This window comes from Delphinapterus leucas, chromosome 2, assembly GCF_059928025.1.
Source record: "Delphinapterus leucas isolate spDelLeu-1000000601 "Yukka" chromosome 2, BTC_Dleu_Yukka2, whole genome shotgun sequence".
Taxonomy (NCBI): Eukaryota; Metazoa; Chordata; class Mammalia; order Artiodactyla; family Monodontidae; genus Delphinapterus; species Delphinapterus leucas.
In genome coordinates, this window is record NC_143130.1 from 93,464,365 (window position 1) to 93,570,280 (window position 105,916).

Sequence of the window (105,916 nt, forward strand, 5' to 3'; positions counted from 1 at the left end):
ATGTGACTTTACTTCCTACCCTTCCTCACTATGAACCCACCCCTTCTTTATGGTAGGCTGGTTCCCACCTCAATCCCTTCACTCAACTCATGCTGACCTCCTGGCTTGGAATGATCTTTCACTCCTTTGCTTCATCTGTCCAAATCCTACCCAGCTCAGGTCTACCCCCTCCATGAAGCCTAACTATCTTTTGTGTAAACTTGATTGATTCCATTCCTCTGAGCTGTCAGCAGCTTAACTCCATATTTCTTAAACATATGTGGCTTCATTTGACATCTACCATGGTAAGCACTTTACAGTTTTTAAATCCTGTTCCATCATTTCCATCATTTCATATCTATCATTTCCCCTAATCCTCACACAACAGTCATCATGCCCTTTGCAGATATAAGGCAAGTGAAAATCAGTGGCATTGAGTATCTTGCCACTGATCCTCAGAGATCTGGCTACAGCCCACAATTATTGTTGTCAGACACCTGGTGATTGAGGAGACCCTCCAATATGCATCAACTGGACAATTCTTCTAGAATTATTATCTCTATGTCCAGCTTTGATTTGTTAGTCAATTTTTTAAGCTGCACATTTTTACAATGTGCACGTTATTTTCTCTATTATACCTCATGAAACCAGACACAATATCAGATATTTCAGTATCTCCTACAGTCCTGCTACTCAAAGTGTGGTGGGAGGGCCAGCTGCATCTGTATCACCTGGGAGCCTATTGGAACTACACTGGGACCCCATCCCAGCTAGACCTACAGAATCAGAAACTTCAATTTAACAAATTCCCCAGGAGATTCGTGTGCATATCGCAGTTTGGAAAGCACTGTCCTATAACACCAAAGAATATGCACAAAGCAGAAACTCAACAAATATTTTGAGACCTGGGGCCCTGGGAATCCTAGGGTATTCTCAGTTTTGCCATCACATCTTACGCTGCTCCAGCTTTGAGCTCCCTTCCCTGTGTGGCCTCTCGTGGCTCTTTGCTCCCCCACAAGACAGATATGAGTCTAAGAGTGAGGGAGACACTGAGGTAGTGCTCAGAGGGATGCTGGTGAGGTGAAGCTGCTACCTTTCCATCAGAGTCAAAAGCAAATGTTGGCGTTGGCCTCAGGGCTACAACATTCCTGGGGAGAAATTGGTTTTATTTCTAAGACAAAAATGCTTGAGCATCCGAGCCTCTGGAGGATAAGGGGTTTATGATAGACAACACTGGAACTGTTTCTAGACTTGATTTATTGACTTGTCTGTTTCTATTCTGTCACTAAGCTGATTGGCAATGCAACCTGGGACTTGAAGGGATTCCTGCGTATATGCTTGCGCTGCCATCAGGGCCGGGTGGGAGGCGTTTGTGCAAGGGCCGTTTGCCTGTGAGGAGGGCGTGTGTGGAAACCACTCGGGAGAAGTGGGTGCCTCTAGGGAGCTGACTGTCTGTGATGTGAGATGTCTACCTGGAGTGGGTTCGAGTTTGTGCACAGAGAGCAGTTGGATGGGAGGAGGTAGGTGGGGCTCCGAAGGCAGCACGCCGGAGCCGGTAGTTCCAGACACATCTTACAGAACAGCCCCTGTCTCGCCCCCACCCCACCCCAGTTTTTCCTCCCAGGATATTATTTCCCAGTTGGGAGGCCTTGCGGAGGGTAAAGGAGGGGCGGAAGGCGCCGGAGGGCCAGGAACCCCGGAGTCCGAAGACTCCCCTCTTGGCGTCTCGCGCGAGGTGGGAGCTGGGGAGGGGGAACAGACGTGCACAGGTGCGCCCCCAGGGGGGCGCGCGTGGCGACACGTGGAGGATTCATCCTCAGTTCATCCTCAAGAGTCGCATTCCCTGCCCTAGGGTCGCCACTTCACTTCTCCGTCCACACAGGCTGGAAGCCCCCGCCCGCTCCTCTCCGCCGGGCGGAGGGAGGTCGCCTCCTTTAGGTAGCGGAACCCCGCCCCTCCCTTGTTACTGACGAGCCCCGCCCCCTCTCGCCGCCCCGCCGAGCTCCGCCCCCGCCCCGCCCCCTGCCCGGCCACAGAGCTCCCCACGTTCAGTCTGGCTGGCCTCATGTTACTGAGCGGAGCTTCTCCTGCCGGCTCCGGCCCGGGGCCGCGGGCGCAGGGGAGCGCGGGGGGCGGCCCGGCTGGATCGCGCCGGGGCGCCGGAGGTGCGGGAACCGGCCCAGGAGGGGGCGGCAGCGGCGGAGTGGCCAAGTGGCTCCGGGAGCACCTGGGCTTCCGCGGGGGGGGCGGCGGCGGAGGTGGGGGCAAGCCGGCGCCCCCGGAGCCGGACTACCGCCCCCCCGCACCTTCCCCGGCCGCGCCCCCCGCACCTCCCCCGGACATCTTGGCCGCCTACCGACTGCAGAGGGAGCGCGACTTTGAAGACCCTTACTCCGGGGGGCCGTCCGGCTCCGCTGCTCTAGCCACCCCTGCCGTTCCCGGCCCCACGCCGCCCCCGCGCCACGGCTCGCCACCCCACCGCCTTATTCGGGTCGAGACCCCTGGCCCCCCAGCGCCTCCTCCCGAGGAACGGATCTCTGGACCACCCGCCAGCAGCGACAGGGTGAGTGCCACGCCGGTCGGGGGGTTGCAAGGAGGAGAGGTGGTCGGAGGTCTGGGGCTTTCGAGAGGGACAAAGGTGGCCTGACCGGGGCCGGGTCCCTTGGCGTCACGGTTCCTGGCGGACACGATCTTAGTCCCTGACCCCGGGGCTCGGAGCCTTCATCCACCTTTGTTCAGATTCTCGACCTTCTAATTTGGGACGTGCGCCCCAAACTCTGCCTCTTTCCCTTATTATAGCCCCTGAACTAGTGACCCTCCCCCTCCCAATCTCTGCTCTCCTCATCGCAGACCCCGGAGCCTAATCGGGGAGCCTTTTTTCTAACGGGATTTGAGCCCGTTTCTCCCCAGTTTATGGCCTTTCAATCCTCTGGGAGCAGCAGCTCACTGCCCTTTGATCTCTGACCCCTCCCCCTCAGGGCAGAGCCAGCACCAAGCTCCACTCCTTCTCCTGTTAAAAAAGCCCAAGCATCCTTGGAGGTGCTGAAGCCCCAGGGAGGAGGTGAAGGCTGGGTTTCTCCCTGTGGACACGGCAAGAGCTGGCCTTTGCCTTACCCAGTGGGACTGGAGCCGGGTGGACTGTTGTTCTCAGGAAGCCAGAACAGGCAGTATGCAGCTCTTCACCAAGGATGCTAACCACTGAGGTCCAGGCAGGTCCACTCCTGCACTCCTTCCCTTATCCCCCCAGGTATGCGGACAGTCAGTGCTCAGAACCTGTTGCCCAGAAGGGGCTAAGCAACTGAACCCACTCCTCCTCTCCTCTTGGCCTCCTGCTCCCTGGGTCCATTCTGAGGGTGGCTAGAGCTTTTTGTGGATCTGAAGGCTTGGGGTAGAGAGGCGGGCTGGGCATTTACTGTTTCCAAGAACATCCACTGTGGCTCAAAGGCCCCTGGTAGAGAAGACACCCCCTGCCCAACCTCAGTGCGGCCCTATCCCTCCCTGACAGCTGAAAGTCATCCCCAGGTCCCTGTAGTCCTAAATTCTAGGACGATGACTTGGTGGGCTGCCCTAGCTCTACTGTCCCTCTTCACTTACCCCTGGGAGCTTGCTCTGGGGCTGACTCCCCTCTCCTCAGCAGAGAACACAGTTTTCTTTGATTGGAGAGCAAAGTTGCTGTCTGAATCTGTTGGCTCCAGGGCTGAGGCTTTCAGCTGAGAGTGCGCCACTGTTCTGCCTGATTCTTGGGTAAGAGAGATGTGTCAGGGTCAGAGCAGAAGCCTCAGGAATGTGAATTATTTTTCCCCTAGTTCCTGCCATGGGGCATGGCTACCCATCCTGGGCCAGGACTGTTCGCCTGCAGAAGGAGCCTATGCTTTCTTCACATGTCCTTAGGCTCCTCTTCCTAATTTTCCCCGATGGTGGTGGTGGCAGTGAGGCAGAGGGAGCATTAGGCTTTGTTCTTACTATTGATCAGTTAGTCTCCTCCTCCCTGACCACTGCCTGCTGGCATGTGGGCCTGAACTGTCCCTGGCCCTCCTCCTCTCTGTATTATCTTGGAATGGCATAACAGGCTGCCCACCAAGCCGTGGGCTCCTCCAGGACAAGGGCCTTATCCTCATATTGTGTCTCCCAAGTGCCTGACACACTGTTTGGCATAAAGAGGGGTGGTGCATAAATATCAATAAGTCCTGAGTGGTGACTCTCCATTGCTAGGGTGACCTGAGGGTCAGAGACTCCCCTAACTAAAGTTCCCCTTGTACACTTCCCCACAGAGACCGCAAGGAAGGGGCTGTGCCCACACAACCATGCAGAAGCCCACAGCCTCTTCTCACCAAGGGCATCCATGCCTCTCCCTGGGTCGTCTCTGTGATCTGTGGGCTGCTCAGACCTTGGGGGCTAAGAGGTATCTGACTCCTTTGTCAGCTGCAGGGACAGGAATGAAATCTGGCAGGATTTCCTAGGAGCCACACAATCTGTGGTTTAATGAGTGTGTGAGAAAGACTCAGTATGCCATCTGAGCTGGCCCAAGGGCAGGGATGCTGACCTGGGGGCTCCCACCATTCAGAGACAGCAGCTCCACCTCTTCAGGAGCGGAGTTTGGATCTTCTCAGGAAGAGCCCAGACTAGGTACCTGAGCCCCTTAGCCTAAACCCAAGGGTCAGCACCTGCCTGCAGAGCTCACACAGGATTGTGCCTGCTGGATGGTGAGCTGGCCTGGCCCCCGAGGCCCTGCTGAGCTGGTGTTCCTGTCCTGTGTGGCTGCTTTCTCCTTAGTCTCAGTTCCCCCTCTGCTTAGCCCTGCAGGTCCTCTTGGCTTGCTGCTTTTGAGTCTCTTCCTGAGGTGAGATGAGGCTGGGGACCAGGTTTTGCCTTGGGCTGGCTCACTTCTCTCCTTCTGCAGTCCAGCAGCTGGTGCTGGATGGGTCAGAACCCTCTGAGAGGAGCTGGATCACGAGGTTTGATGAAATGGGTGCAAATGCTTCTGTGATGAGCCAGAGAAATTGAAGGGGAATGAGCCCAGTGGATGTAGGGGCTGGAGAGAATAGGCCTCAGACAGAACCCTGAGAGGCCTGGGGGCTCAGGACCATTAGCCTTCTCCCCGTGCAGGGCTCTGGCTGCTGGCCCACCCTGAGACCCACAGCTGCAGTTGGCAGGGGTGCAAGGGTGGCCATCTGGGCAGGCCTGGCAGGGCAGGTGTGGGAGCAGCAGGCAGGCAGGGCCTCGCCATCTGGCTGCAGGAAGACTCCCTCTTGGTACTGGGCCCTGTCTGGCCATCAGGCTATGCTCTGGCAGAGGGGCTAGAGAGCTGTGCCTTCCCTTGCTTTGCTCACTTTTCTCAGACCTTCAACAGGAAAAACCTGATCTAATTAGGAAAAGGGGATGGGGATGGGAGAGGGGCCCTGGTTGGATGAAGCTTTGAGTTGCCTCTGACCATCTGCACAGTGTGTCCTTTGCCTCCATCATGCCAAGATATGTGTGTGAGAGAAAGAGACAGAGAATGAGAGAGTGAGAGAGCAAAACAGAGAGACAGAGGTGATGTGAACACTAAGACAGTCAGGCACCCTGTATGAATTGAAACTAGGGTTCTTGTTCTTAGCTCACAGAGGGGCTTCTGGGGTTCAAGAACCTCCAGAAACACTGTGCACATATTTGGGGGCATGAGCATTTTCCTGGGAAAAGGCTCACAGCTCTCAGATTCTCACTGGTGTTCACAGGGCCCGAAATATTAAGAACTTTGAAGAATAGATACTGTACCTCATAGATGGTTTTCACATGGACTTGGATCCTCTGGGCCCAAGTTTGGAAACGAGTGAACAGATAGGCGGGAAGAAGAAAGTGAAGGATACATTCTGGATGTCAGAAGATGAACAAGACATGCCTGCCCTGGGATTAGGAGGGCAGGCAGGGGCCCTCCCTGGCCAGTGTTCATTGAGTGTTTTGAGTATCATTAAGTGACACTGGCCTAGGCGCTGAAAGAGACTCACCACCTAGAAGACCGAGTCCTTACCTTTTTTGAGTTTGTTTCCTTCTTTGCTTTAATTTTCTTTCATATGACTTGTGCAGAGTCTAGAGGTCTGGTTCGTTTATCTCACACGTGTCCTTGGGTCCCCTGATGGAGGAAAGGAGGAGGGTTCCGGTCAAGGGATCTGAACTTTGTGGCCTGTGCTGTTGTTGGTGCCACTGCCACTGGTGCTTCGAGGAGGGCTGAGGCCCGCAGGCCCGTCCACCCTATCCACTGCTGCCTCCTCGTGCTGCAGCACTCCTTCCCTCTGGAAGACAACTGCGGCTTGTTTGCTCGGGCAGTGACTCAGTGACACCGCAGCCCTGGTGCTCCACCCTTTGGGAGCCAGGAACAGCCGGGACCCTGTGACCCTGGATGGAGCAGCTGGCTGGGGCCCGGGACTTGGAGGGCTACCTGCAGCCTGTGGGGCTTGCAGAGCCTGGGGCTCAGCCGTGTGGCTTCATAGCACCTCCAGGTGCTTCACTCTTTGGGAACTTGCTTTGTGTCTGTCACTGTGGGCTCTTGGAGGATCCAGGAATTTGTCCTTTGTATTTAATAATATACCTGTGGACATTTACTGAGCCTCCACCTTGTATCTAGTACCATTTGAAGCGCTGATGTGTATCAGACCAGTTGATCCTTACAACAACCCTATGAGGACAAGTCTGTTATTATTCCAGCATTACGAAAAGGGAGACTAAAGCACAGCAATGTTGAGTCACGCTTGCATGGTTTCACAGCTAGTTAGAGAGCCGAGGTTCCCAGCTGGGCAGCCTGACTCCAGACTGGCTGCCAGCTCGTGTATGGGACCTTTGCACCTGCTGAGAGAAGGCCTGCAGAGAGAGGAAGTATCCACTGAGCATTTGCTCATGAACCAGGGGAAGGAGGCTCTTAAGGAAGGAATGAGGATTGCATTCTGTGCTGAGTTCGCCATTTCCTGAATGCTGAAGGCCAGCACTTGCCACCCAATCCCAAAGTGGCCTCGGACATGCCTTATAAGGGTCTTAAAAGGTTTGGTAGCATCAATTGCATGTCTGTGATGAATGTTTTACAAGCATGGCATTGCTTTGTTATTAGAAGAGGATAATAACAAATTTGTTTCACGTGAAGGAGTTTCCCTGGCAGATAAAATTGGGAAGGGCATTCTAGTAAGTGGGAACAGAAAGTGCAAAAATTTCAATCTTGAGGAAGGTAAATATCAATAGTACACCATTTCCCAGACTGACAGACTTTCAGTGGAAAAGTGACTTCATGGTTAAATAGTTTCGAGAAATGCTGAATTAAACAAAATTAAGTTAGTCTTTTGGTTGCAGGACTTCTCAGAGCCTTTAACATGCTAAGGTGTATTTTAAATCTACAAATAGAGGAGAGAAGATGCTACATTTCCCAGTTTTTCCAGAAAATCTGTGGCAAGGCAATGAGACTCAGGAGACCTGGGTCTCTGTCTTTCTTGTCTCTGCTACTGCAAGCTGTGCACCCTGGACAAGCACCTGAACTCTGGGGTCTTAATGCCTGAATAAAAGAGATTATCATCACGGCAAACATTTATGGAGCAATGACTCCTCCTTGCCATCCTCTGGGCCAAGGACTTTTTACATTCATCGTCCTCTACCCAGTCCTATGAGGTAGGTGCTAATACCATCCCCATTCTACAGATTAAAAAACCAGAGGCTTCCAGACATTAAATATAAACTAAAGAAATGGAGAAAAGGGACAGTGGTAGACTTCGGGTACTTTGCAGAGCCCAAATCCTGTGACATGTGTCTCCTTTGCTCCCCTGGCCTCAAAAGCCCCACGGGTGGGGTCAGAAACTCGTAGCAGGGCCCAGCTGCAGAGTGGAGGGTTCAACCAGATGGTGGGCCTGCCAGCTACCTCAGGAGAGGCCTGGGCAGGAAGGAGAGGCAAGGCCTGACAGCTGCTTTGGGAGGAGCACTGCCCCATTGAACAGGTGCAAGACCAGGGTCCTGGAGGCACCCTGCCACCCTCCTGCAGGAGTGGAGGGAGCCACGGGGCTCTCTGGGCAGAGCTACTTACCTACTAGTTTGGAAATATTTCAGCATTTCAACAGCGTACCAGAGGATGTGCCTAAATATCAGCCCTGGCTTTAGGTGCCTTCCCTGCCAGTTCCTTCCTTCTGCCCTTGAGCCAAAGGCTTTGATCCCTATCAAATGTGGATTCTCCTGACAGGCTGCTCCTACAGCCCCTACTGGTCGGTCAGGTCAGAGTTAGGATGAATGGGGATCTGAGAGTCTGTGTCACTCCAGAAGATGGAGTCTGGGTAGAAGGAGGCCTTTCGAGCATCCAGTAAATGCGCACTGAGCACCTACTGTGTGCCAGGCCCTGTGATGGATGCCGTATACAACAGTGAGCACGGCAGAGTCAGGTAGAGGGCCCATAAACAAAGTAAATCGTGATAGAGCAAAGGTGTCAGAAGCCTACAGGGGCAGCTTCCCCACACTGAGCAGTTTTGCCTCTTCACGTGACCTAGAAGCCACTGGGAAAGCAGATCTGGTCTCTGACACGTCCTCTATGTCCAGGTCGGGTGCCCGTCCTTCCCAGCAGGTGTCTCTGCTGCTGCTCCCGACCCGGCCCCGTGGGTGGCTTCTCTAGGCGCCCCAGCCCAGGGCGGAGGCCAGGGCTTCCTGGAGCAGGGTGTGGAGCCAGGAATGGAACAGAGGAGCCATTGAGCTGCCCACAGAGCTGCCACCTGGGTGCCCATGGGCCCCGAGCTGCCACGACTGGCCCAGGACTCCAGTGGGAAGGGCGCTGCCTGCAGCTCTGACTGGGCTTGCTAAGGGAAGGCAAGGGGGGCTCTGTGGAGTTGGGGAGGGGGGCCTGGGGCTTGGGCCAGGTGCTTCTACTTATTGAGCAGCTTCCAGGGACTCATACCCCATGTTTGACTCCCCAGCCAGATTCATGCTTCCTCCTCTCCTGAATGAACAAGGAAAAGTGCTTCCTTTGTCCATTCTTCCTTCCTCTTTTATATGAACTGATTTAACAAATATTTACTGAGCACTTTTAGGTATTGGGAATTTAGCAATGAACGTGGTTCCTGCCCTCAGGAAGTTCACAGTCTGCAGGAAGACAGATAATAAAACAAGTATTTACTACACAGTGTGTTGATACCCCAGCACAGAGGCCCTAACCAGACCTGGAGGGAGAATGGAAGGCTTTCTAAAGAAAAATAATCTGATCCAGGTAAAGGGAAAGCCTTTGAGATAAGAAAGAGATTATAGAGCTTTCAGGTAACAAAGTAACCTAGGGTGGGTAGAGAGAACCCAAAGAGCAAAGTGGAATCTTTAAATCCCTTTAACTTTGGACTTGTTCTTTTGGCACTGGAGAGCCATTGCAAGGTTTAAGGATAGCACATTTGTTGACTCAGTTACTGTTAAGTAGCTGCCACTTATGAGTGTAAGGCTGGGTGCCGACCTGGGTGGGTACCCAATGGGCTGGCTCCAGAGCCCCTTGGTCAGGTGGGTGAGACTGTGGGTGCCCGTTGGCCTGGGGTGAAGCAGCTCGGGGTAGGAGTGGATTCCTTTTCTGCACTTCCTGCAGGAAGGGGGACTCGCAGAGCGGGGGGGGGGGGCTTTAATGGGGAATAGGCAGTGATCTAGCAGAAACATTTTTCTAGTGCCCACTGTGAACCAGGTGCTTACTGGAGCTGGAGGGAAAGAAGTGACAAGGAGCCCCAGGCCAGTGGATGCTCTGGTGGAGGTGATGGGATGATCTGAGATGGTGGTCTTCTCAGAAGCAGGCAGAGATTCGAGGGAGGTAAAGGAGCTGGGGGTCTTGACTGGAACAAGGTGAAATGAGTAGGAGCTGAAGAACCGATGCATGAGATGGTAGGAGCTGTTGGGACACTCTTGAGACCCCTAGAGGGGCCAGTGGGGGTTCAAGGAACATGCAGAAGGGGTCTCTGAGGTGGGAAGTTTTCTTTCTCCATTTCCAAGCCTTGGTAGGGGTCCCAGGACAGGTGGTCATCCCCACAGCCTCCCTGCCCAACTGTCTCCCACAGTCCTGATCTGGACCAGAACCAAAGCCTAGACCGAGAATAGGGGAGAGGCAGGAGTGGCCCCTTCCCCATGCCGCAGGCCCCAGAGCTACCTCTTGTCAACGCCTGGCAACCAGGTGTGCAGTGTTCTCCTGCCCCAAGGTGCAGTTAGCGTGCAGCGGGCTGTGCTCTGTCTCTGCCTCAGCAGGTCCCCCCAAGCCTGTGCCCAGCTTGGAGAAAGGCTTTCTTGTCCTCAGCTGTGCCCCGCCCCGAGCACCTTAAGCTCCTCTGCAGGGTGTGCGGCTTGCAGCCTGGGATGAGGAGGGCCAAGACCATACCTTTCCTGTCCCTGTCCTCCAAGAGCCTGGGGGATTTCAGCAGAGCCCAAACCCTGGCTTTCTCAGGGTTATCCTAAGGTGGTCTCTCTCCCAGGACAGCCAAGATGCCCAGTGGTAGCAGGCTGGCAGCATGATTTTGCACAAAGGGCACAGGTTCCAATCCTGGTTTCTCCACTTATGTGGAATGGACTTGGGCATGTTGTTCCCTACCTGCCCTGAGCCTCCATTTCCTTAAAATGGCAATAATAATTCCCACATGACATTGTGAAGGATGTTGTGAGGATAAACCAGTGAACTGTGGCATAAACTCAGTATCTTCCTTGAAGGTCAGCAAATACTTATTTGTTTAGCATCTGGGAATGCAATGCTAGGCATGGACCAAGCTAATCCCCCAGTTGCCTACTGTTCCCTGCTTATTCTTTGAACTCCAGCACCTTTATAACCAGGTCTCTGAATTAATTCCCTCTGTTAGGCCACCTGGTATAGGCTCTGGTCCTGCCTGGACCCTGAATGAGGCAGGCCTTAAAGCCCAGAGCCTCATCCTGTCCATTTAGCCTAGGGAATGGGCCAGAGGCACAAAATTAACAGAAAAGAAAGATGTACCATTCTGTTGGCAGCCTACTGGGGACCCCTGCAAAGGAACAGCCAGAGCTTCTCCCCATCCAAGCTCCTGGGCAGCCTGCCCAGGACTCTTGCTCCCATGGACAGAGCATCCTGGGGAGAAGCAGAGCTGTCTCTCAGACGTCTGAAGCTTGCTCCCCTCACTCTCTTCCCAAAGCTAGCAATTCTAGAAGACTATGCGGATCCGTTTGATGTTCAGGAGACTGGTGAAGGCCCAATAGGAGCTTCAGGAGCCCCAGAGAAGGTCCCCGAGAATGACGGTTACATGGAGCCCTATGAGGCCCAAAAGATGATGGCCGGTGAGTGATGGAGTTTGGGGTGGGGGTGGGGTTGGGGGTTGCTCCCTGAGGCTTGAGTATCTGCAGAACAGGCTCTGGGACCCACAAGTCTAAGGACTGATTCCTTGGTCCCTAGAAAATATGGAGAAAGCCTTTGCTGGGTCTTTGGGGAGGGTGGCCATTGTCTTCAAGATAGTCATTTTGGAGAAGAAGCTGGGACTTGTGGTGCCTGAGACGTGAGGTGCTAGAGAAGGCCGTACAACCAAAGGGCAGACAACAGAAGCATTTGGGATAGTCACGAATGACAAGCTAGTGGTGTGGGCTGGGGTCATTGATCCCAAGAAGAGAATCACTAGCTTTAGGGAAGGTGATGGGTCTGAAATGATGGGACCTCGAAGCGAACATCTATGGCAATTGGAAACACATGACTAGAAATGCAGGTGCAATGCACATGAGATTGGGCAAGTAGTTCAAGAAGTGAGGGCAGGGAGAAGTGAATGAGACCTGGCCCTGGGGAACAGAGGTCAAGAAAGCATCCAGGGAAAGGGAACAATGTGGGTGATCAGAGAGGAGGACAGGGGTGAATCAGTGTAAGCCAAAGCCCCAGGGAAGGATGAGAGGAAGGTTTGTTCAGGGGCAAATAATCTTAGTGCTGGGCATACAGGAGAGCTAAAATGAGAGAGGCTAAGAGGGGGTAGTGCAGGTCTTGAAGGCTCAAATGAGGCATTTGGACTTGCTCCAAAAATGGGAAGGGAGCCATTATGGATTCTTGAGCAAGAAAGGAACAGGATGAATGTGGCATTTTTAGAGGATTACTGAGGCTTTGGTGTACAGAACACACTAGAAGAACTGGGCATCAGAAAGATGAGTTAGGGGGCTTCCCTGGTGGCGCAGTGGTTAAGAATCCGCCTGCCAATTCAGGGGACACAGGTTCGAGCCCTCGTCTGGGAAGATCCCACATGCCGCGGAGCAACTAAGCCCGCGCACCACAACTACTGAGCCTGCGCTCTAGAGCCCGTGAGCCACAACTACTGAAGCCCACGCACCTAGAGCCTGTGCTCTGCAACAAGAGAAGCCACTGCAATGAGAAGCCCGCGCACTGCAACAAAGAGTAGCCACCACTCGCCGCAACTAGAGAAAGCCCACGTGCAGCAACATAGACCCAACTCAGCCAATAAATAAATTAATTAATTAAAAAATAAAGATGAGTTAGTAGGCTATCGTGGAAATTGTTGAGGCTTTAAGGGACCAATAATTAACACCCTTTTCTTCCCCTCTGACCTTGGAAATAACTGAGGAATAGGATTAAGGAAACAGATGGAGATAGCAATGCCAGCTTTATTACTGATAAAGTTGACTGGAGAACACTACTTAGCTATGTCACCAGAATGACATAGCTAAGAATACTTCACCACAGAATTAAACTTGCCTACTCAGGCTTGGGCAACTCAGGACAGCTATAGGCCCCTGCACGGGGGCAGGAGGAGAAAGAACCAGAATGTTCTCTCTCTGCAAGTAGGCAAATCTGGGAAAGAAAGGAAGCTTCCACTGGCCAATCAGATAAGCTGTTCTCCCTCCCTGGGAGAGGTGGGTGAGGGAGCAGAGAGCAGCAGTAGGGAGTGTCATTCCATGGAGCCCCTGAAACATGAGCCTGTAGATTGGAGGTTCACCCTAGCAGTAATCTAGATGTGGAGAGTTGAGGGGGAGAGTCATCAGGTATTGGCACTGAACACATGGGATTCAGAGAATGAAGCAGGGCCAGGACCAAGGAGAGCAGTGTAGTAGACAGAAATGGAGAAAGTGAGAGGGCGGCTACTGTATTTAGATGAGAAGGGTGCAGACCCCCAGGAGGTCCATGAGTGTCGTGGAATTGTATGTGAAAATTCGCACATTTTTCTGGGGAGTAGCTCCATAGCTTTTATCAGATTTTCACTGGGTCAGTGATCCCCAAAAGAGGATCACAGAACAGACTAGAAGAATTTTTGGGGAAAGCAGTGAGTTTGAAACATCAAAGTGAAACATTTTTATGGCAGTTGGAAACACATAGATGCAAAGGGTGCCATGAGACTGGAGAGTGAGAGCAGGGAGAAATGAATAAGATTTGGCCCTGGCGGACAGAGACCAAGAGAGGATCCAGGGAAAGAGACCAAACGGGGGTGATGGGAGAGGAGGACAGTCCATGAAAGTGACTTGTCCAAAGGGGACAGTTTCAAGGAGGGGGTGGTCAGCAGTACCTGAGCAACAAAGAAGGATTTTCTGATTGCAAAATGACATAACTTGGGACACAAGGAAATAAATGGATCTGAGTAGCAAGGAGATGGACCCTGCCTCAGTTTCCTAAATGTGTAAGCCTCAGCTCCCCAGCCCTTGTTGGCCATTGCAGGATCTTTTTTCTGTCTTTCACTCTGGTGCTTCTCTGCCCCTGTCTCTGTTGGGTCCCATGCTTTTGGAACCCTAGAGGTGTTCTGAGGGTGAGTGACCCCAGATGTGTGGTCACTGGGCTCCCCCCACAGCCAGCATCTCCTCTGAAGGCTTGTAGCTGGGGAGCGCTACTGGGGGCGCTGAGCCAGGCAGCCAGGACTGCTCACACCTTCCCTCCTGCCTTGCCCTGGCAGAGATCCGGGGCTCCAAGGAGACAGCAGCTCAGCCCTTGCCTCTGTATGACACGCCCTATGAGCCAGAGGAGGAGGAGGGGGCCACACCGGAAGGTGAGGGGGCCTCCTGGCCCCGGGAGTCCCGCCTGCCAGAGGATGATGAGAGGCCCCCTGAGGAGTATGACCAGCCCTGGGAGTGGAAGAAGGAGCGGATTTCCAAAGCCTTTGCAGGTGAGTCCTGGGTGGAGAGGGCAGGTCTGCTGAGGCCTTTGAGCAGCTTTCCAGGCTCAGGGGGATGGGAGGAGTGGACTTGGGGTGGGGGTGGGGGGCAGGAGCTGGGCTCAAGGGAAGTGCAGTTGAGTTGCACCATGGAGAGTGGTGAGTTGGGCGGTGTGGACACAGAACTGTGTGCAGGGTCGGGGATGACTCCCTGCATCACCACCTCTCAGAGGCCAAGAGGCTTGAGCCACTTCCATCTTTTGGGAGGCAGTGTGTACTTAAAAATAAAGAAATTCCAAACAAAATGATAAAACTTGTGGCATATGTTAAATACGTACACGTAACAAAGGAAAGCATTGACACTCCAGACAGTGAAAACCCACTGTGTGTATAGCCTAGCCCCAAGGGTATTTCTCAGGAGCAGGAACCAGTGGGGAGAGGGAGAAATCATCAGGTTTCTCCTGTACCAAGCACCCCAGTGTCCATCCCAGGCCCGGAGTCCAACATAGAGAGGGCCTGAGTGGGTGATACAAGAGCCTGGTACAAGAGCCTTGTTCAGTGAGAACATAAAGGACTTCAGTGCCGTTAGACCTCATTCCTACTCCCATGTCTTCCTCAGCCCTCCTTGGGCAAGGAGCTCATCCTGGAGCTGGACCCGGCTCTCCACTCTGTCCTCCCCACCCCGGCAGCCAGACTGGGAAACCATAGGTTCCTAATTTGTTTCCCGTAAAGCGTGCACCATTGAGGATGGGCCGTTTATCTCCCGAAGTCTCCTTGGAGAATCAATACTGTTTGAGTTGCTTAATGGGAAAATCTATGCTCCTCATTAGGAAACCTGTTAGCAGTCCTGCAGCCGCCAGTGGCATGGCTCTCCTAATTGTCAAGGCTCAGGATTGAGGGTGCGGTGGGTAAATTTCAATAAAACATCTGCTCTGGCTTCTGAGTTTTCCTGACAGCCTGAGGCTGGGCTGTCTCGGTCTTGCTGCCCATGAGTTCCCAGGCTCCAGGCGAAAGGGGGAAGGGAGGCAAGGTGGGGCGTGCCAGGATGCTGTGTGGGTGTCCAGGTATGATGCTGGGGAGTATGGGCAGCTCCTGGTCCTGCTTTTCCCTCCCTTCCTGGGCCCTTTGGGCCCTGGAGGCTTGTGAGAGGTCAAATAAAGGGGACCTGTGGGGCTGGCAGAGCAAGACCCTGTGTCTGGCAGTTTGCTCCTGGAGCCTCCCACCTGCCATGGTGCGGTCAGTGTGGCTCCGCCCAGTCCTCTGAGAGTCCTGTTCTTCCCTCAGAAGCTGCCCCTGCCTCTGCTCTGACCCTCCTCCTTTCTAGGCTGTCCTGTGTCCTGGCTCTGGGTTTTGGTGTCTCAATCTCTGCCTCTCTCTGTCTCTGTCCCTGTCTGTCTCTCTTCTCCCTGCTGCTACTGGCTCCAGTTGACATTAAGGTCATCAAAGACCTACCTTGGCCTCCACCGGTGGGACAGCTGGACAGCAGCCCCTCCCTTCCCGACGGGGACAGGGACATCTCCGGTCCAGCCTCACCCCTCCCTGAGTCCAGCCTGGAGGACGGCAGCGGTGGGTCCTTTGGGGGCTTCTGGCCAGGGTGATGTGTCCTCTCAGCCCTCAGGCCCTGTGGATTGGGTTGGAGAAGCACAGAGGTGGGGCAGAGTTCAGAGAACCCAGGAGGAATCCCTCTTGCCCTGGAGGAAGATGGAAGGGACAAAGTACACGTTCCTCCCTCCCCTAAAGGGGTGGGGAAGGTATCTCCTGAGGGAGGCCCCTTCCAAATATCTTTCCCCCCATGCCATAAAAATCCATTATTCTAAATTCAGTCTTTTGGGCAGAGCTCTGCCTGACCAGATCCCTCAGCAGTGCAAATAACGCCTGAGGCAGGGGTGATGCTAGCACAGGAAGTTAAAGGAAAGGTTTGATCTTTGTATCTGGTGACTGGAAAGACAATGAGGGCTTGAAAGTGCTAGGCGGCGAAAAAAGACACTGAACACTTCATCTACTTTCAGTTTTACCCAGAATGGGCAGCCAGGGATGTGCTTGCATCTGTGCATACGCACACCTGCATGAGCACCTGTTTGTACATTTGTGCGTGGGTGTGAGTGGGTATTTTGTAAATACAGGCTGAAGGAGAGTCTCTGTCATCTGTGCATGTGTGCTCGTGCCCATTTGGCTCACTGGCTTCATCCCTCCCTGGGCAGGCTCAGCGGTCATGCCTGTCCCAGTCTGGGAGGCCAGAGCTGCCTCTGCTGGGCTTCTGTGGGTGGGGGAGGGGAGCCTGTGGGCCGCGACCTTGGGGGCGGGGGAGGGGCGGGCTGGCTGGCGGCTTTGGGCGGGATTAGCCTGTCAGGATGGCACCAAGGGGAGTCAGATAATTGTTCTCAGATCGATAAGTCATTTCTACAGAACGGCTTGGCAGGGTGATTTGGAGAACGGTAATGAACTCTTGAGGAGGAGAAAGAAACAATATTATCAGCACTGAAGCCACCCTGAGGGGGATGGAATAAGGGAAGGCAGTCCGCTCCTCCAGAGGGAGGAGCTTAAGTGGTTTCTCGTGTTGCTGTCTTCCCTCTCCTGCCATGGTGTGGGGACTGGGAGGCCCTGTGGCACAGGAGAGCTGAGCCCGCCCCCGCCCCACCCAAGGATGGACCTAGGATACTGTCCCTAGAGCTGGTCAGGCTCATGAGCACGCCCCGCCCTTCCAGAACATTCCTTTGCCCCCTTTTGGCTGGAAATGGGGATGGGGCACTGGCTAGTCTATAGGGCTCTATCTCTAGGGTCCTCAGAGTCTATGACTGGTATGTCCCCCACAGCCCAGTTTGAAGGATCTGAGAAGAGCTGCCTGTCACCTGGCCGGGAGGAGAAGGGGCGGCTCCCTCCCCGACTCTCTGCAGGGAACCCCAAGTCAGCCAAGTCCCTAAGCGTGGAGCCCAGCAGCCCCCTGGGGGAGTGGACAGACCCAGCACTGCCTCTGGAAAACCAGGTGTGAGTGTCTGTGTCCAGCTGGGGACTCTCCCCTCCCTTCCCCTCCTGGCACCAGCTTGCCTGCAGGGGACACCCAGAATGGGTGGGCCTGGACAGCGAGGGACCCAGCAGAGATGCCCCCCCTTCCTCTCTCTTGTCCTCAGCTGGTACCACGGGGCCATCAGTCGAACAGATGCCGAGAACCTGCTCCGGCTGTGCAAAGAGGCCAGCTACCTGGTACGCAACAGTGAGACCAGCAAGAACGACTTCTCCCTGTCCCTCAAGTGAGTGGGGCCTGCTGGCTGGTGGCTTTAGGCAGAGTGAGCCTGTCAGGATGACTCCAAGGGGAATCGGTGGGAGGATAACCAGCAGGACAGGAGGAGCCGCCAGTATCTCTCCCATGCCCAGCCAGGCTGGGGAGAACTTCATCCCCTGTGAACATGTGCCGACTCTGTGCCAAGCCCTGGGCATCTGGAGAGGTCTGAGGCTCAGCCCCGGCTCCCAGGGAGCGCAGAGTCCATTGGGGGAAGCAGTCAAGCTATAGAGTGCAGCTTAGAAGGGTTCTGTCACTTTCTAGCTCTGTGGCCTGGGGCCCCCTTAACCTCTCTGGGCCTCAGTTTCCTTATAAAATGGGGGAATAATCATATCTGACTTACAGGGAAGGATTAAATGAAATAAGCACTTAGCATAGTGCCAAGTGCTTAATGAATTATCACTATCATCATTATTAACGGAAGCCCAAGATGTTCTACAAGTACAGGCGAGGAGATAGGAACTTTGCCTGTGGGACTCAACAGGGTGAGATGGAGGCTGGGTGCTGGGAGGAGGATGGAGCAGTGGACACAAAGCTATTCTTGTTCACTCTGAAGAAGAGGGCAGAAGATCTGGGTGCTAGCGGCTGACAACTGGGCTTTAAAGGGTCCTGGAAGAGGCAGGGGAGGCAGGGCTCCTCCTCCTCCTCCTTAGCCTTCCACTCTGGGCACAGATACAGAGACCAGCATCAGCCTCCCAGGTTCTACTGGCAGGATGGCTAGTCCTCTCCTCAGTACCTAGGAGTTCTGCCTGGTAGAACCTGCACCCCACATAGCAGCCTGTCAGAGTGCTGTGTCCATTCACATCCCCCATCATTACTGGGGCATCTGTACCACATTCTCTCACATCTTCTAGGGGGCATTAGAGTACAGGTACACCCCCACTTCAGACATATCCAATATATGGAAATTTGGGAGTATTAAACAGATACACTGGAGGATAATTATTCAACTTCACTGCAAGATAATGGAAAAAATGCCAGACTATAGTCAGATAACCTGAATTTCATTCTTGGTTTTAATAAAACTAGCTGTGTGGGGCTTCCCTGGTGGCACAGTGGTTGAGAGTCCGCCTGCTGATGCAGGGGACATGGGTTCGTGCCCCAGTCTGGGAAGATCCCACATGCCGCGGAGCGGCTGGGCCCGTGAGCCATGGCCGCTGAGCCTGCGCGTCCGGAGCCTGTGCTCCGCAACGGGAGAGGCCACAACAGTGAGAGGCCTGTGTACCGCAAAAAAAAAAAAAAAAAAAAATAGCTGTGTGACCTTAGCCAAATCACTTAACCTCTCTGGACCTCGGTTTCTACCTTTGCAAAATATGTCAATGGATACCTCTTAGGTTTCTTCCACCTCTTATGCTGGGGGAGTCTGCAAATTATAACATCAAAGGAACATTTAGGAAAAATCCATTTGTCAAAAATTTGATCTACATAACTTCAGAATGTGTATTGCTTTAAAAATTATAGTTAAGATTCATAGAGCATCTACTATGTGCCAAGCAGCATACATACCATCTCCAAACCAGCTACCGTCCTGCAAGATCAATCTCTTTTTTATAGAAAGAAAATCGATTCAAAGAGGTATGTGACTTGCTCAAGGCCACCAGCTAATAAAGTGCCCAGAGCAGGATCTCAACCCAGCTCAGGCCAACTCCAAGAACCACACTGTTCCATTACACAGCTCCACCCCCCCATCAAGTCTGGTATGGTCCAAGGCAAGAAGAGACACGAGCAGAGCAGAGCAGAGCCTGCGCCCTGCCTTATCCTGAGGAGTGAAAGGGGGAGGCCGGCCTGGACACCGCTCCAGCCCAGGCTGATCAGGCCCTGCCAGCATCTGTCTGCCAGAGCCTCGTTTACATATAAATGGCTTCTCTGAAATACAATTATGGTTTCTCTTCTCTCTGTAATGGAAGGGCTTTCACTGGTAATTAAACAGCTTCCTCCAAAAGCCATGCCAGCCCTAGCCCTGCTGCCCAGCTAGTCCCACCTCAGTTCTCTGAGGGTCAGGCAAGGGCTCTGCTGTGTCTTAATGGACCCTTGGGACTTCGTCCCAGGAGGTCAGTTATCCAGGTGTGGAGGCTGAGCGCTCAGCTGCCAACTCAGTTCTCTGGCCACTTGTTGCCCTTCTTGGCCAGATCTGTCCCTGAAGGAGAAGATACAATGTACAGTTTTCAGGAGAGGGGATTCTGTCAAGTGGACTGTGGGGAGGGGCCGTCCCCAAACTGTGGAAGCACAGGGCCTACCCTGATGCCCATAGCCTTGGGTCTGGGATTTGGCATAGGGCAGACAGGGGAGGGCAACCACTCACTGCCTCCCCAGGGCCTGCGTGGTCACTGTCAACTTCAGCCGTTATCTCAGCCCTGCAGATGAAGGATGGTCCCACACCCTGACACACATGCCCAGGCTTTAGGGAACTGTACCCTGGGGGCGGGGGAGGGAAGGATGGTGTTAAGGGCCTGTTTTTTTCCTCCCATCCCTTTCCTCTTTAGTCTCCCCACTCTCTGTGCTTTCTCACTTGTGGCCCTAGTGAAATGGGACCAGTCAGAGCCCTCTTTGTATACAGACAGGGGAAGCAAGTGAGGGGGTTTGCCAGCCTCACCTCTCAAGGGTGGCAAACCTCACGAGAAGGCAGCCCCCTCCCCAGTCCTACCTCCCACACCAGCTTCTGAGCCCGGCTCTTGTCCCCAAGTAAGCTCTGACCAGCAGAAACAAGTACTCGGGCTTCAGGGCTCTCCCGAGCATGATTTCCCCATTGCCTGTTTGGAGTTTCAGACCTGGGGCCTGGCCGACCAGGCCTGTGGTAGTTTGAACAAACGTTCTTGCTGGGAGCTGGCCAGAGCTCTGAGCAGCAGGGTCCTTGTCTTGTGGGCAGAGCTGGGCACTGGTGCTGATTTCCTGGATTGTGGTGGGGAGATGGGAGAGGCAGTGGAGCATGTCCTCTCTGAGGGAGGGGATGGAGCTGCAGCCTCACAGATGATGTCATCCCGGGCAGAAGAGCTGGATAGATGAGCTGGGGGATTGGCCCAAGACCCAGTTAGCAGGAGGGTGAAGGGATGTCCCCAGGACAAGGCAGCTGAGTATTCCCAGATTTGGGGGTGATGTCCAGCTCCCTCTCTCCCCTAGTCTCTGCAAGAGAGCCCCAACCAAGATTCGCCTGGTTGGTTGTTGCATGTGTCTACCCACTGTCCTGCCAAGGGTGTCTGTGTTCACGAGGCACCAGGAGCTCCCCCCACACAGATGTCCTCCCCCACAGCTCAAGGAGGGGGAGGGTAAACTGGCCCTGGTCACGTAGGCTGGGGGGGGTGCGTAGGCTGAGGCAGGAGCGACTGGATCCCAGGGTTGGGGGGTGGTGCTGATAGCTTGTTTCCACCTGCACATTCTTGGCACACCCAGTGCCCTCACCACAAAGCCAGTACCTACTGCTGCCTACTTACAAAATCCCCTACATCCCCTCCCTGCTTCCTGGACTGACCTCCACCTTCCCTAGTTGCCTCCACTCTCAGCTGGCTTGGAACAACCATGTTTGCAGCGGGTGGTGGGGTGGTAACGACGACCGGAGAGGGCCCCACTCACCAGGGTCTCCCCTCCTCTTCCCAGGAGCAGTCAGGGCTTCATGCACATGAAGCTGTCCCGGACCAAGGAACACAAGTATGTGCTGGGCCAGAACAGCCCGCCCTTCAGCAGCGTCCCTGAAATCGTGCACCACTACGCCAGCCGCAAGCTGCCCATTAAGGGGGCCGAGCACATGTCCCTGCTCTACCCTGTGGCCATCCGGACTCTGTAGGTGTGAAACCTGGGCATTGTGACAGATCTGGACCCAGCCCTGTGCTCATCCCCTGGCTGAGGGCTGTGGCCCTTCCTGGGCCACATGATCTCTCAAACCTTTCTTGGCCCTCTCCCTGGAATCGAGTGGCAGCTGGAGATTCCTTAATTTATTCTAAAGGGAAGGACTACTGGAGCCTTGGAATAAGAGGTGGTCTGGAGCTGAGGATAGAGGACTCCCTGGGGAGAAAGGATAGCCCCTGGAGGAAGGGATTTCAGAATCGCTGATCTCCTGAGGAGTTTAAGATAGACAGCTCCAGCCCCTTTCTCCCCCTAGGGCAGAGGTGGCGACCTCCACCCTCTTTACCCAGGGGTGGAGGGGTGGATTGGGAATGCAGCTGGACGCGGGCCTTCGGGGTGTTCTAACCACCTCTCCGCCTACACCCCCAAACCACCGGCGGGCTCCGCCGGAGTCTGGTGCGGGGCTTCGGGGAGACAGACCCCTGGGATGGAGACGGCATTGGGGGTGGGGAAGGAGGGGAAGGGCTCGGCCGGAGGGAACTTGTGCAGGCCCGGGGCCGCCCCGGCTCCGGGCCAGAGGCAATAAATAAACCCAGTCCTGCCAGGCACAGCCGCTTCCACGCCTCCAGCGCCACAGCTCCCTCCCGCCCCCTCCTCCCCTCCCGCCCCCCCCCCGCCCCCCCCCCCCCCGGCTGACAGGGGAGGGAGTTGAGCGAGCACAGATTCTGTTTATAAATCAGCTCTGGAGCGGACACAGGCGGCTGTGAAAAGCACTTTCGAAGCATCAAGTTCCTTCCTTTAACGAGATGTCAAAACATCCCCCCTCGCCCCCGCCCCGGCTCGGGGCACCAGAGCCGGCCTGCCGCGCGGTCCCCCTCCCCGCCGCCCCGACGAGCGCGGCTCCCAGAGAGCGCATCTAATTTCCTGCCAACAGCCATTTGTCTGGGAGGAGGGGAGCCACGGAGAGACAAAGAGGCAGCGCGCCAGGCGGGAGGGAGCAGGGCGCCCCTGCCACGCGGAAGCCGCGCGCCGGCGGAGGCGGGAAAGCTGGCGGGCCGACTGCGTTTCCTTTCCAGAGGAAGCGGGGGCCTGCCGCGCCTCCCGCGGCCCCGGGCCGATGGGTCCGACCCCGAGACCTGAAGCCGGCCAGCCCGGGCCCGGATCTCCCTCGTGGCTGTGGCGCCTGGCGGGGCCGTCCGCGCGCGCCCCCTGATGGCCGCGCCTCTACCGGAGGGGCCACACCGCCCGGCCCGCGGCCCTGGCGGCCCCCCAGCCCGCGCCCGCAGCTGGAACCCGCCGAGGCCTGGGGCCCAGTCCCTGGGGAATACCACCGGGCCGCCAGGCGGAGCTGCTGTCAAACCACTCCAGGTCCGCCCTCCCGCTCCCACAAGCAAGCTGAACAGAAGCTCCCAATGACCGATGACCCGCTGAACTAACACCCTCGGGACGGCTGCCCAGCCTGAGAGCCTCCTCCAGAACGGATACCTGCAACTCCCAAGCGTGGTGTGAAGCACGGGAATTTGGATTTTCTAATCCAGTGGCTAGTTTCTCGAAATCGAGGATATGTGATCTGACGAATGCAAGAATTCTGTGGGGACAGTGGAAAGGATCACTTGAAATTGAGTCCTGCTTCAAACATTCCATCATAGAGGTTGCCCTGTGCTTAAGTAGACTTGGAGGGCATTCAGTTATTTTGCAGATGAGAAAACAGAGGCCCAAAGAGGTTAGGTGATGTGCTCATCGGTCTCCTTGCTGTCATCTCACTACACGGAAGACTCATACAGGCACTCATACAGGTGCTCCACCCCCCCATGGCTCAGAGGACCAGGAGTAACTGAGGTCCTGGAGCAAGCCAGTGAACTCTGGCTCCCTGTAGACTCCTGCTGTGTCTTGCTACACTGCTCCCTTCTTTGTGCCTAGCCCACCGTCACCAGAAGCCCTCACACCTCCCTCTGCCCCTCCTGACCAGGCCTCAGGAGCCCCACACTAGCCGCCCTGAGAGGCCCTCTGTCAGGAAAGGTGCCCCTGAGCAGGGGAAGGGGTCTCTAGCTGGGGCACTTGGCCTTGGAGGGGTTTCCTTAGTCAGTGGGTACAGGCAAGCTCAAAGAGAACGTGTGGACCAGCCTCGGTGAGCTGGCTGCGTGAGGACCCCACCCTGCAGCAGAATAAAGAAACCCTAAGGCAGGAAAGTGGCTTATTTATAAAAGGCTATTAGAGCAGGAAGAGGAGAGAAGAGCTGAGGAGCACTGAGGCCTGTTGGGGCAGGTTTTGACTACAGTACACGTTTAAAAAGTTGGCAGAAAAGATCAACTGTGCTGTTAGAATGGGGTGCTGAGGGGGTCCTGTAAATTGCTCTCTGTGGGTCTACCCTCTACCCTCTCTAAGGCATTTGCCAGCCCTTTTGACAGTGGGGAGCTCAGAGGAGGGGAGATTTGGGGGAAGGGGTTTTAGGATGCCAGCATCTGTGCTCCCACTTCATCCTTAGGCTCACAGTCCCCTAAACACACACACACACACACACACACACACACACAATTTTTCTGCTCCAGTCTTTTGATTTTTTTTCTTATTTTGGAAGAAGAGGTGTCACTTTGCCCCAAAGGAATAATAGCTCTCCTACCTCCCAACCTCTAGTCCCCACACAGTGCCTTGCATTTCTCCAGGCTGAGACCCTCCAGGCCTTGGAGTCCCTGAACCCGCATGAGGTGACTAACCATGGCCACCTGGACCAAGGTTGGGAGGTGCGAATGGGGAGACGGCTGAGGGAGCCAGAAACAGGAAAGCTAGAGGTGAGGTATGGGGCCAAACCTCTGCTCAGCTGGGCAGTGGGCAGAGGCCCTGGGCAGGAGGCCTAGAAGTTCTCATGATGGTGGGAGAAACGAATCCCGTCCTGCCTGTTGATGAGCTGACAGGCCTTTTCCACATTCTTGGTCATGCCACGGGGGTCACAGCTAAACACCCCGATCTTCTGGACCTGTTGGAGGAAGAAGTGAAGGCTAGCTCAGTGTTCAGAGGGAGGGCTAGCTCCATGTTCATGTTAAAGACCAGCAAGAGTCCTTGGTGAGGACCATTCCGTGTTCCTGATGAAGGTTTGCTTCGTACCATGCATGGTGAGGGCTGCCTCAATGTTTATAAAACTAACTCAATTTTGGTAGACTTGCTCTCTGTGCGTCCAGCCTTTACCATTTTCCAACGCATTTGCTAGCTTCAGGTGCAAGATCAGTGTTTCCAATAGGGGCCAGGTTAATCAATGTCCAAGTTGAGGACAGTTTAGTGTCTCATTGAGGGCTAGCCCAGTTTTTATGAGAGTGTGGCTAGCATAGTGTTCGTGGTGAAGGTTAGCTTGGTGTCCAGGGTGAGGGCTGGACAGCATTAGTGGTAAGGATAATTCTGAGTCTATGGTGAGGACCAGCCCAACCACTGAGCCTTTCCTTCTGGACAAGGCATCACGGCTTCAGAGGTGGCAAGTCCCTGCTGCCTGATTCCTCCCTTTGCCCCTCAGGGTGACCCACACCTCTCCCCTTCCATTCCATTACCCCACCAATATTCCTAGGGGTGGATTCTCCTTCCCTTATGGAGCAGGTTTGGGAGCTTTGCTCAGACCGCAAACAATAAAGGTGAAGAAAACCTGAATATGGGGTGGGACTGACCTTTGGGTGGACCTCCTGCAGAGAGTCGAAGAAGGGTTCGAAGGGGGGTCGGCCAAAGTGGGTGATGGAGCGCAAGCCCGTGAACAGACTCCGGTTCAGCACCTTCTGGAAGTGCCGCTCACAGATGTACTGGGGGAGGGAGTAGAGGAGGAAGGTCACAGCCAGGCAGAGCCAGGGTCAGCTCCTACTCCAGATGGCGGTCCACCCACCTGCCTTGGCCATCCCTACCCTCAACCCACATACCCACTGAGCTGCCCTGCCTGGCCGGCCCTGACGTACCAGCATGGTGGTCCTGAGGTCAAACTTCTCAGCCAGCTGGGTGATGTAGATGTGCACGGACACCAGGTCCTGGTGGTCATTCTCCTCCATCTCCCGGATGATGTCAGCCAGCCACTCAAACTGCCGCTGGGTCCGTGTCACCCAGATGAAGCAGATCTGGGGACAGGGCTACAGCTTGGGACCCAGCTCATCTCAGGCTCCCTACACCCCAGGAATCATCACACCAATAGAAGTCTTCTGGTCTCTAGCAGCTTGTGCCTCTCCCCAGATAGCCTAGGGAGGTGGAAATGTATGGGGCCACAGGGCCATGCTCTGAGGCAGAAGATGGCGTTGCCCCAGGGCACAGAGCAGTGGAAGTGAGCAATAGCCTGGGGCCATGAGAAAGGAGCCTGTCAAGTGAGCTGAAGGTCTTTTGGGGTGGGAAGCAGCTTTCTCTTGCCGAGCCTGACCTTCCACTCCCTCCAGTGGGCCCTGCTCAGGCTGCTAGGCTCCCAACCTACAGGCTGCCCAGAGGCAGAGGGTCCCGCTAAGGGGTATGTCACAGAACAGCCTCTGGAAAGACCCAGCTGGCTGCCTGGAGTGGATGGGCATGGGCTCAAAGAGAGACCAGGGGAATGGAAGCTGCCCGGGGGGGTACCCACCTCCAGCTTCTGATGGGGAGAAACGGGGCTGTGTGAGTTAAGAGGCAGAGACAGAGCTGGTACAGACAGGGGCAGGGGAGCTGTCTGTCACCCTCTGAGTGCTGACAGCATACAGGCCGGGCCTCTGCCCGCTGCATTCCTGTGGCCCTGACTCACCTGCCAGGCCCAGAGAGACAAGCAGGGGCCTGCCACCAGGGCCAGGGTGAGGCGAAGGGGCCTGGTGTGGAGGGGCCTCAGGGCCTGGGCTGTGCTCCTAGAGCCATCCAGGCCCACCAGCCCTGCCTTGCTGCCTCCCCTCCTCTTCCTCTTGAGAGCAGAGCCAGTTTCACTTGTGCCCCACCCCAAGTATGCCCTTCCCTCTCCCGACCCGACCCGACAGTGCTTCAAGTGCTGGCTTCCTCTCCAACGCTGCCTGGAGGGACTCTCAGAAGCACATCCTACGTGGGGCACCCCCTAACTGAGGGAAGAGCCTGGAAGGCATCAGCAAAACAACTCTGTCCCTTAGGGTCCAGGAATACCCTGAGTCCCTTGGGGTCAGGCCAACTCAGCCTTTCCCAGACCAGGGAGGCCAAGGACAGAGGCAGGAGACAGGTTCAGATGGACACAGTGATAGGGAACAGGGGGCCAGGGACTGGTGGGAGGAGGGGACACTCACCTTCCTACAGAACACTTGGCAGCTGACCAATGACTTGAAGACCAGGTCTTTGAGGATGGAGGCAAAGGGTGTGACCCCAATGCCCCCTCCCACCAGCACGGACACCTCAAACTTACGCCACTCCTGGTGGCCCTCTCCAAATGGTCCATCGAGGTACAGCTGCAGGGAGGGGAATGGGTTTGAGTTAAGTTCGGCTACCACCATAGTTCTAAAGCCAGAAATGGGAGGCAGGGAAATGCAGGTAGGTGTATGGAGTGGGGAGTAGTGGGGGGCTTGTAGCATCATCTGGAAGAATCAGTCTCTGGATAGGGGAAGGGAGGAACACAGTGGGGAGTCTGGGGCAGCAGGACCGAGGCCTGCTAAGGGACTGTGGGAGCATGTGGTGCGTCCGGCCTGGGTCTGGGCACCTTTGGATGTTGGGCACAGCTGTCACCCGTCGGGGGTGAGTAGATCTCCCTGAGGCGGGTGGTCCAGGGCCCTGCTGCCCGGATGTGCAGGCTAAGCGTGTCCTCGTGGGGCGCAGAAGTCAGGGTGAAGGGGTGGCACTCTGTGGTCCCCAGAGCCAGGCAGGCGATCCACACCCGCTGTCCTGACTTGTACTCAAAGCCTTGGAGCCGCTGGAACTCGAGGCGTGTCACTCCTGAGGAGGGGAGGTGGGTGGGAGGTGGCTGTCCTGAACCCAGCAACAATGTGACCCCTAGAGAGTTCCCCAACCTGCAGCCTCAGCTCTGCTTTTGGAATATGACAGAGGAGGCCTCCCGCGATCAGAGGTCATTACTCCCCTCAGGCCACGTCTACCCTGAGCGGGTGCTGGGCAGCACTGGGGTTGGTGGTCAGCCTGGCCTGGGCTCCTCCTCTCTCTGTTGTGAGAGAGGCTCAGGTCCCCTGGCAAAGAGCTTCTCTTACCAGCTCCCTCATCCCTACCACCTCAAGGACCCTGCTAACTCCACTGAGCCAGGCCAGGAGATTTCAAGGTCCAGGCTCTGCCCCTGGCCTGTCAGCTTCCTCAGTACCACCAGCCTGCTCCCCTGACAGCCTCTATGTTGGTACCTGAAGGCAGCAGCTCCGCTTTCACCACACTGATCTCCACCTTCTTTCCGGCTCAGGCTCACCAGCTTGTCCCCCATATAGATAAGTACTGGGACCAGGAAGAAGATGTGGAAACGGGGCAGCTCGATCAGAGCGAAGCTGCCATGGATGATGAGCTGGATAGAGCAAAGAGTATAGCTGAGATCCAAGCCACACTCACAACAGGGTCTGACCCCTGCATCCTTTCCCAATTAGCCCATCCAATTCTCACCTCACCAGGTGCCATGTTCCTTCCAGGCTCCAAAACTTAACCTCTCCCAACCCATCCTCCAAAGCATTTATGTTAATGAGACTATTTGCATCTTCCTGACACCATCCTAGACCAAGCCACCTGCACTCATGCGGTAGCCTCCTACTTGGTCTTCCACTGGGTTGCCCCACTGTGATCCATTCTCTCCAAGACAGCCAGTGTGACATTTTAAAGTTTGTTTTATCGTGTCATTCCCAGCTCAAGAGGCCTTAGACGATTTCCCATTGCACCACAAGGCCTTGCAATGTTCTGGCCTCTACCTGCCAGCATTTCCCCCTCCCTGTTCTTCAAACACCGCAAGTCCTTTCTGCTTCAGGACTTTGCACCTGCTGCTCCCTCTGCTGGGAATGCCTTTCCCCTACTTCTTCCCATCCATCTCACTTTTCAGGTCTCAGCAGAAATGCCACCTCCTCAGGCCTTCACCCAGCCCTCTCTATCCCTTCTCCCTGTTAACTCCCTTCAGAGCATTGTCGTCATCCACGATACTTGTGTTCCTTCATCCATGGACATGTTTACTGTTGTTCTCCCCACTGGACTAGAGGAGTAGGGACTGTGTCCATTTCATTTGCCATGACACTCTCAGCTCCAATCAGTTTCTGCCTGGCATATGGTAGGTGCTCAGTAATTACTGAGTTAATGGAAGGAATTTCCCCAATTTACCCTGTCCCTTTGGAGACTAAGAACACCTAACCAGTCCTCCTTTTCCATGAAATAACTGACAGGTATTGTCCAGCTCCGGTCCTTTCCCCAACAAGCTGGTCTAATGTGGTCAGACACGACTTGCCCCCTTCTTCCCACTTGCTTGGTCCTGAGTATGGTCAGCCTGGCTCCCGCCTCCACATCTTCTCAGGACCTGCTCACAGAGGGCTCACAAGTGACCAAACCCCGAGGTCTCCCTTCAGACTGCATTCGCTCCCGTGCTTGGCAGCCTGTGGCCCTAGTGACCACCCCCGCCTTGCCACTTCTGCAACAGTGCTTTGCTGGTTCTCCCTCTTTCCCTCTCAGGCTGTTTACTTTCTATCTCCTGCACTGGCTCTGCTCCTTCTCCCACCCCCAGTCCTGTGTGTTGCCCAAACCTGATTTCCTCACCCTCTGCTCTTCTCTTTCTATGATCTCCCACCTGGCGCAGCCTCTCAGCTGAGCCACAGCCCTTCAGCTGCAGCTGCAGCCTGCACAGGTCTGCCATGTCCTGCAACCACCTACTGCCCTGTTGGCCACTCATAGCCAGGCCCATCTCCTCTGTGCCCCGAATATTCTACCATCATTCCCACCTCTGCACCACTGTTCGTGCCTTTCTTCTTCTTCTTTTTTTTTTTTTTTGGCCCACCCAGGGATTGAACCTCGACCCTCGGCAGTGAAAGCACAGAGTCCTAACCACTGGACCTCCAGGGAAGTCCCTCATGCCCTTCTTTCCACCTGGAATGCTCTTCAGTTTCCACTCTGCCCTGTCAAACCTTAGCTTATCTCTCCTTAAGCTTAGCACAAGTTCCACCTTCTCCCCAAAGTCTTCTCTAACCAGTTTGGCCCAAACGAAACTCCCTTCAATGAGCTCTTCTAACTGACTGACTGGAACACTCAGCTCAGCAATTAATCCTGTATTATCTGTTCATTTTGATCATTTCACATGCATGGCACTTATCTCTGCAGCAAATCCTCAGTTCCTGAGGGCAGAGCTTAGAGTCTCCCCCTCCTCTGCTGGGCCTAGCACAGAGCAAGTATATACTAGACCCTCAACACATAACAGTTAAAGTGAACTCTGGTTCCTCATTCAGCTCTCCATTCCTCCAGCTGAGTGTTACCCAATTCTTGAAACTTTCCCCACAGAGCTAACTCAAACCTCCTTGGGCTCTTCTCTCAATTGGCTCCAGTTTTCCCAGGTTCCTCTTTCATTCAGGAGCCCACGCCCACCCCCAAGGCTTTCTGAGAATCCAACCAGGCTGAGAACAATGTCAAGGTGACTTCATACTCCTTTGTTTATACACCTTGCTTGGTGTTGGCTCTACCTTTAAACCACAAAGCTGCTGCAGGGTCATGGTTGACTGAGGAGCCTGGGGAACAGCCTGCCAGCTCAGTTTCTGCTGTGCTAACTCCACCCTCTACAGCCTGGATCAGGAGCCTGGACACCCTTCCCCACGGTCTGCGCCACACTGGGGTCGTTTACTTGTAACTTCTCTTTCTGCCAGAGGTCAAGTGGCCATACCTGAGATAAACAGGAAGGCAGCAGGTGCTTTGGCTCTGATCTCCCCCCAGATGAGATGCTCCCAAGCTGCAGGGGCTAGGACTTCCCAGCAGAGTGGCCTGCACCTTTCTGAGCTGCTGACTTCCCTTCTGGATCCCCCAGTGATCCCCACAACCGGGGATAAATCAGAAACCGGTCTTGGTCTCAGGGTACCAGGCTGGCCACTCTTCTGGGTCTCCCATCTAGTTCAAAAAAGCTGCTTTATCACCAGAAACAAGACCATCATTTCCACCCCTAACAGAAACAGTAACCCAGATGCTAGGGCTCTACCCATTATCAGGAACGTTGGGAGGGAGGCATAAATTAGCCACAGTTTCCAGAGGAACTAACGTCATCAGTTCTAGGAAACGTCGTAAGCCCAGGCTGGATAGTCATCTTCAGAAGCGTGAAGTGCTGAGCCTCAAGCAGGTTGGAAGCAGACCCTCCTACCTACCAGTGAAGACAGACTGCACCCCAGCACCAGCCTGACCCAGGCAATGATGGCCTTTCTCCCTTGTCTCAGGACAAAGGAGACCCCTGTGTGCAGTTCTGCCTGGAGCCAGGTGACAGGGCAGCCATCTGGGCTCTGCACTTCTTGAATGCTGGCAGCCAAGCTATCATCAATGGGGACATCAGAGCTTTGGGACTTGGTTTAACTCCTCAGCAAGGCCCTCAGGGTGCCCTTCGGGGAAATGCCTGTGTCTGTGAGAAAGGCAGGCCAAGTAGAGCCATGACATAGGGGCACAGATCAGAGTCATCTCTGGAAATAGCCAGCTGAAGCAGCTGAGGACAAAGCCAGGGAAAGGTGAAAAGGGAACAGGAGAGAAGAAGGGAGGGAATGTGAAGGAACGAAGGCAGGGGCCCAGGTTAAGAAGGAAAGGGGAGAGGTGGAGTCTTAAAAATCCATTTTATCAACAGTCCAATGAAGACATTTTGAGCAAGTTCATTAACTTTACAGGTGGCATTTAGCTAGCTGGATGGATGTAGCTAACACCCCAGAAAACAGGATCAGAACAAAAGTGGCAGAACCTATTTAAGGTAAGTTTCTCTTTAAGAAGGTGACGCTCCCTTGAATGCAGACAGTCCACCCAAGAGCCCAAACCACCACCCAAAGGTAGGGAAAGACTGGCTGGGCAGAAGTGATGTGGGGTGTCTGGAAGGAATGCAGATCAGCCAGGTAAGGCTGCTACTACAAATCCCATGCCAGGGAGTCAGTCTTCCAAGTGCCGCATATTTGGGTCAGCCCACCTGAGAGCCCCATACTATATAATCTCCACCTTTTGAGAGAGATACGGAGAAGTGAAGAGGATACTTGAAATAACTAAGGGGATGGAGAACTGATGTCTCAGGCATCACTGCCTCCCTGGGAACATCTGCCCAGACTCCGCTGGCCTGGTTCACAGCCAAAAGCCCTCACCAGCACGTAGAGCAGGATGTAGAGGTGGTGGGTCAGCCAGAAGCCCTGGAAGCCGCGGCGCTGGAAGTGGTGGGAGGCGAAGACGTACATGACGGCGAGAACCAGGAGCAGCATGACCCCCGTGAAACCTGCAAATGAACATGGGGTGAAGGGCAGAGGCGCAGGGCCTCACAGAGGGGGCTGTTCTGAGGCTGCCAGGGTCCCCTCTCCACTCCACAGCTCCAGGCAGGGGGCGGAAAGCCCAGCATCCTTCCCTCTTCCTCTCTCCGACACCACTGATCACAGGTACCTTTCATCTCAACAGATCCTACTTGTCCTTTGTGGACCTTGTCATGATTGTTATTTTTCAAGCACCTGTGTCATTACTTGTTTTACGTCTGTCACTTTCTTGACTCTCAGGTCCACAAGAACAGGGACCAGGCTAGGCTAGTTCACCACTGCACCTGAGTGCCTAGTGCAGGGCCTGGCACACCATGGGCCTTATGGACACGTGTGCTGAATGAATGAATGTACAGGGCAGCTGCTCTGAGCCCTCTGGGTGGAACTCTGGACATTGTAGGCCCTGCCGTCAGGGAGTCAAGGCTTGGCCAGCATTCCAGCTGCACTCTGCCTGGCAGCCACAGCACCAAGCATGAGCACTGGCCCTGTTAGTGAGCGAGTGGGACCACACTGTCGCTGCTCATCACCAGAGCCCCCATGGATCTGGCCCAGACCTGGTGGGAGATCCCTCCTCTCAAAGGGGATCCCAGGCTAGGGGTGCACAGGAGGGCAATACTGGAGCCATTCCAGATAACGGCCCCTCAAGTGATCAAGGAGGAGAGAGGCAGAAGTGAAGAAGATTAGAGCCCTGTAGTGTGGAAAAGCAGAGGTTAAGAAGGGATCTAGCCAAACCCTGTAAAGTCCTGAATGGAGAGAAGGGCATAAACGCGGCCTGATCCAGTAAACCCCAGTGTGCAGGAGTTAGCAAGCACTCTCTGAAGTTCAAAGCCGATCGTTTTAGGATTTAAAGAAAAATAAAAAGCAACACGCTGTGTTTCACAGAAAGGACTGTAGAAAACGTGTTACCCCAAGGAGGGAACAGAGTGAAAATATAAATAGCTTCAAGAAGCATTTGAATATATTCACAGCTAATAGCTCTAAAATGGGTGATGATGGGGAGTTAGGAATATGCCCCTAAACAGCTCTTGTCAAGACAGACTACAGAATGGAGGGGGAGAGGGGGAGGGGGTGTCCACCAGGCTCCACAAAGAGCCTGGTCCCTCCCCCATGCAGCTGGGGCATAGCATTCCTCAAAGTCACTGTCATGGTAGGTGTGTGTGTCGGGGGTGGAGGGGTGCACTCCCATTCCTCAGAGGGAGGGACTAGCTCAGAACTGGGGCAGAAGCCCAGCTAAGCTCCTGAGAGAAGGCCTGGAATACAGAGTCTCCTACTGCCCAGGAGAGCGCTCGGGGCAAGGGCAGAGCCTGGCTCACCGTGAAGGCTATGAGGGCTGAGTGAGAGCAACTGGGCTGCCTGTGGCAGATAGAACCCAGAGCCTGGAACTCAGAGCCAGGCCCAGAAATTCACGGAGCAGAGAGGGCTCTCACCTGGCATGGTCTGGAAGAACCACCAGTAACACTTCTGGGGGGAACTCGGACCTGAGGGTTAGGGAAAGCAAGGACAGATCCTGTGAGGAGATGTCTGGGACCTCCAGAAAGGATCCTCCAGAGGAAGCGCCCCACACCAGTCACCAGTCTCCCTTTCTGTGACTTGGGATTGGGGACTCAGGCTGGTCATTGCCCTGTAACTTGGAGGGTGACACACTCCTCTGAACCAAGAGAATTTCTGCAAAGAATTCCACCCCCGAGCCAGGCCACACACACGCACACACACACACACACACACACACTCACTCACCCGTTGTCATGGAAGAGACCAGGTAAGAGGCAGGAAAGGATGCTGAGCGGGCTGATGGAGAAGAGGTAGACATTCACCACACGGCCTGCACTGTGTTAAGGCTAAGGAAGACCAGACAGGGTGGGGTTGAGCCTGGGGCCAGCCCACTGGGGGTGCTCAACCCATTCAGCCCAAGCTCTAGGACTCCAGCCAGCCAGAGTTGGGGGCCTGAAAAAGGACCCTAGGGATCTGGACTTCTATTCTTTAATAAACCTCCTGTTCCTCCCCTGCCCCATATACACACCATCCATGAAAATAGCCATATGCGTCTGAAATTATACCATTAGAAGTTCATTCCTTTGGTTTCTCTCATAGAATTACGTGTTTTTGTTTGTTTGGCTCACCAAGAGGCTTGTGGGATCTTAGTTCCCCGACTAGGGATAGAACCCGGGGCCCTGGCAGTGAGAGCATCCAGTCCTAACCACTGGACCACCAGGGAAGTCCAAAGTTAAAGATTTGCTACCTTTGGCATAGCTGGTGATTCCTATCTACCTACTGATTTTATAAAAGGTTACAAGTCTCATGTACATATCACTTCTTTATAGCCTTTCAATTCTCCACTTTCCAACAATGTTATAAAATAGCAAGGGCAAACGCAATAAAATAGGCACCCACGTGTAGAAACAATGCTGTGCCAAGATGTTAAGGCAGCCAAGACTGGTCTGTTGGCTGGCAGGCAATGCCATTTGTCCAGCCGGTAGCTCAGGGTATGACAGAGGACTCCTCAAAAGCAGCTCGAATATTGGTGCATGAAAGTATAGCTTGTTCCTGAGTCAAGGACCTTCTAAACCCATTTAGGGAGTTGTTGGGAAGAGTACATGAGATGAACCCTATTAAGTGCCTGGCATGCAACAAATGCTCAATAAACATTCGCTGGATCTGCACAGTCACAGAGTCTAAAGCCTAATCCTGCTGGTCTGGTAACCTCCATCCTGGTGTGTGATACTGGGAAAAGCGACCTGTGTGAGCCCTGCCCCTCTCACCAGGTGCCTGTCTCTGATGCATGTGTTTCGCCGCCCATCTTCCGTGTCTCAAGCCAGTGTGCCCTGGACCTCCCACCCTGCCCTCTGGGTCCTGACCCCTCCTCACAGTGCCATCACTCCGGAAGAGTGCAGGGTTGACGTCCTGCCATCTGGTAACTGGAGGCAGGCCCAGTGTTGCCCTGGCCTTTGTGTAAGAGGGCAGGCCCAGATCCCGGCCTGGCTGCAGGCAACTGGCCAGGTGGTCTGTGTGGAAAAACTTCAGTGGCCCAGGCAAGAAATCGGGATGAGATACCAAGTCTGAGGGAGCTCCTCTAGCCCATGCCCCAGGCTCCAATCAGCCCCAGGGGGACCTGAGCCATACAGAGGGAGCCATGGTCAGTAGGTCAGAAGCTCTCTTAGCAGCGAGAGAGTGCAGGCTCCCAGCCCTGGGCACCCCTCCCTGCCCAACTCTGGAGCTCCAGCTGAACTTCTTCCCAGGGGCCAGGCATACACAGCCTGCAGGGACAGCCTCAGCCTCACCTCATGCATCCTCAACCACCACATGGTCCTCTCACTCAGCGATCTGGGAGGCCATGCCCAGCAGCAGCGAGTCCACATCTTCAGCTCTTTGTACGTTTGGGTGCTTTTGGGGTGGGGAGAAGAGAGGGGCATGGCTAATGAGGCCAGCGGTTGGGCAGCCAGGCTCCCTCAACCCCACAGTTCATGTCCTGGGCCCACCCAGTCCTGCTATTTGCTCCCAAACTGTGGGGCCATTGCTTCTCTACAGGTTGATTCCCCACTCAGGGTGCGCAATGTCCCCATCCAAAGCTCATGCTGCTAGGACACAGGTCTCCACAAGCACAAGGAACCGAAAACTTTGCTTCTATTTTAGGAAACTCGACGGTATGGCTGACAAAGGCACTAGATCTAGGTCTTGGTCCTTGCTCGGTTAGTAACCAGCTGTGTGACAGGACCTCTCTGAACTCAGTGTCCTGCCCTTAATAAAAAGGGCCTTAGGGATTAATAAAATAAATAAAATAATAAACAGGTATTAGCAGGACACTGAGGTCTCTTTCAGCTCAGCTCCATGACTCTGATTCTATGCTTGCCTCTTCCCTCTTTCCTCCCACCGCCTTCCCCCTTTATGAACACTCTACACAAAGTATCTGATTTTGCTTTAAATTAATGGTCAATGGTCTTTACCCATACTGGCCTGGACAGATGATGCCTGGTAATCTCTCAGAATTCCTTTCTCCACCTTGCCCTCCCCACATGTTCACGTTCACACACTGCCCTGGTGTGTCTAACTGGGAAGTTTCCTTGGGGGCTGGGATGGCTGGGGTACTCCATTGCCTACAGGGGACCCAGAGTTGTCAAGGGAGAAGGAAAACCTAGAAGGAAGTGATAGATGTAGAGCCACATCTGCACAGGCCCCTGCTGTGCCTCACACAGCCCTGAGGTGGGCATGGAGGACTGACGTTTGATGGTGTATAGCTACCTGGTCATCTCAGACAGTTGGTAGGGGAGATGGCTGGGGTGCCCCAGGCTGCTTCCTCTACCCCAGCCCATCCCAGCTGGCTGCCTCAGTCCTACTGCCCCCCTTCACCACACACCCTCAGACACAAACACACACACACCACAACACACACACACCCACATATGTGCCCCCAGCCCTGACCTCTCGGCTCCAGTAGCTATTGCAGACCCAGAGAGCTCTGGAGACACTTGAGTTCCTATTGATGACCCCCTGGAAGTGGCAGCTGGCATTTCTGAAATGCAAGGAGCAGGCTAGTGGTGACCGAGGCTATGAAGCCCCAATGTCAGGCATCAGCTCTGGTGTCCAAGGCTAGAGCCAAGGGTCCAGGCTATTGCTTCCTTGAGGTGGTGTGTGGTCAGGGTAGGTCCTAAACAACCTGAATTTTTGGAAGCAATAAAAAATAAAAATAAAGAAAACATCAGACCAAACGTCTAAAAGTGTATCCCTTATTTCACCATGTTTCATTCTCTCTCTCTTCTTCTCTCTCTCAATAGAGAAAGAGACAGAGACAGATAAACTGTCAACTGAAAGAAAAAATGCACAACATAAGAGTTGTGAGTTTCAATTTTATTCAGGAAACTTACTGAGGACTATCGGCCAGGAAACAGCCTCTTAGTAGCTCTGAGGGGACTGCTCCAAAGAGGGAGGGGGAGAACCCAGTACGTATAGGATTTGGGCTAGGGAATGGGTGCAGTCAAACATACATTTCTGTAAAAGGTTACTGCTAGTCACAAGGATCAGATACCTCAGTAAATGGTTTTTGTGTTTTTCTGTGTATGGGAAGGTGTAACAATCTGGGTCCATTAAAATTTTTTCCTGAGATATCTCTAACTATCTAAGGGGTTTGTTTTCCCAAAGCACTGAGTGTCTTATCCTGTTTTTTGTCCCGAATTCCTTTTCAGGGTGTACTGTTAGAAGGCGACTGCAGTGGCTAATGACCTGATCCTTGTAGAGCTGGATGGTGGGCAACATTCTTTATATATCTTTTTATATATGTAAATTAAAACATTTTAAAAAGGATTATTAATCGTTCTTTTGAAATTACTTGTCTATGGATAACTCAATTACTACGATTTCTTGGCCATCATAAGCCATATCCAGAAATTGGTCCAGAGTAAAAATAATCTAATCCATGAACTGTTTTAACTTATAACGCAATTGTAAAAAAAATAGACTGCATGCTTTATTTTATATACATTTAATTTAATATGTATATTTTTAAGTTTATTTTTCATTATTTTGGAGTCAATACTTTTCTTCAGCTCTCACACATTTTTATTGTAATTCCCTCCAAAGGCTTATAAGCCCCACTTCCTGTCCTTATAGCTAAAAATATCCCCAGTGTAGTGTCAACACCTGAGGTTCAGACCTGCGGGCTTTGTGACTCACCCTCTGAACCTCAATTAGCCCGTCTTTAATTGGAGGATTAATATCTAAACCAGCTGCAGAAAAGTGGACATTAAGGTGCTCAAAAACCACAATGATGTATCTTTTTAAACAACTGTTGTTCTTCTTTCCCTCCATATTCACTGTTCCCTGGGGAATGGGCACAATTCTGATTGATAAGCCTGTCCTGAGGTCTCCTGAGGCAGATTTTTCTCAATATACACCTCCACCCCTCCAAACACACAAACATCTGAGCCCCTCCCTCACCTCATGTAGACGCCAGGGGGCACCATGGTGGAGAAGAACTGCTCAGAGGCCGCCAGGAACTCCGGAGAGATGCTGGGGTCCAGGAAAGGGTGGTACCCTGTCCACAGGGGTAAGAAGAGAAATAGGCTCTTTACCCTCACACACTCTCGTCACACGAACCCACCTGTCTTCTTTGTCCTATGGATCCTGACCCCCTCCCCCTCCCCAAACCCCCCCTCAGCCCAGGTGTTCCCCAAACTCCCTCACCTGTGTAATTCGGCGGTGCTTGCTGCAGGAAGCTGGGCAGCCACTCATACATCGCGATGTTCTGAGGGTCAAGAGAGGGGGAAATGGGAGGCCAGCGCTGGAGCAGCCAGGCCAGGTAGGATCTGAGCTCAAGGAAGGCTTAGGTGTGAGACGAGGACCAGGCAGGGGCAGTCACGGGAGAGACACTCAACAGGAGAGGGGCGGAGGTTCCCGTTGCCCACGAGGAACGAGGGCAGGGGGGAGGGGCAGCTAAATAACAATCACGAGAAAACCTCTGGTATAACTAGCGCTTTGCCTCCTTATCACTCTCAGGGGCTTTCCCTAGACGGTAGCTGTCTGGGGAGGGGTGTTTCTGGGTGGGCTTGTCCAAGGATGGAGGGCTCTGCGGGGCAGCGGAGTCTCCCGGGGACAAGCACGTGGGGGCAGGGCCGCGCGACCGACCTGGTAGGTGGCGATGACCCTCTTGCGCGCGTGCTGGAACAGCTCCTCGTCCCCCCAGAGCGGGTGCTGGCGGGCCAGCCTCTGCGCCCACAGGTTGTGGTAGCGGAACCAGAGCAGGCCCAGCGCCTGCAGGAAGGGCTCGCGGTTCCCTCGCTCCGCCCCGAAGGCTGCCCGCGCGGTGGGGACACAGGCGAGGAGTTGAGCGCGGGTGGGCTCGAGGGGGGCGCACCTCGCCGGCCCCCCGCCCGCGCCCCCGCCGCCTCACCGTACAGCCCCCGTGACCCGCGCCGTCCCGTGGCGGGGTCGGGCGCAGTCCACATGTGCAGCGGGTCCTGCGCGTTCCGGGGGAAGGCGGGGTCGGGCCCCGACGCCAGCTGCCCCCCGGAGAAGCTGCGCAGCTCGTCGCTCCAGGAGTGCGAGGAGCCATAGATGGCGCTGCTGTCCAGCCAGCCCGTCGCCTCGTTGGTCTGTGGGGACAGCGGGAGGCTGAGCCGGGGGTCGGATGGCCGAGGCGGCTCTGGGCGGGCGAGGGCCGGGCGGCCGTTGCGGGTGGTGGGAGCCTCTCAGCTGCCTCAGGTTCCGCCCCACCCAACCCCACCCCCCAAGCCGCCTGCCCCGCCCACCAGGTCCCGGGGGTTGCTGGGGCTCTGTCCGGTCTCGGGGTCCCAGCGGCTCCTCTGGAAGGGCAGCACCACGTCCCCGCTCTGGTCGCGATCGAACACGGGGTCTCCGGGCGGGATGTGGATGTTGAGGAACTCGGCCGGGCAGCCAGGCTTTTCCACGCTCACCACGTCCGAGAGCACGTGGTAGCCTGCCCGCAATGGGGGAAGGCGTGGGAGGCCCAGCTGAGAGCCAATGAGCAGTCCATCTAGACCCCCCGCCCGCTTCCCCTGAAGCTTCAAAAGACTCAGAAGCCATTATGGTCAAGTGTAAGCCTTGACCTCCCCACCCCTTCCCAAACCTGCATCCAAACTGTTTTCGTTGTAAGTTTGGTCTTCTCCTCGGTAACTGGGAGGTGCCCAGTGAATGTGCCTAAGGAGTGGGGCTGGCAGCACCGGCTCCAAAATGCAGCTGGGAGCAGCCTGCCCAAAGGGCCTGCCAGACTCAGTGAGACACTGGACGCTGGATAGCAAGTGTGGGCACCATGGATGGCCAGCAGGAGCTGAGCATTCCTGCTGGGAGCCAACAACCCACAGTCACTGCAGTCAGGCCCACCTGGCACCCCCATTTTGCTGGCCCACCCCCCAGCCCTCTTACCAGAATCAGAACCCTGCCCTGAACCTGTCCTAGGAGCCACAGGGCCAGAGCGAGAACAGAGTCCCCCCAAGAGTACCTACCAGATTATTTCCATGCTCCTCTAACCCCACTCCCATCAACAACTCAAGGTGACGCAGATTTATGCCTCCCCCAAGCAGACGTTCTCCCCCTGCTCCGACCCCTACCTCACCCCATTGCCTCCTCTTCCATCTCTCACCCCTTCTCTCAGACCCTCCATCACTCTCTCCCTTCATTCCCTGACTTCCCGCCTCAGACACAGAGGTGTCCAGCTGACCCCACTGGCTTCCCTTCCCCAGAGGTTGAGGCTCTCGTGGAAGAACACTCCCAGCACTGTGCGGTTTCACAGGGAGCCCTGCCCTGCGGGGCCCATCATGGCTGTGTTGCTAAGTGCCCGGGGGTTGGGCAAATGAGGCTCTCGGAAGGGCTGGTACACACCAACTGCATAGCTGGCTGGGATGAGGCGCTGCAGCCGAGAGCCTAGAGTAGGAGGGGTAGGGGCAAGGATGAATCCTCAGGGGGCTCCCTGACCTCTCTGCCAGGCTCCTTTCCACACCACAGATCCTAAAACCTTAGGAATGGGTGAGCCTTTGCTGGTACCTGCCAGCCCTTGCCCCTTAGCGGTGGCTACCTCCCTGACCCTGGGGCTCCATCTCCACTTGGCTCTCACCTACCTTTGCTGCCCCATCTGTGCTCCATGAGGTTGTTGTACCACCCACCAAATCGCTGCACCTCCCATGAAATGGGGTTCTGAGCTCCTGTGTGAGAACAGAGGGAAGGGGCAGCTGAGCAAATCAGTGCATGAGAGGACAGGCCAGCAGCAGAAAGTGGATACCCAGCACAGTGCAGGAGGTAGGGTATGGAGGGAGTTTACCCAGGGTATGTCCAAACTCAAGCCCAGTCTTTAAGCTGCTCACTGGACAACTATGGCAGGGAGCACTAAAGTGGTGTAGCCAGTGTGTGCTGATAAATGGCCTCAGAGAGGAAGAGGAGGGTGAAAGAGAACAGTGGCGGTGGCGCAAGGGATGTAGGAGCCTTCTACTGCCGTCACACCCGAACTCCCTGGGGGACAGGACAGAAACGGTTCCCAGCCCTAAAACATCATACAGTGCAAGAGTCAGCCACTCTTCCACCCAGTGAAGGACATGTCATTCTGTGACTCACCCCTGGGCAGGGGAACTATGGAGAGGGGCTTGGCTCTCTCTCGTTGAGCCGCTCTCAGAGCAAGGGTATGGGCCATGGGGCTGTGGCTTTGGGGCCTATTGCTACCCCTATCTTTCCCCCAGTTTCTTGGGTGAGATCAGGGACTGACTGGTCATGTGGATAACCTTGCTGCCTCCTCTTCTGGGGCATCATGTTCCCCATATGATTCCTCTATTGACCCTATTTTATTCTCCAAAAACTAGGGTCTAGGAGGAAGCACTCAGCTGTTGAGGAAAGAACTCAGGCAGTGGGGGCAGAAGAAAGGGTCTAGAATCAGTAGTGGAGCAAGGATCCTTCTGGTCAGTAGATCAGATGACCAGCCAGAGTCCTTTCCCCAAACTAGGAGGCTACAGGGCTTAGGCTCCCTGTCTGCTCACCTCAGAGAATAGAGAAAAGAAAAGGACTCTCATCAGCCAGAGAGAGACCCATTCCTCCGGTTGTCTCTCCACTCAGACCAAGGACAGGATCTCAGAGCTACTTTCCTGCCCCATGCCCTGGGAGCACGCACGTCAGCACACATCATACATACACTCGCCAGGGGGTCTGAGAGGGTAGATGACTCGGCCCTGATGTTTGAGCAAAGAACTCAACTAAGGATCCAGGACATGGGGCAGGAACTAGGGCAGCCACATACATGTGGTCTCTAAAATAAGATGAACCGGTGGCAGAACAAGGAGGCCGCCTCTTGGGTAGGGTATGGGGGAGAATACCTCTGGGAATAAGAGGCAAGAGCTGGGGAAAAAAAGGAAAATCCACGGCCAAGGCAAGGAGAGGACTGGGAGGTAAGGGAACGTGAGCAGCTTTGGCAAGGGAGAAACTGCACGGGCTGCCTCACCATGCTGTCGCCTCCAGCCAAGACCAATCACGCCACAGATTCTCTCTGCTTTCTCCTGGTGCATCCCCCACCCCTGATGATCAGAGACTTGCTCTTTTAACCTAATTTGTGGCACCTTAAGCTCACTTTTCTCCTCAGAGACCCAGACTACAGAGAATGGCCTCAGATTCTAATAAGAGACTGTCCAAAGCTGAAGTAACAAATGCTATGGATATATATATTTTTTTAATTTTTATTTTTTTGCCATGCCATCAGTTCCCCGACCAGGGATTGAATTCAGGCCACGGCAGTGAAAGCCCAGAATTCTAACCACTAGGCCACCAGGAAACTCCCGGATCTTATTGATTTTTGTTTTTGTTTTTATCATATTGTGTTAAAACACTGGTGACTTCCCTTTAGCTTTGGGTCCAGTCCAATACCAAGATCCTTTATTGTTTTGTGTGTCTAATCAGTCTTTTCCTCTATGGGGTGTCAGGGGTCCTTACTGTGTGAAGAAAGAGAGAAGACAGAAGAGATAGAAAGGGCCCCCAGTTTGTAAGGAATAAAACAGGAAGTGCTGACACAGCAGATGAAGGCTCCCTAATTCTGTGTATTTGGGGAAATTTTTCATTCCATTATCCATTCATCTAGTCAAGAAGCTTGAAATGAGCACCTACCATGTGCAGCGTGCTGGGTTAGCTAGGGACTAGGGATACAGAGGTGAATATGACACAGCTTCTGTCCTTGGAGGACCCCAGAGGATGCTGGGTTCCTCTGCTCCTAGCTGTGCTTCTTCTCCAATCTGTACTCACCCATGGGCACCCATGGCCCAACCAGGAGTGTCCATGTCAGAGCCAAGTGGAAGCCCATGATGAACATGTTAATAGGGCTCAGTTGTTAGAACACCCTAAAATGGAGACCCTAGAAAAAAGACAAAGGACAGAGAGAATGAGCTCCAGCAGTTCAGGAGAGTCAGGGCCTCTTGAGGCCCCTATGAATCAAGGCCTGGGACTGGGCCAAGACCAGAGTGTGTAGCAAATGGCAGGAGACTGACTCTCTCCCAAGAATCTTTCATTCACTCAACAAACACTTGATAAGCACCCACTACATAGCGGGCACTGACTTGGGCACTGGAGATTAAGTGATAAACAAAGCAGACAGAAATCTCTGCTTTCCTAGACTTTACTTTCTCAGATTAATTGGAAACCTTGCTTTGACTCAGCTTCCTGCCGTGTGTGTGTGTGTGTGAGTGTGTGTGTGTGTGTGTGTGTGTGTGTGTGTGTGTGTGTGTTCCTTGGACAGAGTCTTGCTTGGGGGCCAGAACACTGGGTTGAGGCCAGGATACTGTGCGGCTGACAGTCCACTAGTGTGATCTTAGGCAGGTCACTTATCTGCTCTGGACCTTGGTTTCCTCTTCTGGCTATGGGAGTACACATGCCTGAACTGTCTACCTCCTAGCCTGGTTGCCAGAATCAAATGTGAGAATGAGGTTGAATTCCAAGCAAGAAAAGTGACAGATGTTATGTAAATGTGATATAGAGAGGGTAGGCTGGAGCTTGGCTTCTCTGGGCAGACTCAGAAAGGATGCAGCCCCCGGTGCTTATGTGTTTGGGGCTGGCTTTCTGCTCTCTCTCCCAGGCCAACAAATCACCTAGGGATGACAGGGAAACAGAGGCAGCAGGGGACTCAGGCTGGGACTCCTGAGTGGCGCAAGGAGTGCCTAAGGCCAGTGAAGACCTCCTAAAGGCAATATGGAGAAGGGGGTGGGGTGTGGCTGGGGAAGTGTCTAGCAGAGGAAGGTAGGAGCTCAGGGAAAGCCTCATCCCTAGCCAAACCCTCAGGGCTCCTGGACAGGTTGTCGTCGTCTAGTCACAGAGGAGGGAACCCAGAGGATGATCTCCTCCCCGACTTGACATCTCCCATTAAACAAATGAAAAAAATGTAGGCCCAGCATAATTCAAAAGCTCAGCATTCCACTCACTCCACCCCAGTGAAGGGCTTTGGATGGTTAAAGGCAAAAGGCTGGACATGCTGAAGTGGCCACAGTGGTTCTTCCCTGACCCAGGATGTCTTGCCCCTTCCCCCCACCACTATGTCTTCAGGAGTCTGGGCCCCAGCCAGGTGTACCACTCAACCAGTAAAAGCATGCAGTGAGCTTTCAGGCCAGGCTGTGGGGAGAAACTGAAGCGGAAGGTGGACATGCTTCATAACCACTCCTTTTGGGTGGGTAGCCACAACCATTTACGCAGCATCGCTGGTTCCGTAACTTCCCAACAGCCTTGAAAAGAAAGCACAGCCTCATGACAAGGCAGTGAAGCCCCCGGGGCTGTGGTAGAACCAGGAGGGAACACAGGTTGCCTGGTTCTTTCCCCACATGGCTGCTTTCCAGGCCCAAAGCCCTAGTGTGGTGACCCTGGGCTAGGGAAAAGATGAGCCAGCTCCATAGGTAGTCCAACGTGGTCCCAAGGGAGGGCTGAAGGGGAAAGCCTGGACTCTAAATGCCCAAAGTTCCCTTTTTGGCATGATGTGCTGGAACCAGGAGGAGCTCCAGAGAGAGCCCCTAGGCCCAGGCAAACTAGGCCACCCCACATTCCCAGGTCCCAAAGAATCCAGTCTCTCCAAACAGTCGTTGAGGGGGGTGGGGGCGGAGGATAGGACCTCACAGGCTCATTTTAGCCTCAGGTTAAGAACGGAGGCGCAGGGGGGCCAAAGCTAGAATTCCCCTTCCCTCAAAAACGTGGCGGCGCTGGGGCACACGCCACCGCAGTCACCTTCCCTGGAGCGCCCGGGCCCGCGGGCGGGGGATGCCCTCCTGGGTCTGACCTGTGGCCGCGGCGTCTCTCGAGCGCGGACGGCGGATTGTCTCCCGCCGGGCTCACAGCTGGGCCCGCGACTTGCGCTCGGGTCCGTCTCCCTCTCCAGCTCTGCGCCGGGGCTGCCGGGGCTGGGGGGTGAAGAAGGGACCACACGTCCCAGTTCTCAGGCGGGACGAGGCGGGGCGGGGCGGGGTGGGGTGGAGCGGAGAAAAGCGAGCGCGCCGGGAACCGCCGAGGGGCTCCGAGGGGACCCGGGCGCGCAAGGTGAGACCGCACGGGCTCGCAAGGCTCAGATGGGGTAGATGTCCAGTCCGTGGCGAGGCTCGGCTAATGCGGCCGAGTGAACGGCGAAAAGGGCAAGTCCGCCTCTACCGGTCTGCTGGGGCTGGGGAGAGGGCAGAAGAGGGGGAGAGGGTGCGAGGAGACGGGGGAGGCGTCCCCCAAATCCTCTCCACGCGGGCGGATCTGGGCTCTAAGACCAAGAGGATCGGTAAGCGCCTGCAGACCAGGCCACGCGTTCGAGCAAGGCATCCGTCCTAAGACCCTTTAAGAGTCCGTGGTAACACCCACCCCCCGGAGGTCCTCGTGGGATCTCGGGGGTCTCACCGCCCTCGAGCGCCTCCCGCGCCCTGCCGGACCCCGGACTGCATCGCTAGGTTTGTGCTAGAACTGCCCGGGGTTGTGGGCAAGGGGCGAGGAGAAGCAGGGGTCCGAGGGATGGCTGCGTAGGACACAATTCTCGTGCACCCGTCCTTTTTCTGTCCCAGGCTGGGTGGGGGCGGGCGCAGCCCTCAGAGCCTCGGGTGCGGTCTGAGTAGGTTGAGGCTACTTGGAGTAGGGGGCTGAGGGAAGGGCGGGAAAGCATCCCGGACCTGGTTTGTCTGGTCATAGTCTAGTACTTAAGTGAGTTAGAAGAGTGGGGGTTGGAAGAGAGCCCCGCCAGGAGAAAGGGCGTGCGCTTTGGGCGACAGAACGTCCAGACCTGGTTCCTTCTCTATCCCATCCCTGGGGGCGCTGCGTGTGAGGTTCCACCACGAGGAGGAGAGCTGCGCGTGCTGCGAGGCACGCAGTGTTTAGAAGAGACGAAGGTAGGAAACAGCGGTCCGGGTTTGAGTGGCGGGGATGTGCCTGCTGGGGTCTGTGCGGTCCGGGCGGGTTTTGGAGGGTACCTTGAAGTGTTGTCCCCGCCCCGGCCCCTAGAGGCGCACTTCCTGCATCCGCCCAGACCAAGTTCAGATCTAGTGGGAGTTCAAAAACAAAGTATGGTGAGAAACTAAGAACAGGCAAACAAACAGAACAACAACAACAAACTTAATAAGGTCCCAAGGTTTATCTCTGCTTAACTGGAGTCTAGATAGTTTGACTGGCGTGATTCAGCACCCCAAGGCTCCTCACACACCACAGCCCTTATTAGGGATTCCTACCCCAACGTGCTTTTCAGATCTTGTTCTCTTTCTCCACTTAACTCCCACTTTGGTGCAAAAGCACACATACACACGCCCACACACCTTCTTGAAGAAAAGAGACTGGGACAGGAGTTCTGGACAGGGTCCCCTTACCTATCCAGAGCCGTAAACTTTGAATGGGGTCCACCCTAACCAGAGAAATAAACCATCACATTCTAGTAGGTCTGTATCACCAATAAGAGCTCTTGGCAACTCCAGGAATGTCACCCACTCCCCCTTTGTAGAGAATTAGTAGTCTTTATGGGTTCTAGAAGAAGGGGAAGGCAGTCAGGGGAAGACTTCAGGAAGAAATCCCTGTGAAGTTACCAGAGGCCACAGAGCATTAAGAAAGTACATAAGAACTTTGAATGCTGAAGTCTGGAGCTTGTACTAGGCTATATTTCCTTAAAAGATTGTAGCCTTATTTCTTGGCCATCCCTCATACACACACAGGAACCCCACTTCTCCTGTGGTAGGTAAGGAATGGGTAACTGTATCTGAAATGCAACTGAGTATGAGAAATGCTTTAGTATTTCAAGGGAGTTCAGAAAGGGAAAAGGTGTCCCTTACCTCTCCAGGCCAGGTGAGAAAGGAGAACCCCCAAAGTGTAGGGATTGGCCCACCCTGTGAGAAAGCACCTCAGTTTTGTCACAGGAGCCTCTGATGCAGCGTTTTTGTGTCTAGAGGTCTGTTACTGGGAACTCCTTCCTTCTTGTGTCTGTATTTCTGTTTATATGAACCTGCAGGTGTATGTCTGACTGTATCCTGTGCTTATTTATATTAGTATATATTTATATCAATATAACAATCATGGTAGTCAGCTAGGGGAGAAGTGGTGGAGTGAAGATTGACATGAGATTTCTCTCAGATTAGAAAAATTCTACTGTCAGACCCTCCTTGGCAAGCCAGGGAGGAAGATGTTCCCAAGGGAAACTACAAGCTTTGTAGGAAAAGCAGGATTATTGGGTGTGGGAACTTTTCATTTCAGTCCCACCTCTTCATGCAGGAGGCCTCTTAGCTTAATAATTAAAACCAAATTAGGGCTGAGTGAGCCGGAGCCCCCGAATCAGCGGCTCCTTTAACCCCGTCCTGTCTGAGCAAAAAACAGACGCCCTCCAGCGACCTACACGCAGAGGCAGGGCCAAATCCAAAGCTGAGCTCCTGTGAGCTGTGAGAACAAAGAAGAGAAAGGGAAATCTCTCCCAGCAGCCTCAGAAGCAGCGGATTAAAGCTCCACAATCAACTTGATGTACCCTGCATCTGTGGAATACATGAATAGACAAGGAATGATCCCAAATTGAAGAGGTGGAATTTAAGAGCGAGATCTATGATTTTTTTCCCTTTTCCTCTTTTTGTGAATGTGTACGTGTATGCTTCTGTGTGAGATCTTGTCTGTATACTCTTGCTTCCACCATTTGTCCTAGGGCTCTATCCGTCCATGGTTTTTTTTTTTCTTAATAATTAATTTTAATTGTAATAACTTTATTATACTTTACCTTCGTTCTTTCTTTCTTTCTTTCTTTCCTTCCTTCCTTCCCTCCTTTAGACAACGAATCACCCCAAATTGAGGAGGTGGTCTCTGAGAGCAAGATTTATGATTTTTCCCCCTTTACCTCTTTTTGTGAAGGTGTATATGTATGCTTCTGTGTAAGATTTTCTCTGTATAGCTTTGCTTCCAACATTTGTCCTAAGGTTCTATCCGTCCCTTTTCTTTTTTTTCCTAAATATTTTTTAATTCAATAACTATATTATACTTTATTTTATTTTTACTGTATCTTCTTTCTGTCTTTTTTCCTTCTTTCCCTCCTTCCTTCCTTCCTTCCTCCCTCCCTCCCTCCTTTCTTTCCTTCTTTGCTTCTTTCTTCCTTCCTTCCTTTCCTCCTTTCCTTCTTTCTTTCCTCATACTTCTACTAATTCTCTCTACTTTTTCTCCCTTTTATTCTGAGCCGTGTGGATGAAAGGCTCTTGGTGCTCCAGCCAGGAGTCAGGGCTCTGCCTCTGAGGTAGGAGAGCCAACTTCAGGACACTGGTCAACAAGAGACCTCCCAGCTCCACATAATATTAAACGGCGGAAATCTCCCAGAGACCTCCATCTTAACACCAGCACCCAGCTTCACTCAACGACCAGCAAGCCACAGTGCTGGACAACCTATGCCAAACAACTAGCAAAACAGGAACACAACCCCACCCATTAGCAGAGAGGCTGCCTAAAATCATAATAAGGCCACAGACACCCCAAAACACACCACCAGACGTGAACCTGCCCACTAGAGAGACAAGATCCAGCCTCATCCACCACAACACAGGCACTAGTCCCCTCCACCAGGAAGCCTACACAACCCACTGAAACAACCTTAGCCACTGGAGACAGACATCAAAAACAACGGGAACTACGAACGTGCAGCCTGCAAAAAGGAGACCCCAAACACAGTAAGATAAGCAAAATGAGAAGACAGAAAAACACACAGCAGATGAAGGAGCAAGATAAAAACCCACCAGACCTAACAAATGAAGAGGAAATAGGCAGTCTACCTGAAAAAGAATTCAGAATAATGATAGTAAGGATGATCCGAAATCTTGGAAGTAGAATGGACAAAATGCAAGAAACAGTTAACAAGGACCTAGAAGAAATAAAGATGAAACAAGCAACGATGAACAATGCAATAAATGATATTAAAAGTACTCTAGATGGGATCAATAGCAGAATAACTGAGGCAGAAGAACGGATAAGTGACCTGGAAGATAAAATAGTGGAAATAACTACTGCAGAGCAGAATAAAGAAAAAAGAATGAAAAGAACTGAGGACAGTCTCAGAGACATCTGGGACAACATTAAACGCACCAACATTTGAATTATAAGGGTTCCAGAAGAAGAAGAGAAAAAGAAAGGGACTGATAAAATATTTGAAGAGATTATAGTTGAAAACTTCCCTAATATGGGAAAGGAAATAGTTAATCAAGTCCAGGAAGCACAGAGAGTCCCATACAGGATAAATACAAGGAGAAATACACCAAGACACATATTAATCAAACTGTCAAAAATTAAATACAAAGAAAGCATATTAAAAGCAGCAAGGGAAAAACAACAAATAACACACAAGGGAATCCCCATAAGGTTAACAGCTGATCTCTCAGCAGAAACCCTACAAGCCAGAAGGGAGTGGCGGGACATACTGAAAGTGATGAAGGAGAAAAACCTGCAACCAAGACTACCTACCCAGCAAGGATCTCATTCAGATTTGATGGAGAAATTAAAACCTTTACAGACAAGCAAAAGCTAAGAGAGTTCAGCACCACCAAACCAGCTTTACAACGAATGCTAAAGGAACTTCTCTAGACAAGAAACACAAGAGAAGGAAAAGACCTATAATAACGAACCCAAAACAATATAGAAAATGGGAATAGGAACATACATATCGATAATTACCTTAAATGTAAATGGACTAAATGCTCCCACCAAAAGACACAGATTGGCTGAATGGATACAAAAACAAGACCCTTATATATGCTGTCTACAAGAGACCCACTTCAGACCTAGAGACACATACAGACTGAAAGTAGGGGGATGGAAAAAGATATTCCATGCAAATGGAAACCAAAAGAAAGCTGGAGTAGCAATTCTCATATCAGACAAAATAGACTTTAAAATAAGGACTATTAAAAGAGACAAAGAAGGACACTGCATAATGATCAAGGGATCGATCCAAGAAGAAGATATAACAATTGTAAATATTTATGCACCCAACATAGGAGCACCTCAATACATAAGGCAAATACTAACAGCCATAAAAGGGGACATCGACAGTAACACATTCATAGTAGGGGACTTTAACACCCCACTTTCACCCATGGACAGATCATCCAAAATGAAAATAAATAAGGAAACACAAGCTTTAAATGATACATTAAACAAGATGGACTTAATTGATATTTACAGGACACTCCATCCAAAAACAACAGAATACACATTTTTCTCAAGTGCTCATGGAACATTCTCCAGGATAGATCATATCTTGGGTCACAAATCAAGCCTTGGTAAATTTAAGAAAATTGAAATTGTATCAAGTATCTTTTCTGACCACAACGCCATGAGACTACATATCAATTACAGGAAAAGATCTGTAAAAAATACAAACACATGGAGGCTAAACAATACACTACTTAATAATGAAGTGATCACTGAAGAAATCAAACAGGAAATAAAAAAATACCTAGAAACAAATGACAATGGAGACACAACGACCCAAAACCTATGGGATTCAGCAAAAGCAGTTCTAAGGGGGAAGTTTATAGCAAAACAAGCCCACCTTAAGAAGCAGGAAACATCTCGAATAAACAACCTAACCTTGCACCTCAAGCAATTAGAGAAAGAAGAACAAAAAAACCCCAAAGCTAGCAGAAGGAAAGAAATCATAAAAATCAGATCAGAAATAAATGAAAAAGAAATGAAGGAAACGATAGCAAAGATCAATAAAACTAAAAGCTGGTTCTTTGAGAAGATAAACAAAATAGATAAACCACTAGCCAGACTCATCAAGAAAAAAAGGGAGAAGACTCAAATCAATAGAATTAGAAATGAAAAAGGAGAAGTAACAACTGACACTGCAGAAATAAAAAAAATCATGAGAGATTACTACAAGCAACTCTATGCCAATAAAATGGACAATCTGGAAGAAATGGACAAATTCTTAGAAATGCACAACCTGCCAAGACTGAATCAGGAAGAAATAGAAAATATGACCAGACCAATCACAAGCACTGAAATTGAAACTGTGATTAAAAATCTTCCAACAAACAAAAGCCCAGGACCAGATGGCTTCACAAGTGAATTCTATCAAACGTTTAGAGAAGAGCTAACACCTATCCTTCTCGAACTCTTCCAAAATATAGCAGAGGGAGGAACACTCCCAAATTCCTTCTACGAGGCCACCATCACCTTGATACCAAAACCAGACAAGGATGTCATAAAGAAAGAAAACTACAGGCCAATATCACTGATGAACATAGATGCAAAAATCCTCAACAAAATACTAGCAAACAGAATCCAACAGCACATTAAAAGGATCATACACCATGATCAAGTGGGGTTTATTCCAGGAATGCAAGGATTCTTCAATATACGCAAATCTATCAATGTGATAAACCATATTAACAAATTGAAGGAGAAAAACCATATGATCATCTCAATAGATGCAGAGAAAGCTTTCGACAAAATTCAACACCCATTTATGATAAAAACCCTGCAGAAAGTAGGCATAGAGGGAACTTTCCTCAACATAATAAAGGCCATATATGACAAGCCCACAGCAAACATCATCCTCAATGGTGAAAAACTGAAAGCATTTCCACTAAGATCAGGAACAAGACAAGGTTGCCCACTCTCACCACTCTTGTTCAACATAGTTTTGGAAGTTTTAGCCACAGCAATCAGAGAAGAAAAGGAAATAAAAGGAATCCAAATCGGAAAAGAAGAAGTAAAGCTGTCACTGTTTGCAGATGACATGATACTATACATAGAGAATCCTAAAGATGCTACCAGAAAACTACTAGAGCTAATCAATGAATTTGGTAAAGTAGCAGGATACAAAATTAATGCACAGAAATCTCTGACATTCCTATATACTAATGATGAAAAATCTGAAAGTGAAATCAAGAAAACACTCCCATTTACCATTGCAACAAAAAGAATAAAATATCTAGGAATAAACCTACCTAAGGAGACGAAAGACCTGTATGCAGAAAATTATAAGACACTGATGAAAGAAATTAAAGATGATACAAATAGATGGAGAGATATACCATGTTCTTGGATTGGAAGAATCAACATTGTGAAAATGACTCTACTACCCAAAGCAATCTACAGATTCAATGCAATCCCTATCAAACTACCACTGGCATTTTTCACAGAACTAGAACAAAAAATTTCGCAATTTGTATGGAAACACAAAAGACCCCGAATAGCCAAAGCAATCTTGAGAACGAAAAAAGGAGCTGGAGGAATCAGGCTCCCTGACTTCAGACTATACTACAAAGCTACAGTAATCAACACAGTATGGTACTGGCACAAAAACAGAAAGATAGATCAATGGAACAGGATAGAAAGCCCAGAGATAAACCCACGCACATATGGACACCTTATCTTTGATAAAGGTGGCAGGAATGTACAGTGGAGAAAGGACAGCCTCTTCAATAAATGGTGCTGGGAAAACTGGACAGGTACATGTAAAAGTATGAGATTAGATCACTCCCAAACACCATACACAAAAATAAGCTCAAAATGGATTAAAGACCTAAATGTAAGGCCAGAAACTATCAAACTCTTAGAGGAAAACATAGGCAGAACACTCTATGACATAAATCACAGCAAGATCCTTTCTGACCCACCTCCTAGTGTAATGGAAATAAAAACAAAAATAAACAAATGGGACCTAATGAAACTTCAAAGCTTTTGCACAGCAAAGGAAACCATAATCAAGACCAAAAGACAACCCTCAGAATGGGAGAAAATATTTGCAAATGAAGCAACTGACAAAGGATTAATCTCCAAAATTTACAAGCAGCACATGCAGCTCAATAACAAAAAAACAAACAACCCAATCCAAAAATGGGCAGAAGACCTAAATAGACATTTCTCCAAAGAAGATATACAGAATGCCAACAGACACATGAAAGAATGCTCAACACCATTAATCATTAGAGAAATGCAAATCAAAACTACAATGAGATATCATCTCACACCAGTCAGAATGGCCATCATCAAAAAATCTAGAAACAATAAATGCTGGAGAGGGTGTGGAGAAAAGGGAACACTCTTGCACTGCTGGTGGGAATGTGAATTGGTTCAGCCACTATGGAGAACAGTATGGAGGTTCCTTAAAAAACTACAAATAGAATTACCATATGACCCAGCAATCCCACTACTGGGCATATACCCTGAGAAAACCAAAATTCAAAAAGAGTCATGTACCAAAATGTTCATTGCAGCTCTATTTACAATAGCCCGGAGATGGAAACAACCTAAGCGCCCATCATCGGATGAATGGATAAAGAAGATGTGGCACATATATACAATGGAATATTACTCAGCCTTAAAAAGAAATGAAATTGAGCTATTTGTAATGAGATGGATAGACCTAGAGTCTGTCATACAGAGTGAAGTAAGTCAGAAAGAAAAAGACAAATACCGTATGCTAACACATATATATGGAATTTAAGGGAAAAAAAATGTCATGAAGAACCTAGCGGTAAGACAGGAATAAAGACGCAGACCTACTGGAGAACGGACTTGAGGATATGGGGAGGGGGAAGGGTGAGCTTTGACAGGGCGAGAGAGAGTCATGGACATATACACACTAACAAACGTAGTAAGGTAGATAGCTAGGGGGAAGCAGCCGCAAGTCACAGGGATATTAGCTCGGTGCTTTGTGACAGCCTGGAGGGGTGGGATAGGGAGAGTGGGAGGGAGGGAGACGCAAGAGGGAAGACATATGGGAACATATGTATACGTATAACTGATTCACTTTGTTATAAAGCAGAAACTAACACACCATTGTAAAGCAATTATACCCCAATAAAGATGTTTAAAAAAAAAAAACCAAATTAGGATCAGGGTCAATAAAAATTAACTTTAAATTGGGCAATGTAGATTAAAGAAGACCTAATTCATTAAACTGAACAAGAAGGAATTAAGGTAAATTTTATTCACCAACTGTCTTTTTGCTTTAGTCAATTTTAATGTTTTGGAGAATTGGAGATAAGTTAACATGTTCTTCTGTGCTTAAGATACAGAAACCCTTTTGTTAGTGTTTCTTTGAATCATCATGTTAATAGATATGAGCCATTCTTATAAAATATTTTATAACCTCTCTTTGAAATAAATGCAGGAATAATGCTAATACATGACCCTGATCAAAATCCATTGCACCTTTATTATTTGCCTATGTTGCAAATATTTGTTTTTGAAATTCCATCACATAACATTTACTCTTACTTGAATACTATATATTCAGACTTGCTTTATCTTCCTATATTAACCAAGATATTCTACATTTTATAGCCTTTCCTAAATCATATAGCCTTCCATCAGAATTGTAACGGCTTCAGTCTAGGTGTCATAAATAAAAAATTCTTAGACCAATAAATATGTGCTTTAAAATAAGTATCATCGGGACGTCCCTGGTGGTCCAGCGGTTAAGACTCCACGCTCCCAATGCAGGGGGCCCGGGTTTGATGCCTGGTCAGGGAACTAGATCCCACATGCATGCCACAACTAAGAGCCTGCATGCTGCAACTAAAAAGATCCCACATGCCGCAATTAAGACCCGGCACAGCCAAATAAACAAATAAACAATAAAATAAAATAAATATTAAAAAGATAAGTATCACTATCACATATTTTACAAAACAATTTAATCCTCAGATTCTTACTTATCTTCAGCTGGAGTTGAAATTTATGTTTCAGATTCAATTAAACATGAACATTCATGCTTTGGAGACTCCAGCTGTTGGAAGAGGCTTTCTGAAAATTTTGTGAAAGCACTAAAAATTGACAGGGTTGGTCAAATCCCTCCCTGTCCAGTCCTTAGCCCTATGCTGGTGATAGTTAATGTTGAATGATTATGATAGAAGGCAGTGAGGGAGCACAGCTCCCTCTTGTGTGCAAAACAGAAGATGCCTCTCGCGGGGATAGGGACCCGTTCATTCATATATTCATCCATTCCATCCACAGACTGATTGGTAAGTATATGCTGCATGCAGGGGATGCAAAGATGGAAAGACAAAGTCGTCGCCCTTTAGGAGATTAGAAGCTAATGGGTTCTAAACGTTCAAACAGAGTGCAGTGTAATTATTGTGATCGTGAAGGTATGTTCAAAATGCAGTCAGAACATTAGAGGTGGGAACATCTACACTGGCCTGATGACGTCAGAGGAAACTTCACAGAGGTGGTAACACAAGCTGAGACTTGATGGGTGAAGAGTTTGCCATGGGAGTACGAGCATTCCAGACAGAGGAAATAGCATATACAAAGGCACAAAGGCTTGAAAGAGCGTGTCAGATTCAGGGAGAGGCCAGTAGTTCAGTATGGCTAGAGATTAGATTGCACAAAAGATGGAGATGGAAGTGCAGGTGGGACCAGATCACAAAGGACTTTGCATGTGATGGTGAGAAGATTAGATTTAACCCAGAGCAAAGAAGTGAAATGATTATATTTGCTTGTTAGAAGAATTGTTGTGGCACCGGGCCAGATAGGATGAGGCTGAACTAGGGTAGAGGCAGTAGGGAAGGAAATGCCTGGGTGGTTTCAAGAAATATTTAGGAGGTAAGATGGTTCAGCTCTCTGGCTTATTTGATTGATGAGGTGGTGATGCCACCAAAGAGACAAATAAAACAGAAGAAAAAGCAGAGTGGAGACCGTGAATTCAGTTTGGGACCTGTTAAATCCAAGGCATCCTTGGAACAGCCAAGTGAAATGTCCAGAGGATAGCTGGCCCTTTTGTGTTTGGAGCCCAAGTAGGGGGTCTATGTGGAGACATAGATTTGAGAAGCATCAGCCATGGGAATGGATGAACTTGCCGAGGGAATCATGAAGAGTGCTGGAAGAAGAGAGTCAAGACAGAATCCTAGGGAGCATAAATGTTTAAGAGGGGAGAAAGAACTAGCAAAGGAGCCACAGAAGGGTTGGCCAAAGGCAGGAGACCCAGGAGAACATGGTATCATGGAGGCCCAGGGAGGAAGCCTGAAGGAAGAGGAATTACTACAGAGAGATCAAGAATGATGAAAAGTGAAAATTTCCCTTTAGATTTAGCACTTGGTAACCTAAAGGAGAGAAGCTGGGGATGGGAAGAAGCCAGATTCACTGAGGAAATAAGGCAGTGGACATACATAGACTATTCTTCTTCCCAAAAGCCTGGCTGTGAAAGGGAGAGGGTGGCGTAAGATAGTAGCTGGAGGGGACCCAAAAGGTCAAGAGAAAGAGTTCCTTTTCTTTGTGTTCTTAAGATGGGAGAAATGTAAGCATATCCTTGAGAGAAAGAGCCAGCAGAGAAAGAGAAGCTGAAAAGTCACCAAGAGAAAGGGGGAGAACTGATGAGAAAGGTGGTGGTGAAGGCAGGCAGGATTGGAGTCAGAGCCCAAGAAGAAAGGAGTTACACATTCCTCTGGAATGGGAGAGTTGAAGAGTTAAGGAAAAAAAGCAAAACTTCATGTTAAAACTGAGACAGCGTTTATTTCACTTGCCCAAAAGACAGAATTAAACATTTAAACTGTCTCTTTATCTCTGCCTGATACCATGCTACTCCCCAGAGACAGCACCAGGAGGTGGCCAGCCTAGAAGGAGAGAGAGAGGTTGGGAGCTCCGATGTGTCATAGAGAATCACAGAATTTAGAACTAGAATGGGTCCTGGAGATCATCATATCCAACTGTAGAGGAGGAAGCCAAGAAACAGGGAGGTTGTCATTTGCCTGTCCAGTTATAAAATCAGTCAGTGAATGGGACCTTCCTGTCGGTCCAATGGCTAAGACCCCAGGATTCCAATGCAGGGGTGCAGGTTCAATCCCTGGTCTGGGAACCTAGATCCCACACGCCATGCAGTGTGGCCAAAAAAATTTAAAAATAGAAGAAAAAAAAATCGGTCAGTGAAGAACTGGAACTAGACCCAGAACTGATTCCTGCCCAGGGTTCCCATCAAGAAGGATTGGTGAAAGAGAGAAATGGAGTAATGAAATGTCCCCTCCTTCCCAATCTGGTAGCTTCCATTTATTAATATTATTCTGTTCCAGGTACTATTCTTAACACTTTACAGACACAATCTTGTTTCATATTCACACTGACCCTATGAAGTAAACATTATCATCATCATCCCTATTTTTAAAATACACCCAAGTCTCTGTAACTTGAAGAGGCAAAGGCAGAATTCAAACACAGAGCTGCTAAACTTCTAAGCTTATTCTTTCACTGTATCACTTAACAAGACACTACCTGGTCAGACTGGAACTTACAGAGCCTCCTGGGTACCAAGGCCCCAGTACAGATTATACACAGGGAAATGAGCAGAGCTGGGTTCGTTGATTGTAAGATGCATTTTTTTTTTCACATTTTGACATCTCTGAAATTGAGGTGTGTTTCACCAGCGATGGCTGTCATTGTTTAATTGGCAGTGTTTTTTCCTCTTTCTTTCTTTGTGGTACTTAAAATAATGGCATGTCTTGCAATCATTCTCTCTGGATTTAACAAAGCACAGTAAATTTAGGTGCCATTTCCCCAATATCCTGTCTGCAAAGAGACAAACTAGAGCCAAAATAGCTCTGAGATCAGGGGACAGACAGAAAAGAGCTAAGCCAGGGTTTGACCTGAAATGAAGCCTAGGAACTTAAACCAAGGAGGAAGGCTGCTGTTGATGATGTGTGGGGTAGAAGGACATCTGGCCCCAGCACTGTGCCCTAGTGGAGGGCAGGCTCCTTCAGTGCCTATTGAGGTGAGCTCAGTTCTGCTCGATTGCCCTCGAGTTGCCAGAACAGGAGCCAGGGTGCCCGAGAAAGCTTGTCAGACCAGCCTGGGCAGTGCCAGGTCTGGGAATCAGCCCTCTGATGATGAAGTTGGATTATATACTTAGCAGAGCTATCTTGCCTTTGTTCTTTGGGGAGTGAGGAGGAAAGCCAACCTTTTTGTATCTGTACCATCTTTCAGCCTTATGCCTTCTCTTGACAGAAAATATAGCTCTTTCTATGTTCTGTGATCCGTCTGCTTGTGCTGGAGGCCTGAAGGAGATAAAAGAGAATTACATTTCTTAAGACAGTCCCAGAGGAAGCAGAGAAGCCTGGAGGGTAGTGGTGGTACTGGTTTAGGGGACCTGGGGGTTAGCAAGGGAGCATGGAGTGACAGAGACTGATTGCCAAGACCCTTATTCTCTCACAGCTAAAAACACGTGGAGATGGATGGCTGAGGGGTAGCGGAAATGGCAGTAACAGTGGCGTCTGGTGAGCATCAGAGAAGAAGGGTCTGGTTTATTCTCTGCTGGATCTCTGGCCCCAAGAACAGTGTGTGGCACATAGAGGGCACTCAGGAAACACCTGTTGTTGTAGAGCATCCGCCTCCCCTGAACAACCCCACCAGAATGGCTGCTTTGGGACACACATTCCCCTTCTACGCTGGCCCCAAGCCGAACTTCCCAATGGTCACCACCTTGGCCATCATCATCACCATCTTTATGACTTCACTGGTCGCCTTCATCAGCATCCTGCCAGGCATTCGGGGCAAGATGGTGAGAAACAAAACCAGCCCTGGAGACCCCAGCCCCAGAGAGACCTTGGCCTCGAGGTGAGGGGGCCAGACTTTCTGATTACAATCAGATTCAGGAAAAAGATTCTAGTCCCGAGAAAGCGTCACCCACCCTCCCAGCAGAGAGCTCCCTGCTCATTGATTCAACAGATAATTACTGAGTATCTATTATGGGCCAGGCACTTTGATCTCTGGTGACCAAGTGACCTCAGTTCTAGAACACCCTTCCCGAGTCTGGAAAGAGAAAGGGTGGATTTGGAAGGAGGGTGCTCCATCCTAAACCCTCCCACCCTGTGATGCAGAGGCGGTTCTGGATCCTGCGAGTAGTGACCAGCTTATTCATTGGAGCTGTGATCCTGGGTGAGTGTGGAGTGTAGCTGACTTGGGCAGCTGCCTGCATCCCATCTCTTCTATCCTGGCTCCCTCACAGAGGCTCTGCTTCAGGGTGGGCTTCTAGACCTCCCTACCCGCACGCCTCCCTCACCCTGGCCTTATCCCCTCACATCTACCTTTGCCCTGACAGGTGCAAGCCTCCTGGATGCATCTCTCCAACCTTCCTAACATATTTATTCAGAGGAAAGCAGGTCAAAATGAATGCCTTTGGGGACAGGGTCTGCGGAGGCTGGAGGGAGAGAATGGTGGAGGGCTGCTTGCTTTGCTTTGGGGATTAGGCGATAGGAAACATAGAAAGTCTCTATGTTGAAGCTCTCTGTGTTTGCCCCGCATGGTTTATTATGTTAATGTTTCCTGCCCCAGCTGCTTGAGTAGTTCTCCCTGTATGGGGGCAGGAAGGGAGGACAGGGGGAAGAGGATTATGACCAGGGGAGATATTAGATTCTGACCCATTTATTCATTTATTCATCCCATACCTATTGTTGGCAAACTTACCATGAGCCAGGTCCTAGGCGGGTTAATGGATACACAACTATGAGCAAAACTGACATGGTCCCCTTGCAGCTCTCCCTCTGACTAACCCAGCAATGCCCAGACCTCCCTGAGTTCCTGAACATCAAACTCCCCAACCCCAGCCATGAATTTCAGTTCTGAGTGGTCTGTGGGCCAGGTCAGCACCAACACATCATACAAGGCCTTCAGTTCGGAATGCATCAGCACCGCTGTTGGGCTGCAGATTGGGCTGGGAGGAGTCAACATCACACTCACAGGTGAGGGGGGGCTCTTGCCTGGGAGGAAGGGAAAGCCTCTGCTCTGCGGCTTTGGGATCTATGTTGGGTGTGGTCTAAAGAGCTCTAGGGTCTGGGCCGGGGGAGGTAGGAAGGGAAGTTCTCAGGCCTCAGAAGCTGCCTTCTCTCACTTGAGACCAGAGCCTGGTCCTCTTCCAGTGTGATAAGCCTCTGCCCAGGTAAATACCCACTCTGGCCCTCGGGTCCCTGCTGGGCACAGCTGCTCCATTCCCCAGGGACCCCGGTGCAGCAGCTGAACGGAGACTGGCTATTACAACAAGGAGTCCACCTGGCGCCTGGGGGAGAACTACGCCGAGGAGTATGCCAAGGCACTGGAGAAGGGGCTGCCAGACCCCATGCTCTACCTGGCCGAGAAGTTCACCCCACACAGCCCGTGTGGCCTGCATGGCCAGTACCGCCTGGCGGGACACTACACCTCGGCCACACTGTGGTGAGGGTGGGACGGAGGCCCTGCTGGCCTAGACCCAGGAGTGGGGTTCCTACCCATCTCTCCCCCACTCATGTGGAGACCCCTAGTGGGACAGTCTGGCACCAGTCACCACGGTGCTTGGTTGGGAAGCCCACAGGCAGGAATCCCTACCTCACCTCTTTGGGGTGTCCTCCACCTGGGCCCCTCCAGGTAGAAGTTCATCCCAAACAAGGTAGAGGTGCCTGGGCCAGCCTTCCCCTGGCTCTCCAGGGTGGCATTCCTCTGCTGGCTGCTGGCGGATGTGATGCTGTCCATGCCTGTGCTGGTCTACGGTGGCCACGTGCTGCTGGCCACGGGTGTCTTCCAGCTGTTGGGACTGCTCTTCTTCTCCACGGCCATGTCACTCACCCTGCCCTGTCCCCTACGCTTGGGCACTGCCACACTGCACACTCACCGTGGGCCTGCCTACTGGATCACATTGACCACAGGTGAGGCCCAATCCTGAAGGCAGGGATGGGAGGACTCAGGGCTGGGGCCCGTCAGGTCCGTGGGGTTGAGCGTCTGCCTCCAGGGACCGAGGGGCACTTCTGGGGACCTTTCCCCTCTTTAGAGCCCCCTCCATCTTAGATCCCTCATCGCTGGGTTTCCCCTTCTCAGACCCACAGCCCCTCCCTCCTCATATATCCCTACTCCCCTGTGTCTTATCTCTGTCTCTGTCATGTCCCTCATCCCTTAACTCTCTGTTCACCCAGCTCTTCCCCAGATCTTACGATCTCATGTCCTTCCTTCCCCCAAACACTCTTCTCTGTGTCCCCCATTCCTAGAACACTTCTCTGTGCCTATTTCACATAGCCTTAAATTGCCCTGCAGTTTTATTGTCCTCTCCTGTCCTGCCCTCCCCCCAGGGTTTCTCTGTTTTCAGAGTTCTCTCTCTCTCTCTCCTGGGATGTAATTGAAGGAGCACTGGGTTTAGAGTCCAAAAACTCAGAGCAACAGAGCCACACCAGCCATATGACCCTATGCCAGTCACTTCTTGGAGCCTAAGTTGCCCTGAAGCAGGGACGATATAGGCTTCCCTTAAGAGGGGTCTTAATGCTCTTAGCAGAAGATGTCCTTGCAAAGGTGTTACTATCACTAAGGCGGGATACTTGTTGCCTCATCCCCAGGCCTGCTCTGTGTGCTGCTGGGCCTGGCCATGGTGGTGGCCCACAGGCTGCAGGCTTTCTTCAGCCACTGTGGGAGAGGACCCTGTCCTGGAGTGGGATCCTGAGGAAGGGGGACTCCTGAGCCCTCGCTACAGGTCCACAGCTGAGAGTCCCGAGCCCCAGGACATTCCTCTGTCAGAGGCTTCCTCTGAGGTGCCCTGTGAGGAGTCTGACTGTGCCCTGGAAAGTTCACCTCCCTGGTGGCCACCTGGACTTCCAATCTGGCTCCAGACTTCACTGGGAACCCCCCCAAAACACCACCAGAGCTGCCTGCAGGATGGGTTGTATCAGGTTCCCAGCCCCAATGTGTAGGTGGAGTAGGAAAAGAGGCTCTACCTATTGATGTTAAAACATGAAACAAAACAAAAAGCCCTAAGGCAGATGTTGGGGCTGCCATAAACCCTGCTGCCATGCGTGATGAGACCAAGCAGGGGCTGCCCCTCCTTCTGCCCAGCTACCCTGCCCTCCCTTGGGGCTTTGCCTCTTCGAGGTGCCATTTACTGAAACCCAGCTCCACCCACATGATGACATACGTGTACGGGGGGCTTACAGTGCGATTCTCCCATGTTCCCTCTCATCCCTCTGCATCTCTTGTTTTCCTTTTTCCTGGCTCCCTTTTGTTCTCCCTTCACTTCCCCAGCTTGTGTGATCTCTTGGTACAATGAACATACTGCGAGGGAGGAGAGACCAAACTTCTTGTTCTAGATCTAATATTAACCGATTGTGCCCCATTCTCTCTGAGCTTCAGTTCTCAAATCTGCCAAATAAGACTGTAGGACTTGCCAAGGACCTAAAACAAACAAACAAAAAATCCCAGGGTTTACAGCTTTATGCCTTGCTGACATTTACCTCGGCCCTCAGACACCACCCCTTTAATGAATAAAGTGAAGCTAGTGAATAAACTCCAAAATGCCATTTCTTCTTAGCCCCCTCAGCTGGGCTAGCAGAGGGGGATCCCACAGGGCCAGCGGGGGTGAAGGTGCGGGGGAATGACCTGCCTGGTCACTGCTACCATCCACTTGGGGTAGCTCAGGAAGATGCAGGCTCTGATTGTTCTTCTCTGGGCTCACTAGAGGGCACCCTCTCCCAGACCCTTTCCCGGGTTACTCTGCATTCTTCAGACACAGAGAATCCGGTGTCTGTGGCAAAGCAGAGAGAGAGGCTGCCTCCAACCCAGGGAAGTCTCCCCAGAGCTCGTATCCCGAAAAGCCTTGAAAAGCCATGGAAAATAATGGGAGAAAGTTAAAAAAAAAAAAAAAAAGAAAAAAAGAAGAAAGTTTATTTACAGCTCACCCTGGGAGACTCTTTCCTGGGTGCAGGCGGCACATCTGAGGCCACTGGCCCTTTTCCCCCGCGCCCCCAGCGCAGTGCCCTCCCGGAGCTCCCCAGGCCCGGTGGGCACTGCTCCCCGGCCTGCGGGGGACCAAGGCAGAGTAGGAGTCCGAGGTTGAGTCCCTTTCACAGGTTAGTACTGATGGTTAAGTCTGAGTCCCAGAACTGCTTATGCAGTGGGTTGTTGAGGATGAGAGGAGAGCTCCCTTTCGCCTGACTTTCGAGGCCCTTGACGCTTGCATCCAAGAAGGTGCGAAGAGCGCTGGTCCGAGCGTAGTGGAGACTCAGCACCGCAGCTCCGAGGAGGAGGCACAGGATGCCTGCGTTAGCGCAGTCGCGGGTAAAGAGGGCGGTCAGGGCTCCAGAACCCGGCCGCCCGACTCCATCTATTGGAAGTATTTGCGTTTCTTCCCCAGACACACGCACCACGGAAAGACCTCTAATATGGCATACATGATACACGGGTTCGCACGCCACTGGGGCAAGATACCGAACCCTTCCGAACTCCCTTCCCCTCCTCTGTAAAATAGGCACAACAGTGCCTGCCTCTACGAACTACTGAGAGGGGCAAATTAGATAATATATGTGAACTCATTATGCAAACCGGAAAGTGCAAGCTGGGAAAAATCTCGTCTCTGCCCCCAGACACCCGGGGGCCGGTTCCCTCGGTCCTCACCCGTGGCCAGCGTGATCCAAAAGGCGGCACCGTAGTGAGTGGTGAGCTCGGAGGAGCCAAGGCGGAGCTGGCAGAGAGACACGCTGGAGATGGAGGCGAAGGCGAAGACGGAGAAGAGTGCGAAGGCGCCTGTGATCAGAAGAGCCAGGCCTCCGTAGTGCGGGACCGGCATGGAGAGCAGCACGTTGGAGAGGAGCCAGAAGCAGAACGCCACCCTGCGGGGAGGGGACCAGCGGAGCTGTGAGCCGGATTCCCCCAGCCCGCTCGGGTTCCCACGGGCTCGCCTCCCCTACCTCCCGGCCCCAGAACAAAAGCCCGGGGCTGGGATGGCGGAGGCGCAGGGAAACACTGGAGGGGAGTAGCCGGCGCCCAGCCATTGCTGGGTCTCTTCGGATTCCCACGGTCTGTACGGACCTCGTGACCATCTGCCTGCGAGGCGGCAACTCTCACCCCAAGCGCGTCGGTCTGTAACTGTAGCTCACATCCTCCGGCTCACATGTCCCCACCCCGACCCCCGCCACACACACGCACGCGCGCGCGCAAGTACGCAAAGTGTCTTCTTTCCGCGCTCACCACAGCGTGGCCGAGGCGTAGTGTCCCGCCAAGCGGTATTGGCGGTAAACCCCGCAGGGGCTGCTCGGAGTGAACTTCTCCGCCAGATAGAGAACTGGATCCGGCAGCCCCTTCTGCAATGCCTCCGTGTACGCCCCAGCATAGTTTTCGCCGATCCGCCAAATGAACTGCTCGTTGTAGTCGATGGTCTCGTTCAACTGCTGCACTGGGTTCCCTGCGGAGGGCGTCGTCGTCACCCGGCTGCGTACAGCGAGGACCGGGCAACTAAGCGGATTCGGATAGGAGAGTGAGAATCTTGAGAGAAATAGGTTTGGCAGCGGTTGGGGAAAACACATCAATGAGAGCCAAAAGCTATTCTATATGAGCTTGTGGGAGCTGTCCTCACAGGTCCTCCAGCTGCCCCTGCCTGCCACACACCCCCAACCATGGTGTCTGTCAACCTCAGGAGTTCACTTCGCCGCAGCTCCTCACCTGTGAGTGTAACATTAACGCCCTCCAGGCCTACGTGCAGACCGACGTGGGCTCGGACGCGTGCCGCACTGAAGGCCTTGTAGGATGTATCGGTGCTAACTCTGCCCACTGACCATTCTGTGCTGAAGCGTACCGCTGTGGGGAGAGGCAAACCGCGGGGGAGGGGAAAGGTTAGGGAGAAGATTGGGGAGACGGGATTGGGAGGGCGGTGATGGGAGTTGGGACACTGCACAGAGATGGGGGGGTCTAGGAGTCCAAAGGGATATACACGGTAAGGGTGGAAGAGTGGGCAATAGAAGGAGCCCACTAGAAAGAGAATGGGAAGAGGGAGCGGGAACCCATCCCCAGTTCTCCATTTTCCCAGGTGCCCTCAGGCCACTTCCTTCCTCACCCCAGGTCCTCTCCCCCTCCGCTGCATCACACACTCACCCACAATTTCTGCTCCTATGAACAGGCTGAGGAGAACTCTCACCAACCAGAACCAGCGCTGCAGGAACAGGAACCGGGTCAGGCCTGGGTACTGCCCAACCAGAGTCCCCAAGCTCTCCATTGACCCCATGCCACCCGGGCCTTTAGTGCTTCTGCAACTTCCCTCTCTTGCCCACTTTTCCCAGTTACATTCCTGACCTTTAAAGGCTGAAGGCAAGTCATGCAAGTCCCTCTGAGCCACTGGCATTTTCTAATGTTTTCTGGCTGCATGATTCTGCCTCCCAGCCCCATTTTCCAGTCCACCCTGCAACTGGGCTGTCTCTATCTGCTGCTCTCCCACCACCTTCATCCCCTTTCCTCTTCAGCCCTGGTCCCACCTCCTGCTTGGGTCACTGCCATGATGAGGCTCAGTGAGTCCAGAAGTGCTAGGCAGGCAGCGGTCACCTTCCTCAGGAGAGGGAGGCCTCAAGGTCTGGTCACCAAGTAGAGGAGGTACGAACACAACCTCTCAGATATTACTAGGTGTGCCAGTTTCCCAGAAAACAAACACAAGACTCAGGGAGGCTAGGTCCTCCTAGACTTGAAAAACAGACAACTTAGGCTCTGGGAGGGGAGGGAATCTAAGAAAAAGTGCCCAGTCTGCTACAACTTCGAAGAAATTTCTGTGGAGAAATCTCTGTCATTAGGATGGGGGCTCCCACACACATGACTCAACCCAGTGCACAGGTGAAACACAGCAGTATGAGTTGCTGGTTTCTGTCCTCTTGGCCAGAAGGTCATCACCTGAGGTTGGGATGGGAGTGGGATGGGAGTGGAGGTGCAGCCTGAGGAGAGGCAGGAGACCCCTGCAGCATGTGAAGACTAGAATTGGCCCCAGGATTACTAGACTGGGCACCCACTCTCTGCAGCAGCCTCCTGAATGTTCCAGCTGGGGTCAGCCTCCGGATGTCTTGTATGGGACCTCTCCCTAACCTTGGGAAGGGGTGCTTGCTGGGCCAGACTTCTGCCTATGCTCCACCTGTCTGGTTCAGTGCTTCCGTGCATGGAAGATCTTGCTGCTGTCTTAACTGTCCTATCCTCCAGAGACATGCTGTCCTTGACGCTCTCCACCCCCAGACCTAAACTTCTAGTACCCCCTTACCGAGTGGCCACGAATCCCGGGTAAGATGAGTAGGAAGCTGGCAGCCAAGGCCAAGAACACCAGAATGACAATGAGTAGCGGGACGCTGATGCCGGCAGCATGCCGGGGCTGAGGGTAGAAGGGCAGCACACCGTTCCACAGAGTCATGCTGCAACCCGGCCGAGCTGGGTCTGTTCCAGCGGGGAGAGCGGTCACTGGCGTCCGAGCCCGGATCCCACTTCCCTTTACCCCGTTCCCTGCGTGCGAGGACTGGACTCAACAGACAAGTCAAGTCTGAGCGCCTCGGCTTGCCCCTAAGGAAGCGCAGCAGCTAGCTGCCCTCAGGCGCTCTGGCTTGGCCGGGATGGAGTTAGGTAGGTGGGAGGGCCAGCTCTGCGTGTTCACTCTGCGTTTGGAAGTCGCACAAGACCTGAAATCCTTTTTATAGCAGCCTGGGCAGCGTGCCGAGCCGTGTCGGGGCTTTGCAGCCAGGTCCCAGAGGGATGAGGTCATGCAAACGAGAGGCGGAGGTTGCTATGCAAATGAGAGGATCCCCACCTGCATAGCAAGAGGGTGAATCCCAGTCCAGATGCTCACATCTGGCGCTGTTCTGGCCTGAGTGGACACCTGCACAGCGGGCCTCAGAGGACCCAGAGAGGAGGGTGAGAATGAAGCCGGGGAGGCTGAGGATCTGCGGAGCTGGGGAGGAGTGGTGGGGGAGAGGCAGAGAGCAGAGCAGAGAAGCAAAGATTCCGAGAAAGAGAAGACTTCTGACCCCGATGGGGGCCCTAAGCCAGAGGTCTGAGTGGGACTTGGGACCTGATCTTCCCATCCCTCGTGTCCATGCACAGGCATTCACTGAGGGGTACGAGGGACTGCAGGTTCCAGATTCCCAGCTCACTAGCCACGTTCCTTTCCCTGCCTCCTCTAGGAGAAGCAGTTCCTGAGGGGTAGGACTCAAGGCTTTGTTCGGGACCTGGGAGGCTGGAGGTAAAGTCCTGCCAGGGACTAACAAGCCCCAGAGGATTTGTGCCTCCCGGGTTCCTGTGTGTGATCGGGGTTAGTTCTTCCACGGGGTGGAGGGTGGGGACCAGTGTCACTGCCTTGAGGGCTACTTATGCCTTTAAAAAAGTGCCCCGCAGGTGCAGGTACTTGGTGACGTTTCTAAAAGCTTCGATCCAGAAGTGGACACGGCTGGCGTCTCCTCCTCCTGTGCCAACTGTCGGTGTGGGGGACGCCTGCTCCGTGTCCCTCACGTACCACCTCCCACCCTCTTGGCCACAGGGTCAGCATGGTCCGTGGAAGGCCAGAGGCCCTGGTGCTCCTGGGAGCTCTGCTGACTGCACTCCTGGACCCAGCGGGTAAGTACCAGGCGCCCCTAGTTCGGGATGTCTCCCAGTTTCCCTTGGGAGTTGGGGAAGGGAGATGTGCAGGCAAGCGGCTTCCTGAGGCTGGAAGATCGGGTGAGATGGCTGAGCGGCTCAGCCAGATGGGAAACATCCTGGCGCAGCCTAGACGCCGGGCGAGTATCGCCACTTGGGTCGGGTTGGGGGCGCTCGGCGGGCTGGAGAAGCACGGGCCGAGGCCGTCGGGTCCCAGAAGGGTCGCAGGTAGCTAGCACTGAGTGGCCCACCCTCTGACCCACAGGAGGCCAGGACTCATTCTCGCTGACCTGGGAAGTGCAGCGCTATGACGGCTGGTTCAACAACCTGAGGCACCACGAGCGTGGCGCTGCCGGTGCGTCCCGTGGTCTGGGGTGGGGAACGGCTAGTGGAGGGCAGGGTCGCGGGAGACCCGGCGCGGAGAAGCCGAGAGAGCGAGCCGCCAGCCGCCCGGCTGCCTGCGCCGCGAATTCCTGTACACCCCTGGGGACAGAAGAAAGGGTCTCGTCAGTGGGAGTGGGGAGTTGGAGGGAGGAGTAGAGCGAGGCTCGTGGGCTTGTTGAAGACGGAGTGATCAGACAGAGCCCGGCTCCCTGCTTCCCACAGGTTCCCGACTGCGGCGCCTTGTACCAGCTAATTACGCGGACGGCGTGTATCAGGCTCTGGGGGAGCCGCTGCTGCCCAACCCGCGCCGACTCAGCAACGCCGCCATGCGGGGCACAGCTGGGCTGCCATCCAGCCGCAATCGCACAGTGCTGGGGGTCTTCTTCGGTGAGAGCAAAGTGGGAGAACGCGTCTTCGGTGAGGGTTGACCTGGCGCTCAGCTCAGAGCCTGGGGAGAGGGGCCCTGAGGCCTCTCTGCAAGTCCACAGGAGACCGATACAAGACCCCGAACCACTTCCTCTCCCCACCAAGCCTCACTTCAAGACTTTCTTCCTCTTGGAGGGATTTGGGGGTGTTGATTCGGGGGTATTTGCTCTCCTAATCTTTCTCTTATCACTGACTACAAACCCAGGAGTGCCACTAACCCTCATTATAGCTTTTAGAAGCTGATTCCCCTGCCGCCCCTCTCCTGTTGTGATTATATCTTCTTTCCCCCAAAGAGGGAGGGAGAGGCAGGATCTGTTAGGAGCGGGGGACTGGCTTGGGGGAGCCCTTACATTAATTATATTATTTTGATTCTCCCAACAACATTATGGGGTGGGCGAGGAGGGTACTATAACCCCACTTTGCAAATTAGAAAAATGTTTTAGAGCTGGTGGCGCGGAATTTGCCTTGGAACATCTGCCTTTAGGCTCTTCAGAAATTGGCGTCAGCCTTGGCGGTGGGGAGTAGCAATTCTCACCAGTTTGCCCCCCGACGCCCGCAGGCTACCACGTGCTCTCGGACCTGGTGAGCATGGAAAAGCCTGGCTGCCCGGCCGAGTTCCTCAACATCCACATCCCACCCGGAGACCCCGTGTTCGATCGCGACCAGAGCGGGGACGTGGTGCTGCCCTTCCAGAGGAGCCGCTGGGACCCCAAGACCGGACAGAGCCCCAGCAACCCCCGGGACCTGGTGGGCGGGGCAGGCGGCTGGGGGGGTTGGGTGGGGCGGGACCTGAGGCAGCTGGGGAGAGGCTCCCACCACCCGCAACGACCGCCCGGCCCTCGCCCGCCCTGAGCCGCCTCGGCCACCCGACCCCCGGCTCAGCCTCCCGCTGTCCCCACAGACCAACGAGGCGACGGGCTGGCTGGACGGCAGCGCCATCTATGGCTCCTCTCACTCCTGGAGCGACGAGCTGCGCAGCTTCTCCGGGGGGCAGCTGGCGTCGGGGCCCGACCCCGCCTTCCCCCGGAACGCGCAGGACCCGCTGCACATGTGGACTGCGCCCGACCCCGCCACGGGACGGCGCGGGTCACGGGGGCTGTACGGTGAGGCGGCGGGGGCGCGGGCGGGGGGCCGGCGAGGTGCGCCCCCCTCGAGCCCACCCGCGCTCAACTCCTCGCCTGTGTCCCCACCGCGCGGGCAGCCTTCGGGGCGGAGCGAGGGAACCGCGAGCCCTTCCTGCAGGCGCTGGGCCTGCTCTGGTTCCGCTACCACAACCTGTGGGCGCAGAGGCTGGCCCGCCAGCACCCGCTCTGGGGAGACGAAGAGCTGTTTCAGCACGCGCGCAAGAGGGTCATCGCCACCTACCAGGTCGGTCGCGCGGCCCTGCCCCCACGTGCTTGTCCCCGGGAGACTCCGCTGCCCCGCAGAGCCCTCCATCCTTGGACAAGCCCACCCAGAAACACCCCTCCCCAGACAGCTACCGTCTAGGGAAAGCCCCTGAGAGTGATAAGGAGGCAAAGCGCTAGTTATACCAGAGGTTTTCTCGTGATTGTTATTTAGCTGCCCCTCCCCCCTGCCCTCGTTCCTCGTGGGCAACGGGAACCTCCGCCCCTCTCCTGTTTGAGTGTCTCTCCCGTGACTGCCCCTGCCTGGTCCTCGTCTCACACCTAAGCCTTCCTTGAGCTCAGATCCTACCTGGCCTGGCTGCTCCAGCGCTGGCCTCCCATTTCCCCCTCTCTTGACCCTCAGAACATCGCGATGTATGAGTGGTTGCCCAGCTTCCTGCAGCAAGCACCGCCGAATTACACAGGTGAGGGAGTTTGGGGAACACCTGGGCTGAGGGGGGTTTGGGGAGGGGGAGGGGGTCAGGATCTATAGGACAAAGAAGACAGGTGGGTTCGTGTGACGAGAGTGTGTGAGGGTAAAGAGCCTATTTCTCTTCTTACCCCTGTGGACAGGGTACCACCCTTTCCTGGACCCCAGCATCTCTCCGGAGTTCCTGGCAGCCTCTGAGCAGTTCTTCTCCACCATGGTGCCCCCTGGCGTCTACATGAGGTGAGGGAGGGTCTGGCTGAGCATAACACTGGCAGAGGTGAAGAATTAGTGGTCTTGTGGGCCTGGGGCCTTTTTTACACTCCTACAGTTTCATGGGGGAAAAGAAGCAGAATTTGGTGCCCTGAAACAGCACCCTGGGGTAGGAAGTTCAGTCTTAACAGGAAAATCTCCCCATTTCCTCCTAATGGCTGAACTTCAGTTGTTGAGAGCAGGATTTGTCCAGCAGCTGGGTCACTCTCTTCCCTCCTTCCCTTCCTACCCTGTGTGGACAAAGAGCAACCTCTACCTTCAATCCGCACTCGTTGCCAAACCCCTGCCATGTTCAAGGAAGTTCCGAGGACACCTCTTAGTACTGGCCAGGCCCCCTCTGAATCCCTTGCCCCACTCAACCCCACCTCAACTTCTCTGAATTCTCTTACTGCATCCTTGATTCCCCATTTCAGAAACGCCAGCTGTCATTTCCAGATGGTCCTGAATGAGGGTTTTGGCAGCTTCCCAGCTCTCAGAGTCTGCAACAGCTACTGGATTCGGGAGGTCAGCCTGGGGTCAGGGGCAAGGGGAGGTGGGTCAAGGTCAGTCTCATCACACAGGCTGGGAAAAGCAACAATTCCAGTTCTTAGGTGTTGCAGCTCCAGGGTGGTGGGAGTTGAAGGGTAGAGTGATCAGAAAATTATCTGGGGACAGCAGCTCAAGAGAGTCTAGGGCTGGCCAAGGGCCCTTTATCCTTAGGTGCTGCAGTGGTCCTGAGAAGGACCTGGCTTTAGGGGGGCCTGAGAACCTACCTTGAGTGTGTTGTTTCTTTCCAGAACCCCAGTCTGAACAGTGCCGAGGCAGTGAATCATCTGCTGCTGGGAATGGCCTCCCAGATTTCGGAGCTGGAGGACAGCATAGTGGTTGAAGATCTGAGGGGTAAGCACTGGAGGCAGAGGGGCTGAGGGCCCACAGGTCCGGGAGCCTGGGGACCCTTCTGGGTTAAGCATCAGGCAGACCTAGGGTACCTATAAAGCAGGAACATAGATAAACACACAGCAAACAGCCATTAGAAGAAAACAAGCTTTATTCTAAATTACCAACATCTGAGGATGTGGGGGAAGGGTGGCACCACAATCTCTGGTGCTTAGGTCGCTAAAGGTTTTTGTCCAGCCCTATGCTGAGGTTAAGGAGGTGGGACGGGGAATTTACTGCTTGGTGACTAGAACAGTCCTGAGTCTTAGGGGAAGAGTTTTGCCAGAAAAATTGCCCCTGGTCACACATGATGACAGTGACCCTGCACCAAGGCAGGGCACATGTCGAGGAGTGCTGAGTGTGGGTAATGCCAACAGCGCAATTCAAGGCTGCTGGGCGAAGAAGTGTTAGAGGGACTGAGCCTAGAGCCTGGTCCTCTCTCCTCCTCAGATTACTGGCCTGGCCCTGGCAAGTTCTCCCGCACTGACTATGTGGCCAGCAGCATCCAACGTGGCCGAGATATGGGGCTGCCCAGCTATAGCCAAGCCCGACAGGCCTTGGGGCTGGAGACCCCAGAGAACTGGAGTGACCTCAACACCAGCGTGAACCGTCAGGTCAGGAATAGTGATGATGATAATGGCAGCTAAAGCTTTCTTGTGGTGATACTGTTCTAAGTCCTTTACACATGTAACACATTTAATCTATGTCAAGAACGTTACAGAGTAGAGACCATAATTATCACCATTTTACTGATGACATAATTGGTAAGTCAGTCTTGGAAGCAGGATTTAAATTCAGCCATCTGATTCCAGAGTATCCTCACCACTGCATTGTACCATTACTGCAGAGTGGCCCCTGGGTTGGGTGCCATTGTCCTATTCCTGCAGGATCTCGCCCCATGAGTTGGGTGACCCTGAAGCTGCTGATCACTGGGGATAGGCAGTCTGGGTAGTGACGCACTGGTCCTCCCACCAGGCTTGTCACCACCTGAGGAGTGCTGCCTAGATAGAGGACACTTCCTCAGGCCTGAGCAGCAAGCCAGGCAGCTGATGGGGTCCTGTGTTTGAGGGATGGGGCAATAGTGGCTGCCCTCCTGACACAAAACCGTATCCACGCTCACACGCTCCTCACTTCCTGTGTGGCCCCAGGTGCTGGAGGCCACAGCCGCCCTGTACAACCAGGACGTGTCCCGGCTGGAGCTACTCCCCGGGGGGCTCCTGGAGAGCCATGGGGGCCCTGGACCCCTCTTCAGCACCATCGTCCTCGATCAGTTTGTGCGACTGCGGGATGGCGACCGCTACTGGTTTGAGAACAGCAGGAATGGGTGAGGCCTGCCTGGGTTCCCACCTCAGACTCTACCTCAGCCTGGACCCCAGACCCTCTGCCTGTAAACAGCACCCGGATGTCCCAGCACCCCTCCCCAACCCCTCTCGATCTCTTTTCTCATCTGGGTCCCTGGGCCTGAGTTTGCTGGAGACCTGTGTCCCCTTCCCATCCAAACAATTCCTGGCTTTCTCTAACTTAGGCTATTCTCCACGGAGGAAATTGCAGAAATCAGAAACACCACTCTTCGGGACGTGCTGGTGGCTGTCACCAGCGTGAACCATAGTGCCCTGCAGCCCAATGTCTTTATTTGGCAACAAGGTGGGTGGCCTGGGAGAACACAAGCAATGGTAGCAGAGAAGAGACAGAGGTTATGTGGGGATCACTTGGTGCTGTCCAGGGAGCTGGGCACCAGGCAGCTCCTTCTGTGTTGGTCTGGGAGGCCTGCATTAGGCCACCTCCCCCAGTAGAGACTAGACTGGTTTGCAGGCCGAACCTTGTGGTCAAGTTGGGATAGATGCTGAGAGATGGGATGTGGAAGAGGAATTTTTGACGGGAACAAGTTCCAGGGAGGAGGGTTTGGGAGGGAGTGGTACCTGGTCCTTTATAGGACAGAAGGGAAGGCTGCCTGGCCAAGGACTGGGATCCTCAGGCCCTGAGATCTTCTGTGTCTTTCCCTCAGGTGCACCCTGCCCTCAGCCCCGGCAGCTCACAAGTGAAAACTTGCCCCCCTGTGTGCCCCTGACTGTGACTCATTTCTTCGAGGGCAGTGGTCCTGGTTTTGGCATCACCATCGTGGCTCTGTGCTGTCTCCCCCTAGGTGAGCCCTTTACCCCTTCGTCCATTTCTCTTCTGGCTCCCCTCCTCCTCACATACTGTCCCTGCCCCTCATTACCTGCTGGCCTGTAAGCCTAGCTCCTAGGTACATTTGAAGCCAGGCTCAAGGGGCCTTGGGAAGGGAGGGGCGGCAGCCAAAGCCTCAGTGAAGCTGTAGGCGAGGCCGCGTCCCCCCCACCCAGTGTCTCCTTCTGACCCCCTTCAGTGAGCCTGCTTATCTCTGGGGTGGTGGCCTATTTCCGGGGCCAAGAGCTCAAGAAGCTACAAAATAAAGGCAGAGAGAGCGTGAAGAAGGAAGCAGCCAAAGATGGAATGTCAGGTGAGATGGGGCCAAGGGGTGGGAAGAAGGAAGGGGACAGATGGGGGGGGGGCGGTGCTGGGAGAAAGAACCAGGTTACAGATGTGGGGAGAGAGCCAGGCTTTGGAGGTGCCTGCTCAGACTGGCAGAGTGGAGCTAGCCTGAGGGCAGGGGCCTGGGGACCTCTGCTGAACCACTCTGCCCCATTGTCCCTTTCCTAGCGATGGAGTGGCCGGGACCCAGGGAGAACAGCTATCCCATCACCATCCAGCTGCTCCCAGACAGGCGTCTGCAGGTCCTGGACAGGCGTCTCTCTGTGCTCCGCACCATCCAGCTGAGGTCCCTGCAGCAGGTCCACCTCATCCTGTCCAGCAACAGCGGACGCCGCACCCTGCTGCTCAAGATCCCCAAGGAGTATGACCTGGTATGGCCCATCCTGCCTCCCCAGCTTGGGCTGCCCTCGCACATCTCCCCTCTCACGGCAAGTCCTCTCCGGCCACCCCGTCCTCAGCTACAGAGCTCAGTTGTGAAGGCTGATGCTGGGAGGAGCCACTCCTTTCAGAGGTCCCCAGCCCCACCACACTCTCCCTCTGATCCCCTTTGAGCCTCTCACCTGGCCCCAGCCGGGATGGAATGGGGGACAGCTTTTTTCTCCATCCCCCAACTCAAGACCCTCTGAGGGGAGGCTGAACCAGAAGCTTGAGCCTTCCTCCCACCAGGTGATGCTGTTTAACTCCGAGGAAGAGCGAGGCACCTTCGTGCAGCATCTGCAGGGCTTCTGTGTGAGCTGGACTCTGGGCCTTGATGTGGCTGAGATGAGTGAGAACGAGCTGTTCAGAAAGGCTGTGACCAAGCAGCAGCGGGGCCGCATCCTGGAGGTCTTCTTCAGACACCTCTTTGCCCAGGTGCCTGACTGTGCCTTTTGGAGGCAGGACCGGGCCCAGGGGTTGAAGGGACCCTGGGCTGGACAGGACCCTATGTGGGGTGATCTAAGCTTCTGCTCTGTGGGCTGGAGATTTCAGTTTCCTCATCTATGAAACAGTGATTAAAATAGGATCCATCCTTTTAGGTTGCTGTGAGGATTCAGGGAGATGGTCTACATAAGTGGTTCTCAAAGTGTGGCCCCTGGACCAGCAGCAGCAGGCTCATCTGGGAATTTGTTAGAAATTCAAGTCCTCAGGCCCTTCCCCAAGACCTAGGAAATCAGGAACTCTGGGGTTGGGGCCCACAAGCCCACCAGAGGCTTCTGATTCACTCTAAAGTTTGATAAACACTGTTCTATCTACAGGGTTTAGCCCAAGTGCTTGCTTCATTATAGGCATTAACAAATGGTAGTTACATGTATATGACTTTTAAAATCAGGCACATGGCAGCCCTATCTGAATTGACAAGAGAATGTATCTTTAGCCCCTTCCTCCCTGTCCACTTAATGTCTGCTGCAGCTTCTGTCCCCAGTGTAGGCTCTCTCACTTTGCATTCCCAAACCGTGCCCCTCCCCATTCCCACCCCATCCCCTGCTACAGTCACCCCCTCTGCAGGAAAGCAGAAGCCCAAGTCAGAAGTTTATCTAATGACCGTGAGCAGCCACCAGGACTCACCCTTTCTGAGCTGGACTTTGGGGAGATGTGAGAGGTCACTGAACTGCTTCCAGCCTCACCTCCTTCTCTCCTTCCCTCTGCTGCTGCCCGAGTGCAGGTGCTGGACATCGACCAGGCAGACGCCGGGACCCTGCCCCTGGATTCGTCACAGAAGGTGCGGGAGGCTCTGACGTGTGAGCTGAGCCGGGCCGAGTTTGCCGAGTCCCTGGGCCTCAAGCCCCAGGACATGTTTGTGGAGTCCATGTTTTCTCTGGCCGACAAGGACGGCAATGGCTACCTGTCCTTCCGGGAGTTCCTGGACGTCCTGGTGGTCTTCATGAAAGGTAGGGGGATGGTGGACCATCCCAGGAGTCAGGTGTCTTTCAGCAGAGAGTTGACGGGCATCCCCCTATGTCTTGCCAGGCTCCCCAGAGGACAAGTCCCGCTTGATGTTCACCATGTATGACCTTGATGGGAATGGCTTCCTCTCCAAGGACGAGTTCTTTACCATGATGCGGTATGGGGTGGGCCCCTCCAGTCCTGAGACTTCCTGATATTTTAAACAGGAAAACAGGTCAGGTCAGAGGAGGGTAGGCGAGGAGGTTATGAGTCCATCTACATTGAGAGGTGGCCTAGGTACTATACCCTAGACGCTCAGAGCATCCAGCTTCAGAAGTTTATCTGGTCAGGCCCCTGCCTCCAGGAGAGTCTGTATTTGCAGTGCCAACACCACCAGAAAATTCTCCCTAGTTACAAAAGACAACCAACATCAAGATGACCAGTAACAAAGCCCACTAACCCCTTCTGGATGCTCTTGGGTCTTTGCTAACTCTTCAAATGCTGTGCTTTACACAGTGAGATAATGAATCATGGAGGACGGATGCCCTGGGTTACTGCCAGTATTAATCACCAGGACAGGCAGGAGGAGAAACATGGAAAGTTCTTCTATATTCCAACCCTTCTCTCTTCCTGCTTCTTAAGCCATTTCTGGTTGTGGTGTGCCGATAAAGACCAGTTTTGAGCTCACAGACTTATTCCTGAAGACCGTGCTCCACAGCTGCCTACAGCTCTATAAGGACAGGGTTCATATCTCTCTTTGTTCCCTGCTGAATCCCCTCCTCCGCACTGTGATTGGCACATAGCAGGCGTTCAATACATAGTTAACTGAATCAGATGAAACAAATAAGTAAATGAATAAACAGAATGCATAGAACAGCCCAGACCCTTTTTAACTCTTCTACCCCTGTAAGCCTCCTCATTGCTTTCAGCTTTCACCTTAACTGCCACATTCTTTACAGTCCAGATACCACAACTGGACATGGGCTTCTGAAAGGGCTAGGGCGAGGCGCATTGCAGTTGTCCCTCGCTGGGTGTGCTGCTGCAGGACCCTCTAGGAGACGGTCTGTGCCCCCAGGGGCTGAGGTCCACCTCCTTGGCCTGTACTCAGTGTGGCTCTTGCTCAGTCTCACCCTGAGCCAGTGGGATGATGTGATTTTTAATGTGATGGCAGTGCTTGCTGTGCCATGCACACAAAGGTCTTTTTCTGCTGGACTCACACAAGCTTGCATGTTTGTTTGCTTTTGTCCCAAAGCACAGTCTAAGAAAAGAGTTATGGCCACTGTAGCTGCCACTGTGGGTGCTGTCACATTGGGTGCGGAGATACTCCTGCCTATGCCCCAGGCTGTTGGCACAAGGAAGCAGCAGCCAGTGCAGCTACATCTCCTCTCCCAACCCCCCGCTGGACCATGAACGGGGTGCCCAGCGGTGGTGTGGGAGGTATCAACATAAGAGCCTGCCACATGAGAGAGCCATGGCACACCTGGACAAGTCCCTACACTAAGTGGACATTCATCCCAGCTGTAGATGCCCCCCTGTTTGGGGACTGCTTTCTTTAACTGGTCAAGGTCACTTTGAATTTTGTTCTGCCTTTTGAGCCCTTGGCCACCCCACCCAGCTTAGCGTCAGCGGCAGGCTGGATGAATACCTTCTCAGTGCCATTTCCTGGGTCACTGGTAACCACATTAGATAGGCCAGGGCCCACCCCACCCAGCACCTGCCTGAACCTGACCTTGCCGGGTGACAGGCTGCATTCGTCTCTCCTCCCTCCCCCTGCCCAGGTCCTTCATCGAGATCTCCAACAACTGCCTGTCCAAGGCCCAGCTGGCTGAGGTGGTGGAGTCCATGTTCCGGGAGTCGGGCTTCCAGGACAAGCAGGAGCTGACGTGGGAGGACTTCCACTTCATGCTGCGGGACCACGACAACGAGCTCCGCCGCACCCAGCTCTGTGTCAAGGGTGGAGGTGGAGGTGTGTGAGTTTGGAAGGCGTCAGGAATGGGTGTGTCTTCAAAATGAGAGTTCCTGGTGCATAGCACTCAGGTCATATTTCTCTTTTAGTCCTTGGTGCCTAGTAGAGAGCCAGGCACGTGTAATCAAGGGCATCACATACACCTGTGCAATTTATACACAAATATACCCACTGAGGGGTCAGGGCAGGCTGAAGTCCAGCTACATTCTACACACCAACCATGTGCATTGGTCTGGGGTGTGTCTGGCCAGAGGAAAAGGCCCTATTTTCTCTACACAGAGGACCTGCAGGGTTGCATCCGCCTGGAGGGGGGCCCCTTTTCTAATTGCACTCAGTTGCCACATTGTCTAGCAGTGGCCGCCGCCCTGTGTACAGTGGGTGCTCGGTGTGAGCAGTGAGGGGAGCAAGGCTGGGGAAAGAGATGGGGACATGACCAAGTCACTGGCAAGTGCCACGGCAGCCTTCCTAGGACAGTCTCCCCCCTCGTGGGGAAGCCCGTCCAGCTTCTTGTTCTCCCCAGGTATTGGAGACATTCTTAAACCAAACGTCAGCTGTCGAGTGTCATTCATCACTCGGACTTCTGGGGAACGGTGAGTGGGAATGGGGCACTGGGAGGTGCCCCGGCTGGGTCCCCTGCAGAGAAATGAAGGAGTAGGGCTGGTGGAATCAGCCCCTGGGCCAGACATTTGCTCTGAAAGTAGCTTTCAGCGCACGGTTGTTCTAGCCCAAGTTCCAGCTGCCTCACACACATACCCCTTACTGCTCAGGAGCCTGGCTCTCTCCCTGCCCCTCCAGGACAGAATCATTCTACAGAACATGTGATCAGATCATGTTCATTCCTTCTGTCTTGCCTTCTGCCTGGCTTCTTTCTGACCGGTTTTATGGGCAGGTTCTGTGGACAGAAATGAGTCCCAGGATCTATACCCTCCCACACCAGCCCCAACTCTGACTTGGCAGTTCTTCTCCTGGCTGCAAAGACAAGGGGAGAATGAAACCCATTTTTCTCTTCTCAGTTCTTGCCCTCAGGGAGTGGGGCTCCCTGTCTCAGAAGCCCCAGAGTTGGGAGGCCCTGGGTTGAAGAAGAGGTTTGGCAAAAAGTAAGTGTTTCCCAGACCCTTGACCCAAGGAGACATGGGGAGAAGTCTCAGGGTCTCTGGTCTGTGCACACCCCCACACACAAGGAACCATCCTGAGACTCATTCCAGGTGTCCCTGACCAGATTGGCAGGCTATTGAGTTAATGACTCTTCAACCTCTTCCAACCTCTGCACCCTAATCTTCAGGCAAGGGGCCTGGCACTCAGATGCAACACCAGGCAGTGAGGGGTCTCCTGGCTCCTGCCTGCTTTGGGCACAGCAGTGAGGCCTGTGCAGGGAGCAGGAAGAAGGAAGCACAGAACAGAGAGGAGGAAGTGGAGATGGAGTCGTGGGGAGATGGAGGAGTGGGTGGAGAGGGCAAATAAAGCTGAGAGGTAAAGGCTTGGCAGAGTGGGATTCTACCCCCCAAAAGCTTTTTCTTTCATCTGTTGTGGCCCATCCTGACCGCTACCAGATCACCAGGTCTCCTTCATAGGGTGGCATTTAGGGGAGGACAGGGTGCCCTGATCTCGGGCCACCTGCCTCCCATTGCTGCAGGACAGTGGTGCCCCCTCCCCGGCTATACACAGAGGCGCTGCAGGAGAAGATGCAGCGGGGCTTCCTGGCCCAGAAGCTGCAGCAGTACAAGCGCTTCGTGGAGAACTACCGGCGGCACATCATGGTCGTGGCAATCTTCTCGGCCATCTGTGCCGGACTGTTTGTGGAGCGTGCTTACTGTAAGGAGAGTTCCAGGTTGTGGGCAGGGGGAGGGGAGATGTGAGAGCCTTCTGGTTATTATTCTTGATCCTCAGGAGTCTGGATAGGGGAGCCCAGCTGTTCTGACTGGGGTCCAGGCTTCTGTGCTGTGCTGATCCACCCCCACTGTGCCCCCAGACTATGCCTTTGCCTCGCCACCCTCGGGCATTGCAGAGACCACCCTCGTGGGCATCATCCTGTCGCGGGGCACGGCGGCCAGCGTCTCCTTCATGTTCTCCTACATCCTGCTCACCATGTGCCGCAACCTCATCACCTTCCTGCGAGAGACCTTCCTCAACCGCTACGTGCCCTTTGATGCAGCCGTGGACTTCCATCGCTGGATCGCCATGGCTGCTGTCGTCCTGGCCAGTATGTGGCTCCTGGGCACGCTCGCCACTGCTGCAGTCCCCTGGGTCGAGCTGTGGGGGAGGCAGTGGGGAGACTGGAGCTACTTATACTTCCTGCTCTCCTGGGGGCTGGAGGTAGAGTTGGCCCTGGAGGCGTCTCTAACAGGATGTGTCTCTTTCAGTTTTGCACAGTGCTGGCCACGTGGTGAATGTCTACATCTTCTCAGTCAGCCCCCTCAGCCTGCTGGCCTGCATCTTCCCCAGCGTGTTTGTGAATGATGGGTCAGTTTTGGGGAGGGTCCCCCTTGGGAATCCTGGGGCAGGCCTCAGGGTACAACAGAAAAGAGGTAGATGGCCCTAGACCCTCCACTCTCTCACTAAGTGAGGGCGAGAAGCTAGCATCCTTGGGGAAGCTGAGAGATGACTTCCTTGCCCTCAGGAAGGAAGCAGGCTGTAATTGGCCAGGAAAGGAGTTTGGGAGATGAAGTCGGAGCCTCTTTCTCACGTGTACCTGACACATAGCTTGCTATCTCAGCCTACTGTCCATTCACTGGGCAAATATTTGTGGAAAACGTCCTGTGTGTCCATCCAGGAGCCAAAGAGTAGGGATGCCAAGATACATGCAGTCGTTCAACAAATATTTATTGAGCATTTACTCTGTGCTGGGCGTTGTTTGAGCATAGGGATAGAGCATGGAGGTAAGCTCCCTGCCCTCATGGAGCTTACAGAATATGAACCAAGCACTTCAAGGAAGCAAAGGTCAGCTGCAGTAGGAGAATTCAAGATAACACAGGAGGAAGAATTGCTTTGAGATCAGAGGGTGGAACTGCAGGAGGCTGGGTGCCATGTTCTTTGGAAGGACCCTTGGCCATCTGGGTTGAGGCCCAGTAACCTCCGCATTCAAGGCCGTCAGGAACAGAGTCACATTGCAACAGTGGTAGAGCCCCTCCTGCCCCAGCCTGAGGCTCTGGGTGTCTTTGTCCTACAGGTCCAAGCTTCCCCAGAAGTTCTACTGGTGGTTCTTCCAGACAGTCCCAGGTAAAGAGTAGACTGTATGTGGAGTCTGGGGTTTCTGTCTGAGGACTTTTGCTTTTGTCCTCCCTCATCTTCCCATGAATACACACTTGTCTATAGTGGTCATAGGATCCCTTTGCAGCCTCCAGCACAAGCCTCAGCTCCAGTTTCTTTGGGCAAGCTGTTCTGGGAGCCAGGGAGGGATGAGAGAGGTCAGGGAAGAAGAGCGGAATGGGGAAATGCCCTCTGGCATTCTCAGCCCAGGCTGAGGTCCCGAGGCCAGGGGCTCTCTGACCCTGTCCCCGCTGCCCCCGCTGCCCCCAGGTATGACAGGGGTGCTCCTGCTCCTGGTTCTCGCCATCATGTACGTCTTCGCCTCCCACCACTTCCGGCGCCGCAGCTTCCGGGGCTTCTGGCTGACCCACCACCTCTACATTCTGCTCTACGTGCTGGTGAGGGACTTCTCTGGGCAGGGCCAGGCCACAAGGCAGAGATGAGCACTCATGATGTGGGGAGGGAGCAGGGTGAATTGGACGTGAGATCTCAGACCGAGACCCCAGATCCGAGACCACAGCCTATGGAGCCTATGCCAGCCCCACCTACCCTGCCCAGGCCCAGGGCCCAGGCAGGAAGTATCTGGGTAGGGTGGGTGCAGGAAGGGGGCCAGCTGGGCCTGAGCTATACTAACTGGCCATGTCTCCAGCTCATCATTCACGGCAGCTTCGCTCTGATCCAACTGCCCCGTTTCCACATCTACTTCCTGGTGCCAGCACTTATCTATGTGGGGGACAAGCTGGTGAGCCTGAGCCGGAAGAAGGTGGAGATAGGCGTGGTGAAAGCAGAACTGCTGCCTTCAGGTACCAGGCCTGGCCTGACCCTCGGTGGGGAGCATTGGAGGTCAACTCATGGGACGTGGGAAGACAGCTCCCCAGGCCTCCTCATCCCATTGCTGCCTCTCTTAGCCTCTCAGGGACCCCTGCAGCTTTCCTGATGGAACTACAGCCCCCAAAAGAGCTGTGCTTAGTTCCCAGGAGGACTTACAGACAGTGAGAAGTGACTATGAGAAGAGGAGGCTGAAAGTGCATTCAGAGGGGTTTAAGGACAAGAAAGACCCGCGCTTGTGTGGCCTGGGTGCAGGGTGGGGAACCATACATCCCTCTCCCATTCCTTCACTCAGAATAACCTCTCTTCAGAGACAGATAAATGGCCCAGACTGCAAGAGTCTGTTGTTGGTAGTCAGTGTTGGCCAGAGTGGGGATTCACATCAATGTAAATGGTGGTGGAAGATGACTTAAGCGACAAGGGGCCAGCTAACCTTCAGGACTCACATAGTAAGAAAATTAACCTCACTTCAACTGTATTTCAATCAAGATTATTTAAGAACAAAGTCTCAGCATGGTATTAGCATGCCTTCTGCATCCTCCAGTACTTGCGAATCTCCTTTTTCCACAAAGAGAGAACAAGCCTGAGGCTCAGCTATGGTCAGGCAACAAACAGTATCCAGCTAAAATTTGATAAACCATGGTACCTTCTGTTTAGACCACATGATACTTAGGCAAGGCAATGTAGGGTACTGGTTAAGAGCTTGGCCTCTGGAGCTAGATAGACCACATGATGCTGGTTTTCTACTCACCTTAGTGACCTAAATGTTCTTCTCAAGGTAAATTGAATTGAAAAAGTAAGTCAATTTAAAGAAAAATGTTAGATAAATGATAGTGCAGCAGGTGTGCTGATATGGCCCACCATAAAGGTAACCCTCATATGGTGGAGGTTTGGGAAACACTGAGATGGTACCTGGGGAGCCTGAGGTCCCCTGACCTAGTAGGCTGGTATCCAGGACAGTGGTATCAGGCCTGGACCCTTAGTGGGAAGAAGCAGCAAAGAGGAGGGGAGGGGCTGGAACAGGAGAGCAGAGAAGCCCAGCTCTTGAGTTACCCAGGAAACAGAGAAGGGCGCCCTCCAACTCCCAGCCCCAGAAGCCATACTCGCTCGATCATGTTACTACTCCCTGTGCCTCAGGTGTGTGGAGAGGACAGGGTACCTGCCAGTCCTCAGGTACCAGGAGCAAGCCCTCTGATCCCTACCCCTCCCTGCCCATGACCCCCAGGAGTGACCCACCTTGAGTTCCAGCGGCCCCAAGGCTTTGAGTACAAGTCAGGACAGTGGGTGCGGATCGCCTGCCTGGCTCTGGGGACCAACGAGTACCACCCCTTCACCCTGACTTCTGCGCCCCACGAGGACACGCTTAGCCTGCACATCCGGGCAGCAGGGCCCTGGACCACCCGCCTCAGGGAGATCTACTCACCCCCGACGGGTGACAGCTGTGCCAAACATCCAAAGGTGCCCATCACTGGGAACCACTTTGGGGGTTCTGGCATTGATAGAAGGTCCCCACCCTCCCTGACCTTGGGATAAGATGCTCCAGCCACCCCAAAGCCAGACTGGGAGAGGGCTGGGGCGCCTCAAAGAAACTAGTTCTCCCTGTCCTCCCGACCCCCACCCCCCATTTCTAACCTCAGAGCGGGGGAAGGGCCAGGCTCATCTCATCTTCCTCTTCTGTTGGCAGCTGTACCTCGATGGACCATTTGGAGAGGGCCACCAGGAGTGGCATAAGTTTGAGGTGTCCGTGCTGGTGGGAGGGGGCATTGGGGTCACCCCCTTTGCCTCCATCCTCAAAGACCTGGTCTTCAAGTCATCCTTAGGCAGCCAAATGCTCTGTAAAAAGGTGAGTGTCCCTCTCCCATTCTTGAAAGAAATGGGGACAGACAGCCTGAGTGTGTCCCCACATCCCAGCAGAGTAGCATGATAGAAAGTCCCTGGCTCCTAGGCAACTGGTTCTGCTGCGACCATTCATACCCAGTTGCCCAGATGGCAAACATTTGAGGGAGGGTAGGAGGTGTAGCCAGAAGAGCCTCTGCTGGGATCTGTGGCTAAGAAGCCTTGGATCAGGCCTGTGGGTCCTGCCAGAGGTTTGGTGCCTGTGGGGGGTCCAGGGCTTCCCACCATTTCAGTATAAGCATCTGGGTAGAGGAATCTTGAGCTAAGCTGAGTCAGAGCTTTAGTTGTGTGTCCCCAGATCTACTTCATCTGGGTGACACGGACCCAGCGGCAGTTTGAGTGGCTGGCTGACATCATCCGGGAGGTGGAGGAGAATGACCACCAGGACCTGGTGTCCGTGCACATCTACATCACCCAGCTGGCTGAGAAGTTTGACCTCAGGACCACCATGCTGGTACGTCAGGGCCGGCCAGGCAGGGCAGCTCAGTGGGTATGTGGGTTGAGGGTAAGGATGGCCAAGGCAGGTGGGTGGACCGCCATCTGGAGTAGGAGCTGACCCTGGCTCTGCCTGGCTGTGACCTTCCTCCTCTACTCCCTCCCCCAGTACATCTGTGAGCGGCACTTCCAGAAGGTGCTGAACCGGAGTCTGTTCACGGGCTTGCGCTCCATCACCCACTTTGGCCGACCCCCTTTCGAACCCTTCTTCGACTCTCTGCAGGAGGTCCACCCAAAGGTCAGTCCCACCCCGACCCATCCTTCCCCTGCCAGGACTTCCTGGCCCTCAAGCAGCCTGCAGCTGGGTACTGAGCAGAGGACTTCAGGATGGGGTCAAGCATTGCAGAAGGGCTTCAAACCCCACCCCCTGCCTCCCCAACTCAAGCCGCCTTCTCAGGGCCTGGGGTCAATGCCCTGGTCATTCCAGCCAGGCTTGAGAAGCAGCTCCCTCCTGGGGAGGAAGCCCACAGGCCTCTGCTTCTCTGCAACCACTGCCCCCACACACACTTGACAGGTGAGGAAGATCGGGGTGTTTAGCTGCGGCCCTCCAGGAATGACCAAGAATGTAGAGAAGGCCTGTCAGCTCATCAACAGGAAGGACCAGGCCCACTTTGTGCACCACTATGAGAACTTCTGAGCCCTCCCTCCCTGGTTCCTGATCCCTCCGTGGACCAGCCCTGCCAGCAGTTTCTGTCAGAATTCACCTCAGGCCTCAGCTGGAGAGCTGGAAGAGCCTCTCCCTCATTGCCCCATCTGTCCCAGGCTCTGAGAAGATACAGGAGACCCTTCTAGCTTAAGCCACAGCAGGCTGTGGCAGACAAAGTGGGGAGGGGACAGTCCCTGCCTTGTGACAACTATGGAGGTGAAGAGATAACAACCGCATTTTCCTCTGATAAGTCCCCATGTCTGTTTTCCTTCCAGAAAATCAATGTATTGCTTTGGTATTTTCTTGGCCTAGGCATTTGAGGGAGGACAGGGTGGGGATACCTGGTGTGAAGAGAGGGTTCAGAGTGAGAATCTCCTCAGAGCCCAGCTCAGAAGTTGCGATGCTAAACCTGGATGGCCTGCCTGCCTCAATTCAGTCTCCGAGGCCTTTTCCCTCCAGCTCTACCCCCCAACCCATTCCTGCTCCTAGAGGGTCAGGAACCCTGAGGAGCAACAAGCAACGCCCGCTCCCTCACCTCTTGGCTGGCCCTTCTCTTAGCCTGCTGGAGCAGCCCCTCAGCTCTGGTACCAAGGGAGTCCAGCCTCTCTGCCAATCATCCAGAGTTCCCACTCAGCTCCCCTCCTCCACAGGACTTGGATGACCAACTGTCCCAGTTTGCCCAGGACTCTCCCAGTCTTGGCACTGAAAGTCTCTTGTCCTAGGAAACCCCTCAGTCCCAGGCAAATCAGGGCAGTTGGTCACCTTCCACAGGAGCCAATCTGGGACATCACCTCCATACTCTTTAAGACCCTTCCTTTTCCTTCTTCAACTGGCTCTTTCCTCAAAAGCTAAGCTGTAATTTAAAAAAAACAAAAGGTATAATTTGCATAAAGTGTACAAATCTTAAAGTTACCATGTACTACATATGTTACTACTACCCAAATCAAGATATAGAACATTTCCATCACCCCAGAAACTTCCCTTGTACCCCTTCCAGTCAGTCTCCCCAAGCCTTAGAAGCAACCACAGATGTGATTTTCTGTTATCACTCCAGATTCATTTGGTCATACTGAATGTACTCTTTTGAAACTGGTTTGTTTTACTTAGCACAATGTCTCTGTGATTCATCCATGTTGTATATATCAGTAGTTTGTTCCTTTTTATTGATGTGTCATATTCCATTGTAGAGATTACCACAGTTTATCAAATCTTCTGCTAATAGACATTTAGATTGTTTCTAGTTTTTGATAATTATGAATAAAGCTGCTATGAACTTTCTTAGGACTTATCTTTTGGTGAACATAATGCACTCATTCCTCTTGGGTATGTATCTAGGAGTAAAATTGCTGGGTAATAGCATCCTCCAGCCAATAGGACCTGTGGCAGGGAGAGTTTCAGCCCATCTCCACATTCCTGCCCCAGGCTTCTGTCCTCATTGGTCATACTCTACCTCTTCTGACAGGTCAGATGCCTTTAGCTCCCTACCCTCTGTACTGAAGGAATCTCTCTGACAGAACTGGAAGGGCACCAGATCAGGAGCTAAGAGACCTGGATACGAGTGCCAACTTTGCCTATATGTAGCTACCGAGGAAAATCCCTCAACTTCTCTGAGCCTGTTTTCTCATGTATTAAAATGTCTGTGTGGGTATTAGGAAGACAGATAGTGGTACTGGCCCAGAAAATTATACAGATGAGAAAATTTATGAGAATATATTATACAATTGCAATGTATTTTGATTATTAATCTACCTATTTCCTAACAGCATCAGGCCTCCAGGCCTCCAGCCCTCCTGCCCCTCACTGGGTCTACAACCAGTCACTAATCCCAAACTCCAGCCCCTTAAGTCTCAGCCTTAGCTGTATTCCCAAATCTGGCCCATCAATTCCTTCCTTGTTCCTTTCTAAAGACCACTCAAAATATTTATCTGTCTCATCCTAATTCATCTACCCTTGCTAGACCAGATGATATTGTTAACATGGCTGTCATGATTGTCCATAATATTCTCTACTCAGCCCTATCCTCCCTACCATTCTTGAGCCTGAGTGAGGGTCTCCTGAAGACTCCATGATCACTTTTTCCCAGAGCCCAGACAATGTCAATTGCCTGTCCAGCTGGACAGAAGGATGTGCCATTATGATCCTGAGTAGCCTCAGGTGGCTCTTAGGCTGCCTGGCGTTGACTCCAAACCCCAGCCAAGTTCTAGATATCAGCTATAAGCATGTATTCATATGATCTGGCTGCTATCCAACCTTGCTCAGTTTCCAGAAACCCACTTGTTGCTGTGGTAAAAGTCAAGGACTTGCAGAGAGGATAGAAGTGTTTTCAGCCTGGTCATTCACCAAAACCTCAGTGGGCCCCACCCTTCCTGGGACTTTGTAGCCAAGTCTTCTTGGGAAGTGGATCGAATGGCAAGATCAGGCAGCCAGCAGGTGATATGCCTTTGGACTGAGAAAATGAAGTCACTGCACAAATGGGTATAGGGGAGAGGTTAGACTCTGGAAAATATGTAAACATGGGAGGCCACAAAATGTCTCATAAAAAGAGGACTAGGGAAAGGTGACTCAGAAAAACTTCACAGAAACTGTTATGTTGACAGTGAGAAAGAAAGCAAACCTCTTCTGCTCCAGGTCACAGATATAGGTCTCAGGCCCTAGGACAGAGCCCAACCCAAGCCCTGCCTCATAGACATAGGAACGCGGATGAGAATGGAACAGGGATGGAAAAGGAATCCGGTGGGATTAGATGGAGATAGGATTGGAGATAGAGAAGATGAGGATGAGACTGGATGGAAGGGCTTCAGTGTCTGGTGGGAAGGGAGTGCACAAGGATGGGGAGGTGCTGAGACCGAGCTCTAGAAGAAAGAAGTGAAGGCTAGCTCTTTGTCTTTTTCTCGAACTTTCCAGATCCAGCACCATTTGAGAGGGGAGAAAGTTGATAAGATGTGGCAACCTTCCCACCCACTTCCTAAGAATTTTTGAGTAAGAGGAGCCAATCTAGCATAATCATTAAGAGTGAGGGCTCTTGACAACACAGCCAGAAATAATAAATAAATATATATATAAAAAAAGAGTGAGGGCTCTTGAGTCAAACTGGGTTTGACCTGAGTCAAACTGGGCCACCAGCTGGGTGACCCTGAGCAAACAAAGGAGCTCTCAGTGCCTCATGTTGCTTCTTCATAAAGGGGGGAATAACATGAGTATCTGCTTCTAGGAGTTTGGGAAGACCCCAATGATATAATTCAATTCAATTCAACAAATGTGTGCTGAGCATCTATTCGATCCCAGGCGAGGTCCTGCTCCCATGAAACTTACCTGTTAGTGGGAGCAAACAGACAAGAAACAAGTAAAAGAAAAAAAGGAAGATAATTCCAGATCATGATAAAGAACTTTGAAAATAATAAAACAATAATCTGATAGTGAGTCACTAAAGGGGACCCTTTAGATAAGATGATTAAGGGAAGGCCCCTGAAGTGACTCTAAGATATTAACAACTAATGCACACAGAGCTTGCTGTGTGCCCAGTGCTATTGTGAATGCTTCATATGTATTAACTCACTTAATCTTTAGAACAACCTATGCAGTAGATATTACCATTCTTCCCATTTTATAGATAAGGAAGCTGAAGCACAAAGAAGGCTTAAATAACTTGCCCAATATTGCCCAGAATGTAAGTTGAGAGGTCTAGATTTGAGCCCAGAAAGTTTTAATCAGAGACCAAGCCCTTAACTACTGCTTTATCTTGCCTCTCAAAAACAGGCTGCAAGTGTGCAGGCAAAGATAATGTATGATAGCCTTTAACTGTGCCTGGCACTTCATAATATTATTGTTGTTGTCATAGTTATTATTGTTATTAAGAGAAATTGAGGTTCCGGGAGGCAGAGCTCCATATTCTGAGGAGTTTGGAGTGTTTGGGGCTTGAGTGATGCTAAGTGGCGTGTTCTGACTGTCCTGTGCTGACTGCTCCCTTCCCTTCCCATCTCCCCAGGAAGGGGGAGGAGGAGGCCTGCCTTATCCTCTAGGGACATCAGGCCCCCAGATCATCTGGAAGTCACTCTATCCTGGCCTTTCCTGGAATGCAACAAGGAGAGCTGACCACCTTCCCACCCAGTCTCCAGGAAGTTGTAAAGGGTCTGGGAACTTCTCCAGCTGACTTCTCAGGAATTATCTTCCTCCCTGGAAGGAGACTTCAGATGAACTGTAACATGAAGGCACTCCCTTTTCTGAGAGTGAGAGACTGGCAATAAAATTCTAGGAGAAACTGCCCAAAATGCACTGGATGCTGGGTCGGGACCTGGGTTCTGTTTCCAGCCCTACTACTAAAATCATTGTGCGACCCTAGGGAAGTCACCTGAGTTCTCTGGGCCTCAATTTCCTCACCAAGAAAATAAAGGGATTAGGCTAAGACCCTATCCAGACCTAAAATTTTACTGTTCCCCTCTGCACTCATTATCCTAAATGAATGGAAGTCCTATATTAGGAAAACAGCTTCTTTGGCCTCCCATCCAAGGTTCAATTGGCTAGCGGAAGGAAACTAACATTTAAAAATTTGTATGTGTTTTAGATCCTATACCACATTTACATAAATTGCCTCATTTAATCTTCACAATAACTCTTTGGAGAAGGTATTGTTGCTTTCATTTTACAGAGAAGGCACCTGAGGCTTAGAGAGCAAATTGCCCATAAACATCCAAGAAGTAACAAGTAAAATCAGGATTTGAAGCCAGGTCCCATGAAATCTCAGAATCTCTGCTCTTTCCATCCTGGTGCCTCTAATGGTATAGAAAGAGAAGGCAATCAAGAAGCAAACTACAGCGTGGCGACTCTAGTTAATAATACTGTATTGCATATTTGAAAGTTGCTAAGAGAGTAGATTTTCAAAGTTCTCATTACAAGAAAAAAATTGTTTAACTATATAAGGTGACAGATATTAATTAGACTTACTGTGGTGATCTCACGATACTGGATCATTACTTTGCACACCTGAAACTAATATAAATGTTATATGTCAATTATACCTAAATTAAGAAAAGAAACAAACATTTTCATAATCTGTTTCTCATTGTTAATTATTCAAATAGTATTTATTGAGCAACTGCTGTGACAGATCACGTTAGAGCCCACAGGACCCAAAAGGAATGCAAGATGTTGGGTTGGCCAAAAGGCTCATTCCGTTTTTTCCATAAGATGGCTCTAGTAGCACTTAGTTGTCTTTAACTTCATTTGAAACAATTTTGTTAGATTGTATGTGACAGCTGTCATGTCAGCGTGCATTTAAAAAAAAGACATCAAAATTGGTGAATTTTTGTGTAGCCATTTTAATATTGAAGATGGAAGAAAAAAAGCAACATTTCTCAGCATATTATGCTTTATTATTTCAAGAAAGGTAAAAACGCAAAAAAAGATTTGTGTAGTGTATGGAGAAGGTGCTGTGATGGATTGAATGTGTCAAAAGTGGTTTGTGAAGTTCCATGCTGGAGATTTCTCGCTGGACAATGCTCCATGGTCAGGTAGAGCAGCTGAAGTTGATAGCGACAAAATGGAGACATTAATTAAGAACAATCAACGTTATACCACGCCGGAGATAACCAACATACTCAAAATATCCAAAGCAAGCACTGAAGATCATTTGCATCAGCCTAGTTATGTTAATGATGTTTGGGTTCCACATAAATTAAGCGAAAAAAACCTTCTTGACTGTATTTCCACACACAATTCTCTACTGAAATGTAATGAAAATGTTCCGTTTTTAAAACAAATTGTGACAGGTGATGAAAAGTGGATACTGTACAATAATGTGGAATGGAAGAGATCGTGGGGCAAGCAAAATGAACCACCACCAACCACACCAAAGGCCAGTCTTTATCCAAAGACGGTGACATTGTATACATGGTGGGACTGGAAGGGAATCCTCTATTATGAGCTCCTTCCAGAAAACCAAACAATTAATTGCAACTATCAATTAATTAATTAATTGCAATTATCCAATTCCATTAGGATAACGGCAAGATCACATGTTTCTTTGATCACCAGGCAAAAATTGTTACAGCTTGGCTGGGAAGTTCTGATTCATCCTCTATATTCACCAGACATTGCACCTCTGGATTTCCATTTGTTTCAGTCTTTATAAAATTCTCTTAATGGAGAAAATTTCAATTCCCTGGAAGACTATAAAAGGCACCTGGAACAGTTCTTTGCTCAAAAAGATAAAAAATCTTGGGAAGACGGAATTAGGAAGTTGCCTGAAAAATGGCAGAAGGTAGTGGAACAAAAGGGTGAATATGTTGTTCAATAAAGTACTTGGTGAAAATGAAAAATGTGTCTTTTATGTTTACTTAAAAACTGGAGGCACTTTTTGGCCAACCCAATATATCCCAGCCCTCTGGGAGTGGAAAATTAGCCCAGCTCTGGGGAAAAAGTGCAGTAATTCATCACACTTGCAAGCACAGTGCTTGTTCAAGGTCCGTCTTTCCTGTTATGCTGTAAGCTTCTAGAGGGTAGGGCCTGGGCCCTTGCTGTTTCACTGTTGTTTCTCCACTGCCTAGCAGAGTGCCGGGCACAGAGCAGATTCTCACGGGCTTTTTGGTGCATAAGTTACATTACACAATAAGTAATTGATTAAATGCCAAGATGAGTGGGAGAGCCGTGAGGGAGTTCAGGAAAGGTCTCTGGAGGAGGGACCTAAACCTTGAAGGATAAAGGTCAATTGTACAAACTCATCTCTGGGCTGAAGTCCACATTCTACTGGTCCAGACTTGAGCTATATTCCCCTTTCACAATCAGACCTTCCTAAAGATGGTATCTTCATAAGGAAAGAACATCTCTGAATTCCTAGTACCTTCGGATCTGCTGACATCCAGTGTGATACGGCTACCTCGTCAGTGTCAGTGACCCCAATGAAGGATTGTCACCTTATGACATCACTTTATAAGAAACAAGAGTCTTACCTGGTATGGGTTTAGGAGAGGCTGACACTCTTGGAAGGCACAGACTTTTGGGGATGTGGTGCAATGGCCCCCAGATGAGGAGGGGAGGCAGTTACGGCTGTTTTCTGGGGGACAGGAATGCCATTACCTGGAATGGCTGAAGGAGGGGGTCAGCAAACAAAGAAATGGAGTTCCCCTCTGAGTCAGGCCGAGGACTAGTTCCCTAATATGCTTTCTCACTTAATTCTCTCAGCAACCCTATGAGGAAGTCATAATCTGGATGTCCAATGGGAAGGGAGTAGTTCAGTAAACTACACAACCAAATGGAATATGATCTGAAAGACTTAACTGAGGTCCTGTTTAACAGCATGAGGTCTCATTAAATGGTGTATCAGATACGATATCGTGAGAACCACTAGGGGAGTAAATAGGGAGGTTTGACAGGGTTTTTTCGACAGCTATATAATACCAAGGGCTGAGTAAGACTAGGGAGGAAACACTTAAATCCACAATTCTCTAAAGCAAGATTAAAATATAACTTAATTGTTCATAGAAATTAATAGCAGGAATGATCAAAAGCATTCTGTTAAAGGTTTTTAAGGTAAAAACCAGTTTTAAAAGCTAGAAAGATGAGGTAATGTTCTCCTCTGACCTAACTTAAAAGGATCCAGAAAACACAAAGTCCTCTACAGAAATCAAATATGGGAGAATGGAAGCAAAAGAATTATGTAACCAAGGCAGGTCCAAGGGATAATGAAAGACAGACACCATAATCAGAGGCATAAATGAGTACTAGCTGAATTCTTCTGAAAATGGAAAGGGCCTTGACTCGATTCAAAAACAGAACTCAGTGTCATGGAGTCCACAAAACACGGCTAAGACCAAAAGATGCAGGCATGCAGAACTAAAGGGAGGACTGCCAATGACTGCCCAGCTGTGAGAGGTTACTCCCCTAGTCATCAGATAAAGCACATGATTTACTTAAGAAGACAAAGAGATAGCTCAAGGATGCAAACAGCTCACTTCTCAGAGCCAGTGGTTCCACCCCATAGTCCTGAGACTTCACAAGTGATCATTGGGCCCATGATGTAACAGATCACCCTGCCCAGGCTGCCGGGGGTCTTCTAGGGGTGAGGGTTGAGGTTGTAATTGAGCTTGGGTGGCTCCTTTCCTCTCCCTGCTCCTGGGAACTGGCTGCAGCCAAAGGATTTCTGGGAATGGAGAGTGTCCTCTGCCTTGGGAGCCTGCGCCACTGCTTATGCACTTCTGCATTTGAGTCTGAAAGCTACAGTGAGTTTTGACATCCTTATTCATTTTCTTAAATTTCTTAAATGATAATGGTAAAAACTTTTTTCGATCAATAGAGGAATTTATACAGTAAAAAAATGAAAGTCCTCGGGTTCCCCTACCCTCAAACACCACAAAACCCCCAAATCCTCTCCTCCAGAGTTAACTACTATTAACAGTTTGGTGTCTATCCTACTAGACAATTTTCCCACACATACTCAAACATATGTATGTATGGGGGGGCATCTGGAGCAATTATTTAATCTCTGTACCTCATTTTTCTCAGCTTTAAAATGGGGGAAATACTAATCCCATGGGGTTGTTGTGAGGGTGAAATGAGTTATCTGGCATTCTCAGAAAAGGGCCTGGTCCATAGTTAGCACTCAGAGGTTAGCTGTTATGATTATTCCTTCATTCTTTTTCACAGCAGCTTAGTATCCTACTGTACAGATGACATTACTGAGAGAGGTTTTACTGTCCCCATCACAGATGCCCAAGAACACACACAAATTAAATGGCTCTACTAAAATTAGTGGGGGGCTGGGCCCAGAACCTAGGATTCTGCCTGTGGCCCAGAGCTGTTCTTATCATACCACAGGGTCCCCCACAAGCCCCCTTAAAGCCAAAGAGGTCTGAAGGGGGCAGCTGGTCTCACTCCTTGTCCCCCAGTGAGATCCAGCTTGGTTGCCCCATCTTATTTGGACCCCAGGCTGTCTCTGATGGGTTTCCACAGTGAATCATGCTGAGCACTCCCAGCTGCTCTGGGGTTAGCTCAGGCTGATTGGCAAGAAGGCAATGGCTCAGGGCTGAGAGTAAGATCAGGCTGCTTATCAGGCTACAGACATTTCCAGAGCTCCCTCTGTGTATGCCAGGCACTGCACCAGCCACTGAGGGATACCTCCATAATGTAGGTGTGAGGCACAGCCATGGCCTCAGGGAGGCCCTGTCCAGCAGGGTCCAATCACTTACTTAGGGCTCCTGGGTACAGGGGCTCCTCTGGGTGGTCACAGGGGCAGAGCAGTGCAGGCAGATAACAGGGAGCTCCTGAGAGCAGTTACCTGGTCCCCACTTCTCCTACCTGCCTGGCCTCCACGTCTACCTCTGGTGCTATCTCCCTTGCCCTGACAGGTTTATGGAAAAGCAGATGCTACTGAGTCATAGACAGGCTGAGCCTTTCCTGTCACCCTGAGAACTTCTTTGAAGCACCTTTGCAGACTCGAGGCTCAGAGCTAGAAAAGTCTTGGGGATCATCCACTCTGCTCACTTACCAGCTGAAGAGAGGTTTGGTGAGGAAGGGGCAGGGGTACAAGCACTTACTGAGCATAATCACGGTGCTATTCAACATGCTAAGGACTTAAAAATCTCTTTATTCTGCCCCTGTGACAACACTGAGGTAGGTATTATCTTTCCCACTTAAAGAATGAGGAACCTGACGCTTGAAGAATTTGAGTTGCTCAAAGTCATAAGAAAATGGAGTAGCCTAACGTGTACCTACCTCTTTCTTACTATAGGGAGCCCAAGATGTCCAAACACCCCACTGGCCTCTTCCTTTATTGCCTCTTCCAAATGCAGGAGAGCTTTTCCTCTAGTCAGGCCAATGACAAGATGCATATTGGATGGACAGAATACTCTTCCTCAGCCAACCACCTCAGCAATGTCTGTCTTACCCCTGGAAGATTCACTCCCTTTGGAACCCTATTCTGGGAAAGGCAGTATGGGTTTAGGGACCAGTAAACAGAGCAATGGTGTTCCTCAGGTTCTAGTTTTTTTGGGTGTACAGCAAGATGTGGGAATTCTGTATGTGGTAGCAGGGGAAGCCAAGTCCAGGGTGCTCAGGAGAGCTCTGACTAGAGCCTGTCTGTCCCTGTGCTGTACTGAAAGCTCAGCTCTTTTTCCCCAGAACAAGCAGCCCCAGTCTACAAAGGTCACAGCTGAGTCACTTTCTTCACCCTGCCCTAGATTACTAGTTCCTTTTCCTCTGAGCTTTTTCCTCATTCACTCCCTCTAAGGTCATATGTTGTGCTTCATTCTGCTTACTGATAACAGTTTATCCAGAAGTCCCTTAGAATCATCAGTCCTTGAGACTATCAATGTTGGTAGTCCTATCTCATCCCATATAATGGGTAACAAGGGAGATGATTAACTTTCGTGTTCCTGAAAGCACATGGCACAAATATGCAAGCACAAGAGACCTTCAAGATGGTGGAGGAGTAAGACGTGGAGGTCACCTTCCTCCCCACAAATAGATCAGAAATACATCTACATGTGGAACAACTCCTACAGAACACTTACTGAATGCTGGCAGAAGACCTCAGACTTCCCAAAAGGCAAGAAACTCTCCACATACCTAGCCGTGTAGCTGACAGGGTCTTGGTGCTCTGACCAGGTGTCAGGCCTGTGCCTCTGAGGTGGGAGAGCTGAGTTCAGGACATTTGTACACCAGGGACCTCCCAGCTCCACGTAATATCAAATGGTAAAAGCTCTCCCAGATATCTCCATCTCAACACTAAGACCCAGCTCTACTCAATGACCAGCAAGCTACAGTGCTAGACACCCTATGCCAAACAACTAGCAAGACAGGAACACAACCCCACCCATTAGCAGAAAGGCTGCCTAAAATCATAAGGTCACAGACACCCCAAAACACACCACAAGACACGGTCCTGCCCATGAGGAAGACAAGATCCAGCCTCATCCAACAGAACACAGGCACCAGTTCCCTCCACCAGGAAGCCTACACAACCCACTGAACCAACCTTAGCCACTGGGGGCAGACACCAAAAACAACCCAAACTACGAACCTGCAGTCTGCGAAAAGGAGATCCCAAACACAGTAAGTTAAGCAAAATGAGAAGACAGAGAAACACACAGCAGATGAAGCAGCAAGGGTAAAAACCCACCAGGCCAAACAAATGAAGAGGAACTAGGCCGGCTACCTGAAAAAGAATTCAGAGTAATGATAGTATAGATGGTCCAAAATCTTGGAAATAGAATGGAGAAATAAAAGAAACATTTAATAAGGACCTAGAAGAACTAAAGAGCAAACAAACAATGATGAAAAACACAATAAATGAAATTAAAAATTCTCTAGAAGGACTCAATAGAGAATAACTGAGGCAGAAGAATGGATAAGTGACCTGGAAGATAAAATAGTGCCAATAACTACACAGAGCAGAATAAAGAAAAAAGAATGAAAAGAACTGAGGACAGTCTCAGAGACCTCTGGGACAACATTAAACAGACCAATATTTGAATTATAGGGGTCCCAGAAGAAGAAGAGAAAAAGAAAGGGACTGAGAAAATATTTGAAGAGATTATAGTTGAAAACTTCCCTAATATGGGAAAGGAAATAGTCAGTCAAGTCCAGGAAGCGCAGAGAGTCCCATACAGGATAAACCCAAGGAGAAACATGCCAAGACACATATTAATCAAACTGTCAAAAATTAAATACAAAGAAAACATATTAAAAGCAGCAAGGGAAAAACAACAAATAACATACAAGGGAATCCCCATAAGGTTATCAGCTGATCTTTCAGCAGAAACTCTGCAAGCCAGAAGGGAGTGGCAGGACATATTTAAGGTGATGAAAGGGAAAAACCTACAACCAAGATTACTCTACCCAGCAAGGATCTCATTCAGAATCGACAGAGAAATTAAAACCTTTACAGACAAGCAAAAGCTAAGAGAATTCAGCACCACCAAACCAGCTTTACAACAAATGGCAAAGGAACTTCTCTAGGCAGGAAACACAAGAGAAGGAAAAGACCTACAATAACAAACCCAAAACAATTAAGAAAATGGGAATAGGAACATACATATCAATAACTACCTTAAATGTAAATGGATTAAATGCTCTAACAAAAAGAAATAGACTGGCTGAATGGATACAAAAACAAGACCCGTATATATGCTGTCTACAAGAGACCCATTCAGACCTAGGGACACATACACACTGAAAGTGAGGGGATGGGAAAAGATATTCCATGAAAATGGAAATGAAAAGAAAGCTGGACTAGCAATTGTCATACCAGACACAATAGACTTTAAATAAAGACTATTACAAGAGACAAAGAAGGACAGTACCTAATGATCAAGGGATCAGTCCAAGAAGGAGATATAACAATTGTAAATATTTATGCATCCAACATAGGAGCACCTCAATATATAAGGCAAATAAATGCTAACAGCCATAAAAGGGGAAATCAACAGCAGCACAATAATAGTATGGGACTTTAACACCCCACTTTCACCAATGGACAGATCATCCAAAATGAAAATAAATAAGGAAACACAAGCTTTAAATGATGCATGAAACAAGATGGACTTAATTAATATTTCTAGGACATTCCATCCAAAAATAACAGAATACATTTTCTTCTCAAGTGCTCATGGAACATTGCCCAGAATAGATCATATCTTGGGTCACAAATCAAGCCTTGGTAAATTTAAGAAAACTGAAATTATATCAAGTAACTTTTCTGACCACAACGCTATGAGACTAGATATCAATTACAGGAAAAAAATCTGTAAAAAATACAAACACATGGAGGCTAAACAATACACTACTAAATAACCAAGAGATCACTGGAGAAATCAAAGAGGAAATCAAAATATACCTAGAAACAGATGACAATGAAAACAGGACAACCCAAAGCCTATGGGATGCAGCAAAATCAGTTCTAAGAGGGAAGTTTATAGCAATACAATCTTACCTCAAGAAACAAGAAACATCTCAAATAAACAACCTAACCTTACACCTAAAGCAATTAGAGAAAGAAGAACAAACAAACAAGAAAAAACCCAGAGTTAGCAGAAGGAAAGAAATCATAAATATCAGATTAGAAATAATGAAAATGAAATGAAGGAAACAATACCAAAGATCAATAAGACTGAAACCTGGTTCTTTGAGAAGATAAACAAAATTGATAAACCATTAGCCAGACTCATCAAGAAAAAAAGAGAGAAGACTCAAATCAATAGAATTAGAAATGAAAATGGAGAAGTAACAACTGACACTGCAGAAATACAAAGGATCATGAGAGATTACTACAAGCAACTCTATGCCAATAAAATGGACAAGCTGGAAGAAATGGACAGATTCTTAGAAAAGCACAACCTTCCGAGACTAAACCAGGAAGAAATAGAAAATATAAACAGACCAATCACAAGCACAGAAATTGAGACTGTGATTAAAAATCTTCCAACAAACAAAAGCCCAGGACCAGATGGCTTCACAGGCTAATTCTATCAAACATTTAGAGAAGAGCTAGCACCTATCCTTCTCAAACTCTTCCAAAATATAGCAGAGGGAGAAACACTCCCAAACTCATTCTATGAGGCCACCATCACCCTGATACCAAAACCAGACAAAGATGTCACAAAGAAAGAAAACTACAGGACAATATCACCGATGAACACAGATGCAAAAGTCCTCAACAAAATAGTAGCAAACGCTATCAAACTACCACTGGCATTTTTCACAGAACTAGAACAAAAAATTTCACAATTTGTATGGAAACACAAAAGACCCCGAATAGCCAAAGCAATCTTGAGAAAGAAAAATGGAGCTGGAGGAATCAGGCTCCCTGACTTCAGACTATACTACAAAGCTACAGTAATCAAGACAGTATGGTACTGGCACAAAAACAGAAATATAGATCAATGGAACAGGATAGAAAGCCCAGAGATAAACCCACGCACATATGGTCACCTTATCTTTGATAAAGGAGGCAAGAATATACAGTGGAGAAAAGACAGCCTCTTCAATAAGTGGTGCTGGGAAAACTGGACAGCTACATGTAAAAGAATGAAATTAGAACACTCCCTAACACCATACACAAAAATAAACTCAAAATGGATTAAAGACCTAAATGTAAGGCCAGACACTATAAAACTCTTAGAGGAAAACATGGGCAGAACGCTCTATGACATAAATCACAGCAAGATCCTTTTTGACCCACCTCCTAGAGAAATGGAAATAAAAACAAAAATAAACAAATGGGACCTAATGAAACTTCAAAGCTTTTGCACAGCAAAGGAAACCATAAACAAGGTGAAAAGACAACCCTCAGAATGGGAGAAAATATTTCCAAATGAAGCAACTGACAAAGGATTAATCTCCAAAATTTACAAGCACCTCATGTAGCTCAATATCAAAAAAACAAACAACCCAATCTAAAAATGGTCAGAAGACCTAAATAGACATTTCTCCAAAGAAGATATGCAGATTGCCAACAAACACATGAAAGGATGCTCAACATCACTAATCATTAGAGAAATGCAAATCAAAACTACAGTGAGGTATCACCCCACACCAGTCAGAATGGCCATCATCAAAAAATCTACAAACAGGGCTTCCCTGGTGGCACAGTGGTTGAGAGTCCGCCTGCCGATGCAGGGGACGCAGGTTCGTGCCCCGATCCGGGAGGATCCCACGTGCCGCAGAGCAGCTGGGCCCGTGGGCCTGTGCGTCCGGAGCCTGTGCTCCGCGAGGGGAGAGGCCTGCATACTGCAAAAAAAAAAAAAAAAAAATCTACAAACAATAAATGCTGGAGAGGGTGTGGAGAAAAGGGAACCCTCTTGCACTGTTGGTGGGAATGTAAATTGATATAGCCACTATGGAGAACAGTATGGATGTTCCTTAAAAAAACTAAAAATGAAACTACCATATGACCCAGCAATCCCACTACTGGGCATATACCCTGAGAAAACCATAATTCAAAAAGATACATGTACCACAATGTTCATTGCAGCACTATTTACAATAGCCGGGACATGGAAGCAACCTAAGTGTCCATCGACAGATGAATGGATAAAGAAGATGTGGTACATATATACAATGGAATATTACTCAGCCATAAAAGAAGCAGAACTGAGTTATTTGTAGTGAGGTTGATGGACCTAGAGTCTGTCATACAGAGTGAAGTAAGTCAGAAAGAGAAAAACAAATACCATATGCTGACACATATATATGGAATCTTAAAAAAAAAAAGTTCTGAAGAACCTAGGAGCAGGACAGGAATAAAGACGCAGATGTAGAGAATGGACTTGAGGACACGGGGAGGGGGAAGGGTAAGCTGGGACGAAGTGAGAGAGTGGCATGGACATATATACACTACCAAATGTAAAATACATAACGAGTGGGAAGCAGCCGCATAGCACGGGGAGATCAACTCGGTGCTTTGTGATCACCTAGAGGGGTGGGATAGGGAGGGTGGGAGGGAGATGCAAGAGGGAGGAGATATGGGGATATGTGTATATGTATAGCTGATTCACTTTGTTATAAAGGAGAAACTAACACACCATTGTAAAGCAATTATTCTTCAATAAAGATGTTAAAAAATATGCAAGCACACTTGAAAATTTACATTGTTAAGCTATATAAGCAGAGCATTAAATATATATGTGACAAGAGATTAAAATAGCAATATGACGATTGTATTTTAATCGCTCGCTCAGAAATTCCTTAAGAGTATTACAAACTGTCCATCTCTAGGGTCTGAGAATCCAAGATTTGCATCTTATTAACTATTCCAATTCATTCTATACCACATTGATTTGAATATATAAGAGAAGCCAGAGGAAAAAAGGAACATTCTATATACACCACTCTCACTTCCTCCTAATGACTTCCAGTATAAGTTTTTTTATGGGGTCCACTGCTCCACAGTAATCCAGCCACAGTTCCCCATGAATCCTATGCCAGCCCTTTACAGGGGCTGTTTGTTCTCATGTCCTACTAGAAGCAACCACTGAGTTTACTAATAAGAAGACTAATGCCTGAAGAAATGGTGACCTGTCCAAGTTATAGATGGTGAGGCCGAAGCCTCCAGCTTTCCCAGGGTTGGCCTGAAGCCAGAGAGCCAGTGGCTTCATGGTCCCATCTCTGAAAGCTCTCCCACTCCCCAGTGTCCTCCCACATTGAACATGGACCGGGGCACACCCAATCTCAGATTTTCGTAGATAGTCTCAATATTTTGTTTTCTTGTCTAACCAAGTCACCTTTAAAATGTGTATACTCTTCAACCCAGCTATTGTCATTATAAAACATAACTTCATGAAAGAATAAGTCAGAAGTACAAAAATGCATGTACAAGAATAGTCATTGCAACTTTATCTTAAGCCCCAAACCCTGTAGACTACCCAAATATCCAAACTACTGTGATTTGCTTTATAAATAATGGTACATCCATACAGTGGTATATGGTGATATAAAATGATGATGTGTGACGTAGTTATGGGAGTGGCCAAGACGGTGGAGTAGGAAGACCCTGAGCTTACCTTCTCCCACAGGCACACCAAAATTACAAGTATTTACAGAGCAACTATTAATGAGAAAGACCTGAAGACTAGCAGAAAAGATCTACAACTAAAGATATAAAGAAGGAATCACAGCAAGATGGGTAGGAGGAGCAGAGATGCAGTATAGTCAAGTCCCATACCTCCCAATGGATGACCCACAAATGGGAGGATAATTACAATTACAGAGGCTCTCCCAAGAAGCAGGGGGAACCCCACATCAGGCTCCCCATCCTGGGGGTTCTGCATGGAAAAGACAAGTTCCTAGAACATTTGGCTTTGAAGGCCAGCAGGGCTTACTTTCAGGAAAGCTGGAGGAAATAGAGACTCCACTCTGACAGGGCACACAAAAATCTCACATGCTCCAAGACCCAGGGCAAAAGCAGTAATTTGAAAGAAGCCTGGGTCAGACCTAACTGCTGATTTTGGAAAGAGCCTCCTAGAAAGGCAGGAGGCAACTGGGAACATATTGGCGGCAGCAATTTTGGGGAGCTCATTCTACCATGAGGACACTGGTGCTGGCAAGCGCCATTTTTGAATCCTCCCTCTAGCTTATTAGTGCCAGCCCCACACACCAGAGGAACTAGAACCTGGACCCACCCTCCAGTGCACTAGCACTAGACCTGGGACCACTGGGACCCTGCAGGAAGCCATTGGGATCAGGCCCCACCCACCAGTGAGCCAACACCAACTCTGGGACCTGCAGGGCCATGCAGTCAGGGACTGTGGGACCCAACTCTGCCCACCAGTGGACCCACACTAGCCCCAGGATAAACCTCACCCACTAGCAGGCAGACACCAGCCCAAGGACAACCATAGCCCCACAGCCTGCTGTGTCAGGACACAGCCCCCCACCAACAGGCCAGCACCAGCCCCAAGGCTCCCTGGGCCCTGGCCCCACCCACCAGCAGGCTGACACCAGCTCTGAGACACCTTGGGCTACTCAGCCAGCCATTCCAGTATCCAGTCCCACTCACCAGTGGGCCAATATCAGCACTGGGACATCCCAGACCCTGCAGCTAGCCATGTCAGGAATTGGCCCTGCCCACCAGCAGGTTGACACTAGATCTGGGATACCTGGCCCTGCAACCAGCCACCCCCTCAGGACATGGCTCCTCCAATCAGTGGGCCAGCACTAGCCCTGGGACTCCCTGGGGCTCCACAGCCAGTTGATTCATGACCCGGATCCATTCACTAAGAGTTGGCAGCCTCCGCACAAGGCAGGGCATAGTAGCCAACTGGACTAAAGTCCAGCAACACCTATGAGACCACCCATATTAGTCAGCCTAAGGACCCACAGAGTACAGCTAGAGAGTACAGCTCTGGTGACCAGAGGGGAGTGCACTGCTGGGACACCAAGGATGTCTCTTACAAAAGGCCACTTCTCCAAGATTGGGACACATAACCAACCTACCAAATACATAGAAATAAAAACAGTGAATTAGCCAAAATGAGGCAACAGAGGAATGTGTTCCAAATGAAGGAACAAGATAAAACCCCAAGATAAGAACTAAGTGAAGTGGAGATAAGCAACCTACCTGATAAAGAGTTCAAGGTCATAATTAAAAGATACTCAAAGAACTGAGGAGAAGAATGGATAAACACACTGAAAAGTTTAACAAAGAGTTAGAAAATATAAAGAAGAACCAGAGCTGAAGAATACAATAACTGAAATTTTAAAAATACAGTAGAAGAAATCAACAGTAGATTAGATGATATAGAGGGACAGATCAGCAAACTGGAAGACAAAGTAGTGGAAATCACTCAACCTGAACAGAAAAAGGAATTTTAAAAAGTAAGGACAGTTTTAAGAGACCTCTGGGACAACATAAAGCATACTAACATTCGCATTATAAGGGTCCAAGAAAGAGAAGAGTGAGAGAGGCAGAGAACATATTTGAAGATGTAATAGCTAAAAATTCCCCTAAACTAGAAAAGAAAACAGACAGCCAGGTCCAGGAATCACAGAGTCCCAAGTAGGATCAATGCAAAGAGGCCCAAACCAAGACACATTATAACTAAAATGGCAACAATTAAATATAAAGAGAGAATCATAAAAGCAGCAAGGGAAAAACAATTAGTGACATACAAGGGAACTCTCATAGGATATCAGCTGACTTTTCAGCAGAAACTCTATAGGCCAGAAGGGAGTGGCACCATATATTGAAAGTAATGAAAGGGAAAAACCTATAAGCAAGAATACTCTACACAGCAAAGCTATCATTCAGATTTGAAGGAGAGACCAAAAGTAAAGCTAAAAAAGTTCAGCACCATGGAACAAACTTTACAAGAAAAGTTAAAGGGACTTACCTAAGTGAAAAAGAAAAGGCCACAACTAGAAATATGAAAATTACAAAAGGAAAAAGCTCATTAGTAAAGGTAAATTTACAGTAAAGGCATTAGATCAATCACTTATAAAGTTAGTAGGATGGTTAAAAGACAAAAGTAGTAAAATCGTCTATATCCACAGAAGCAGTTAAGGGATACACAAAACAAAAAGATGTAAAATATGATGTCAAAAACAGTAAACATGAGGGGTGGAGAGTAATAATGCAGGATTGTTAAAAATGTGTGTGAAATTGAACTTAACAGATCAGTAACTTAAAAAAAATAATCAGGGCTTCCCTGGTGGCGCAGTGGTTGAGAGTCCACCTGCCGATGCAGGGCACACGGGTTCGTGCCCCAGTCTGGGAAGATCCCACATGCCACGGAGCAGCTGGGCCCGTGAGTCATGGCCGCTGAGCTTGCACGTCCGGAGCCTGTGCTCCACAATGGGAGAGGCCACGACAGTTAGAGGCCCGCGTACCGCAAAAAACAAACAAACAAAAAAAAACAGATAGACTGATAGATAGATGATAGATAGATAGATAGATAGACAGAGATATATAGACTGTTAAATATAAATCCCTTGGTAACCATAAACCAAAAATCTACAATACATACACATACGAAAAAGAGAAAGGAATCCAAACATAATACTAAAGATAGTCATCAAATCAAAAGGGAAGAGAGCAAAAGAAGAAGAAAGGAACAAAAATGAATTACAAAAACAACCAGGAAACAATTAACAAAAGTGGCAACAAGTACATACCTATCAGTAATTACTTTAAATGTAAACGGACTAAATGATCCAATCAAAAGGCACAGAGTGGATGAATGGCTACAAAAGCATGACACATATATATGCTTCGTACAAAAGACTTAGTTCAGATCTAAAGACACACAGACTGAAAGTGAGGGGAAGGAAAAAGGTATTCCATGCAAATGGAAATGAAAAGAGCCAGGGTAGCAATACTTATATCAGAAAAAATAGACTTTAAAACAAAGACTGTACCAAAGACAAAGAAGGATATTACATAATGATAAAGGGATCAATCCATCAAGAAGATATAACAATTGTAAATACATATGCAACCAACATGGGAGTACCTAAATGCATAAAAGCAAATATTAAAAGATATAAAGGGAGAATTTGATAGTAACACCATCATAGGAGGGGACATTAACACCCCACATAAATGGACAGATCATCCAGACAGAAAATCAACAAGGAAACCTTAAACAACACATTAGGCCAGATGAATGTAATAGATATACATAGAACATTCTATCCAAAAGTAGCACAACACACATCCTTTTCAAGTGCACATGGAACATTCTCCAGGAGAGATCACATGCTAGGCCACAAAACAAGTCTCAGTAAATTTAAGACTGAAATCTTATCAATCATCTTTTCTAACCAAAATGCTAAGAGACTACAAAACAAAACAAACGAACAAACAAAAAACAACAACAGAAAACCCCACAAAACCTCTGGGGAAGGGTGGGAGGAGGGATAAACTAGGAGTTTGGGATTAACATATACACACTACTATATATAAAATAGATAACCAACAAGGACCTACTGTATAGCACAGGGAACTAACTATACTCAATATTTTATAATACCCTATAAGGGAAAAGAATTTGAAATATATATATATATATATATATATATATATATATAATTGAATCACTTAGCTGTACACCTGAAACAAACACATTTTAAATCAACTATACTTCAATTAAAAAAACAACTGCAGAAATATAGACACATAGAGGCTAAACAAAACAACCAATGAGAAAAAAACAACCAACTGAAAAAATCAAAGAGGAAATAAAAAAACTACTTGTAGACAAATGAAAATGAAAAAACAGTAATCCAAAATCTATGGGATTCAGCAAAAATAGTTTTAAGAGGGAAGAAGACAAGAAAAATTTCAAATAAACAACCAAACATTACACCAAAAGGAAGTAGAAAAAGCAGAACAAATAAAACCCATAGTCAGTAGAAGGAAGGAAATCATAAAGGTCAGAGCAGAAATAAATGAAATAGAGAATTTTAAAAATACAAAAGACCAATAAAACTAAGAGCTGATTCTTTGAAAAGATAACCCAAATTGATAAACTTTTGGCCAGACTCATCAAGAAAAAAAGAGGGCTCAAATAAATCAGAAATGAAAGAGAAGTTACAGCTGACACCATGGATATACAAAGGATCACAAGAGACTACTTCAAACAATTATATGCCAATAAAATGAACTCCCTAGAAGAAATGGATACATTCCTAGAAATGTACAATTTTCCAAGACTGAATCAGGAAGAAATAGAAAACATGAGCAGGCCAATTACCAGTAATGATATTGAATCAGTAATTTAAAAAAAAAGAAAAGAAAACTCCCAACAAACAAAAGTCCAGGACCAGATGGTTTCACAGGTGAATTCTCCCAACATTTAGAAAATAGTTAACACCTATCCTCAAACTATTCCAAAAAATTGCAGAGGAAGGAATGCTTCTGAACTCAGGCCAGTATCACCCTGATACCAAAACCAGACAAAGATATCACAAAAAAGAAAATTATAGGCCAGTATCACTGATGAACATAGATGCAAAAGTCCTCAACAAAATATTAGAAAACAAATTCAACAATACATTAAAAGGATCATACCTCATGCCCAAGTGAGATTTATTCCAGCGATGCAAGGAGGATTCAACATCCACAAATCAATCAATGTGATACACCACATTAACATACTGAAGAATAAACATCATATAATCATCTCAACAGAGCAGAAAAAGCATTTGAAAAAAATTCAATTTCATTTAATAAAACCCTCAAAAAAGTAGGTATAGAGGGAACATAGCTCAACATAATAAAGGCCATATATGAGAAGCCCGCAGCTAATATCATACTCAACTGTGAAAAGCTGAAAAGTTTTCCTATAAATTAGGAAAAGATAAGGATGCCCACTTTTGCCACTTTTATTCAACATAGTATTGGAAGTCCTAGCCACAGCAATCAGACAAGAAAAAAATAAAAGGAATCCAAGTTGGAAAGGAAGAATTAAAACTGTCACTGTTTGCAGATGACATGATACTATACATAGAAAATCCTAAAGACACCACCAAAAAACTACTAGAACTCATCAA

The 105,916-nt window shown here is 50.9% G+C and overlaps 5 protein-coding genes across 8 annotated transcripts; 3 read left to right on the forward strand and 2 right to left on the reverse strand.

Moving 5' to 3' along the window:
• The first annotated feature begins 2,028 nt into the window (after positions 1-2,028).
• SHF (Src homology 2 domain containing F) lies at positions 2,029-21,710 on the forward strand. 4 transcript variants are annotated; one of them, XM_022587194.2, is made up of 7 exons: positions 2,029-2,542; positions 11,088-11,229; positions 13,824-14,033; positions 15,447-15,587; positions 16,835-17,006; positions 17,150-17,269; positions 20,890-21,710. In XM_022587194.2, the coding sequence occupies exons 1-7, from the start codon at positions 2,045-2,047 to the stop codon at positions 21,074-21,076; spliced, it is 1,470 nt and encodes a 489-aa protein (XP_022442902.1). In that variant the 5' UTR covers positions 2,029-2,044; the 3' UTR covers positions 21,077-21,710. The 4 variants fall into 4 exon arrangements, with proteins under 4 accessions (XP_022442902.1, XP_089763400.1, XP_089763402.1 ...); XM_089907274.1 differs by lacking the exon at positions 15,447-15,587 and having other exon boundaries at positions 20,890-21,708; XM_089907276.1 differs by lacking the exon at positions 20,890-21,710 and having other exon boundaries at positions 16,835-17,004.
• A 605-nt stretch (positions 21,711-22,315) lies between these two features.
• LOC111181567 (dual oxidase 1-like) lies at positions 22,316-44,120 on the reverse strand. The gene is given in 21 exon segments (XM_089906246.1): positions 22,316-24,049; positions 24,726-24,854; positions 25,005-25,160; positions 26,301-26,459; positions 26,708-26,940; positions 27,351-27,396; positions 27,398-27,505; positions 31,275-31,402; positions 32,861-32,904; positions 33,171-33,260; positions 34,123-34,489; positions 34,712-34,814; positions 35,850-35,940; positions 37,362-37,458; positions 37,608-37,668; positions 38,049-38,215; positions 38,314-38,515; positions 38,672-38,860; positions 39,640-39,803; positions 39,998-40,081; positions 42,153-44,120. Coding segments are annotated over 21 exon segments (2,808 nt in total). The 5' UTR covers positions 42,220-44,120; the 3' UTR covers positions 22,316-23,926.
• A 12,805-nt stretch (positions 44,121-56,925) lies between these two features.
• On the forward strand, positions 56,926-61,006 carry DUOXA1 (dual oxidase maturation factor 1). Its single transcript, XM_022587084.2, is given in 8 exon segments — positions 56,926-57,861; positions 58,181-58,238; positions 58,907-59,041; positions 59,296-59,318; positions 59,320-59,510; positions 59,760-59,977; positions 60,656-60,719; positions 60,721-61,006. Coding segments are annotated over 8 exon segments (1,281 nt in total). The 5' UTR covers positions 56,926-57,555.
• Positions 61,007-61,951: 945 nt separating this feature from the next.
• Positions 61,952-68,253, reverse strand: DUOXA2 (dual oxidase maturation factor 2). The gene is made up of 6 exons (XM_022587076.2): positions 65,317-68,253; positions 64,176-64,233; positions 63,747-63,881; positions 63,276-63,489; positions 62,703-62,917; positions 61,952-62,346 (listed from the first exon to the last, which is right to left on the reverse strand). The coding sequence occupies exons 1-6, from the start codon at positions 65,461-65,463 to the stop codon at positions 62,153-62,155; spliced, it is 963 nt and encodes a 320-aa protein (XP_022442784.1). The 5' UTR covers positions 65,464-68,253; the 3' UTR covers positions 61,952-62,152.
• DUOX2 (dual oxidase 2) lies at positions 66,580-87,729 on the forward strand. Its single transcript, XM_022587077.2, has 33 exons — positions 66,580-66,656; positions 66,943-67,032; positions 67,284-67,448; positions 68,047-68,234; positions 68,389-68,590; positions 68,689-68,855; positions 69,237-69,297; positions 69,446-69,542; positions 69,986-70,076; positions 70,349-70,451; positions 70,938-71,101; positions 71,636-71,811; positions 72,013-72,131; positions 72,493-72,630; positions 72,853-72,966; positions 73,167-73,369; positions 73,665-73,850; positions 74,641-74,866; positions 74,946-75,039; positions 76,640-76,827; positions 77,348-77,417; positions 77,841-77,924; positions 78,461-78,639; positions 78,797-79,027; positions 79,188-79,287; positions 79,994-80,043; positions 80,344-80,471; positions 80,723-80,876; positions 82,127-82,359; positions 82,586-82,744; positions 83,096-83,251; positions 83,402-83,530; positions 83,807-87,729. The coding sequence occupies exons 1-33, from the start codon at positions 66,587-66,589 to the stop codon at positions 83,927-83,929; spliced, it is 4,638 nt and encodes a 1,545-aa protein (XP_022442785.1). The 5' UTR covers positions 66,580-66,586; the 3' UTR covers positions 83,930-87,729.
• The last annotated feature ends 18,187 nt before the right edge of the window (positions 87,730-105,916 follow it).

What these genes read in the sequence shown, in the direction of transcription:
- SHF (XM_022587194.2), top strand. Translation starts at nt 2,045, where the DNA reads ATGTTACTGAGCGGAGCTTCTCCTGCCGGCTCCGGCCCGGGGCCGCGG. An exon ending in GATTTCCAAAGCCTTTGCAG is followed by an intron (nt 14,034 to 15,446) that starts GTGAGTCCTGGG and finishes TACTGGCTCCAG; the next exon opens with TTGACATTAAGGTCATCAAA. An exon ending in GACTTCTCCCTGTCCCTCAA is followed by an intron (nt 17,270 to 20,889) that starts GTGAGTGGGGCC and finishes TCCTCTTCCCAG; the next exon opens with GAGCAGTCAGGGCTTCATGC.
- DUOXA2 (XM_022587076.2), bottom strand. Translation starts at nt 65,463, where the DNA reads ATGACTCTGTGGAACGGTGTGCTGCCCTTCTACCCTCAGCCCCGGCAT. An exon ending in CATAGGAGCAGAAATTGTGG is followed by an intron (nt 63,882 to 64,175) that starts GTGAGTGTGTGA and finishes CTCTCCCCACAG; the next exon opens with CGGTACGCTTCAGCACAGAA. An exon ending in TTGGATCACGCTGGCCACGG is followed by an intron (nt 62,347 to 62,702) that starts GTGAGGACCGAG and finishes GCGCTAACGCAG; the next exon opens with GCATCCTGTGCCTCCTCCTC.
- DUOX2 (XM_022587077.2), top strand. Translation starts at nt 66,587, where the DNA reads ATGGTCCGTGGAAGGCCAGAGGCCCTGGTGCTCCTGGGAGCTCTGCTG. An exon ending in TCTGTGCTGTCTCCCCCTAG is followed by an intron (nt 72,631 to 72,852) that starts GTGAGCCCTTTA and finishes GACCCCCTTCAG; the next exon opens with TGAGCCTGCTTATCTCTGGG. An exon ending in GCTGTGCCAAACATCCAAAG is followed by an intron (nt 82,360 to 82,585) that starts GTGCCCATCACT and finishes TTCTGTTGGCAG; the next exon opens with CTGTACCTCGATGGACCATT.